The sequence below is a fragment of the Misgurnus anguillicaudatus genome, chromosome 12 (genome assembly GCF_027580225.2).
Source record: "Misgurnus anguillicaudatus chromosome 12, ASM2758022v2, whole genome shotgun sequence".
Lineage (NCBI taxonomy): Eukaryota > Metazoa > Chordata > Actinopteri > Cypriniformes > Cobitidae > Misgurnus > Misgurnus anguillicaudatus.
This window is the reverse complement of record NC_073348.2, coordinates 32,582,167-32,685,099: the sequence shown is the minus strand read 5'-3', so window position 1 is coordinate 32,685,099 and position 102,933 is coordinate 32,582,167. Positions and strand designations below refer to the sequence as shown.

The 102,933-nt window shown below is 36.7% G+C and overlaps 5 protein-coding genes across 13 annotated transcripts; 1 reads left to right on the top strand and 4 right to left on the bottom strand.

The window, feature by feature from the left end:
- Positions 1-3,106: 3,106 nt before the first annotated feature.
- On the bottom strand, positions 3,107-38,697 carry phldb2a (pleckstrin homology-like domain, family B, member 2a). 7 transcript variants are annotated; one of them, XM_073874427.1, is made up of 20 exons: positions 38,380-38,697; positions 34,735-34,858; positions 33,216-33,386; positions 26,114-26,230; positions 21,733-22,694; positions 18,474-18,797; positions 15,229-15,366; positions 14,983-15,120; positions 13,075-13,212; positions 12,621-12,776; positions 12,443-12,544; positions 12,243-12,341; positions 11,987-12,133; positions 11,782-11,881; positions 9,667-9,856; positions 7,930-8,020; positions 7,722-7,838; positions 5,849-6,068; positions 4,493-4,578; positions 3,107-4,395 (listed from the first exon to the last, which is right to left on the bottom strand). In XM_073874427.1, the coding sequence occupies exons 1-20, from the start codon at positions 38,425-38,427 to the stop codon at positions 4,255-4,257; spliced, it is 3,609 nt and encodes a 1,202-aa protein (XP_073730528.1). In that variant the 5' UTR covers positions 38,428-38,697; the 3' UTR covers positions 3,107-4,254. The 7 variants fall into 7 exon arrangements, with proteins under 7 accessions (XP_073730528.1, XP_073730526.1, XP_073730529.1 ...); XM_073874425.1 differs by having other exon boundaries at positions 9,667-9,859; positions 38,380-38,694; XM_073874428.1 differs by having other exon boundaries at positions 9,667-9,859; positions 13,084-13,212; positions 38,380-38,693.
- A 351-nt stretch (positions 38,698-39,048) lies between these two features.
- Positions 39,049-48,178, bottom strand: LOC141348941 (uncharacterized). Its single transcript, XM_073874432.1, has 6 exons — positions 47,875-48,178; positions 45,769-46,077; positions 44,053-44,328; positions 43,646-43,972; positions 43,443-43,550; positions 39,049-40,637 (listed from the first exon to the last, which is right to left on the bottom strand). The coding sequence occupies exons 1-6, from the start codon at positions 47,966-47,968 to the stop codon at positions 40,168-40,170; spliced, it is 1,584 nt and encodes a 527-aa protein (XP_073730533.1). The 5' UTR covers positions 47,969-48,178; the 3' UTR covers positions 39,049-40,167.
- A 153-nt stretch (positions 48,179-48,331) lies between these two features.
- On the bottom strand, positions 48,332-83,568 carry hhla2a.1 (HERV-H LTR-associating 2a, tandem duplicate 1). Of its 2 annotated transcripts, none has more exons than XM_055208039.2 (7): positions 83,427-83,568; positions 52,277-52,561; positions 51,609-51,884; positions 49,168-49,494; positions 48,986-49,075; positions 48,848-48,910; positions 48,332-48,649 (listed from the first exon to the last, which is right to left on the bottom strand). In XM_055208039.2, exons 2-7 carry the CDS (start codon positions 52,410-52,412, stop codon positions 48,597-48,599), a joined length of 945 nt encoding a protein of 314 aa, XP_055064014.1. In that variant the 5' UTR covers positions 52,413-52,561; positions 83,427-83,568; the 3' UTR covers positions 48,332-48,596. The 2 variants fall into 2 exon arrangements, with proteins under 2 accessions (XP_055064014.1, XP_055064013.2); XM_055208038.2 differs by lacking the exon at positions 83,427-83,568 and adding an exon at positions 58,658-59,099.
- On the top strand, positions 61,046-86,167 carry gabrr3a (gamma-aminobutyric acid type A receptor subunit rho3a). 2 transcript variants are annotated; one of them, XM_055208040.2, is made up of 9 exons: positions 61,046-62,736; positions 65,586-65,698; positions 70,659-70,726; positions 73,926-74,149; positions 78,483-78,565; positions 80,449-80,586; positions 81,116-81,268; positions 83,335-83,528; positions 85,468-86,167. In XM_055208040.2, the coding sequence occupies exons 1-9, from the start codon at positions 62,594-62,596 to the stop codon at positions 85,771-85,773; spliced, it is 1,422 nt and encodes a 473-aa protein (XP_055064015.2). In that variant the 5' UTR covers positions 61,046-62,593; the 3' UTR covers positions 85,774-86,167. The 2 variants fall into 2 exon arrangements, with proteins under 2 accessions (XP_055064015.2, XP_055064016.2); XM_055208041.2 differs by lacking the exon at positions 80,449-80,586 and having other exon boundaries at positions 61,047-62,736; positions 85,468-86,166.
- Positions 86,168-86,274: 107 nt separating this feature from the next.
- LOC129446760 (adhesion G-protein coupled receptor G2) lies at positions 86,275-100,643 on the bottom strand. Its single transcript, XM_073873711.1, has 24 exons — positions 100,132-100,643; positions 99,994-100,004; positions 99,848-99,912; positions 99,638-99,690; positions 98,915-99,033; positions 98,467-98,547; positions 97,635-97,682; positions 97,456-97,513; positions 96,846-96,976; positions 96,621-96,741; positions 96,419-96,468; positions 95,976-96,189; positions 95,152-95,308; positions 93,845-94,006; positions 93,583-93,729; positions 93,426-93,480; positions 93,241-93,344; positions 93,017-93,138; positions 92,656-92,927; positions 92,455-92,560; positions 92,078-92,361; positions 89,425-89,526; positions 89,197-89,325; positions 86,275-87,015 (listed from the first exon to the last, which is right to left on the bottom strand). Exons 1-24 carry the CDS (start codon positions 100,641-100,643, stop codon positions 86,912-86,914), a joined length of 3,207 nt encoding a protein of 1,068 aa, XP_073729812.1. The 3' UTR covers positions 86,275-86,911.
- Between the last annotated feature and the right edge of the window lie 2,290 nt (positions 100,644-102,933).

Below are 102,933 nucleotides of genomic sequence, written 5' to 3'. Positions count from 1 at the left end.
AAGAGCTCACTGTTAAAAGATTAGTCCATTTTCTTTAAAAAATCCAGATAATTTACTCACCACCATGTCATCCAAAACGTTGATGTCTTTCTTTGTTCAGTCGAGAAGAAATTATGTTTTTGAGGAAAACATTCCAGGATTTTTCTCATTTTAATGGACTTTAATGGACCCCAACACTTAAAATTTTAATGCAGTTTAATATTGCAGTTTCAAAGGACTCTAAACGATCCTAAACAATCCCAAATGAGGCATAAGGGTCTTATCTAGTGAAACGATAAAAGAAAATTAAAAAATATTCACTTTTAATCCACAACTTCTCTTCTTCCTCCGGCTGTGTGACGAGTCAGCGCGACCTCACGTAATTGCATAAATGACAAGGAAAGGTCACGTGTTACATATATGAAACGCACATTTGCAGACCATTTTAAACAGTAAACTGACACAAAGACATTAATTAGTATCATTCCACATACAACAACGTCGGAACGGTCCTCTTTCTCCACACTTGTAAACATTGGGGCGTAGTTTCGATACGTCATTCGTGACCTCTTGACGTGATGACGTATTACCTGAAGTTGCGCTGGCGCATCACAGGACCGGGGGAAGACGAGAAGTCGTGGTTTTAAAGTGCATATTTTTTATTTTTCTTGCCAAAAATGACAATCGTTTCACTAGATAAGACCCTTATGCCTCGTTTGAGATCATTTAGAGTCCTTTGAAACTGCAATTGTAAACTGCATTAAAACTGTTTTGGGGTCCATTAAAATGAGCAAAAATCCTGGAATGTTTTCCTCAAAAAACATAATTTCTTCTTGACTGAACAGAGAAAGGCATCAACATTTTGGAAGATATGGTGGTGAGTAAATTATCTGCATTTTTTTAAGAAAATGGACTAATCTTTTAATAGAAACCATTTCTTGCTTATGAATCTGCAATCCTCCCACCCCTCAGTTTTGAAAAAGATGAAAGCTTCATCATATATGCGTTACCTTCATAAGTATCTGCTTTACCGATGTCTCCAATCCAGACATACTGTAGATCAGCACCTGAGGTCTGATTCTGACTATGAATGATGAAAATGATGTGAAATATCAAACGGAGCCTGCAGCCTGAACTAGGGTGCTGAGAAAGTGGGGTTGCAAGGTAGAGAGGACATAAATCCCAAATGAGGGACATATTTTCAGCCTAAATAATGATAGTATGCTACGCAGTAAAAATGGGTTGTACCCAGTGAGATGCTGTTTCACTAAAGCAGATGGCATAGCGTTTTCACACTTATACGTCGTCCATGCACGCAGACAAATGCAATTCGGTTAATGCAATGGATGAAGTCATCAAGGATGAGCTGTAAGATTATGTGCATATGCTTAAAATTCATTAACATGAGATTAACACCCTCATCTCTCTATAATGAGATTTGTGTTGAACATGAAGAAAAAAAAGCGTATGAATGCAAATACGATCATGGGATCAAAACAGATCACGACTACACAATCCTTATGTTTTATTCCCCATTGTGTATATTCACACTCCAGTGAAGAGATGTTCTCTGTTAGGAGATGCTTTACTGAAAAAACGTCGCTATGGCAACCTCACTAGGTCAGCCAATGGGGGACTTGAGAAATGAGGGGTGTGGTGAGGCGTTCTAAAATGGACTCTCACATTACACACGTAATGCAATTTTCGAATGGGGTGTGTTTTGGTGGCACATACTGTAAAATTTTAGTATAAGAAAAGGGTGGGATATTCACTGTATGTGGCAGATGGGCTGTGTAATGAATTAATTGAATCACGTTACTGAGCGAAAGGGAGGTGAGAGGGTGTGAGATGTATCAGGACCCACATATTGAGATTTGCCGCAGATACTAAATCACAATTTTCAGCAGTACTGCAGTTATTCATCATAACAATGATGCTTGCATGTAAACAAACAAACATTAAGCTCTCAAAGGCAATGTTATCAGTCATACAGACATATAAAAAAAATCAAACCGTACTTATTTAACTCGTACATATTTTTAATTATAGTTCACATTTAAATGAGAATAAAATTCATGCTTATGATAAAAATATTGCTTTTATCCCATAAACACTGAGGGGTTTACAAAAATACTGAAAAGGGTGAATACAAAAATATCATGGTATATATTAAATAGCTAATTATTGTATGCTACCGTCTATATGACACTTCTGTTCTTTTACAGGAATGTGTTGTCTACCTGCTGAATCTGATAAAGGACACATATAATATCCGAAGATACGGGTTCAGTATTATTCAGCTTATTTCGTTCTTTTCTATTGCTTACATCTATTCATAAAATGCATAGTTGCAGTACCCAGGGTTCCCACACCGTATTTAACTTCAAATTCAAGGACCTTTCAAAGACTTTCCAGGTCCAATACCCTTAAATTCAAGGACTAATTGTGGGGACAAATTTCAAGTGAGAGCAAGTTACATCATGTTACTTTTTAAGATACATTGTTACAGTTCCCTTTCAAGGGAACTCACGCTGCGTCACTGCGGTGACACTTTGGGGACGCCTCCAGGGGTAAGTGCGTCTGAATATGTATATCAAATTCAACCAATGGTGAGGCTTAACGACAAAGACAGGGTGACGCGGGAGCCAGGAAGAATATTGCTATCTGAAAACTTACCAAAGACGGCGTTACAGGGACGCAGGAAGTATGGCAAGGGAGACGCAGCGTCTTGTTCCCTTCTCAGGGAACAATATTTACATACGTAACTGGAGACGTTTTCATGTGTCAAACACAACTATGCAAAAAAGCATTTTGGTATGAATCAACATTCGCATACAGAAGATATAAGCATTTAAAGCGAACAGTTTAAAAGTCTAGAATTTTTATGATATTATCCTACACTACACAGAGAATAATATGGATTTTTTTCCAGAAAACTTCTTGCATAAAATAGATTCAAGCACTTTAATGACCTGTATCTATGTATGTATATTTTCAAAAACTTCCCAGGGCTTTGATTTTTTTCCCCCAGATTCACAAACTTTCAAGGATTTCAAGGACCCGTGGGAACCCTGAGTACCCCAGTAAAATAATGAAGTACTGATTTTGCCAATGCATTTGGCAAACAGATGTCTGGTATATTTTTATATCCGGATGAATAACAGCTCACAACACAGCGTGATGCAAGGCATTGTTACCATATATAGCGCCTGTACCGACATCTCAATAAATCAACACCTATTTGCATCAATATTCACATCAATCTAAATTCGATAAATGATCCTAAATACTTCAAAATATATATCAGATACAAAATATTAGCTTAGTCATGCATATAGATTTGTTGTTAAACCATTAAAATTTTACATGTTCGACTTTTTCGGTTACAAAAAATCACAGAGTAACCCCTGCAACGTGACTATAAGAAAACTGATCTCTACTGGTCAGTTGTGGTACTGCGCCCTCATTATAATCAATGACAAGAGGTCAGTGCATCTAATAATAAATCATCAGATTCAGCTTTGTCCACATATCCCTGTCTAGATTTTAGTGCTATAAATACATTGTTAGACACTTATCTGAAATGATGGGTATATGGCATTACATTCAAGTATGCTGAAATACAAATTCAGCTCGTCTTTGGTGTATATATATATATAATAACACATCCGTGATATTCCTGAGCAACAGGGAGGCACAACTGGTAAATACGAAATAACACTAATAAGTGTTTTAAGTAGCAGATGCTACAGCTAAATTTATGTACAGAATATAAAAACAGCCCTGAACAGGACCATGCCTAAATACTGATTTGTTAAGGTCCACTGTGGTAACGTTACAGTCTGTATGGCACATCAGGAAGTCTTTGGCATCTAATTTTAATGAACGAAAAAGAGAAACACCAGTTGTTTCATTGAGGTATATTCAGGTCAAAGCCAGTTTGCACTTTGCAGAATGCTTTTCAAGACCACATGAGTGATTTCTTGTACTGAATGTAGTCCTATCCTGGAAATGATGGGCATGGGGTCGAATATGGTCGAACAATTCAAGAGCTGTTAAAAAGTACCTTTGAAGTCTAAAAGCTGCCTTTAAAACATCAAACAGGATCGTTCTTCCAAAACATCTCATTGTTGAGTGCAGGACATTCAGGCCAGGCCGTCTTCCAACCTGCTGATTTCGAGATCAGTCCAAATATTTGAGAAATAATGAAACCTCAGAATGAAAAATAAATTCAGAACCGTGAAGGTCACTTTGGGTTGTTTAACAAAGACCCGATCACACCAGGAAGTGGGTGTATCCTTCCGCTCCGGTGACGATAACATCCATCCAGATTCTCATGGCCTCTGGAGAAGGAGCAACCATGTAATAGACTCGGTCGTGCGTCTTCACGCTGAACGTCAGGGAGGGGTTCGGGCTCTGAAGCACGTGCAACAGAGAGAGAGAGGAACGTGAGATGCTAGATGCGCTAGGATCTGTATATGAAGCATCAGTTTAGCAGTATGTCGTGTCTCACCTTGTGTGCGTTCTTGAGATGGTCGTAGTACACTTCTTCTATGGCTTGGAAGTATATCACACCTTTCATTTTGGTTTCATGTTTATCTGGAGAAAAAATAAATTAGTTGTAATATGGATGTTCAATCTATATAAATCACATATATATATATATCAAATAATAAAAAAGTGTATAATAGGTGTAAATAAATCTATAATTCATTTAGTATACAATATTGGTGAAAATGGTACTGATGTGGGAACTGCTTTGTCTTCTGGAGTCTATAGTGAAGGGTATGGCTCAGTGCTGCCCCCTTGTGTTTCGTTCAAAACAAATAATGCATTTTGCAGCTAAAATATTTTTTAGTTGTAAAATATTATTAATTTGTTAAGTTACAAACTGAAAGACGAGCAGACGTTATTTTCTGGGATCATAAACACGAAGCCAGAGTATAAGTATACAGTTTATGTATACATATTATGTACATTACAGTCATGCATTTAGTAAAAGTTCCTACCCTACTGAAAAATCCAGCTAAGACCAGCATAAGCTGGTAGCTGGTTTGAGCTGGTTTAAGGAGGTTTACGCTGGTCCTCCCAGCCTGACAAAGCTGGTCATGCTGGTGGGCCAGCTGGTCTTCCAGCCTGACTAGCTAAGTCCAGCTAGACCAGCTTAAAAAGTGACCAAAACACAGCTAGACCAGCTTGCTACACCAGCAAAACCAGCTTTCTACACCAGCAAAACCAGCTAAAACCAAGCTGGAGACCAGCTAAAACTAGCTTATGATGGTCTTAGCTGGACTTTTCAGTAGGGTATTCACATTGATTTAGTAAGAATAGAACCCATGACCTTAGCATTGCAAGCTCCATTAATTTGAGCAAAACTAAATGCATTTATTTTATACAGTGGCGGCTCGTGACTGCTCTTCGAGGGATGCAGATTCAAAATAAGTGTTCATGGTGTCATGTGTGTTGCTCGTGTTTTCTAAATATGCGTTTGTTGTGTCATGTAAACCATTTGCATCACGTGTTTTGTCAAAATAAGTGCATGCTGCACACGCAAGAAAACCGTTTATGACAAAAGAGACGCTCACGTTCACAAAATACATGCAAGACACTCCCTTAACACTAAACTCTGATTAGGCATGAGATTATGCGAGTATTTGGCGAACGCGAGCGTCTCTTTTATCACAAAACCGTTAGACGCATCTACACCAGGCACCCATTTTAACAAGACACGTGATGCACATAGGATCGCTCGAAGCGCCGAAAACATATTTTGAAATTACGAACCACACACATGACAGGCTACATACATGTTGTGACGAAAAAAGAAGTCACCTGCCGCCACTGCTTATTTATGTGTTTTGGTCATTACCAGCATAATACGCCAGCGTCCTGCGGTTACGGTCAAAGACGAACCAGCGCTTCTTCCAGGTTTTGATCTTTCCACCCATTTTGACCAGGAAGCCTCTGCAGGTCTTCTCAGTGATGGCCAGGTGAAAACACGTCCCAGGATGATGACCCGCTGCCTCGATGTGACCTCTCAGGTCAAAATCATCTTTCCTTACCGGCAGGTAACGTGTCAACGGCCGAGACTGGAGACATGACGGCCAAAAAAATTAACATTGTTAACATCGAAGTAAATACGATTATGTATGTATATGTACATTAGTAGAGAGTGAGAGCGGGAAATGCACACAGGACGTGTATTGTATTGAGAAACAGCAAGAATGACCAAATCTAAATGTTGTTGTGTTTAACTTGACAATATGAGAAAAGACAATATGAGAAAAGACAATATGAGAAACAATATAAACTAAAACAACTTTTTTTGGATATCTATGCAATGCTTTTGTCTGCCAAATATTGAAATACATGTTTATTAAAGGGACAGTTCACCCAAAAATGAAAATTCTGTCATCATTTACTCATCCTCATGTTGTTCTAAACCTTTATGAACCTGATGAACACAAAAGAAGATATTTTGAGAAATGATGGTAAACACACAGCATATGGGTGATTCTCACGCAACCATTGAAACACCACGGCACTAATGATTTTAGCTTTAAAATGTGTAATATAGTAACATTAAAAAGCATCAGAATTAACACAATACTGTGTTCTACCTTGCACAATGTGTGATTTCAACATAAGAATTTATAATTGTAAATTTTATCTAATTTTCTGCTGAAATTCTCATTACCGCAATGTGTCCGGCTGTGTTTGAACATGCGTTATGTTGTAATTTAATCAAATTAACACAAAAACATTAAGAAAAAAATAAATGGATGTTTTGCTAGACTACTTTAGATGACAGAAAAAATATTTACTGAATATTCATGTATAATAATAATGAAGAAAAATTAGGAAAATAATGTGTCCATGCCTGATGTTCTCATCCTCCGCAACACTTTTTGAGAACAGTTTAAGCACACATACAGAATTTTAATAAAGTTACCAGGTAAGATTATTTTTTTACAGTTAATTTGAAATATTGTCTTGTCAGAATGCTTACACAACATTTTGATTATCATTACCGCAACAGATAATTATTAAATGTTAATTTAATTAATAGAAGCATAACACTTTGATTTTAAATGCACGTGCAGAATCTCCAAATTATGTTGTTTCAGGTTTGTCATGTCATTTTGAAAATATGTCAGTGTTGATGTTTTCTGACTGTTGCGGTAATGAGATTTTTTAGGACTAATTTTTTAAATTATGTTACAAAAAGTGTTAAATGATAAGTAAAAGTTTTTAAATTAATGTTCCCATTTACTCCAGACTTTGTTTTTCAATGTCTGGTGGGGAAAAAGTAAATTTAAGCAATTTTTACATTTTCATGCTTGACATTTTTAAAACCAAGTTTTCGTGAGAATCACCCATATAGTGTCCATTGATTTCAATATATTTTGGAAGTATTGTGATAAATGATGAAGAAAATATTTTGATAAATTATGTAAGCAACACAGTTGATAGTACCCATTAAATTCCATCATATTTTTTTATTCCTACTATGGCAGTCAATGGACACTATATGCTGTGTGTGTACCATCATTTCTCCAAATATCTTATTTTGTGTTCATCAGAAAAAAATAATTCATACAGGTTTAAAACAACATGAGGATGAGTAAATTATGACAGAATTTTCATTTTTGGGTGAACTATCCCTTTAAATTGGCAAATCGTGCCATTTATTCACTCTCATCCTTTCCCTCTCCCTTTCCCAAGAGTCTCCGTGGCTTCACCTCTCTCTCCACCATCTTTTGTCGTCTGTTCGTCTCCTCCTGAAGTCTCCTCTCCAACTCCTCTCTTCTCCTCCTCTCGTCTTCAAGAGCCTGTCTCCGCAACTCCATCTCTCGCTCCTATCAGGAACAAACACACGCATGAACATAAAGTCATAGTTCTACATTTCTGTAAGAAATCATCATCATCAGTGCATATAGGTCGATGTACCCTGTGCTCCAGTAATCTGTGCTTCTCGGCTTGAGCTTCTCTCAGCATGCGTTCCATCTCCTCTATCTTCATCATGTTAGCTGTGCTGGTGCTGCATAGACCACACAAACCATTTCTGTGATGATTTTTAATGCCAGGTCAGCATTTTTAAGTGTTTGGGGAGTTAATGCGATATATATGTGGTACATTTTATCAGCATTTTTGTGTTGTCCAATAAAATTAAGGTTTAAACACCTCCACCTTATTTGGAAATGTGAATTGGAGCATTTAAAGGTTAAAGCTACTTGGAGACCACTTGGAATGCAATAAAAATTCCACAGACAGGATATGTTTATATTTGGGCTACTTAAATGGAGATTCCTGTCTATCCAGCTTCCCTAAACACATATTAAGGTTTTTAAACTCAAATAAAGCACACAGAACAGAGACGCCACATACTTGCACGTGATGTTAACGGGATAGTTCACCCAAAAATAACAATTTTGTCATTATTTACTCACCCTCATGTTGTTATAAACCTTTATGCGTTTCTTTATTCTGCTGAACACAAAAGATGATATTTTAATAAATCATGGTAAGCACATTTGGCGGTATCCATTGACTTCCATAGTATTTGTTTATCCTATGGAATACAATGGATACCGCCAACTGTGAGATTACCATCACTTAAAGGAATATTCAATTTTCTTAAAAGAAAAATCCAGATAATTTACTCACCACCATGTCATCCTTTGTTCAGTCGAGAAGAAATTATGTTTTTTGAGGAAAACATTGCAGGATTTTTCTCATTTTGATGGACTTTAATAGACACCAACAATTAACACTTAACACTTAACAGTTTTTTTCAACGGAGTTTCAAAGGACTATAAACGATCCCAAACGAGGCATAAGGGTCTTATCTAGCAAAACGATTGTCATTTTTGACAAGAAAAATAACAAATATATACTTTTAAACCACATCTTTTCGTCTAGGTCCGGTCCAGCGCGACCTAACGTAAATGCGTGGTGACGTAGGGAGGTCACGTGTTACATATATAAAACGCACATTTGCGGACCATTGTAAACAATAAACTGACACAAAGACATTAATTATTATCAGTTGACATACAACAACGGTCCTCTTTCGCGGTCGTCTATCTCTGTGACCTCTTGATGTCATGACGTATTGCGTGGGGTCACGCTGGCGCATCACAACCGGATCTAGACGATCATTCGTGCTTTAAAAGTGTACATTTGTTATTTTTTTATTTGTTGTTTTGCTAGATAAGACCCTTATGCCTCGTTTGGGATCGTTTATAGTCCTTTGAAACTCCGTTGAAAAAAACTGTTAAGTGTTGAGTTAAGTGTTAATTGTTGGTGTATATTAAAGTCCATTAAAATGAGAAAAATAATGCAATGTTTTCCTCAAAAAACATAATTTCTTCTCGACTGAACAAAAAAAGACACCAACATTTTGGATGACATGGTGGTGAGTAAATTATCTGGATTTTTCTTTTAAGAAAATTGAATATTCCTTTAAATAGAAATATATTTTTTTGTGTTTAACTCATATAGGTTTAGAACAACATGAGGGTGAGTAAATAGCATCATTTTAATTTTTGGGTGAACTATCCCTTTAACATTATTGGCAGCACTGCCATTGTAGATGTATTTCCTAAAACTGCATTCTGTGAAATGAGAGTTAAATGCAAGTGAAATGCGTTAATGACAACTGCTAAGAAATGTGCAAAAATATACCTTGAAATGTTGTCAGGTGAACATGCAGAAATGCTGGTTTCTAGGCTCTCCGCGCTGTCCACACTCATCGTGTCAAAGTTGTGTCCATTATCCATGTAGTGAAACGTATCCAGGTAGACATTTGTCTCCGAAACCGCCCTATTGGACATCTCACTCATTCTCTGCCTCTCGTCATTTAGAAACATCTGACCTGCTGCAGAACCACAGAAAGGAACATATTTTTTCTTTTTAAATTGATTTATATAGTCTGAAAGCTGAATAAATAAGCTTTTTATTGATGTATGGTTTGTTAGGATGGGAAAATATCTGGCAGAGACACAACTGTTTGAAAATCTGGAATCTGAGGGTGCAAAAAAGAAAACAAAATATCGAGAAAATCGCCTTTAAAGTTGTCCAAATGAAGTCCTTAGCACCGCATTAACTCACAAAAATAAAAGTTTTGATATATTTACGGTAGGAAATGTACTAAATATCTTCATGAACCATGATCTTTAAAGGAAAACACCACTGTTTTTCAATATTTTACTATGTTCTTACCTCAACTTAGATGAAGAATACATACCTATCTTTTTTCAAAGCGTGCACTTTTAATCTTTGTACAGCGGGTCATGAATGTGTTAGCATTTAGCCTAGCCCCATTCATTCCTTAGGATCCAAACAGAGATGTAGTTTTAAGCCACTAAACACTTCTACGTTTTCCCTATTAAAAGGCTTTTACATGAGTAAGTATGGTGGCACAAAATTAAACATGGCGCAGTAACATCATCACCCCTGTGAATTCATCCCTGTTTGGATCCTAGGGAATGAATGGAGCTGGGCCAAATGCTAACACATTCACGACGCGCTGTGCAAAGATAAAGTGCATGCATTAAAAAGGATAGGTATGCACCAATCCGTCCAAGTTGAGGCAAGAACATAGTAAAATACTGAAAAACTGGTGGTGTTTTCCTTTAAATATTATCCTAATGATTTTTTGCATAAAAGAAAAATCGATAATTGTTGGCTATTGCTTACAAACATACCAATGCTAAAGTAATTATGTACTTATGGTTTTGTGGTCCAGGGTCACATATGTATATTTATAAAATGCACATAAATAAATGTAATAATACGTACAATACTGTGCAAAAGTCTTAAGCCACCATTCCACCATTAGATTTTTTGTTTCTGCAGTTGTGTAGAAAACAAACCATATACTTACTTATCAGTCTCTTTATTAGAATAGAACCAGAAAATACAGGAAATATGTATGCATTAATAAAAAAGTGTTTAGTGGAAGCTCTCCTTACACTTGAGCAATAGCAGGTACGTGCAGGCTTTCTTAAAGGTGCAGTGTGTAATTTTTAGAAGGATCTCTTGACAAAAAATGCAAAGTAATATACAAAACTATATTATCAGTGGTGTATAATGACCTTTCATAATGAACCGTTATGTGTTTATTACCTTAGAACGAGACCTTTTTATCTTCATACAACGATGGTCCACTTACATGGAAGTCGCAATTTTGTGCCGCAATTTTTCTACAGAAGCCCTTAACGGACAATTTTTTTACTAAGTTGTCTCATATGATGAGACGTTTGTTCTGTGGTGGCTACCGTAGCTTCTCTATGTGTTTTAAAAGCGAGGGGTGAGCAGTGGACCAAGCCGTACACACTGCACCTTTAAAACTAAATGAAATGAAAGCCTTAGGAGTTTAAGATGTGTTTAGGACCAAGAGGGGTCAAACTAAATACTGACTTTTATCAGAAGAAGCCCTTTTGTTCTGAAAATTGTGGGTTTTTTCTATTTTGTGTAGCTTACATATTTCCTGTATTTTCAGTTTGTATTAATAAAGATTATTATTACTTTTTTTAACCATTATAGGGTGGTTTCCTGGACAGGGTTTATTCTAATCCCAGACTAAAAGGCATGTTTGAGCTGCATTAATTTAAAAACACCTTGTACAAACATATATCAGTGCCATTGTTTTGTCTCAGGTTGCACACCAGTATTGTTTTTGTTTGTAAAAACTACTTAAAAGTCCTAATTCAACTAAGGAGTAGTCCTGTACTAATCTAAACCTTGTCTGGGATTGCAGCTTTAAGTGTGAGAGACAGTATGAGTCGATAACGTTACCCTTGAGCATTCGGCGGGTGTCCAGGTCACGGGAGGTGACGGATAAGGTACGAGGCATTACACTACCACAGCTTGAGCTCTGGGACAGTGGCATATGGGACTACAGGATTAAAAGAATAACACATGAAACATGAAAACCTGCAATTTGAACTTTATGCCAAGTTATTTTAGGATGGTACCAAATGTGGCATTTTTGTTTTTTTACCTTAGGAGACAGACTGCGATTAAGGGTGGCGTTTAAAGTGCCGGAACTCTGCCGATCTCTCTTACGGGAAGCTCTGCTGTCACTCATAAGGGTTCCGCCCTCTTTACTGCCATTGCTCCGCCTCTTTTCCTCTAGAGAGCGAAAGTGCTGGGACGAATAAACTTCAGTCAGAGCCTCAATTGTCTGAATTTGAATAATTAATGCACCTAATAGTTTATTTCTTCGAAAAAAGCAAGATGATCATGGTTTATTTTACCTGCTTCATAGACACAGGATTGAGGGGAAAGGCCTGACCACCTGTAAGTTCAGCGTACTTTCTTTCCAGAGCAGAGAGATTTTCACGCTCCCTTTGCAGAGAGATAACACTTAATACAATTTTGGAATACTTGATTTTGATTGGTCAGTTACATCTTCTTGAAACCCGCTCCTCTGAATGCATAAACTCACCCTTTGCAGCATATAAATAAGATTGCTCTTCTCCTTTAAGAAGTTTTCTTTTTCCCGCTGAGCCTGCTGGGTAATCTGAGTCGACTGCTTCTTTAGAGTAAGCAGCCTCTCCTTTAAAACAAATATTTTTTTATGGTTACAGCGAGAAATATTATTATGAAAAAGACAAACGCACAAGGCCACGCACCTTGCGATTTATGAGAGACCTCTGATATTCAGCCATCTCTTGGAGGAGATGTTGCGTCTGAGTCTCCTTCTCCTCATCTTGACGGCTTTCTTTTTCTAACTGCTGAAACTCCAAGTCTTCAAAACGCTTTGTCTGTATTTCCAAAGCTTCGTTGTCCTATTAACACGCACAGTATATCTCAACAACGCTTGGCGGGGGGCACCCGATCACATACTTAATATCATCTGCAACTCCAAACTGAACTAACTTAAAGAAACTGTAAACATAAGAGACATGCAAAATGTAGCAAAAACAAACTTTTGTAACAAAGGAAAGTTAAAACACACAGAAAAGAAGAAGACAAGGCCTACCAAGAAGTATTTCCAGAACTGTTGCGAAGAGGAAAGAAACAATAGGAAGTCAACAGGAAGCAGAATAGTTGGCCGCATAGGTGGGCGCAGGTAGACCGAGGTACCTGACTGACCCTGGATAGCTGATTGTGGAGCTGCTCCTTCAGTGCTTCAGGACAGTTGTCCAACTGGGTCCTCTGTTCTGAGATCAGCTCAGCTAGCTTCTCTATTTTAACTCTTTCTGCCTCCAACAGGGCTTTGTCCTACAGCACAGCGGCCAACGTAGGGATGTATGTGAATGTAAGACATATAGAGCACGCAAACACAAATATGATGGACAAAAGGATGGAGAAAGTGCAAGGCTGGGTTAGAGCAAGAAAAAGGTAAATGGTGAGAAGGTTTAAGTAGAAGTAAATTCAGTAAACTGTGATCGCTTATGTGCATCAATACTGAGGTGAGTACTCTTAATCTCGCCACTTTTTATAATGTATATACAGTATACAAAAATTAAACATGACTTTTTGTTTTAGCCATGTATTTTTGGCGTATTGATTACCTAAACCAATGTTTAACTGCAGTAAAACCATGGTTAATTTTCCTTCTTAATACTGTAAGTAGGTCTGTAATTTTTGTATATATGCAGTCTAATGGCGTACACACCAAACGCGAATTCAAGGATTTGCGTGAGTAGATTATATACAAAGTTAATGCAAAGGTGCGAACAGATGTGAACACGTGCGGGGTGATGTGAATGATGCGAATTAGGTGGCATGATTGCCGCGAAAACACGCACGATTGACCTGAAACGCATCCTCGCGAAAGTTGAAAATGTTTAACTTAAGCAAAAAATTAGCATGATACGAAGTAATCTAGAACGAAGAACGCAATGCCTTGCGCTTGGTGTGTATGCAACGAACAGACGCTAACTCACGTGAGGCGCTGCGAATGATGGGAATTGGGCAGCGCGATTGCCGTGAAAACACGCGCAATTAGCCTCAAACACGTCTTTGCGCAAGTTGAAAATATTCAACTCAAGCAAAAAATTTGCATGACACAAAGTTAAATCCTTCGAGTAATCTGGAGCGAGGAATGCAATGCTTCACTTTGGTGTGCACGCAGCATAATGGGGTGTACACACCAAATTAAAATTCATTGATTTGCGGTAGTTGTTTAAAGAAATTGTCGTTGCAAGAGGCTATCTTGGGCAGGGTCGCTAACTGGAGCGGGGATGTTAACTTGCGCAGGCGATGCAAATGATGCAAATTAGGCATCACGATTGCAGCGAAAACATGCACTATTCACCTCAAATGTGTCTTCGCAGAAGTTGAAAATATTTAACGAAAAATTTGCATGACATCAAGTAATCTAGAGGGGAAAAACGCGATACCTCACGCTTGGTGTGTATGCAGCAAAATGGGGCATACACACCAAACACAAATTCAACAATCTGCGTGAGTAGATTACATATAATGTCAATGCAAAGATGCGAATACATGCTAATTCACATGAGGCAAATGATGCGAATTGAGTGTTTCATGTGCTTCATGTTTGGTGTGTACGCAGCATAATGGGGCGTACAGACCAAAAATAAATTCAGTGATCTGCGTGAGTAGATTACATACAATGTCAATGCAAAGACGTGAATAGACGCTAACACGTGCTGGGGCGATGCAAATAACACAAATTGGGCGACGCAATTCCCGCAAAAACATGCGCTATTCGCCTCAAACTTGTCTTCGTGCAAATTAAAAATATTCAACTCCAGCAAAAAATTTGCATGACACGAAATTAAATTCCGCGAGTAATCTAGAGTGAGGAATGCGATGCTTCGCATTTGCCGTGTATGCATCATAAAAAAAAATCCTTTACATTTCTAAATAAAATTGTTTGCATACAGATTGTATACACTTCTGTGCAATCTGAAACCCAATCATGTTTGCCTTATTTGGAGACACTAATCTTTTTCCTGTAGCTTTATCTATTTAAACGTTTGACTTGTAAACATACATCTGCCACACAACTGCTGTGTTCACCTGAGTCTGATTGTTTTGAGCACTTTTCTCCATGCTGCCCATTTTTTCCTTGAGTTGTTCCAGCTCGTCTTTATCGCTTTGTAGCTGAGCCAACTCAGCCTCCTGCTCCCCATCCAGAAGAGCTCGCTCTACCTCCATCTAAAGAGAAAGAGAGAGAGAGAGAGACAGATGGAGAGAGAGTGAGAGCTGGTGACAATCTAACACACATTACATGTGAACTTCCATACACATAAAGTGCACACGTACCTCCCTGATCGACTCGTCCATCTGTGTGTCCAGATCTCTGATCTTCTGTTCCAGTTCCTCAATATTGTTGAGCACCTGAATTCTTTCCTCTTCTATACGTGTGACCTCCTGTCGCAGCTGCATGTCTTCAGACACCTGCTAGCAAAACACACAATGAAATGTGAGAAACCTGAGAACAGACATGCATTCTGTTAACAGATTTATAAGAGACTTTACTATCGTAAAGTCCCCCTGTGGTTGATAATTTTATCACTAACAAATTCCTGTGATAATACTTTCTTCTTGAATGTTACCCCTGTCTCATTTAGTAAGCAGAACAAGGAATATGCAAAATAGTCCCTGCCTCTACTTTGAAAAGATTATGGAGAAAATTGTATTGAAAGATGATTTTTCGCGTGATTTGTCTTAAAGCATATTAAAAACACCACATAGACATACAGTATAAACAACAATAAAAACTCGATTTTTTAGCACAGGGGGACTTTAATTATTGCAGCAAGAAAAACAAACACAACCTTTTGTTGTAACTGTTTAGGTTATTAAAGGGTTTAAAGCAATGTGATCTTAACCGGCCAAGTTCAGATTAAAAAATTTTTTTATTGACGGTCTAGTTCGGGTTAGTCATGGTGAACAGACATCTTCATCTTTACTGGTCTCCAGTCATAATATTTAACATACATTCACTGATGTTAAATATTAGATATTTCAACTTGAAATGATATCAAGCTTTACAACGAAAACCCAAGTTCCTTGTAAGATCGTTATGGATTGTTAACTTGGCAGCCCACGAGTTTTCCAATGACAGCACAGAGGAATGTATCTGAGCAACAGATGCAAGACTATACAGAGTCGCCTCTGTCTGTCGTTCCCGTTCTGATAAAAATGTCTGATCTCCATGCCACTGACATTTTCCAGAAATATCCACCAGCGGATGAGCATTCTGCATTTGTTTATGAGATTCTGCAACACTGATTGTGATCAAGAGCAGCAACTTTGTGAAAACACATGGGTGTATATTAAGAAATGTTACGTGGGGGAAGAAAATGTTCTTTAAAAGATCTTAATCATTAAAGAGACCCAAAATGAAAATTCTGACATCATCACTTTCATGTGGTTCCAAACCCATGACTTTTTTTCTTCGGTGGTAAACCGAAGAAAAACAGCACTATCATATAGACTTGAAATCTTTGGCTTCAATATTATGCAAACTTTCAATCTTCATTCAGTAAATGAGGCAGCCAATACAAATCTTCATGTTTTTGCATTCCACGCATAAATAAATGAATATTCTCATTTTAGGGTGAACTTAAGGTGTATTTTTGTTGAGTTTTTTTCTAGCAATTACAGTCACATGTGTTTCGAGCACACAGACACACCAAATCCATTGGGAGTAGAGATATTTCCTGTTCCTCTCCTCCTTCAGGAGAGGCAATAACTGACCCTGTCTCCTGAGAAAGTCTATTCAACTCATCAAACACATCTCTATATTATACTGTAGCTCATGAGCTAGAATTGGCATCTTGGCATCTGATTTAAGGCTCATTTCAAACCCTCAACACCTGATAAAATAAAAGGTCAAAGTTCACTCCGGTATGCCAATTAGAGTAAGAGATGTGTCGGGTATTAAGACTCCACAACATTCCCAAACTGTTCTGCATACTTCAAATCCCAGAAGACTACATAGTTTCCATTGCCTTATTAATTCAGCCTGAAAAACAGATCAAACTAAAAGCTTTTAAATTAAATAACTGAAACATAAATAGTTATATTCAGTAAGAACTAACATCATGATAAAAGTGCAGAAGTCCATAGATCTCATGAATAATTGTCCACATTCTTCTATGGCACCATGCAGCACCTTTATTTTTAGGTGTGTACTGAGTAAATATGAGTAAAATATCTTAATCGTAAAAATACTGCAGGGTTCATATTCTTCTTAATTTTTTATTTAGGGGTTTAATTGTTTGTCCAGCATCTATATTCATGGCGAGAACCATACACAAGTTAATCCAAGGGAAATTCTCCAATTGCTTAAATCTTCAATTTACCTAAAAAACCAGAGTACCCGGAGTAAACACAGGGACAACATGCAAAGTCCACAAATGTAAGATTGGAGCGATGTTGCCGAATCTCCAACCGTGGACCTTCTTGCTGCTGAGGACCTTGTTGCTACCCCACTGATTATTTGGGTGATTCTCACGAAACCATTGAAACACCACGGCACTAATGATTTAAGCTTTAAAATGTGTAATATAGTAACATTAAAAAGCATCAGAATTAACACAATACTGGGTTCTACCTTGCACAATGTGTGATTTCAACATAAGAATTTATAATGGGAAATTTTATCTCATTTTCTGCTGAAATTCTCATTACCGCAATGTGTCCGGCTGTGTTTGAACATGCGTTATGTTGTAATTTAATCAAATAAACACAAAAATATTATAAAAAAAATAAATGGATGTTTTGCTAGACTACTTTAGATGACAGAAAAAATATTTACTGAATATTCATGTATAATAATAATGAAGAAAAATTAGGAAAATGATGTGTCCATGCCTGATGTTCTCATCCTCCGCAACACTTTTTGAGAACAGTTTAAGCACACATACAGAATTTTAATAAAGTTTGATTTTGAGTGACCAAGCACATTTACCAGTTACTTCAAGATGGCTACCAGGTAAGATCATTTTTTTACAGTTAATTTGAAATATTGTCTTGTCAGAATGCTTACACGACATTTTGATTATCATTACCGCAACAGATGCTTATTAAATGTTAATTTAATTAATAGAAGCATAATACTTTGATTTTAAATGCATGTGCAGAATCTCCAAATTATGTTCTTTCAGGTTTGTCATGTCATTTTGAAAATATGTCAGTGTTGATGTTTTCTGACTGTTGCGGTAATGAGATTTTTTAGGACTAATTTTTTAAATTATGTTACAAAAAGTGTTAAATGATAAGTAAAAGTTTTTAAATTAATGTTCCCATTTACTCCAGACTTTGTTTTTCAATGTCTGGTGGGAAAAAAAGGAAATTTAAGCATTTTTTACATTTTCATGCTTGACATTTTTAAAACCAAGTTTTCATGAGAATCACCCATTTAGGGGTAAAACATGAGCTGTGCTTGTTGTTGCTTGGCTATTTGTTTTCAATATCAGCTATGGTAGAAGCAAAATTTCCATTTTGTACAGCAGATAAACACATTTACTCATCATTGGCAAGCAGTATGCGCATCTCACCTTGTTGCGGAGATGTAGCGAGGGTGATGGGACTGAGCTTCGCATGGAAGTGGTGGGTGACTGGGGTATGTGTCCACTGAGTCTGCGCTGCCTCTGGGTCACGATCTCTCCTCGAGTCTTACCCACAAACCCACTCTCCACAGACACTCCGGCAGAGTCCGAAAACACTGACTCGTCATCCGACACCTGCAGCTTCTCCAGCTCACGATTGATCTTCTGCAGGTCAGACACGGCCGAGACGCCAGAGTCGGTCTCCGTCCGACTGAAATCAGATCGACCAAGCTCAGAGCATAGGCACAGGATGGTTTCCAGACGCTGTCGTTCCTAAAGTGGATTTAAACACAGATCTCAGAACAGCCATTCTGGAACACCAGATTTCACTTCTTAAAAACACATATATTGGTTAAATATGGAATTAATTACTGTTGCTTGCTGTGCAAATATTGTATAAACAATACTGATGTGCGCCTTTATACAGTTATTATGGATACACTTTATAATATGCAAAAAAAAATGGTGTTTAGATTAGTTTAGTCAGATCAGATGGTGTTGTGTACTTGCAACAACATGCAACACTCATTTAAAATGAAAGCTAAATAAGTCCTCTTAAACACATTTCAGATTCTTGTAGAGGTAACAATGGATTAAAGTAGGTTTACCAGCTGATTCATGGATTTAGTACACACTTAACTGCGAGCGTAAATTCAATACAATAAATCCGCATTGCATGAAAGAGTTTGTATAATCCAGTAAACCTCACTTTGCTCGCGGCTAAGCACATGAGACACATCAAAGCCCTCGAGACACTTTTATGTCTCACCACTGTGTCTAAGAAAACAAATTGAAATCCAGAGTTATATTTCAGCCTGAGAATTCAATGTATTACTTTAAATAAAAAAATCTTTTAAAAAGAACACACAACGCTTTTTAAAAATACGCATTCAACGAATAAACACCTCTAAAGTTTGTATAGCAGGGTCCAAAATTAATGCTTTAAAATTAAAAATTAACTGGTGCTGTCCCATGAGCGGGACACCTAAGTTTACTTCAATATTTGTCATGTACATGTTAATCTATCAGGACAAAGGTCTAAGAATGTAGTGGTCATATTTTGATAATTGTATGTATTAAAAATAATACTATATTGCATTTTTATTTATTACAAATAAAAAATATATAAATAAAATATAAAATATTATTTATATGAATTTATATAAATTTTTTATATAAAAAAATTATTTTGACCTCCAGACACTTCCATAAAAAAGTGTCTTCGCCAAATGACTGCGCCAGTTAAAGGGTTAAGCATGTAAATATAATCTCTTACCATGGCACTGGTGTGTCTCAGATAGACAAAACAGCTGCATTAAAATCTATAGTAATTAAAAGCTACTTACTATTTTATGATTACTATTTCATACAGGTATATATGGGTGATTCTCACGAAACCATTGAAACACCACGGCACTAATGATTTTAGCTTTAAAATGTGTAATATAGTAACATTAGAAAGCATCAGAATTAACACAATACTGTGTTCTACCTTGCACAATGTGTGATTTCAACATAAGAATTTATAATTGTACATTTTATCTCATTTTCTGCTGAAATTCTCATTACCGCAATGTGTCTGGCTGTGTTTGAACATGCGTTATGTTGTAATTTAATCAAATTAACACAAAAATATTAATAAAAAAAATAAATGGATGTTTTGCTAGACTACTTTAGATGACAGGAAAAATATTTACTGAATAATCATGTATAATAGTAATGAAGAAAAATTGGGAAAATGATGTGTCCATGCCTGATGTTCTCATCCTCCGCAACACTTTTTGAGAACAGTTTAAGCTCACATACAGAATTTTAATAAAGTTTGATTTTGAGTGACCAAGCACATGGACCAGTTACTTCAAGATGGCTACCAGGTAAGATCATTTTTTTACAGTTAATTTGAAATATTGTCTTGTCAGAATGCTTACACGACATTTTGATTATCATTACCGCAACAGATGCTTATTAAATGTTAATTTAATTAATAGAAGCATAATACTTTGATTTTAAATGCATGTGCAGAATCTCCAAATTATGTTCTTTCAGGTTTGTCATGTCATTTTGAAAATATGTCAGTGTTGATGTTTTCTGACTGTTGCGGTAATGAGATTTTTTAGGACTAATTTTTTAAATTATGTTACAAAAAGTGTTAAATGATAAGTAAAAGTTTTTAAATTAATGTTCCCATTTACTCCAGACTTTGTTTTTCAATGTCTGGTGGGAAAAAAAGTAATTTAAGCAATTTTTACATTTTCATGCTTGACATTTTTAAAACCAAGTTTTCGTGAGAATCACCCATATAGCTGTAAAGTCCATATGCAGTAATAAGCACACTTTAAAAAAAATCTACATTTATGCATTTGGCAGACACTATTATGCTTGATGCCTGGGATCGAACTAATGATTTTGCATTACTAATACAATACTCTACCAATTGCTTTAGTAATGGGGCGTACACACCAAATGCGAATTCAAGATTTGCTTGAGTACATTACACGCAAACTTGCACGAAAACATGCGCTATTCTTCTCAAACGCATCTTTGCGCAAGTTGAAAATATTCAAGTCGAGAACATTTGCATGACACGAAGTTAAACCCTGTGAGTAATAATCTCGCGAGTAATCTAGAGCGATGCTTTGTGTTTGGTGTGTACGCAGCGTAACACTTAAAAGGATAGTTTACCCAAAAATGTCATCATTTACTTAAATATATAATATTTTAAGCCTGTATGAATTTCTTTGATATGCTGAATTCAAGAGAATATGTTTTTAACCAAGCAGATTAGGGGCACCATTGACTTCCACAGTTAAAAAAAATAATAATACTATTATGCAAGTGAATGGTGCCCCAGATCTGTTTGGTTCGGTTTTACAAAATATCACCTTTTGTGTTCATCAGAACAAGAAAATGTATACAGCTTTGTAAGAACACAGGGGTGAGTAAATAATGACAGAATTTTCATTTTGGGGTAAATTATCCCTTGTGTGCAGGTGACCCTAGTTTGAATCCGCCTCTTGTTTTTCCTCTTTAAACAGTATCATAACCTCTCCACTCTGTCAAAGAAAATCCAAAAGAACAATAATTACATCAATAATGCATAATTTACACCTACTGGATAGTAGGAATACTATTTAAAGCCAGTCCATTTTTATTTAATTTGAGGGTGTGCCAAAAGTTTTTATTTTTGACCCTGGGTGTGAGTGCTTACCAGTCTCTCCACCTCCTGTTCTCTGAGTCTCTCATCTCTTTGTCTCTGATGATAATCTCTCAATTCTTCTTTTCCACTCAGCGAACTGATACTACCCCTCCTCTGCCCCATCCCTGGCCCCACTCCTCCTTTACCAAAAGACTGGCGCCTTTCACCTACACCCAGGTCCAAACACGGGGCAGAGCCCACAGAACAGAGGCTAGCCCTACGGGGGCTGCTGGGCATGCTGGCTATCACCGTCACATCTGGGGGTTTCTCCATGGCTGGAAGGCTGCGACGTGGTTTGGTGGTGCGACGGGGTGGCAAAGAAAGCATAGGGGTGTCTCCACGATACAGCCGGGGCAGAGAGCGGCTATGTCCTCCCAGGCCATTCAGGGAGCCGGTGGAGTACTTCCTTTGCCGGAGCGTCGGCTCTGCGGCTAAATCCCCGTCTCTGGCGAACAACCTGCGCCCCAAGCGAGGGCTGGAGGGCATGCTGGCTGCCCCGCTCGGACCTCGGCGAGATGGAGGAAGACTTTCGTTCACGTAGGACGAATTGGAGCCGTTCCACATGGAGAGAAGCAAGGTGGTGGCGTTGGGTTGCCGCACGTCAGAAGATTGGCAAAGTAAGAGGTTGTCTTGTGATTGGTGTCGGGTTCGGGATTGGTTTGGGACTGGGCTTAATGGACGCTCTGATTGGTGGGGGGATGGTGGCATGCTTAAGTTGCTGGTCGGTGTGTAAGGAGAGGGGACTCTGATTGAAAGAGGCGGGCGCTCTTGTAGATAGTTAGAAGCTGATTGGGGACTCGGGGGTGAGGACAGTGTGATGTAACCTCGTTCTGCTGTAGCCTTTAAACTGGCTTCCAAAGCTGATTTCCGGCGCTGTAAGCTTTCCATCAACTCCTGAAGCTCTGCCTTCGAGCGAGTGCCACGGACACTTGATCCACCCAATGTGCCACCATTTGAATGAAGCTTGGTTGCATCTGAAAGAAATTAGAGGAATGGTTTGTGAACATGGTACTTCAAGATATGTAACTTTTTTTGGCTTTGCTGAAGAAGGCCAGAGTTCACATCAGCCCAGCCTAGAATGCTTTCTCAGAAACTGCAACCCACACAAATATGGATGCCTTGAGTTGTAAAGAGAAAAAAACTACTTCTAAAAATGGAAGAGCCAAAGCCAGAATGGGTTGTAGTTTCTGGCACTGAAGCAGAGAGAAAGATGTGGGCCAGAACTTTTCTGCAACCAGAGTTTGACATGTGGGTGTTGTGGTGGTCTCTGTCAGAGAACACACGCATATAGGCGTACATTTTTGCGGACCACCTGCACTCCAGAATGTTTATCTATGTTTTGGATTGTAAATCATCTTAGCTAAGAGGTTGACCTGGAGCCATATGGATGAGATTTCACGTTGTCATTTATTTACAACAGAACAAGGTCATTTGTACAGCTGTGGCAACATGGAGGTTATGTGACCGTTTGCATTAACTGAAGGTCTCTCAGCCAACACAAAGCCCACAGAGAGAGGAAGACGGAAGAAAAGCAGAGGTGGCATATGTTATGAATACGGTTCACATTGGTTTCCAATTATTTGTATTATTTTAAGAATCAGAGACACAAATCACATGGTTTTTGTTGTGAGGTCTATTAGATATGTTTATGAGTTATGAAAGTCAAAAATGGTCCCAAGCTGTCACTAAAGGTCCAAATACAGTATTTACCATTTAGGTACAGATATGTATACATTTGGTGCCAATATGTAGCTTTGAGGTACTAATGTGTACTTTGGCGGTACTAATATGTACTTTTGAGGTTCCAATATGTTCATTTGAGGTGCCAATTATGTACATTTGAGGTACCTTTGAGGTACTAATGTGTACTTTGGGGGTACTAATATGTACCTTTGAGGTGCCAACGTGTACCTTTGAGGTGCAAATAAGTATATTTTAGGTACCTTTAAGGTACTAATGTGTACTTTGGGGTACTAATATGTACCTCTGAGGTACCAACATGTACCTTTGAGGTGCCACTATGTACATTTGAGGTACCTTTGAGGTACTAATGTGTACTTTGTGGGTACAATAATGTACCTTTGAGGTGCCAACATGTTCCTTTGAGGTGCCAATTTGTACATTTGAGGTACCTTTGAGGTACTACTGTGTACTTTGGGGGTACTAATATGTACCTTTGAGGTACCAGCATGTACCTTTGAGGTACCAGCATGTACCTTTGAGGTGCCAACATGTACCTTTGAGGTGCCAACATGTACCTTTGAGGTGCTAATATGTACATTTGAGGTACCTTTTAGGTACTAATGTGTACTTTGGGGGTACAATTATGTACCTTTGAGGTGCCAACATGTACCTTTGAGATGCCAACATGTACCTTTAAGGTGCCAATATGTACATTTGAGGTACCTTTGAGGTACTAATGTGTACTTTGGGGGTACTAATGTGTACTTTGGGGGTACTAATATGTACCTTTGAGGTGCAAACATGTACCTTTGAGGTGCCAATATGTACATTTGAGGTACTAATGTGTACTTTGGGGGTACCAACATGTACCTTTGAGGTGCCAACATGTACCTTTGAGGTGCCAACATGTACCTTTGAGGTGCCAAAACCTTTGAGGTGCAAATAAGTATATTTTAGATACCTTTAAGGTACTAATGTGTACTTTGGGGTACTAATATGTACCTCTGAGGTACCAACATGTACCTTTGAGGTACCAACATGTACCTTTGAGGTGCCACTATGTACATTTGAGGTACTAATGTGTACTTTGGGGGTACTAAAATGTACCTTTGAGGTGCCAACGTGTACCTTTGAGGTGCCAACATGTACCTTTAAGGTGCCAATATGTACATTTGAGGTACTTTTGAGGTACTAATGTGTACTTTGTGGGTACAATAATGTACCTTTGAGGTGCTAACATGTACCTTTGAGGTGCCAATATGTACATTTGAGGTACTTTTGAGGTACTAATGTGTACTTTGGGGGTACTAATATGTACCTTTGAGGTACCAGCATGTACCTTTGAGGTGCCAACATGTGCCTTTGAGGTGCTAATATGTACATTTGAGGTACCTTTTAGGTACTAATGTGTACTTTGGGGGTACTAATATGTACCTTTGAGGTGCCAACATGTACCTTTGAGGTGCCAAAATGTACATTTGAGATACCTTTGAAGTACTAATGTGTACTTTGGGGGTACTAATATGTACCTTTGGGGTGCCAACGTGTACGTTTGAGGTAGCTTTGAGGTACTAATGTGTACTTTTGGGGTACTAATATGTACCTTTGAGGTACCAACATGTACCTTTGAGGTGCCAACATGTACCTTTAAGGTGCCAACGTGTACCTTTGAGGTGCCAACGTGTACCTTTGAGGTACCTTTGAGGTACTAATGTGTACTTTGGGGGTACTAATATGTACCTTTGAGGTGCCAATATTTACATTTCATGTGCCAACATGTACCTTTGAAGTGCCAATATGTACATTTCATGTGCCAATATGTACCTTTGAGGTCCCAATATGTACCTTTGAGGTACCAATATGTACCTATGATGTACCAATATGTATCTATGATGTACCAATATGTACTTTGAGGTACTAATATGTAACTCTGAGGACCAAATATGTTTATTTGAAGTACTAATATGTACCTTTGATTTACTAATTTGTACCTCTGAGGTACTAATATAAACTCTCTAGGTACACGTGTACTTTTTGAAAGTAAACTGCCCCAGTGACAGCTAGGGACCATTTTTCGACCATGTTTTCTCACCGTGTACCTGTTTAAAATAGTTTTCATATAGACTATATGACTTGTCAAGATCAAACATTCAACTCTGTAATAATTCATTATATTTGTCAAGCTCAACTGTTTACAGCTTCAAGTGTTTATAAAAAACTGTTATACATTTCTGTTTAAATGTAATGTTTGTTCATTGTTTATTGTTAAAATCACAGCTATAGCTATACACACATCAGGACTTTAAAACTTAAGACAAATTGCAAAGGTCCTGTTTTGTTGGACCTCCTGAGGTCGACAATGAACATTTGCTAAAGATCAGGTACCTCCTTTCACTGGCATTGACTTAATTTCTCTGGTTCTACTTTGTGAAAAGTGCCAAGTATGATTAAAAGAAACAAGAGAGAAGAAAACATCATCGATGAGATTAATGCGGATATTTACATGTATAATAAACAAGCAAATAAACACAAAATGGAATAAATGAACAGATGGCACAGAATTGCGCTCTTCCTGTGTATAAACCAGCGAGGAACGATAATGGATGGGTCCAATTAAGCTTCAGGCAAGTGACTCTTTGTTTACAAAGACAGCAAAGTGGATCCAAAAGCCAGAGTTGAAGGGGGGGAGGTGGAGGAAGACCTCACTTACCCGTGCTAAGGGACAGCGTGGGTCCGGCAGTCTTCTCCTGCAGCATGTTCTTCATGCGTTTCGCCTCTTCTGGGTGGTTGAAACGGAAGAAAGATTTACCCAGACAAAGAGTGCACCCTGAGAAAAACCAAATTACACACACATAGTCACTTTACCATGAAAATATTATGTTTAAGTCTAAGGCGCTCTAAGGAAATGAGACATTAATAAATCAAGAGTTCAGAAAGTACAGTACACATTCACTTTAGCTTTTATGATCACATAAAACTACAGTAATCTACAGAGGTATGGTAATGACATTATGAAGACAAAACTTTTTTTCCCTTTTCAAGTCTTCCACTCAATAATACAGGAAAAGAGAGAGACAGAAAGAGAGCCTTGAATAAGTGAAAAAACAGATCCAGAATTGGCTCAGATTTCAGAACCAGTCTGAAGATTCTTCTGATGCAAAGTTCACGGAGTCTTGCAGAGGACTTAAATCCACAAGATTAATTTTCCACTCAAGTCTGGGACAAATCTTCTCTTTCTTAGTCTCCGCTTATATATTACTACTGAGTCTGTTTATTTATACATTCATAGCGATGCCATAGAAGAACCATTTTTGGTTCCCCAAAGAACCATTACTATTATACATTTTATAGTGTAAAGTACCTTCTTCCACTACAAATAACCTTTCGTTAAACAGAAAGGTTTTTCGGATGTTAAAGGTTGCTTATGGAACCATTCAGCCAAAAATGGTTCCTCTATCTATGGCACCATGCAGCACCTTTATGGGGAGAAATTTATAGGAGTTGGTTTAATCTGACCAAACCTACAGTACCTTTAAATGTGACATAGAATGATTGAACGGAGTATTTATCCTTGTTCTGTGATGTGACATGTAGACAAAAAATTTTTTGTTTGGGTCTGTAATGCCTTAGAAGCTTCCTAAAAACCTCTCTATTAGGGTGGGGGATTTTAAACAAGTGGTTTTGCACCTATTCGGCTCCCCCTACTGGCTTAACTTGCAATCTCATTACTGATTGGCTGACTTTTCTGCCACTCAAAAAATGTACCCAATTATTTTAAAGTGGAGGGGCAGTTAGATGCCTGTGATGTCATAAGCATCAGTTTTTCAGATTGGGCTGTTTTCTGGCTGACATTTCTAAAAGAGGAATTTCTATGAGACTGAGATGTTTAGCATGTTTGTATGTTTGTGAATGTGGGTAGACTACCATTATTCAACAAAGACAAGGTAAAAATGTTTTTTCATTCTCTGTCCCCTTTAACAGCAGTGGTCTCCAACATGGTGCCCGCATGGAGTCTGTGCGTTGCCCACCAAAGCACATTTTATTTATGGCCTGAATTGTTATTATTTTTTTATATTAGCTTGGCTTCTTTTATGCATGTTAACATTTTTAACCATCAGAGATTTGGGGAAATCACTTCTTTAAGCAAATGTAATATGTCTACATCTCACATTTACATTTATGCATTTCACCAATGCTTTTATCCAAACCATTTACGACAGTGGGGAGCAAAATATCCCATATATAATCAAAGAATGCACAAAAAGCATGCTGTAAGCATACATGGTTTCTTGAAACATGCATAAACACAGACATGCGAATATCTTAGCAGCCCACTCCTGCAGTCTGTGGCTGCCTACGAGGACTCTTTTCAGGAAGTGGGAGATCATTTTACGCTGTTAGCGACACAATCCTTTACCATGAGTTCACCATCTCCAGCCACCTGAGAAAGCTTTGGCTTTCCTAGTATAGACCATCAAGGCAGCACATTGAGAGGCATAGATTCCAGTCAGGAATTTCTTCCATCCTCATCCATATGGTAATAATTGTAGGTGCAATCCGTAACTTGCACATCAATTGATTCATTGTAATTAACACAAAGTTGTCACTTAGAGACAGATGTAAATCAGCTTAAATGTTATGATATGTTATTATAATTCTGTCTCTCTCTTAGATGTGCCAAATACTCTATTGCTGATGTGTCTCTCGCACTCTCTACATCATTGGCAGACATTAACTTTCAGACACATGGACACCCACCCCTCCTCACTCACTATAGTTAACTCACATCAGTTGAACAGCAAAGTTTTGAAGTGGAGGAGTGTACAATTACACACTATATGTAATAGTATCTTGTAATGTAATCACTGCCTTCTAAAGTTTTACGGCTTTGGGAAAGTGCATTTTGCTAAACTTTGGGATTTTCAGCTTTACACAGACCGCAGTCTTTCTCTGTGTAATGATTTGCAGCTCTTGTCAACCTATCAGCACAAGACTCCGGTCAAAGTGATAAAGTGTGTTTTAAGACAACAAACAGATGCATGGTTTAAAATTAATATTAGTTTTCCATTATATCTGCAAAAAGTCTTTAAACTTCAGCACAAGCCCAACACTGTGGCCATGACCACAGTTTCACCCAAATAACACAGTTATACTTAATATACATAGTGTTGTTGTGGCTTAGCTGGAAGAGCATTGCATAAGCATTGCAAAGGTTGTGGGTTCAATCCCATGAAACACACATACTAATAAAAAATAGGTATACCTAAGTCACTTTAGATTTAAGTGTCTGGCAAACGCATTGATTTAATTTTTCTTAATAGCTCCACCAAAATTAATAAGTGCACAATAGTTCGTGTAACAATAACTGTAGTATCTTGGCACAAACTTAGTTACCATGGTAAATGTTTTCAGGATCAAACTCACCCGAGAGACTTTGGCACGCGTAAGTTACGCATCAAATTAACAACTCGCCAGAATGAAAATGTGCGCACAAAAGTGACAAATATCCACAAAGCAGCTGAACAGATCAGGGGAAAACACAGACACCAATGAAAGCAGTTTACTGTCTTACCGGTGGCAATCACGTCGATATATCGCGATTGTATGGGTTAAATATCTCGCGTGCCTCTCATCGACGCAAGCAAACAAGGCACGCGCACTGTATTTCTGTTTACACAACATGATTTACTTTGTGCTTGCCAGTCTAAAGTCCCGTCTATGTCCACAAACAACACTTTATAGTGGCTTTACAAAATTCAAAATTATTTCGCTGTAGCTTTTGGACCAGAACATTAATTTAATAAGAATGAAATCAAATTGTTAAACAATATTACACGACTGACATCGCATTAGTAACTTTACTTTAATATATTGAATGACTTAATTAGAAGTTCGACGAGAGTTTTCATTTACAAGAATAAAACTCACCTTTGTTTATCGTCTCATTGAAGAAGAGTGATGCCCGTTCTGTCTCTCTCTCTCTCCGGCCGGTTTTGCATGACAAAAGACGCGACAGACGCGACGCGATGCTGAGTGCGGTACGAGACCTTGGCCGTGTCTGCGCGGACACTCCTCCTCTCAGCGGGGACGTGCCTGAATAGAACTCAACTGGAGCTTTTGGCGGATCGGGAACGCGCGTTAACGGAACTCTGGCGTTTATACTCTGACTGACTTCATATAGGGATACGCGACTTTTCTGAATTAAAACTGACTCACACTTTTGATCAGCTTTCTACACGTGTGATTAAATTGTTTTAACTCGCAATTTATTGTGATTCAAAACAGAATGGGAATAACCGAAAATCCCTATTACTGTAACTATGACAAATATCTTTGGCTCTGGTAACAATTACAATACGACTTCTTTCACTGGGAATTACATTTATGTTAGCCAAAAGAAACAAAAGCACTTGATTTTTAACCAGCTTTTTAATCTTAAGGTACTCTGTAATTTTAAGTCCTGCAGATGGCTCAAACATAGTAGCCTATATTATAGGACTATATACAAATGTGGGAAAATCATGTTTTAGGAATAAATAAGAATCAGCTTTTATGCTCCAAAATCTAATTTGCAGCCAAAAAAAGCTTAAAAATACACAGACAGAGCATTGCGTCCATGCATTATCAGTGGAAAAGGTTGAGGGTTCGGTTTCCAGAGAATGCAAATACTGTTAAAAATGTATATGTATTATTCACTGCAAGTCGCTTGGGATAAAATCATCTGCCAAATGCATAAATGTACCGCAAAAGATCAATTGTCTACTCTTATCAACAGAGAAACCAAGCTTGTGGTTGACTGCATGCATGCATTATTTCGACCTTGCATTATTTGATTGGAGAGTGCGCTGGCATATTTTCCATTGTAAAGTTCCCTCAGTCTGTATTTGGAAGGAAGATTTGGGGAAAAGAAGACAGACCCTCCCCCCGCCCAGCGGGCACTCTGGGCTCCATCAGTCTCAGAACTCCAGTTGCATCATGGGGAGGGGGAGCTGGAGCGCAGCCCGGCGACTCTGATTGCTTCCAGACCTCAGCTACACATTTTAACACAGACTTTCCCCATATCACCATATTCATACGCACACACCTATAACTCACACACTTGTACACAAACAGATTCATTTTTAATTCCCTCCGAATTCAACTTGATAGATACCATATTTTTGACTTTTTCTCAGTTGTTGTTAGTTAAAAAAAAGAGGGATCTGAAATACAAAGCAGATATTAGGTCTGGAAGACGATGAGTGAATCGTAAGGAATGCTTATTTATGCATGGTGGAGATGCATGAGACATTGAGTAATGTTGGGTGATGTCTTTTCTGAAATTGTATTAATGTTAGTCTAGCTCTATTTATGCTGATTTTGAAAGTTGCAAAATGAAATGTGTATATCACTATTTGTTTAATGCTTTCTGTCCTCTGTTTAATAGAGTTCAACATGTAGCCAACCCTTCAAAAACATGCAAAAACCTTAAGCAATAAAGTGAAGGGTGAGAAATTGAGAGAGAAAATAAGGAGGGGTGTGTGACCAATCAACCATTAAACACAACATTCTCTGGAAATCTAGAGTCAGATAGAAAGTGTGTGACCTCATATCACACTGATCAGACACACAGAAAGAAAAAGAAAGAAAGGGGGAATGGAGAGAAAGAAAACAAACGAAAGTTTCCCAGAGGAACATTTTATTTCTCAGAGGTTGCTCTTTTATAACTCAGTAGATATAATTGAGTTTTGACTTAAATTAGTATCAACTTTGTTTTAGATGTTTTTTTTTCCTAAAATAGTTTGGGGAGTATGAGTATAGAGCTATGAGACTGATGTGATTAGCAATAGTAAGATCATTTGGTTTCGGGAGAATTTAATGAGAAATAATTGAGTTCATACTGAAAACTCTTGATCCAGGACTTGATTTAGGTATTTTGGCCAGCAGAGTTTGGGACATTATTGACATCTGATATTCAGAAGACTTAGGCAGAAGTCTCTATTTGCCCCCCATTTAGTCTAGAACAGTACTTCCCAATCTTGGTCTACCCCCTTCCAGAAAGTTTTAGATGTCTCCTATTTAAAACACCTGATTCAGCCTCCTTCCAGAATGGTTAATGGCTAAGTTAGCACTGTGGTCTTAAAGGGACATTCATTTTCCAGCTCCCCTAGAGTTAAACAATTTATTTTTACTGTTTTGAAATCCATTCAGTCAATCTCTGGGTCTGGCAGTACCACTTTTAGCATAGCTTAGCATAATCCATTGAATCTGATTAGACCATTAGGATTGCTCATTTTATTTATTTTTAAACTTGACTATTCTGTAGTTACATTGTGTACTAAGACCAACGTAAAATTAAAAGTTGCGATTTTCTAGGCAGATATGGTTAGGAACCATACACTCATTCTGGCGTAATAATCAAGGACTTTGCTGATGTAACATGACAGCAGCAGGCTTTGTGATATTATGCACTGCCCGAAAATAGTCCCCTTGGTTACTTTCAATAGCAGGGGACTATTTTCAGGCGCTGCGTAATATCATTGCGGGGATACTACAGAAGAGTCAAGTTTTAAATAGGAAAAATATCAAAACTCTTTTGTTATTTTTTAGCGCGATGCTAATGGTCTAATCAGATTCAATGAATTATGCTAAGCTATGCTAAAAATGGTACCGCCAAACCCGGAGATCAGCTGAATGGATTCCAAAACTTGTAAAAAGAAGATACCTCTATATCTCTTTCTTTTCTTTGAAATCATTTTTGATAGGAAACAAGTTGACATAAAATAAAAATGTTCAATGGCAATGACAAGATGCAATAGAGGTGTTTTTATTACATTTTTATATTGCCATTGGTTTAATGGGTTGAAAGGTTAAAGTATTAATAGAAAGTAACAATTTACAATACAAATTTTGTATCTTTTTTCAATTTAATTACTTTCTGGACTCGAATGGACTCGACTTGGAGAAATCGGCCTTTAAAAACTCGGACTTGAGTCCAACTCGGACCTTTTTGTCATCTTCCCACCTCCAGCGCAGAATTGTCTGTCGCATTTCAATGACGTAAAAATCAAAATGTGACATGGCCGTTCAGACTGAAGTGACATTGCAATACATCAGATATGCATCCGATTTAGGACCACATATGAATGTGAAGAAAATCAGATATGGGTCACATTTGAGCAAAAAAATCAGATTTGGGCCACTTTCGCCTGCAGTGTGAACGTAGCCCATGTCTCCTTAACATGGGGATAAATTAAATCAGGCATTTTAAATAAGGAGACATTTCTAAACATTCTAGGAGGGGGTACTCGAGGACCAGGATTGGGATACACTGGTACAAACATTTAAGATATTATAAAACTTAATACACAATTTGTGTCCATTGAGTTGTTTAACAGACTATTAAACATATGACAGAAAATGAGAGCGCAATGGCCGTGAGAAAAATAAAAAGAAAGAGAGAGTGGGCGAGAGATGTTATTCTTGTGGTGTGTCAGGCCAAAGTAATCGGTGTATAGGAAGTCATTCATTGCTATTGTTTGCTATGAGGTCTCTCTGAGGTTTCAGCAAACAAGGTTAGATCCACAGAACCTGCTGAGTGGCCGAAAAATACATGCCGGCATCAAATAGTTGAACTTCTCTCATAACTATGACCCCTCTGGACAGCTTCAAACATGAAATCTGGACTTAGCACTTTTAAAGGAATAGTTTACCTATACGTAGAATATTTGTACAACTACTTAGGTCATATGGACTACTTAACAGACACAGTCACAAGACATTGACGGCAGTTTAAAATCACAGAGTTAAATCTGTATGTGTGCATTAATTACCATGTGTGAGCTTTGTTGGCTTGCTGACAGGAATTCCATCCAGACTGCAGATATTTTCACAGGGGTGTAAAGTTATGACTCCATCTCTGTTGGTGATGACACAGTGGTGCGGCTGGAGCTCTGGATTATCTTGTGGTAACCCTGCATCCTCACAGGCAATGTGATTCAATTCTATAATCAGTAATAAAATGAATGTTAATGATTTCTATTCAGCATAAAGGCTGCAGTAGTGAAAATGTTAAAAGCAACGTTGGAAAGAAAGAAAAACAGGCATCACTTTGGAAACCCCCATATTAAAAACCTGATATTAAAGTCAGCAGGGGGTCAGGGCCTTTATTCAAACTTAAGTACTGTTTAGCCATCATGGGCTTGCTTTAATGGATTATTTTATTTTTATCCAGCGGCATATTTCCTTTACAGAACCTTGCATGTTTTTCATGAGGTTTAAATGTAAAAACAGGGTAAACATTTTCATGATTTAGCATTTTTAACCTATGAGCAGCAAGGAAAATTCTGTAGAAGTAAACATATGTGGGTGATTCTCACGAAACCATTGAAACACCACGGCACTAATGATTTTAGCTTTAAAATGTGTAATATAGTAACATTAAAAAGCATCAGAATTAACACAATACTGTGTTCTACCTTGTACAATGTGTGATTTCAACATAAGAATTTATAATTTATCTCATTTTCTGCTGAACTTCTCATTACCGCAATGTGTCCGGCTGTGTTTGAACATGCGTTATGTTGTAATTTAATCAAATTAACACAAAAATATTAAGAAAAAAAATAAATGGATGTTTTGCTAGACTACTTTAGATGACAGAAAAAATATTTACTGAATATTCATGTATAATAATAATGAAGAAAAATTAGGAAAATGATGTGTCCATGCCTGATGTTCTCATCCTCCGCAACACTTTTTGAGAACAGTTTAAGCACACATACAGAATTTTAATAAAGTTTGATTTTGAGTGACCAAGCACATGGACCAGTTACTTCAAGATGGCTACCAGGTAAGATCATTTTTTTACAGTTAATTTGAAATATTGTCTTGTCAGAATGCTTACACGACATTTTGATTATCATTACCGCAACAGATGCTTATTAAATGTTAATTTAATTAATAGAAGCATAATACTTTGATTTTAAATGCATGTGCAGAATCTCCAAATTATGTTCTTTCAGGTTTGTCATGTCATTTTGAAAATATGTCAGTGTTGATGTTTTCTGACTGTTGCGGTAATGAGATTTTTTAGGACAAATTTTTTAAATTATGTTACAAAAAGTTTTGAATGATAAGTAAAAGTTTTTAAATGAATGTTCCCATTTACTCCAGACTTTGTTTTTCAATGTCTGGTGGGAAAAAAGTAAATTTAAGCAATTTTTACATTTTCATGCACATTTTTAAAACCAAGTTTTCGTGAGAATCACCCATGTAAATTATTAGATTGTACCTGTTTTAAGGACTGTAAAAGTGGATGTACTGGGTTTATAATATTTTTAAAACACTTACCTTTTGTAAGTGCTATTAAAGTTATAGAAAAGTTTAGATGCCCACTGCCCAAACTGATCAGGTGGGGTGTGGCTGTCATCAGCTTTAGGCCACTCCCAGTGTTAATTACATCCAACAGGGTTTCCTGAAGATAAGAGCCGAGATTTTAATACAACTGACTAAGAAAAAGAATACGTTTTTTTATTGGATGTATTTGAGCTAGTTCCCTTACAAGAACAATACATTAAAGGAACACGCTGACTTTTTGGGACTTTAGGTTATTCACCGTATCCCCCAGAGTTAGATAAGTCTATACATACCCTTTTCATCTCCGTGCATCCCGTAACTCTGTCTGACGCACCCACCGCTAGCCTAGCTTAGCACAAAGACTGGAAGTAAATGGCTCCAGCTAGCATACTGCTCCCAATAAGTGACAAAATAAGGCCAACATTTTTCTATTTATATGTTGTGATTTGTATAATCACAACGTGTACAAATAACAAGGTCATATAAGACAAAGCCATCTTTTAACCTTATACATACTGAGTAATTATATGCTCAAAATGCGAAGCACTGCTACTTGGGCGGAGTGATTAGCGCATCACTTCTCAGGTGCTGCGAGCAAATCACTCCGCCTTCTGAGAATGTAGTTCCCAGTATGTATTTTTTCACTTATTGGGAGCAGTATGCTGGCTGGAGCCATTTACTTCCAGTCCTTGTGCTAAGCTAAGCTAGCAATGGGTGCGTCAGACAGCATGCACGGATATCTAACTATGGGGATAGGGTAAAAAGCTAAAGTCCCAAAAAGTCGCCGTGTTCCTTTAACTACAGACACTGTCCACTAACGCACCCACCCACATGCATGCACATGGACACATTTAGCCAAAAATTGCATATGGCATTTTGTAGCACCTTTATTATTAAGATTAATTTAACGATCTGTCTCAGGTATAGCTATAGTAAAATAACCACTCTGAGCCATGGTAAAGTAATTAGATTTTGCAAGCTGCCAAAGCAGTTTTATAGGTTTTTTAATGCAGCCTGAGAAAAGACCTCTTTAAACCTACACATTCCATATGTTGGAAAACGTGTGTATTAATTCATAGATGTACACATAATCACAGACACAGTAGATTTTAGAGAAGAATGTGATGTGAGGATTGTGGAGGAATGTTTTCCCAGGATATTCTAGGACAAAGTAAGAGAAAGGGGACATGTGGTGCGGGTAAAAGAGGCCTGGCCGAGAGGCCTTACTATAAATTGTCATGATGGAAAACAAATAATTGGAGAGAGTACCATGGTTATATGCTGAGGCACAGGATATGCAGCCAAAAAAAAGCAAACACAGAAACCCATGAAATCAAGTACAATTAACTTAGCCAACCATTACACCAGTTTGATTATGTAAAACAGATTGCAAAGAATTATGGGTAAGGCGAGACTTTTTCCATGAAATGCAAAGGTTGGCTGTAATGTGGGTATTTTTTACTTTTAAATGAAATAACAAAGGTACGTTATTTGTCCAAGTCACACTTTATATGCCACTTGGGTTTATGGGTTGTGCTGTAGGCATAAAATGTCTCTATAAAAGGAATTCTGTCTGGGATAGTTCACCCCAAAATGTAAGTTAGCCCACATTTTACTCACCCTCAAGCTATCCTAGGTGTATATGACCTTCTGAGTTTTATTAGATAATATCCTGGCTTTTCTCAGCTTAGTGCCCCATTTTAAAGCTCCCGCAATCCATCAAAAACGAATCCAAACGGTTATTAAATGTCTTGCAAAGGGTTTTGTAAAATGATGACGTTTATCTCTCTCATGTCGCGTTAATATCACGTTAAAACTGTGGACGCAGCAAATCTGCTTTGGATGATGAACAAATCTTGTTATCCTTCTCCAGTTGGATGGATTTCTGGGTGTTTCCTTTTGGTCCTTGGGGAGGAAGTGGGGATCAGAAACAGCTGAAAGCATTTGAGTCTTTCTGTTTCCAAGTTTCTCAAGGTGAGGTCACTGGGCTGGTCCAGTTCTCCCCAATAATAAAAAAAAATGCTAAAGGGGAAGAAACTTATTTTTAAGAGTTAATCACCTCAACATGGGATAAAATGGGGTCATAATCTTGAAGAAAGAGGATATGTTTTACGTCATCTGTGCATGACTGCAAATAAAGAGCCTTTAGAAATCACAGTCATTCTGTAAGAGCAGCAGAAAGAAACTATTTGCATGACATTTATCATACAAATAATGTTTTTGTTGCTCAGTTGGTAGAGGATTGCGTTAGCCATGCCAATGATCATGCGTTTGATTCCCAAAGAACACATGCGTCATGTGTGTGGTTCCTTTTTCAATGTTCTTCGCCTGGAGAGATCCTGTGTGCATCATGTGTTTTGTCAAAATAAGTGCCTGCTAAAGGGTTTATGGAAAAGAGACGCTCGTGTTTAAGTTCGCATAATCTCATGCGTAATCAAAGTTTACTGTTAAGGGAGTGTCTTGCGTGTATTTTGTGAACGTGAGCATCTCTTTTATCATAAACGGTTTTGACCCATGTGTTAAATTTGTCCAACCACGTCTGCTAATTTTTTAAAGGCCTGCTTTCCCACAAGATTAAATGAGTCAATTAACTGTATCATTTAATAATAGGTCAATTGGTGCCAAGGGATTCAATTAAGTACAATAAGGTCTGCACTTTATTACAGTAAGGGCAAATTCCAACTAAGATTGAAATCTCGTTTCTAGTGGGAATTTCCTGGTGATTGCTCTAAGTGGAAGCAGCCCTGAAGACTGAAGTTTATATGCCCATGTTGGGTTCACCTAAGTCCCTTTTGATGCACTTTTAATGGACCAGACCTATAGACCGTGTAGACAACTAAATCAACCGGGCACTGAAATCCGTAAAGAAATGTTTGTTGGTGAATTTTGTCATTCACAAACTGATAAATGGTTTAACTATCATGTTTTTTTTACAGTACTTTAACGAGAGAGAGAGAGAGAGAGAGAGAGAGAGAGAGAGAGAGAGAGAGAGAGAGAGAGAGAGAGAGAGAGAGAGAGAGAAACTTTGTATAGACGATTTTATCGGACGCACGTGATACACATCTGGATCCGAACTTTACTTCCGGTTTCGTTTTTTTAATGGTCTGACTAGTTGCTAAACTGATCTCTTGCACAAATGCCTCGTCGAAAATAACAAATGTTTTGGTTTCCTAGGTAATCTATGTGTTGTTGTTTTTTGCTTGTTATATAAATAAACTACGTTTAAAGTACTTTGTTCTTTATTATTAGCGGAGTTTACCGGAAGTTACGTGCGGACCACGACAGCCGCTTGTTTATGTATTTGCTATAGTAAACTGTAGTATGTTGTAGTACATTAACTTTGTTAATGTATACTAGTATTAATATTGACTGTTATGAAATGATAAACTGTACAGTAAGACATTTGACAGGTCAGGTGTGCGTTTATGAAAAATAATGCATAGCCTACATGTGGAACATTTCTCCACCAATCAGAATAAAGTATTCAACAACCGAGGTCAAATAAAATATATTCTGGTAAGGCTTACACTAAGTTACAATATCTATGAAATTTACAACTATTTAAAATGGTAAATACTAAAGTATTCTATAGTATTTTTTCATGTGGTATATTTCTTCTTATATTATCAAGAATCTTACCTGTGATGTGATGAAAGTGTCGCTCGTGTCAGTACCAGTAGAGCACATAATATAAGCTCTATATAATATATTTAGTGTGTTTCTTTTTAGTATTATTCAGTCTTCATGCTGTGAGGTCGACGGACGCTTTGATCTCTCGTTTAAATCACGCTGTAAACATCTCCGGTTTCTTGTTTAACGAACTGTTGTGTTTTTATAGTGAAGTACCACAGAAACACTGCCGAATTAATTTCCATCTCTTAACATTTAAATGTCCGTGAGAAGTTGATGTCGCAATGTAAACAGGAAGATGGGATCAAGCCCTTACCAAACTCTTCAAAGACAAAAAATCAGTGCGCAATCTGAAATATATTATTTATTTATTTATTTTTTGACAACTCAAGGAGTAGCTTTCATTCAGCATAGCCTGTAATTCGTGTCAATAATATTTAAAAATATTTTTGATAATTTAAAAATCCACTATGGGATCATACGAATTAACATCAAAGACGAGCAAAGGAGGCTACACAGTACACACTAAAGAAATATACAGTATCCGTTCTTAAGCGTAAGGCTGCATCCTCCGGAGGTCGCATTTGCAGGCTGCATACGTCATCAAGTCTGATTTATTTGCGTTAACGAAGCATTACATACAAGTAATACGTATATTACAACAATTTACGATTAACTAAGTATAATAGTCAACTTTATAATTGTTAATATAGTGAAATAGGACAGTATTTATGACGCATGCAGTCTACAAATGTGACCTACAGAGGGTGCAGTCTTCCGTTTGAGCAACGGCCAAAGAATCCAAAAGGAAATATCGCCACCTGCTGGTTACCGACTGTCACATACTCATACATCAGTGAATCGCAAACTTTTTGACCTCAAGCACCATTTGATGTCTCATAAATATTTCAGATTGGCATTACTAGAAAAAAATACGTTTATTTGTCTTATTTAAAATTATTTTAAGTCATCTTGAGGCCCCATTGGAGGTCTGATCCTGGTTGAAAAACACTACTTAGTTGCTTAGGTGTATCTGTCCACACGCCTTAACAAAAATAATGGTAAACGATCAATAAAATTATGTAAATTAGAATAGAGGAGGAGTGAGATGGAGAAAGATGATTGACAAGACAAAATCTCCACACCCCTCCCATTCCTCTGTTTTGAACTTTATTTATTCATGCATCTCACATAAGTCACATAACTGTAAGAATGAGTCTTAATCTTAAACATTTTAAAACAGAGATAAATAATTCACAAATGAACATAGTTAAAAAAAAAATGTAAATGTCATTTCAAATGTCTAATTTGTAGGTCTATGAGCATAAAGAAATGTAAATTATAACAACATAATACCTATAATAAAACCTTACTGGACTAAAAGTGACATTTGAGTTTGAAAAACCAAACGTTTTGACAACATGTTAGCATGTTTGACTATTCTTCAAAACCCCAGCATCATTATTTACTCAACTACTGCATATATTTCAGGAATGAAAATTGAAATCGAGTTAAAGGTGGGGTGCATGATTTTTGAGAAACGCCTTGGAAAAGAGAGTCGGGCCGAGTACCAAAACACACTTGTAGCCAATCAGCAGTAAAGGGCGTGTCTACTAACTGACATCGTTGCCTGGGTTGCGTATGTGTGGGGTGGGTCTATCAAAAAAAGGTCCAGATTCTATTGGGGTAGGGGCGTGTTTGTTTAGGTGATTTCAAATGCCAATGGCTTTCAGAGATCATGCACCCCGCCTTTAATATAATTATCCAGCACCAATAAAATAATTCAGTAAAGATCAATCACCTGAAGCCATTTATCTGTGAGTGTTCAGGCATTGCCGACACATCATTGTTTTGAGTTACTGTACAGTCCATTTCTATGCTAACTTCTGCATGATGTGAATCAGAAATATCAGGAGCAAGTTCATGTTTCTCGATTTCTTCATTATCACCTGCTTCTGTAATTATATCTGTGAACAGAGTTATGATGCCATACGTTGGTGTTTGTGATCTGGATTCATTGTTTTCCAATGATGTGTCAGATAAAGACAAATCACCCGTAACCAAGCAGGTATTTAGCTCTGTTGATGTAGGTGTTAGATCATTTTCAGCATGTGCTTCAAGTTGTTCAGTTGTTTTAGATGGTGCTTTGGGAATTTCTGTCTGTACAGAATCTAAACCGTTGTGCCTGTGTCTGATTTGACCAGTTGTGTTGCCATGTCTTTTGATTCTTTTATGGACTTCTGAATGGGTTTGTACAGGTCGTTCACCTGAAAGAGAAAACAATGTGTATAAAGTAAAAGATACAGGGACATTGCATAATCCTGTGTATGTTTTCCATTAATAGTGAATGCATAAAAGAACTTTAAGAAAAGAGAGCACAACAATTTCACAACAAGAGTTAAAGGAACAGTATGTAGGATAGTGGCAAAAACTGGTATTGCAATCACAAAACTTGTGGCTAAAAATGGTACTGCAATCACACAACTGGTGGCCAATACACAAAATGACAACATAAACATCAGTTGAGGGCTGCAACTCCACTTATTAAATGACAATATCCTGGCCAGACCACTGTTGTCAGTGATATAAGTATTTAAAATGAAAATGATTTCTTAAAGTCTAGTGACATATCAGGGCCATTTTATGATTTATTGATATACATTTCTTACATACTGCTCCTTTAATAATGGGGTAGCTAGTTCCAGGTGATAAAAGTGAATGGAGTATAAATAAATTTTATTTAGGTAAAAATGTGTTATTTTGTACCTAATATACAAAACAAAATTCTTCAGTACTTCATAAGATAAACTTAAAGGCGGGGTGCGTAATCTCTGAAAGCCAATGTTGACATTTGAAATCACCTAAACAAACACACCTCTACCCCAATAGAATCTGGACCTTCTTTTGATAGACCCGCCCGACACATAATGCAACCCAGGCAACGATGTCAGCTAGTAGACACGCCCCTTACTGCTGATTGGCTACAATTGTGTTTTGGTCCGACTCCCTTTTCCAAAGTGTTTTTTTTTAAATCATGCACCCCGCCTTTTAGAACATCTATAGATGTACTTAACTGTCCTTTTTGAGACACCATTTATTTTGTATTACTGGTATTTAGTAGTATACTATTTCAAGTGCACCAAAGTGCTTTTGAAGTAGACCTATACTTTAAATTTGTATATTTAGGGGCAGTTTCCTAGACAGGAATTAGATTAATCCAGGACTAGGCTTTAGTTATATTAAAACATTTAAGTAGTTTTTACAAACAAACATTACAAAAAAATACAGGTGTGAATTTGTCAGTGCAATGTGTTTTGAAATAAAAGCAGCTCAAACATGCATTTTAGTCTGGGACTAGGATAAGCTCTGTCCAGGAAACCACCCCTTATAACTTTCACTTTAATTTAGGACAAAAAAACAATGTACTACATGTACTTGCTGACATTTACTGTAAATATATTTTCGTAATGTATGTATGTTTTAAAGGGATAGTTCACTCAAAAATGAAATTTCTGTCATCATTTTCTGACTATTAAACCTGTATAAATGTCTATATTCTGATGAACACGAAGGAAAATATTTTGAGGAATGAGGCAGGGGCCGATCATGAGCCCAATTCACTTCCATAGTAGAAGAAGAAAAAACTATGGGAAGTGAATGGGACTCATTTCTCAAAATATCTTCCTTCGTGTTCATCACAACCAAGACAATTTATACAGGTTTGTAACAACACGAGAGAATTGATGACAGAATTTTCATTTTTGGGTGAACTATCCCTTTAAGTACACTTTTTGTAGTATGCATGTATACCAGTGGCATTTGTGGTGGGGCCGGGGGGATTTGAGGGCTTAAGTCCTTATGTTTTGTCAAAAGCCTCTTTTGAGGATTGAAAACGTTTTAGTTCACACATTTAATAGATTTTATCATCTGTAAAGCTTGTATGTGTCGAGTTGTTTAGCAGTACAGTTTCTGTTCTGGCCTGCAGGTGGCACTGTTGACAACACACCGTTAGACTTTGACCACAGTCTTTCATCAGGTAAACAGGAAACAAATACAATTAATTAACTAATTTCAATTATAAATAGCTTAATAATTTAACACAGCTTACAATTTCAATGTGTACGTATGTAAAAAGGATATAACTTTAATAAATAAAATGCAATTATGCACTTATTAAGGAGCCTAATGCTGTTGAAAATTTTATGACCTAAAAAAAATGACAGAAGAAATGACAGGCGGTACTACCGAGTCCTAAAAAATATGGACAACTAAAGCACTGTGAACGTTTTTTTTTTCATGCAAATATTTGCTGTGTTTGTGGGGTCATGTGGGGTCAAGACCCTCATCTGACCCTACGTCCCTGATGTATAGAATACTTATCAATTTAATACTATACTATTTCACTATATTATACTTGTTGGTGTACTATACACTATTTTGGACTGAATCAGACCACTTTTAGTTTAAGTACATTTATGTATTTTTTTATATTTTCATAACTTTGTATTATTTTTAGGGATGCACCGATATGGAAATTTTGGCCGATACCGATAACCGATAACTCTTTATATTTGGGGGCCGATAACCTATATATATATATATATATATATCTATCAGACGATAACCGTTAATATTAAAAATAAGCAGTTATCGGCCGATAACGATATGTCGGCCGATATATCGTGCATCCCTAATTATTTTATAGGAGTAAATATTTTTTTACCCATACTGAGAAAATATTGGACAGAACACATGTTGGGTTGTTGTTATTCAACCAGCAGTTGGGTTAAAACAACCCAGCATTGGGTCAATTTTAACCCAGTGGTGTGTTATGTCCAATATTCACCCAGCATGGGTTAAAAATAACCCAGCCATTTTTAGAGTGTAGTTTTTTTCCATACATGATGTATTATTACCATTTATACTTTATTACTGTACAAATTAATAACACAGTTGGCTGTGCCAACATAATAATGAAAAACTAAGATCTACAATTTGGGACAAAATATATGAAATGCTTTTGTGATCAGAAAATCAAAACTTTATATTAGTGTTTAAGGTATTTGATTTACCTCTCATCCTAAAGCATCGTGAGAGGGCTACAGATATAGTGATGAGAAATATGAAGACAGATGCAGCAGTCCCCCACCACGACCTCCTACAGTCATATTCACCATCATCTGAACCAAAATATTACAATCATTTCATGCATATTAGCTAAATGTATGAATTATTCAATGAATTCAAATGCACAGTATTTTTACTTAAATCTTACCTGATACTCGAACTGTAACGTTGACAGGTATTTGAACCTGGTGTCTCATTTGAAAGCCATAAAATGTGCACAAATAAACACCAGAGTGTCCCAAGCTCTCTGGGTTAAGCAGATAAAGAGAACCGTTGCCTAGATGAGCCTGATCTATGTCTAATTCAGCTTTACTTTCCCACAAGTTAGCGATCCGGCGAGTCCGGCTGTCGTAGTTGAAGATGACGGTGGATTCTGTGCTTCTGATGAAAGACCAAGTAAGGGTAAAATTATGACGAGGTTGAGGCACCACGCAGGGGACCATGAGTCCGGCACCTTCTTCACCAAACAACTCATCTAGAAGATTGAAATAATATTACAAGCAAATGGGTTTGTAACTCCGAAACAACACAGATATGAAAATGCATCTTTGTTACCTTGGTGTTTCAGTGATGCGGTCCAGACCTGCGCTCCATCTGCTGAGACAACAGAGCAGAAGTATGTGTGGTCAGAGATGTTGCCCGTCATGTTGATGGTGCTCTCCACGGTGAAGAGACCTTTGGTGTCTGATGTTTTACGAGTCACGTTCTGGAGGCTTCTGATAGCACTAGCAGGTTCAGTGGCCCAGGTGACCTCAGGAGCTGGATAGATGTTCTGGGACAAACAGGTGACCCTGTCCTCCACCATCTCAAGCTTCACAAATTGAATTAGGGCTGTAAATTAAAGAGGATGCTAATAAAACATGTATTGTTTGGTTCACGCATTTATCTTGCACTTATGCATTTATATAAAGCGATATTCAACATATGCATTTTATCATATATGTGTGTTCCCTGGGAATCAAATCCATGACCTTTTGCACTGCTAATGCAATGTTTTACCAACTGCATTGTATATTGACTATTTTTCACTATCAGAAAATAAGCGTTAAAAAATAGTCACTGCTGCACAAAAAAATCACTTTCTTACTTAGTATTTTTTTGTCTTGTTTTCAGTTAAAATATCTCAAAATTCTTAAATTAAGATGTATTTTCTTGATAAGCAAAATTACCTAGGAAAATAAGTCTAGTTTTTAGACAAAAATATTTAAACTTTAAGTAAATTAGTCCTTAAAACAAGCAAAAAATCTGCCAATGGAATAAGAACAATATTCTTGAAATAAGTTTACTTTTTTCATAAACACTTAAATCAAGATTCTTTTCTTATTCCATTGGCAGATTTTTTTTTTTTTTTTGCTTATTTAAACACAAATTCACTTAAATTATATATTTTTGTCTAAATTTAATTTTTTTATTTTCCTAATTTTGCTCATCAAGAAAATGCAACTTAATTTAAGAATTTTTAGATATTTCCACTGAAAACAAAACAAAAACACCAAGTAAGAAAGTCATTTTTTGCAGTGTGGGGCAGTACCCGTTGAAAAGTACAGATACACTGCAAAAAATTTGTATTTTTGTCTTGTTTTCAGTAAAAATATCTAAATATTCTTAAATTAAGATGCTTTATCTTGATGAGCAAAAGAACCCCCCAAAAAAGTCTAGTTTTTAGACCAAAAACATCAAATTTAAGTGATTTTGTGCATAAAAAAGCAAAAAAAATCTGTCAGTGGTGTAAGCAAAAAAATCTTGAACATTTTCTTAAACACTAAATTCAAGAAAAATTTGCTTACCCCATTGGCAGATATTTTTGCTTGTTTTATGCACATAATCACTTACAGTTTATATTTTTGGTCTAAAAACTAGACTTATTTTCTTGAGTCATTTTGCTCATCAAGAAAAAGCATCTTAATTTAAGAATTTTTATATTTTTACTGAAAACAAGACAAAAAAACTAAGAATTTTTTTCATGAAAATCATTTTTTGCAGTGTATGTATACGTTTGATACCAATATGTACATCTGAGGTACCAATATAAACTGTTTATAGGTGCATATGTGTACTTTTTGAAAGGTTTCTGCCCCAGTGACAGCTAGGGACCATTTTTGGACCTTTTTTTCTGACAGTGTTCAAACATACTACAGTTTTAAATGCATTTACATGGCCAATCAAAAATAAGCTTTTATTGCACTTTGTGTTTGAGAAGGTGAAAAGAAGCTTTTAAAATCAGTTAACCCATGCATACTTAAGTACAGTGAGTGTGACCTCTTTACTGACCTTTGACCCCTAGGTTAACAAAGGTTTCCTGGTTTCCCTTCTTGGTGCTGGTGTAGCACTTATATCTCCCCTGATCCTGGACCTTAACTTTCCTCAGCACCAGCGAGGCGTTTCCCTGCGCGATCTGAGAGTTAAACAGGTTTGTCCGTCCACTGAAGTGTTTGTTCTGAAGTCCGTATTGGTCTTTATTGTAGTAGTAGCTGTGGACGGGGATCTGTTGTTTGTACCAGTGGATAACCACAGCCCCCGTAGGCCTGAAACTGCAGGGTAACACACAGTCTTCGTAGAACAGACATGTAACGTGTGCATCTAGATTGAGACGAAGAAAGCTTAGTTTAGGAGCAAATGTGACCCAGTCTGTAAAAAACATTTGATTTATTGTGATCTCCATATAATCATTTTAGATAATGTAAAAAACATTCTGATATCACCTTGATATCTTAAATACTGACTGAGTACATGTCAAAGATTGATATCAATGTGAAATCAATGACTGAAATCAAACTTTGATGCTTTTATGAGACTTTAGCCTTCATTTCAGGATAATTATTATAATTCACTATAATAATTTTTTATAAGAATTTATGCAGTATTTTTTTGATCAGTTTTACATGGGATGCAAACACAAAAACCTAAATGTACTGCCTGATTCTCAACAGAGCATACATTTTTTGCTGTGTTGTACAAAAAAGCATTTTCTGTCCATTTTATTAATTTAACCCTATAAAACACAATGCGATGGAATGCAAGGTTCAAGACTTTTTTAAGTGTTTGTCAAATGAAACCAGATTGTTATATAATTGCAAATAAGGCTGTCCCCTCCTGAACCTGTTTTTTCAGACAGTCAGCTGATTATTTCCACACTGTAGGTGTTTGGATATTTTCCTGCAGGCGGCAGACAAGGATGAATGAATCCCAGAATCTTATTGTTCTCTTTAACCAGGGTCATTAAACTTAAACTAATGGAGTTTCCTACAAGTGCTGCTTTGATTCATGCACTGAGCCTACAGCTAAACAACAAGACAGTTTAGTTAAACACAAACATTTTGACAAATATTTTTTAACAGTTAAAAAAAGTATTTATTTGCATGTCTGTACAAAATACACGTATCTCCATCTCATTAAGTTAAATACTTAATTGCTAAATAATTTGTTTTATTTATTATAATATAAACACTTTAATTTATATAATACATAAAACATTTATTTATTTTTAAACTTTTTCTGGGAATATAACTATTTGTGCAATAAAAATGCACAAAAATGTTACTTTAACTTAACAGATTAAGTTAAACAATTTCAACTTGTTTTTTTTAAGTTATGCCAACTTATCACAAGTCAAGACTTAAAATAGAAGGTTGAATTCACTTGCAAAAGTTGTTTTAACTTCATGCTGCATTTCTCCAAAATGTGTGACCCACAATGTAAAAAATAATATGCTGGATTTACTTAAAAATATGGCGCATCATTTCTGCATCCACTTTCTTGAGTAAGTTCTACTTGAAAATTGAAGCAATTAAATTTCATGTAATACTTACTTTAAAAAAAGAATGCAAAAATGATGCACTATATTTCTAAGCAAATCCAGCCTTTATTTCTTTTTCAGTGCATTCGGTGAAAACCCAACTAACTTTTTTATAATTTACATTTATGCATCTTTTTGCAGATATTATTATCCAAAGCGAATTAGGAGTGCATTACAAGTTGTATATATATATATATATATATATATATATATATATATATATATATATATATATATATATATATATATATATATATATATATATATATATATATATATATATATATATATATATATATATATATATATATATATAATATATATATATTTCTTTTTTTTTCTTTTTTTTTTTAGCTGTATGTGTGTGTTCCCCTGGGTTTAAACCTATGATCTTTTGCCCTGCTAATGCTCTACCACGGAGCAAGTACCAGGACAAAAGTAACATTTTATCTTAGAAATCACTGAAAAGCATGTTACCCATGAAATCCAGGCCAAAGTCTTTTAATATAATTATGATTAAGTGCATCAAAGTTAGATTTGAATCATCAATTTAACACATATATATGTGTGTGTGTCCTTACCTTTAGTAATGAGTATACCAGACACCCAACTCCGAAGAAGCACAAATGCAGCATATAGATGTAGCACCTCCATTACTGACAGACTGCGCCACATTTACTAGGACACCAAAACCTCTCTCACCTCTCCTTGTATGTGCATGTGTTCTGAGTGTGTGTGAGAAAGGGGGAGAGAGAGAGAGACCCTTGTGGACATATCAATTAAACTGGTAAATAATTAACCGGTTGGTGCATGAGTGGACATATAGTGACCAGAACTGGTTTGGTCATGTTAACAGGTGCAATTAAACTTCAGGGAAAAGAACACGGTGAATTTAAAGCTCAATAAATACTGTTGTGTGATTGTCTGTCTGTGTGTCCATATGTTGTGTTGGAGTTATTTTAGGGCAAAATAAACTGTGTGAGGGCTAAATATATATTGCTAATGATATTAAAAAGAAAGATAAAAGCAGCGTGAGGATTATGGAAAATAACAAATTTTTAATAATAATAAATAACTTTTTTAATTATAGTCTTTCATTTCCATAAATTATTGAAGAAATTAAGGCATCATTAAAATACATAAAATGTTCAAATTCATCTTAACATTTTCCTGGTTATCCTAAGACAAATGCTGAAATACTGTGCTGTTTAGAAATGTATATATAACTGTGCTCCTCCAAACGTCTTGACAGTTTTTTTAATGTTCTTTCATCTCTCAATGATTAACTTATTAAGTTATTATCTCATGGTTGTGACATAAGTTTATTTTCTGCTTGCTGTTCCCCTGATGTCTTGGCTATGAAAAACAAAATACAACGTAGGTTGAAAGATTAGTTGTTTACAGTCCATCCATATTTCTAAGTATGCAATACGACATTTTAACTGAGATTACCAAGATAGACTTAAACTAGTTGCAATGTGATGCACTGAGGTGACAGCTCTTATGAGTGGATTATAAAACACAAGGCATTAACACATATAGATAGTACGATACCTGTGTTCATGTTTTGCATCTCCTCATCTGCCTGAGCTCCTTCTTGACGCCTTTTTGATTTAGCTGCAAACAGAAAAATCATTATGGACTGAAGTATTAAAGTGAAATGATAATACTGTATTGAATTCTGTGTATTACCTCTATATCTTTTTATTAGTAAAGTTAGCGCTAAGAGAGCCAGTAAACCCAAAACAATCCCCAACATCCACAGATTATATTTGGCAGAGTCTGCAGAGAGAAAGAAAGCAATGGTTTAAAGACAGATGCTGTTGTGAATTCATTAATCTTTGAATTAATAGATGAATGGACCAAATGCATACCTTTGTTCTTTTTGGACTGTGTCAAATCGACATTGGTCTCTATGCGATGTATTGTCGTTTCCCCATAAAATACACACGAGTAGATTCCAGAACGATCCGGGCCAACAGGATTGTCCAGGGTGAGAGATCCATTCCCTTTCGATACGAGGTCGTCCTTTACTTTAGCATAATCTGTGAAGCTGGTGCTTTTACGTGTCAGGCTGTCGTGCTTAAGGACATCTGTGGTTTTATTGTCTTTGGTTACGGTCCAGACGAGTGTGCTGAACTGAAGGTTTTTGGGAGCTGTACATGGAATTACCAGGTTTTGCTTTTCAAAGCCAATGATCTATGTGATGTAAAAAGGAAAAATATATTACCAAGAATTTTCCATTAGCAAAAACTAAAAATTTCTTTTCAGTTTTTGGAGATTTGTTAAAGGTGACATAGAATGATTGAACGGGGTATTTATCTTTGTTCTGTGATGTGACATGTAGACAAAAATTTTTTTGTTTGGGTCTGTAATGCCTTAGAAGCTTCCTAAAACCTCTCTCAGATAGCTCTATTAGGGTGGAGGATTTTAAACAAGTGGTTTTGCACCTATTTGGCTCCCCCTACTAGCTTAACTTGCAATCTCATCACTGATTGGCTGACTTTGCTGCCACTCAAAAAATGTAGCCAATTATTTTAAAGTGGAGGGGCAGTGAGATGCCTGTGATGTCATAAGCATCAGTTTTTCAGATTGGGCCGTTTTCTGGCTGACATTTCTAAAAGAGGAAGATTCTATCTTCTTGAGATTCTTGAGATTCTTCTGTGAGACTGAGATGTTTAGCATGTTTAGCATGTTTGTGAATGTGGGTAGACTACCATTATTCAGCAAAGACAAGGTAAAAATGTTTTTTCATTCTCTGTCCCCTTTAAAGCTGAAGTGTACGATTTTTATCAGCGATGGTTTCAAATATATATGAAGAGTTTGGTTCCAAAACGCAATAAATCCATTTTGACAAATTTCGGTAAACGTGTTTTCTATACCAAGAAAGTGACAAGATAAAAACCACTATTTTCTGTTACAAACTTTCACATAGCATCTTTAGGTTAAAACATAAAAAATTCAAATGTATAATTTGATTTTCAAAGATTTTTTTATTTATTTTTTTTTTATGCTATAAATCTATTGAATATATATAAATGTGTATTCATCTTTGCCATTTTATATTCATTTAGTTGAACAGTGGTATACAATGATTAAAAAAATAAACATTAATGGCATTATCCAAAACACTTACTTTGTCATAGTCATTGCTGTGGTTATACTTGGGACGTCGTCGCTTAACATTTTTCACAGCGATCAGTTGTAAAATGTTTTGCTTGATTTTCGTTGACTTTAAGTGAAATAATGTAAAGTTTTTCATAAGATCCCCTGGGGTCAATGCGTTAGCATGATTGAAGCTTGATGCTGTCGGGAGAACAAGCAACCGTCTACCGAGTGCCTCTCGCGTAAATTATCAGATGTTGATGGCTTACATTTCTTTCCCGTCACAGAAAACCATCACAGGTTTATCAATGCCATTATAGTATTATTTTGTTTCTTGATCACAAAGTACAAAGTAGATGAGGAAAACTAGGATTGCGTGTACTTAACGCGCCGCCATTGTTTGTTTACAATGCGTGGAATGGTGCACTTTATTTGTGGAGCGGATTTATTGCATTCTGCAGAAAAGGAGGAGTGGCGTTTATTGCGTTTTGGGAAAAAAGAGAGAAAAGATGACAGAATAACATGACGGATATTGTATTTTGCATAAAATTAAGAATTTACTTTTAAATACTGACCTGATATAATACTGATTTTAACTCATTTTTTTAAAATGCCGTTTATCGCGTTTTGGATATATTTTTATCTCAGCCTTGGTTGCAGAAAAAACCGAATTCATTTGTAAGTCATTTGAAGTTTGGGATGGCCAGTCAGATGTTGGGGGGTCCAGTGCCACCTCGGACACCTCTCTGGCTTTGCCACTGTTTTAAGTGTATTTAAAAAGTATATTTATGAATTGATATTAGTGAAAAACTTATACCAGCATCCAAGTAGAAGTCTGTTAAATGTAAAGTCATTGCAGAAGTCAGGTTGTGCAACCAGAAAGTCTAACCCCAGTTTCACACCGCAAGCTTGAGCATTGGGTGAACAACCCCCTTAACATGGGCGCTGAAAAAAACATGCACGCTGCTCACACTTGCTGTGTGAAACCGACGTAAATAATTAAATATCAGGAATATTTTGTATCGGTGCACTCCTACTTAAACCAGTCATATTTTCTGATTATCTTCAAATTCACCTGATGAAGCTCAACGCAGATATTATACACTTCAGCATTAAATTAGGGTCAAATTGTTTAAGCTGCCTATTTGACAGCTCACTTAACATTCAAGTTATCAATCATCACATTATCAAGTCCTAAATATCATCTTACCTTGTAGCTGTAAAGATGCTGTCCACGTCTGTGTGCCATATTTGGAGGTGATCTTACACACATACATCTGATCAAAGCTGTTGTTAGGCAGTTTCACGATGCTCTCGACAGAATATAGGCCCTTCTCCTTTGAAAACATACGGGTGGTTGGGTTCAGACGGGTTAAACTGGGTTCTGTGGTCCACTGTAATGCTGGTGCTGGGTAGACGTCTTTGGTAGAGCACTGAATCATATCAGAGCTGGGCTGTTTGTTAATGGAGATCATTCTGATTGGAGCTGAAACAATAAGGTTTATTTGTATGAACTTCTTGAATTTACAGAACACTAAAGACTACTGTGGTAGAAATGAAAATTTTTCTTTTGGAAGCATATATGAAAAAATACTGTAGAATTTAGTATTTACTCCAGTAAACTGTATTTTAATATTTAATATTGATTTAATATATTTAATATCTTTAAAATATTAAATATAAAAATGAAATCTAATATCGATTCACACTTTAACAAAGTGTAGTAATTACTGTAATATACAATTACTAAAGTATCCTAAAGATGTTGTGTCCCACACAAGAGGGTGGAGCTTATGGACATCACCCATGAACAATTCGCCACTTAAAACCTCAAACTTCAAAATAAAGTGTTTTCATATTCTGACAAAAGAAACAAACCTTCCACTGCCGCTATAACATGTCCCCGAGTTGCATTGTTGACCACACATTTGTATCGTCCTTTACTCTTGATGTCTACGGGGTTTAGAAACAGCGTCGCATTGCCATTGGAGATGTGGTCGTCGGGCACCCGCATGCTGCTGCTGCTAAGGAGCTTTCCTCCCTGTTGTAAACTGAATATGAGCGAGTCCTGATGGTACCACTGAATGCTCACAGCAGCACCAGTGGCGTTGAAAGAGCAGGGCAGGGCACAGCTCTCAGAAAAGATGCAGGTCACTCGATCATCTGCAAATAAACAAAAAGCCAATGAGATATTTCTAGATAAAATGTCAATTATTTGTTGTAATATCATTTTAAAACTAAACCACCTACTGACTTATGTTATTGAAAGTTACCAACGGGACTATTTTCGGGCAGTGCGTAATATCACTACACCTGCTGCAGCCATGTTACAGCAGCAAAGTCCTTGATTATTACGCCGGAATAAGAGTATAGTTCCTAGACATATTTGCCTGGAAAATCGCAACTTTACATTTTTTGTCAGTCTTAGTAGACGACGTAACTACAGAAGAGTCAAGTTTTAAATGGAAAAGATATTAAAACTCTTTGGTTATTTTTGAGCGCGATGCTAATGGTCTAATTATGCTAAGCTATGCTAAAAGTGGTAGGGCCACACCCGGAGATCAGCTGTATGGTTGGTAAAAATCAAATGTTTAACTCTAGGGGAGCTGGAAAATGAGCATATTTTGAAAAAAGTGGAGTATCTCTTCATATGAAACACAAAATGTGTTATATAATAACACATAGATGTTTCTTGTTTGGAACAACGCATTAAATGCATTTGTCACATATGCCATTCTGAGCCACCTCCAGGTTTCCAAAACACACAATGAGCTGGTATACATGTGTACACACAATACAGTACATGGCAAAAAAGTACTCTTCTAAGAAACATGCATTCTGCTGCCCCTATTTGCTACTTTACTGTGGGTTCTTCCATAACAGACCATCCAATTTCATGACCACTTGTTACTTCTATTGTTTAGCCTTCAACACACTGACCTTATCTGACTCACAAGATCGTTTCCGATGAAGGTTGTTTGGCTTAAATACAAAAGAGCTCCGGCAGAATGCATGATGGTGCACTCTAAGAAAGGTTGTGTTCATTATTTACACATTTTTGTGTTATGCTATTTAACACAACACAAGTGTTATCTAGTTATTTATGCGACTGACCTTATTGCATATGCATTTCTAGGAGTTTCCCTTTCAGATGCAAAATGTACTGATTTTTTGCGTGTGTGTCTGGTATTTGCACCATTAATTAACGCAGAATTTTTTTTTATTACTTTGTGCTTGAAGAGGCATGACAGAGAGCAAAGAATGCATGATATAATGCAGAGGATTATTTAATATGAAACAGTTTATTTGGAATGCCAGAGGAACATATTTTATTCAAATTATTCGCCAAGTCATGACACACAATACCAGATGTTTCAAAACTTCTTCTAAACCTTCATTTTTTGTCCTCCAGTTCTTTCCAGTGTCCTATGGCTTCGTTAGCTGGGATTTCACACCCCAAATTTTTACGCTGCTATGTCCGTGAGGCTGAACTCGTACTCAAGATCAGCTCTGCTTATTTGCGACCCTGAACTAATTTACGCGGCTCGTATAGTAGATTGTGTTGGTCATTATGGAAATCAGCTGTTGCGCCTATGTTATTTAATTTAATTAGATATTACCACTCCCATCTGTTGCGCTCTCACGCTAATTTGCCCCATTAAGTAAATCTGACAATATGTGCTGATTTTGTGTTAAAATAAATAAAAGTGATGACACATGTTGTGTTAAAAGTAACACAAACTAAATGTGCCGTTCCAAAAACGCAGAGATTATTGGGACAACACATTAAATGTACTAAGACTGATTGTATTGTTTTTAACACATCCGTTCTAAACTACAGTAGACAGATCTCTGCGTGACACAAAACTAACACTGATTGTGTTGTTTTTAACACATCCGTTTTTAGAGTGTGGTTGATCTTTCAGTTTTGAAATTAACACAGTTTTGCACGCATTGTGGGACTACGATTGAGGAAATGAACATTGTGGTTTTGTCACCATCTGAGAACATTGCTGATGTTCATGAGTGTGTTTGCAGTTATCTGCTGAATGGTGTCTGACACAGACATTCAACCTGCAAAAAGTCATTTCAGGGAGGTATCTCGAACCCCCACCCCACCAAAATAGCATAATATTTTATAGGCCTATATGCAATTATTCAGTTTTTTATCCTTAAAGTCTGAAGATCATCCTCTGGCTGGCTTTCACTGTAGGCCTATTTGTTTAACTAGCTAGTTATGTCTACCATAGGCTAACGTTATACGTTAGCACTTGTACTGCCATTTTCTAGTACCAAATCTCCTTCGGATAAAAACACAGGAGAAGAAGCTGAAACAAGTGATACAAGATTGCTCACTTACTCAAATATAAAATAACGTGATCATCATCAAACATTAAACAGTGTGAAAATCAAAAATCAGCTCATTATTACCAAAGGGGGACCACCTGTCCCGCATTTTGTGGGAAGTTTTCAAATTTGTGTGAAGCTTTGTTGTGCCGCGTCACGCAAGTGCAGAAATAAACAAGTATAAGTTTATGTTTACTATAATATTTACAATAAACTGCAGTGTGTACTTTCATAAACAAAAAATACTAATTGTATTAAAATAGTAAACTTCTACTACTACTACCAGAGAGAGAAGGGGGGGGGTCCCTCACCTTAGTTAACTTCAAATCCAAGATCTTTTCAAAGACTTTCCAGGTCCAATACCCTCAAATTTAATGATTTAATGTGCGGACACATATCAAGTGAGATCAAGGTTACATTGTGTTACCTTCTAAGATATATTGTTACAGTTTTCATGTGTCAAAAAAAGCATTTTGATTTGGATCAACATTCGCATACAGAAGATATAAGCATTCAAAACAGTTTAGCATGTGCGCTAAAAAAAGTCTAGAATTGTTATGATGCATCCTACGCTACACAGAGAATAATATGGATTTTTGTCCAGAAAACTTATTGCACAAAACAGATTCAAGCACTTTCAGTGATTTATGTAAACTTTCCAGAGCCTTGATTTTTTCCCCAAGATTCACAAACTTTTAAGGATTGCAAGGACCCGTGGGAACCCTGGTGTATGTGTGTGTGCATAATGTTAAAGATGTATTTTGACTGAAAGTAAATTGTTACTGTAATAAAAAAATCTCTTCGAGTGATCCATGTATTTACATAAAATGATCTGGGCTAAACCCCGGATATCCTTCAATGTTGGAAACGCCCCTGTTCTTGAATAATTATCTCATCGAAAATAACAAATGTTTTGGTTTCCTAGGAATCTAAATGTTGTTTATTTTGCTTGATATATAAATAAACTACTTTAACCTCCTAAGACCCGAGATTTGATTTGTCTTTTTTTAGATTTCTACCAGCTATTTTGGGGTTAGGAAGAACCAATAAATATAATAAACAAATATTTTTCTTAGAACATGTAATTGTCCATGTTTGTGTACAGCAGGTTCCAGTTACACAGAATTAACTATTATGGTGGAAAACAAAAAAAGTATGTCCACATATGTGGACATCCAGGTCTAGGAGGTTAAAAGGACTTTGTTGTTATTTATTCTTAACAAAGTTTAACGGAAGTTACGTGTTTTCCACGAAAGCTGCTTGTTTATGTTGTTACTGCTGAAACCATATAAAAGCTGCTTATAATATTTATGTACAGTAAACTGTTTTAATTTACATTCCATTGCAACTTTAAACAGATCTGGGTTTACACCAGACGCAAGTTCACCGATTTGCGCGAGTAGATTACATACAAAGTCAATGAACAGACGCAATCAGACGCGTCCTTGCAAATGACGCGATACGGGTGGCGCGTATACCAGGAAAACACGCGCTATTCGTCTCAAATGCGTCTTCGCCCAAGTAAAAAATATTCAACTCGAGCGGAAAATTCGCATGACACAAAGTTAAATCCCGCGAGTAATCTAGAGCAAGTAACGCGATGCCCTGTGTTTGGTGTGTACTAGCCGCGGTAGAGACATCAGGCGCGAGTGATTTCAATGTTAAGTCAATGTAAAGACGCGTTGCGCAGTGCGGTAGACGCGATTCTGCCTAATTCGCGTGTCTAGTTCGTGCAAATGACGCGAACTGAGCATTGCCACGAGAAATGCGCAAGTTGAAAAATCTGAACTTTGGCGGAAAAACGCACCGCGTTAATCAATCAGGAGCTTGCTCTACTAGCGATGTGATTACAGGAAACAAGCGGAGTCGCAGAAGCCCCTCCCATGACGGGAATTTCCGCATTAATGTCTCAACTAGAATGTTACGCGCGGCTTTCACGCACGAATGAAGCGAGTACACTCAAAATGTTCAAGCATCCAAATACGTGCGAATCTGAAACCTCAAACGCGTCTGGTGTGAACCCACAGTAAGGTGTTTGTTGTTTTCATGTAGCCTTGACACTTAGTCGGACTGAAAAATATGCACATGACATTAAACTTGTTAAACTCACCTCAACAACAAGACAGGGTTACACTTTCGTGTAGTCTGGCATAAAATGTGTCTTATGTTTCACTTATGGGGCACTCTCCCTCTGCCATGGTGCTCCTGTTTTTAGAATCTAGATACACTGATTAATTCATTTTGGGAAAAGAGATAAAAGCCCGCCAACGATGACAACTGATTGGTTGATTTACCGAAACCGCCCAATCAGGATACTATCTGTCTTACATGCGCTTAATGAGGTACCAAAAGCACACTAGCCCACACACGCTGGGTCTCCCCCTCCCTCTCTGCCGTGCGCGCGCTACACGGTTTGGAGCACAGTATCTTCTGTCTTGCATGAGCGCTCGTGCTCACTCGTTCTAGATTCCGGGAGTGATTGTAACTAATTTGCAGGCACCGGGGAGCCGCTATCAATATGCGGGAGACTCCCGGGCGACTTCGGATGTTTGGTGTCTGATAACAAATTTTAGGGGAAAAAATGGTCCCTAGCTTTTACTGGGCCAGTACCCTTTCAAAAAGTACACATTTTCATCTAAAGAGCTCGTATCAGCACTGGTAGGCTAATACTGATACCAAATGTATAAATTAAGGGGCGGTTTCCCGGACAGGGTTTAGACTAGTCCTAGACTAAAATAAATGTAAGAGCTGTCCAAACTGAAAACAACTTGCACTAACATATGCACACCAGTAATGTTTTTAGTAAGGCATGTTTGTTAAAACTAGTTATATTTCCTAATTAAACTAAGACCTTGTCCTGGCTTAAGCTAATCCCTGTCTGGAAAACCACCACTAAGTGCAAGTTTCCATTTAAGTCGTTTTTACAATAACAAACCTTACAAAAAACAATACTGGTGAGAAACTGCCTCATGTCCAGGAAACTTAATGTATATTGGTTTATATATATATTGGTTTATACTTAAAGGTAGCAAAACTAATGTGGTTGCTCTTAGATACCTTTAAAGGGAACTGATTTCATATATCCACTGTCAGAAATAAAGAAGTTGTCACTGGGGCAGTACCCTTTAAAAAAGTCCTAATATGTACCATGTAGGTACAAATATGTATCTTTGAAGTATCTTTGAACATATATTCACTCTTTGGGCACAAAGGTGTAACTTTTTGAAAGGATACTGTCCCAGTGACAACTTTTGTACCTTTATTTCTGAAGTATACAGGAACAGAATAATAAAAATTACCGTTAAAAAAATCTTAGTGTAACAGTAAGATTGACCGCTGTGTATGTTTGCTTAAAATAGGTCAGATCTGATCAAAGTCACACAAACCACTAACAGGTAATCTCTTCATTTCTAATAGCTTACACAATTATTGTAACTTTAAACATAATAAGGCCATGGGAGTTATAAGATGAAACACATTTGTGATAAGTAATGCTTATGTATTTAAATGTATTAACTCTAAAGACTTCTAACTATTTAACCATAATAGAAAACGTGTCTTTGCCTGTTCTTACCAGCGTTCATTCCTTATCCAATGATCTTTCCTGATTTATTGTCAGTTTATCTGTTGTGACATACTGTGCAAACTTGTCCCAATTAATATTGATGTATTAAAGTATTAACATGCCCTCAAAATAATGACAGAGAGTACAAAGATAGAAAATCTCACTTCTAACTTAATAGGTTATTTATGAAGAAAGTGAAGTGGTTAATTTAATTAAAGAAAGTGGTGATATAAGAGCATTGTTTATCTTATAAGTTTTGAAACTAACAATCTAACAAAAACTAGCATACAAGCTAGAAGTTACTTTTAGAAAAGTCAGAAAAAATTGTCAGAAAAGTTCCAGCTTACCTGGAATCTTAGATTCCACCGGGGAAAAAATCCATAAAAGAATATAAATGCCATAATTAGACACCTTTGACATTCTCTCTGAAAGCAATGTGATATAGCAAAGAGAGAGAGAGAGAGATAGAGAGAGAGAGGTATTGAGCTAAAGAAAAGGGTGTACAGAAGAAAATCTGCTAAGAACCATCAAAGAGCCTCTCTCTCTCTCTCTTTTTCACACACACACACACACACACACACACACACCCAACCACACACACGTCCGTACGCAAGCACACACACACACACACAAACACGTACACACACACAGTGTAATCAGACCCTGTTCTCTACTCTTAACTGCTTTAATAGAAAAGAGACAACCGAAAAAGTCGCTGCTGGATCCGATTAAAGGATTGGTGAATATAAAGAGCCACACAAATTTTGGGTTTGTTCCTAAGGTGTCTTTGGGCTATTGACTGGCTGTGAGTTTGTTGTGAGAAATGAATGACAGAGTGTGAGTGAGAGCGAGAGCGAGAGCGAGAGAGAGAGAGAGAGAGAGAGAGAGTTGGCAGACAGGTTTCCACGCCTATTTCATAGATCATGAACTGAGAGACTACACAGCAACCTTTTCCTGCCTACCCCTACACCTCTACATAACTTTAAGATAACCTTCCCATATCTTCTCAAGCTCTCTTTTTCGAAAGATCTGTTTTCTTGCCACCTTGCAATTTGTTGAGTGTTTATAGAGTACAGAACTGAGGTCATTTTCCTGGCAACCTCACTTGCAAGTGTGGCAAACTAGCTGTGTAGTAACTTTGAGCTCCTTGAGTAACTTCGGGAAATATATTGCAGAAACCCTAAAGGGTGGTAATGATTTTTAAGACGTCAGAACTTGTAAGATTGGTTTCCTTCCCAAAACAGACATGTACTGTAAGGTAAATGTCTTCTATATTTCACACTCTGTTCTATTTGGCATTAGATAAAGGGGTGTTTAAGCTTGTAGTATTTACAGAAAAATACACACCTAACATATATTTCAGAATTTATTAAAATAAGGTGTCGGAAATGGCTCAACTTGTCTAGGCTGATATAGCGCCCTGGGCTACAGCTGATGACATGGCTGAAGTGCCTACATTCTGCCACCAGGGGCAGCACAGAGCACACAGTTCAGTACACACAGGCCTCATTCTCATCATGGCCTAGGCAATTTAAGTTTATTCAGTTTGGCAACGCCCACATTCAGCTACTTTCCAGGTATGAATATGGTTTATAAGTTTTTGGGAATGTTATGGGGAAATACTTTAAATCTGTATGCTTATCCTGGACCAAACAGAGCGGACGATGCCTTGCAAACAAGGCAGTCAGCTTTGAGTTTGGTCAGAGGAGATATTCACCTAAAATATTTTTTTCTTTAACTTTAAGTGAATACTTTTTTTTATAAATGTATTTGTAGATCCAACATTCACTTTTTACAGTGTAGGTTTGTAAGATTATCTTTATTGTAGTAAGGACCACCACATGGATGTTAAAAATATAGATTATATAGAAATATAGATATATTGAGCTATTCTTTATTAAACAAATTTTCCTGAATCGGTTTGAACATTACTAATCACATATTCAACAAAAGTCTACCAAAGTTCTTGCGCTCTGCCACAACTGTCCACTAGGGGCATCATGTGGATATTACACTATGATTACACTGTAAAAAAATCAACTTGGTTATGCAAGTCAATTCAACCTACAATTTTAAAAGCAGTGTAGGGTATCTAATTTTGAAAGATGCTAACGGTAGCCTACTAGCAATGAAATCACGATCCCACCCACCCTCCATTCAAATCACCATCCAAAGTCACGCCTCTTTCAAAACACATGAACACGCACAGATCGGACGTCCACATCTCATGTTTCATTCACCAGTGAGAAAACTTTGCAGTACAAAGTGAATAACATTACCAAAATAACCAACATAAACAACTGGTTTACATTAAAATTGGGTTTTGTTCTTTGCTGATCCAGGCAGTTTTTGTTGTTGTTTTAAAAGATGTCTTTCGTTTTGTGGCTCCTGTGCAGGTTGTCAATTCAGCAGAAAAGTTTGCCATTGTCCCTCTGTTTACAGACGGGAGTTAAGCGCACGTGAATGCGGCTTTGACGTATGGTGTCTGCGTGAACAGGCTGCGCGGGGGCATTCAAATTACGTTTATGGATGAGGGACAAAAAGATCGGACCGCGACCTATGATTGGTTGAACATTTTTTGGTCCTACGCCTTTCACAGATGACATAAATTTCTACAAATACATTTAAACAACTTAACATAGTGATAGCTATCAGGATGTGAGGAGATTTTTAACCAGCATAACTAAAAATGTTTCTGGATCAAATCAGATACCCTGCCCTTAAGTTTTGACTTGTGATAAGTTGGCATAACTTATGAAAACAATTTGAAATTGTTTAACTTAATTTGTTAAGTTAAAGTAACAAAAATATATGTTGATTTGATATAATTTTTGCAGTAGTGATACATTATCTGACCACAAGAGCATGTCTATATAAATTGTATTGCTATAAATAGCCCTTTAACTGTGATTGTAGCTTTTTATATCTTTCTTATAACAGATACACTGAGGCACGTGCACTTCACCCTTAGATGGCACCACTCTTCAGTGCCCTCAATCAGACTGTAATCCTGGATTAAAGCAGCATGTTACTGGACTGGGATTACTGTTCTGGTGCTTGCAATGTTATTATTGATTGTGGTGGGCTACTGTGTTCTGCAGACTCACTCGTGTTTATTCTCATGTGAACTCTCAAGACTCTCAATGTCTCTATTCGGTTGGAAAACATCATCTCTTTATCATCTCATTTGGAAAGACAGACAGACATAAAATGCGATTCTATTAAATATTTGCGCAAAACTTAGTGTTATTTTCTAAATGTCGACAAGAAACTATTGCAAAATGACAGTGTTTTTCATTAACCAATGTAATTTTGTTTTCTTGCAATATGTAATTCCAGGGTCATTAAAGATTCCAATGATCATGTGACTTTTACGCAGACGAGATGATCGTAAATATGCAGCATTGCAGTTTTGCGATATATCGAATTGCCTGAAAAACCACATCACCAAGCGAAAAAACTTTTTTGCAATATATGTGAATTGATGCGAAATTGCAGCGTTTGCATTGGGCACATTTTCAATTTGCCATTTTTATTTCCCCATTTTGAACGGTAGACAGCCAGACAGACAGATAGATAGAAGAACACTACTTTTTAAACACTAGCAGAGATATCAAGTCTATGTTGATAAAGATGAAAACATCATTATTTCATCTGAGAGGCAGGAATGCCAAGCAGCTGTGCAGATTTCCTAATTTAAGGTACATGACACATACATCAAGTATCATTATGTAGCTGGCCCTTAAGGGATGTGTTTGATCTTAAAGGGAAAATTCCGTCGTCGTCACTGTTTTTAGAAACCATGAGTAGCTGCATTTTTAACAACCCGCTGGTAGTTGCAATGCCCCCCTTCCCATGAAGTTTATAGGTTACTGAAAGATTTCAGCAGCTGCACGTAAGGAGATTAGAGAGGAATTAACGTCATTCTTTTGTCATTATAGAAATAAATTGATATTTGGTTTTAATCAGAGGGAGGTGGGGGAGAGAAAACACTATGTTGGACAAACAGACAGGATTTTCGGAAGGGTTGGGTGACACAACTGACAAACACAGTATGAACGCAAGCACAGTGTTGTCTGAAGTCACGAATCATGTCGTTGGGGTTTTAAATATTTCAGCCCTGTGCGGATCTAAAGGTCATTCTGAAATTTTAAAGGGAATGGGAATCACTTTGAGGCGGAAGGGATGCTCGGTACCGGACTGATCCTGTCTCGGAGCCTTTGTGACCGGGGAGCATCTCTTTATTTCTCCCCATTTAAGATCTTGGAGCTCAGGCCTCGGTCATGAACTTGGTTCTCCCGGCACTGAGGCTTATGTGCCTTGCCTGGCTGTGGCCCGTCACCCTGCTTAAAGGAACTAACACTCCAAACCACCGCAGACACAAGGACGTCTACTTGGGGGGAAACGCACGGCACAAGCATGGAAGGTGAGGACAGCTTAACTCACAGTTATTTTGTTTTTGGCAGATGTGATTGTATCCCAAAATGCAGAAATTAACAAACTTGCATGATAGGTTACCAATGATAACACAAAAACGTATCCGTACTTAAAAATGCTGGTTATTTTCAACCCGGCGTTGCATGGATCAAAAAGAGACAAACCCAACCCACTGGGTTGTAATTGAACCTATGCTGGGTTGTTTTAACCTATGGTTGGATTTTTGGGTTTAATTTAACCCAATGGCTCGGTTTGTCCCTTTTTGACCCATTGCTGGGTTTGTGATGCTTAGTGCACAGTAGGTTATTTGGAAAAATACTGGGTTGTTGTTTTCAACAGATGATTGAGTTTAAATTAGCATGTGATTGGTTGTTTCAACACTTGGTTGGGTAAAATAAGGACATTTTCTAGGTTAATTTAGACCACATGTTGGGTTTGTCAATATTTTTCCCAACCATGTGTTGAAAACAACAGCATTTTTGACAGTTTTATCACCCATAAACTATTTTTTAAGGTTTGGGAATGACAGAAGGCAGACCAGTATACCCTGCAGTAGACCTTACAGTGTTCATGTACAGCTCCTAAACGCATGTCAAATGCTCTTGTTTGTTGTTTATTTTTCATTGTATATTATCACTCTATTTAATATCCATGTTTAAACAGCCATATTTTCTAGATGATGTTTCCTTTAGTTTGATGCACAGAGCAGAGAGATTTATTTGTGTAAACCAAGCTGTTGTTGTGATTTTTGTTAAAGGCTGTAATTACAGCTTGTGGTTGAGCAGGGAAGGTGAGGAAAACACAAAACAAAACACTGGGGTAGTAATTTATGTCTTTATGTGTTATCCAGAAGTGGATCATTTTAATTTTTGTACCACTTGTGCTAAAACATTTGTTCTTCTTTCTGTTTCAATGGAAAAGGGTACTGCTAAAATTTCAAGAACTTCAAGTTCTAATTTTAATTTAAAGAGGTTTTCTCGGTTTTCTCAAGCAATATTACACGAAAGAAAAACTTTTTGCTGTCGTACGTTTTAAGTTTAATTAAATTTGCTGTGCAAGACATTTTAACTTAAAGTTTTAAATTTCGGGTAGTGATTTTAATATTAAAAAGTTATTATTAAAAATAAGTTAAGAGAACTGTTTTCATAAAAGTAACGTACAAGCGTTAAAGTAACGTACAAGCATGTTGATATGACACAGTGATCACATAGTTTTTATAGTGTATAAACATTTAGTATGCTCAGCCTTGCACACATTTTACAAGTTGGCTAATTCATTAATTGTACAAAAATGTACAATTAAAATAAAACAACAATAATGAAACCCCAACCCCAATGTCACAGGTTGCACAAAAGTAGTAAATTAGCCACTTCGTAAATACATACAAAATACATACATGTGTTGGTGTTCTTGTGTTTGGTGTTAGGAATCACACTGTAAAAATGTGCTGCCTTAAATTTGGGTATTGTCAGTATAATCAAATTGAATGTATTTCAACTTAACATTTTAAATCTTTAAATCATAAATAGCGATGAATGGCAGTAACTTTTTAAAAGGATAAAATTGCTTAATTTTGATGAGTTAAAGTAATGTAAAAACATATTTCCATGACTTTCCATGAAATGATCAACTGTGCAAAACATGATGAAAGAACCAGGATCTATGTGCAGAGTATGAAGTGGTTTCATTTAAATTAAAAATAATCAATAATACGAAAAAAGTGGCAAGGCACTGAAACATGACAAGACATAACAAAGCACATTACTAAAAACTACAAAGACCATAACATAGAACTACAAAACCGACATGACAACTTAACCAAAGCTGCGTTCCGATTTGTCTACCTAACCATATGTACTCTATTTGTGTTGAAAAAGCACTTACTTTTGACAAAGCAACACAGTATGCACACACTGGGACAAATTAACGCAAAACGGAAGTGACGAATGTTGCCTGGACGACGCTGTAATCCTTAATAAATTTAAACATCGGAATACAACCCATCTTTGCATTTAAGCATTTCTTCATGATTTTTTTTCATGTAATGTTTACTCTGTAGTTTAATTTATTGATTGACTGACGCATCATTTATTTATACTTTGTTAATTCTGTGTAGCGCAACTAAACTTGGTACTCTCGCGGTGAGTAATATCATCCGTTTAAGTGTCCATGGACCTACACTTCGATTTTTCACCTAAAACAGTAGACCATCCAGGAACTTTACGTATACTTTTACTTTACGTATACTTTTAACATACTATAATTTGGGACGCACTTGTTCTAATTTCAAACACTATTTAGGGTGGATAGTTTGCAGATTGGGAAGCAGGGCAAGACTTTAAAATAAAAGACATAACAAAAACAACAACATACACAATACCCTTACAATTGATCACATTTATTTAAGTGTTTATTTATTCTGAAGCCTATTTACTACAGTACAGATGTAAATATAATGAAAACAAATGTAAGATAAATTTACCACTCTTTGAATCACATGGTCAGATGTTTTGTTATAACGTTACTTTTTAAAATGTCAAAAACTCTGTCCTTTAGTCAGTTGCAATGTTTTAGGCAGTGGCGGCCGGTGACTTTTTTTCCAAGGGGGGGCTGATGAAAAGTTTGTCAAAACATGTATGTAGCCTGTCATGTGTGTGGTTCGTAATAAAAAAAGCAACACACATCAAACTCCGAACACATATTTTGAATTTGCGCCCCTCGGATGAGCAGTCATGAGCCGCCACTGGTGCTGGTAGTAGTAAATGTTGGCAAATACATGTTAGTGTAAATGTAAAACCAGAGATCAGACTAATTTTCTTTATTTTATGTTTCAAACAGCCGAATAGATTTTAAAACGAAGAAGTCAGACAGTACCAAATCTCTACTGATTAAGTCTGAGCAGCTCCTTCGTATCGAGGATCATGACTTCGCCATGAGACCCGGTTTTGGAGGTGAGGATCTTGACCTCTTAAATTCATCATATAAATGTCTATGCTGTAAGAGGTCTTGCTTTAGCAAGAGGTGTTGCAAGCATGACAGGTCACTTCCTTAAAAAGACTTTGGGTAGATAGGGTTTTTAAGATAGGGTTCAAAATATATTTTGAATCCTTTTCAGGTGTCCTAGGAATGTGCTGCTAAATTTGAAAACCAGACAATGTCTTTTAGTCTTAGTTTTGACATTTTGTCATTTAAATCCCTCAAGCTTTATTCTATTAAAAGCTTTGCTTAAACATTTCAGTAAAGTATGCTTGTGCTATCCTTTAGGGCTTGATATTTTGTTACCTAACACAATGTTGTGTCCAAATACTGTGTGATCTCATTGCAGATGAATGTCAGATCGTATTGCATTTATACAGTAATGAACATTATGTGCTATTTAATTGCGTTTGTGGTTGAATGAACAGATAATAAAATATTTCACCGGGAATAGAGGAAAGCTGGCGCAATTGGTCATTTTTTGTCAGAAATGTTTACACAGACCATTTCAGATCATTTAATTTGATTATTTGATCTATAATACACAAAACAATGTTCAGATAGCATTAAACATTGATCATACATACTGATCATATTGATTAAATGGTCATTACTTATGATCACTGTTAGATGACAATCTTTTGTTTTCTCATGCATTTTAAGCAGCTTACATCGTATAAAAACATGTTTGCTGCTGTTATTTAACAGTATTTCTATTGAGATATATCAGTTTATGGCTAGGCACTATGTTCTGCCTCTGTCATATTGAATGAACTTAAGATCAGGAGATTTAAAAATCACAGTGAGGGAACTGAACAGATCAGGATTCTGGCATGAGATCTTTAAAAAATGTAGGTTAGAGTGTCATATGTAATGCGTCCAGATCAGTCCTCAAATAAATAAATAAATAAATACTCTGACCCAGATTGTAGTAGTGCCAAACAGACAATACACAGAGGACAGCTGTGTTTTTGTACATAGTAATCTGGATTATAACCTCAGTCGGTCTCTGAGAATGCCTTTTGAATGTGACTGAATCTTACAGGATAGCTGAAGGGTGCTGATTTTAGAAAATGTGACCCTGTCTGTGAGACATAAAGAATGAATGTTGTATTTTTTTATTCAGTAATGTTTCAGTTTTGTATATTTAAGGATAAATGTAATAGTACACTACACTTGCAAACACCTATACCTCTTTATTTACATCTGGCAGCTGTGTCAATCCAAATCGACTTGCAAATATATTCAAGGTAGTTTTTACCGTTAGTAAAATATTTTCGTCATCATACAGTGATTATTTTAGATATATCAATTTGTACTTTGATAGACAATGTTATTGAGTGGTATTACTGATAAATGAATGACATCATTCTCTGTACAGTATTTACATTACTCCGAGGTAGATTATTTTAAGAATGGCATTGTTCTACTATGGTCCAAACAACATAGTGGCATGGTACTCATGTTAGAGCCATTTTAGAGAGTGTGTGATTGTAAATGTGAGGCTAATCCCTGCACAAAAACACTGAGAGAGTTTCATTTTATTATAGTCCAGATTATAGTGCAATGCCACTGGCACTGGTGCTTCTCTGAAAACAGCACCAGGATTATCATGCGTCACAGTCATGTGCACAGTAATAAAGTTGTCTGCAGAAAACGTATTCACTTTATTCTGTTTGTACATCAGTCATGAGTCTACGTCGGCGTTTTAGTGCCAACTAGAAAAAAATTATAAATATAATTTAGAGAATAAAGTCACTATTATGAGAATAAAGTCAAAACTTTTGAGAATAAAGTAAAAATTATGAGAATAAAGTCGAAATATTTAGAGAACAAACTAGAGTTCACACACCCATACACAAACTTGGTTCAATGTTATCTCCTGGTTACTTGTGTATAAGCTACCCTACACAACGTGACTGTAAGTGCGCATGTATGCGGTTTTTAACGACAACGTCATAGTTTTCAGAGGCAGCACGATCACTATACATTTTTCCAAATGCGTAAACACTGCAAGGAGTTTCAGAAGTACAAAATCTACTTCTTAATAGATAACAAAAGTGTGTGGATGGTGATTCGTTTGCAAGGCTCCCGGTCCCCTAATTTTGACTTTATTCTGGAAATGTTAGACTTTTTTCATAATTTTGACTTTATTCACAAAATGTGTCGACTTTTTTCTTGTAATTTTGACTTTATTCTCAAAATGTTTTGACTTTATTCTCAAAACGTTTTGACTTTATTCTCAAAACGTTTTGACTTTATTCTCAAAACGTTTTGACTTTATTCTCAAAACGTTTTGACTTTATTCTCGTAATTTTGACTTTATTCTTGAAATGCTTTGACTTTATTCTCGTAATTTTGACTTTATTCTCATAATTTTGACTTTATTCTCAAAACGTTTTGATTTTATTTTCAAAACGTTTTGATTTTATTCTCGTAATTTTGACTTTATTCTTGAAATGTTTTGACTTTATTCTCGTAATTTTGACTTTATTCTCAAAACGTTTCGACTTTATTCTCGAAACGTTTCGACTTTATTCTCGAAACGTTTCGACTTTATTCTCGAAACGTTTCGACTTTATTCTCGTAATTTTGACTTTATTCTTGAAATGCTTTGACTTTATTCTCGTAATTTTGACTTTTTTCTTATAATTTTGACTTTATTCTCAAAACGTTTTGATTTTATTCTCAAAACGTTTTGATTTTATTCTCGTAATTTTGACTTTATTCTTGAAATGTTTTGACTTTATTCTCGTAATTTTGACTTTATTCTCAAAACGTTTCGACTTTATTCTCGAAACGTTTCGACTTTATTCTCGAAACGTTTCGACTTTATTCTCGAAACGTTTCGACTTTATTCTCGTAATTTTGACTTTATTCTTGAAATGCTTTGACTTTATTCTCGTAATTTTGACTTTATTCTCAAAACGTTTCGACTTTATTCTCGAAACGTTTCGACTTTATTCTCGAAACGTTTCGACTTTATTCTCGAAACGTTTCGACTTTATTCTCAAAACGTTTTGATTTTATTCTCGTAATTTTGACTTTATTCTTGAAATGTTTCGACTTTATTCCTATAATTGTGACTTTATTCTCATAATTTTGACTTTATTCTCAAAATGTTTTATTTTATTCTCAAAACGTTTAGTTTTTTTTCTCGTAATTTTGACTTTATTCTTGAAATCTTTGACTTTATTCTCGTAATTTTTACTTTATTCTCGTAATTTTCACTTTATTCTCACAATGTTTCGAGTCTTCAACTTTATTCTCGTAATTTTTACTTTATTCTCGTAATTTTCACTTTATTATCGTAATTTTCACTTTATTATCGTAATTTTCACTTTATTCTCAAAACGTTTTGACTTTATTCTCGTAATTTTGACTTTATTCTTGAAATGTTTCAACTTTATTCTTGTAATTTTGACTTTATTCTCATACATTTGACTTATTCAGTAAATTCAGTTATTAAGTGGCACTTAAACGCCATCTCACGAGTCAGCTATAGTAACACTTAAAATATACTGTATAAAGCATTGGCTTCATTTGAGCTGTTTTTGTTTACTTTATTACTTGAAAATTTAAGTCAAAATAATGCACTTGTATATAAATAATTACATTTATGCATTTGGCAGATGCTTTTATAAAACAAAATCTTATGTTTGTTCTCTGGGTTCAAAACCATGAACTTTTTCGCTAGTGCAAAGCTCTACCACTGAGCTATGCAGGATTAAATTAAAAAATATGACAAACATTCAAACTAACATCTAAAGCTGCATCCCAAATTGGTATACCGTCCATAATAAATAGTATTCAAAGTTAGATCCCCTGAGTATACCTAATGTACCCGGGTGGTCTACTATTTTTAGTGAAAAAACAAGTGCAGATCTGCATTATGCATACTCGGCTGATAATACCAACAACTTATCAAGGGAGGAAGATGTTCAGTGATGTGAACTGTGAAATACTGACTAAAAAAAGTACAAAATTTGTAACTAGAGCGGTACCTTTTAAAAAGGTATCATTTTGATGTACCTTTGAGAAACCAGTATAGACCAACATACCAGTTTATACCAATGTTTGAGGTACCAATATGCACCTTTCAGGTACAAAAGTGTACTTTTTAAAAAGGTTCACGGCCCAGTGACAACTCTTGTACCTTCTTGTACCCTTTTTTCTAAGAGTGTAGTTGTATTTTGCATACTTGCATACTCTTTTGATACACACTAAATGCATATACTTTCTCCATCACCATAGTTTTAGTGCACAAGTACAGTAGGTAAACTGGGACACAGCTCCTATCAGACCCTTTACCTTGAGCTGTATTGCTTTTTTTAACAAGATTCAACCGTGCTGGACCTCTAAGCAGAAATAAGGTTTAATAGTAGCATATCTCCATAAACAACATGATATTTAAACATCAGTCATTCTGTTATGACATGCAAGTTTCACACTCTCGTTCTCTCCAAAATATTTACTCCCTCATTAGATCATAACTTCTACTAATGGGTCTTAGGAGCTAAGACGTGGTTTGTTATCCCTGAGAAGCAAACGGACTTGACAGTCGATAAACACAGTTGATATTTCTGAGATGGGAAAGCAGGTAACGGCAGGTTCTTGTTTTGTTGCGGTTTGCCTTTGCCCCGATTTGTATATAGTAGGAATTTGATTGAAAGTTCAGGCAGTGAATGGGTTCAGACAAGCATCATTTAGCGCATTGTTAAGAAGTTATAGTTCACATTGATTGCTGTGCGTGCAATTTTTAGACAGGCGTTCAATGGTAGGAACAATTCACAAAAAAAACAGGGGACATGACATAATTTTGAATCTCGCCGTTGAATCTCAGTGCTATCTATAAAAACAGCTTTTGGTATTTTCCTATGAGTCTTTTTACATTTCTGTTTCTTTTTATAATTTGTGACGTTGTATTCGACTTAGGCTCGGCTATCCCAGTGGGCATTGATGTGCAGGTAGAGAGTATCGACAGCATTTCAGAGGTTAATATGGTAAGCATATGCTCTTTTATAAATTACTGTTAACCTTTACCTCATCGGTGAGCTCGGCACCACCTTAGCTCCCAATGATGTATATCAAGTCCAAATCCTCAACCATTTAAACAGATTGAATTTACAATCGAGCCAGAGATCAAAGGTCAAAGCTGTCAAACTACAAAGGCATATCGTCCCCTTGGAATTATAAGGTTCTATCTGCGTTCTGAGCAGTTTTGAGATATTGAGCTTCAAAGTTTTTGCATTACATATAGCAAAACTTACATGGGGAAGAAGTTTCTTTCAAACATGAAAATAACAGGGACCCTAAATGCATTCTAAATATACAATATCAAAATCCTATCAAATTTCTAAATGTGGATTTTTGGAAGGGGTCAAATGCAGATAGAACCTTCTAATTCTAAAACAACACTTTTCGCTTAGAATTATAAGGTTCTATCTGCCAAAACATTATTTAAACATTAAATATAAAATTAATGTTGTAACAATTTTTAAACATGTGTTAGAAAGTAACATTTTAATCCTTTCTATGGCATTTAATATTTTTATTTTTAGCACTTTTATCTCTAAAAGTCTGATTTTACATTGCTCTTTTACAACATTGCTTCTTCCCTCTTCTGCCGCAGTTTCTCTACCATCCTCCTGTATATGTCGGGTTCATTACAAAATAGACAATTTTGTTTTAGCATGTTATACCATTCCCTACTGAAAAATCCACCTAAGACCAGCATAAGCTGGTGAGCTGGTTTGAGCTGGTCTCAAAACTTGGTTTTAGCAGGTATTGCTGGTGTAGTAAGCTGGTCTAGCTGTGTTTTGGTCACTTTTTAAGCTGGTCTAGCTGGACTTAGCTACTGCCACCTTAAACCAGCTAAAACCAGCTACCAGCTTATGCTGGTCTTTGCTGGATTTTTCAGTAGGATTGAGCAGCTACAGGCTACAATCATTCTGAAATCATTTTAATACTGAGGTAACTGCTTTAACAATTTTTCACATGTTTACATTTTGACATAACAATCATAACTTACTGTAAACACACTTTTTTGGCTAGGATAGGTTAGTTCGTTTTTTCTGTATTTTTTATCTTAGTGCGTGCCTCTTAATATCAGGAACTAAGAAGCTAGCACTGCTGGCTAATGTGGTGTCTAACTATGAAAACAATCTCCTCAGCAAGACCTAAAAAAAGACTGCCCCTACTGAAAAATCCAGCAAAGACCAGCATAAGCTGGTAGCTGGTTCCAGCTGGCTTAAGGTGGCAGTAGCTGGTGCAAGCTGGTCCAACCAGCCTGGCAAAGCTGGTCAAGCTCGTGGGTCAGCTGATCTTCCAGCATGACCAGATAAGTCCAGCTAGACCAACTTAAAACGTGACCAAAACACAGCTAGACCAGCTTAAAAAGTGACCGAAACACAGCTAGACCAGCTTAAAAAATGACCAAAACACAGCTAGACCAGCTTAAAAAGTGCCCAAAACACAGCTAGACCAGCTTTAAAAGTGACCAAAACACAGCTAGACCAGCTTAAAAAGTGACCAAAACACAGCTAGACCAGCTTTAAAAGTGACCAAAACACAGCTAGACCAGCTTAAAAAGTAACCAAAACACAGCTAGACCAGCTTAAAAAGTGCCCAAAACACAGCTAGACCAGTTTTAAAAGTGACCAAAACACAGCTAGACCAGCTTAAAAAGTGACCAAAACACAGCTAGACCAGCTTTAAAAGTGACCAAAACACAGCTAGACCAGCTTTAAAAGTGACCAAAACACAGCTAGACCAGCTTAAAAAGTAACCAAAACACAGCTAGACCAGCTTTAAAAGTGACCAAAACACAGCTAGACCAGCTTAAAAAGTGACCAAAACACAGCTAGACCAGCTTTAAAAGTGACCAAAACACAGCTAGACCAGCTTAAAAAGTAACCAAAACACAGCTAGACCAGCTTAAAAAAATGACCAAAACACAGCTAGACCAGCTTAAAAAGTAACCAAAACACAGCTAGACCAGCTTAAAAAAATGACCAAAACACAGCTAGACCAGCTTAAAAAGTAACCAAAACACAGCTAGACCAGCTTAAAAAATGACCAAAACACAGCTAGACCAGCTTAAAAAATGACCAAAACACAGCTAGACCAGCTTAAAAAGTGACCAAAACACAGCTAGACCAGCTTGCTATACCAGCAAAAACCAAGCTGGGAGACCAGCTAAAACCATCTCACCAGCTTAAGCTGGATTTTACAGTAGGGTGAACTTGCCTAAAATTCGGCTGTCGATCTTAAGGTTTCTTAAAAACTTTGCGTTGCGTTGCATAATCCTCACAGATATTGTGTGTCTGTGATTCTTCCTGTCGTCAAGGACAAAGCCGGCAACACGACATATAGGGACAGTTTCACGGACAGGGATTAGACTAGTCCTAGAATAAAATAAATGTAAGAGCTGTCAAAACTGAAAACAACTTGCACTGACATATCTTAAAATACACCAGTGCCCTTTAGCCTCAAAATGCACACAAGTAATACTTTTAGTAAGGCATGTTTGTTAAATATTTTCTAATGAAACTAAGTTCTAGTTCTGGCTTAAACTAATCTCTGTCTGAGAAACCACCCCATAAAGTTGATCTTGATTGGTCCCCTTCTGTGCATTCGAAGTGCTGATTAGCTCACGCAGATAGAACCTTATAAAGCCAACTTAGAGTTCGATTTTGTAGATAGAACCTTTTTGTTTTTTTAATAAAACGTCCCAAAATGTACAAAACTTAAAATAAAACATCACATAATGTAAATAAGTTGTCACAGAGTAAGAATATGTGAATAACTCAATTTTGACAAAAATGTTAGATAGAACCTTATAATTCCAAGGGGACGATATGCTGATTAATGCCTTATACATGTGTTCATATTGTGTATAGCTTGTGCCCTACAGGTCAAAAGTTTGAACACATCTGTGAGGAGTTGATATAAATGATAAAAAATAAAGTTGAATTAGCTTAAGTTATTTCAACTTTATTTATATAATTTATAGCAACTCCTCATTAGTGAAGAAAGTTGAAATTAATTGCAATTTCAAATTAATTAAATTAATAAAAAAAATTAAGTGCAAGGAATTTCATTCAAGTTTTGATGCTCTAGTCTCATAATGAAAAATCCTAAAAACTATATTGCTCATTGTTAGTTCATGTTAGCTAATGCATTCACTAATGTTTTGTGTAGGACTTCACGATGACCTTGTATCTTAGACACTACTGGCAGGACGACAGACTAGCCTTCCCCTCCAGCAGCAACAAAAGCCGAACGTTTGATGCTCGACTTGTAAAAAAGATCTGGGTGCCTGACGTCTTTTTCGTTCACTCCAAGCGTTCTTTCATTCATGACACCACTATGGAAAACATCATGCTCAGAGTCTATCCAGACGGGAACATTCTTTACAGTGTCAGGTAACCACAAGAACCGCTTTCTTCAAACCAGATGTTTCATAAACTCTTGCTATTTCAGTGAAGCATTTGAAACGTGTGCTTTAAAAGGGAGGTAATTACTCTGAAATAAACATTTTTGGGATTTTTGACATTCTAAAAGGAATAAAATTAAAAATATTAAGTTGTTTCAAACCTGTACACCACATTTGGTTCCATAAAAAAACATTAAAATTTCTGTTTCATGAAAAGTGCTGGAAAAAGGTTCTGTAGACCATATAAAAGCAAAAAAGAAATGGTTAATTCAAGAACCTTTTACTGGAGGGTACTTTGGGGAGTTGTCACTGGGGCGGTACCTTTTGTACCAAAAATGTGCATACTGGTACCTCAAAGGTATACATTGGTACATATTGGTACATATTGGTACCTCAAAAGTACATATCTGTACCAAAATGGTACATACTACGACCTTTTTAAAAGGTACCGTCCCAATGACAACTTTTGTACCTTTTTCTGATCTTATTTACTCAGCCTCATGTTGTTCTAAACCTGTATGAGTTTCTTTATTCTGTTGAACACGAAAGAAGATATTTTGATAAATGATGGTAAGCACACAGTAGACTCTACTCATTAACTTCCACAATAGGAATAACAAATACAATGGAAGTCAATAGGTACACTTTAGTGCCGTGGTCACCAACCCTGTTCCTGAAAATCTACTTTCCTGCAGAGTTCACCTCCAACCCCAATCAAACAAACTGGAACCTGCTAATCAAGCTCGGCATGGCTACCTAAAAAATAGGGGTAGTTGCTGGAGCAGCGTTGGATCTAACGTTTGCAGGAAGGTAGATTTCCAGGAACAGGGTTGGTGAGCACTGGTCTACTGTTTGCTTATCATCATTTATCAAAATATTTTATTTTGTGTTCAACAGAATTAAGAAACTCATACAGGTTTAGAATAACATTATAGGAGGAGTAATAACAGAATTTTCATTTTTGGGTGGGCTATCCCTTTAATAACTACAAAGAAGGTTTGAAAGGAGGTTCTTTAGATCAGTGGTTCCCAAACTTTTTCAGCCTGCAGCCCCCCTTGTGTATGGTGCATTCCTTTGCGGCCCCCCAAAGAACATTTGTTACATTTTAATGAAAAATTGTGCTTTTGGTTAGTAGCCTTATTTTTTTAGATTTAATTACACAGAATTCACGATAAATTAATGTATTTCATAAAACTGGGGCCCCCCTGGTACTATCTCGCGGCCCCCCTGGGAACCCCGGCCCTCAGTTTGAAAACCACTGCTTTAGATGTTAAAGGTTCCTTATGAAACCATTTATCCAAAAATGATTCTACTACTGTATGGTATCATAAAGCACCTTTATAATGTAAAATCATATTAAAGCTTGCACAACGATTCTTGGAAAGATAAAAAGGAATGAAAAAAGTCATAAATGTTTGGAACTACACAAGGGACAATAAAAAACGCCATATACTTTACTGTTTTTCATTGTTGGATCATCCTTTTAAAATAATACTGACAAATCCCGTTTATGTTTACATGACATGACAGATGAGGCGTGGTTTTTATTAACACTTATACTGTTGGCCAGGAATTATTTCTAAGAAATATTGGCACATACTGCAAGTGTAGACTTGCTTACCTTTACAGGTGTGACCAGTGCCGGGTTAAGCCTTTGTAAGGCCCTGGGCTAACGCTGGTTTGAGGCCCCCCCAATATACACTGAAAAAAATAAAGGCTGGATTTACTAAGTGCCCCATTGCTTAAATTTTTTTAGTAAAACTTACTAAAAAAAGGGGATGCAAAAACGATGCACTGTCTATATTTTTTAGTAAATCCAGTGTTTTTTACAGCGCATGTGCAACATTAAATGGCTAAAATTATTTAAATAAATTAAACAATATTATAAAATAATTTTACAGTCAGAAATAGCCCAGAAAATAACATTTATTTAATAAAACTTACAACAAAAAGTGCTTCTTACTGTTCTTCTTTAAATATAATTTCTCAATTAAATTATTAAAATCAAGTGGACGCAAAAGTAGGCTGAAATTATTTAAATAAATTAAACAATATTATCAAGTAATAATTTTACAATCAGAAACAGCCCAGAAAATAACATTTATTAAATGCAACTCACAACTAAAAGTGCTTCTGTCTGTTCTTCTTTAAATATAATTCCTCAATTAAATTATTAAAATCAAGTGGACGCAAAAGTAGGCTGAAATTATTTAAATAGATTAAACAATATTATCAAGTAATAATTTTACAATCAGAAACAGCCCAGAAAATAACATTTATTAAATGCAACTCACAACTAAAAGTGCTTCTGTCTGTTCTTCTTTAAATATAATTCCTCAATTAAATTATTAAAATCAAGTTGACGCAAAAATAGTAGAGCCCAGAATTCTCAGCCCGAGTCCGAACTTTTTAATTCTCCCCATTAGGAATCTGTTTCCGCAGATATAGTTACTGTATCGCGTATGTTTGTGAGTAGAAGTCTGTGCTGTCTGCAGTGAGGTTTTTATGAGAGCAGCACAAACTTTTTAATAGTCTATTTAATATGTAAAACTTGAATTTGAAATAAAACTTACTGCGGAGAAGTTAATGAGATCTCTATCGTCTCTCTTGCTACGTGACGCGACAATTATTTATTATTTTAAATCCGTTTACAAGATAAATATATATACATTGTGTTGTTAAACTGATGAAATTATCTTGCTATATACGCTACATTTATTATGAGAAGCCTTTTCTTTTTACTGTTACACTGTAGACAGTAATATATGTATATTATATAAAACTCTATATGGTCGTGAAAGCACATTATCCATTATCTGTTGGTTCATGTTGGTCTAGTTTAATTCAGGGTAATCCTTTAATAAAATGTATAATATGTTATAAAATATTTTATTTTTTTGTAATATTCACAGCGCACATTCTCTCGGATCGTTTTAAAACATTTTAAAACATTCTGCAAAATTCCGCATAGATTTTGCAAAAGAAATCCGCAGAAATAGCAAAAAAATAACTGCTTACACAGCTTGTACAGCTGTACTCTTACAGCAATTAAAGCAGTTCAGTTTTGTTTAAATTGCAAAATAGTTATATTTCTTTTTTATTTACATTTTAGAGCAGTTTTTGTTTGTTAAAGTTTTTTATGATAACTAGTGGTTAGCGGCCGACAGCAAGTTGACGACATGTATGATTAATTGAGCCTCTCAAATCAACACTTCACTTGCCTATAATAACAACTATTTAAAATAAATATTTTCAGCATACCACAATGTTAGTTTAAACGTTTATTATCAATACATACTATTTTTAAAAAGCGAAGGCAGGTTGCTCTGCTGCTCGCAGTTGCAACGGGTGCAGAAATAAAAAAATAAAAAGGGCTAAAACGAAACGAAATAAACATGAAACAGAATAAACATGCATGTTGCCTTATCTTACAACTTCACTTTTGCATATACATTTTTTAATGTAAGGACTTACCACAGAAGATGGCTATTCATGTATCCATCCAACAGTTAAACTAAGAAAATTGAGATGCCAGAAGAATTGCGGCCGCGATGAGCCACAGAGAGTTCCGTTTACGATATGATTTTAATGATGATTGACACAGGACTGTTTAGGTTCCTAAACCTACGTTAAAAGTGTACCCGTTAAAATATTATTAGCTACTGCAGTTAAAGAGTTTATTTTGATCATGGTTTGATCTGGATAATTCTGAAATTACTTTTCAGTCATTTGCGATGTTACAAGGTTGAACGTCTTCTTCACGTATACATGATTTGCGAGGTACATTTGCAAACGATTCATAAATAATACCTCTGTATTTTAGAAGTAGGCCTACTGTATACTCAAACTCTAAAGACAGCAATGTGATTGCCGATGCGCTGAGAGAGAGAGAGAGAGAGAGAGAGAGAGAGAGAGAGAGAGAGAGAGAGACCACGGCGATGTGATCGATGTTATTTGAAGTCGGCTCTTAAAGGACAAAATATCCCATAAGCTATTACGTAGCTATTTTACAATTTTTTTCAGAACATTCTTGCGACCCAGTGGTTGGGGGGCCTCTGCTCTAGGTAGCACTTACGCATAATTACGTCAATCAAAATGTTTTTAAAAACTCAAAATAGAATTGTCTCGGAGGCCCCCTAGTGTTCGGGGCCCTGGGCTGCAGCCCATGTTGCCCATTAGGATAACGCGGCCTTGGTTGTGACTGAGCTACAGAAATTAAACTTTGTTATGTCCACATTCTTGCATGATTTTAAAGGCACATGTTTATTATTTTTATAAGTGATAATTTAATGTGTCACAGAAGTATGATTTGTGATTTACAGAATCACAGTGACGGCTCTTTGCTCGATGGACTTCAGCAGGTTTCCTCTAGACACACAAAACTGCTCTCTAGAGCTGGAGAGTTGTGAGTATAACAATCTAGGAGTCTGTTAGCACGCAAACACAATAAAAGAAAGAACTAGTCTACACTCAAACCCTTTTTGAACATTTCTATATTCGTCTGTACTTCTGTTTCAGAGATATTGCAAAGTATGTAAGCTGGTTTACAACCAATACTGCACATTTTCCAGCTCCCCTAGAGTTAAATATTTGATTTTTACTGTTTTGGAATCCGGATCTTGCTGTACCACTTTTAGGCCACTTAGTAACCTTCAATAACAGGGGACTATTTTCCTGCAGCCATCTTATGGCAGCGAAGTCCTTGATTATTACGCCAGAATGAGAGTATAGTTCCTAGACATATCTGCCTAGAAAACCGCAACTTTTAATTTCCGATCGTTCTTAGTACACAATGTTACTACAGAAGGGTCAAGTTTTGAATAGGAAAAATATCCAAACTCTTTGGTTATTTTTGAGCGCAAAGCTAATGGTCTAATCAGATTCAATGGATTATGCTAAGCTATGCTAAAGGTGGAAGCGCTAGACTCGTAGATCAGCTGAATAGATTCCAAAACGGTAAAAATCAAATGTTTAAGTGGAGCAGGGCTCAACATAAAGGACTGCCCGGTGGCCCGGGGCAAGCGTGAAAGACGCTCAGGGCAGTAAAAAGTATGTTCACTTGCCCTGTCGTGCCAGTGTTTCACCCTCATAAAATATATTTTCATCAACGTATATTATTTAACATCTTGGAAGCAGACTTTACTTGGGTAAAACACGACTACATACACCGCGGGTCCCCTTACATGGTAGTCGCCATTTGGCGCCGCCATGTTTCTACAGTAGCCCTAAACGGACAAATTGCTCTACAGAGCATGTTTTCGTCACTACATTGTCTCAGATGACAACTTTTTGTCCTTTGGCAGCAATCGTAGCTTTTATATGCATTTTCAAAATTGAGGGGTGGACTGAGCCGTTGGTTGCAATGCGCACTACAATACACACTGCACATTTAAGCTCTGAGCATACTGATTCTTACTTCATTATTTACGCCATAGAGACAGAGCGCAGTTATGCTAACTTGAAAACCACGCCCACCGGAGGGAAACAATCCAACCGTCTCCATTGACCCTGCACTGCAAGAGGCCGCCTCCCCGTCATTTCCGGCCCACAACAAAAAACTGAATAATGCCCAAAAGCAGCGGCGTGACAACGTGTACAGCTAACAAGCCAAAAAACCCAGAAATAAGTTTTTATAAGCTGTTGAGCCATAAAACCCAGCTTTTAGGGAGAAAAAAGTGGATCACTGACTACGTTTCCCTCTAGTGGGCGCAGTTCTACTAATAGGAGTACTATGCAAAGTTGCCTGTTTCCACTTTTGTGTCTTTAAACGCTCGTTTTTTGGGGAGTAGACAGCTTATAAAAACATATTTGTTTTTTGGGGGCTTGTTGGCTGTGCATCTTGTCACGCGGCAGCTTTTGGTCATTGTTCTGTTTTTTGTTACAAGCCAGAAATGACAAGGAGGCGGCCTCTCGCAACACAAAGTCAATGGAGACGGATGCAAACAATGCCATAGAAGAACCATTTTTGGTCCCCCAAAGAACCACTCAGTCAAAAGTTCTTAAAATAACAATTTCTTTCATACCTTTTTTATAATTTAAGAAACCTTTTTCCAGAACAACCTTTTGGTTCTTCAGATGTTAAAGGTTCTTTATGGAACCATACAGCCAAAAATGGCTCTTCTATGGCACCTTGTAGCTGTAGCCCCTGCATGGACTTCAGCTTCAGGGAGGAGATGATGGAGCTGCTTTTGGAAGCTCTGTGTTCTTCTCTCTGAGGTGTGCTACCCATGTATCTTCAAAGAGAGTTTGCTGTCTTTACCTCCCGTCCCTTATTTTGCTCTCTTGAAGATGCGTACAATGAGAATGACCTCATGCTCTATTGGAAGAATGGGAACGATTCATTAAGGACTGATGAGATTGCTCTCTCACAGTTTTTTGTTGAAGAATTCCACCCTTCCTACGGGCTCGCCTTCTACAGCAGCACCGGTATGTGTGCACTACTTCCTTCTGTATACAGTTACAGTGCCATGGGCTGAGAAATCCCTTCATTCTACACAATTAAAAATAAAGGTGCTACAAAAGCTTCTTCATAGTTTTACCATAGAAGAACCATTTTTGGCTCCCCAAGAACCTTTTCAAAGTCTAAAGAATCTTTTTTTAATATAAAGAACCACAGAAATGTTCTTTGGACGTTAAATGTTCTTTAAAAAAAATGGTTCTTCTAAGGCATCATGTAGCAATTTTAATTTTAAGAGTGTACATCGATCAGTCTCTGATGGGTTATTTTCAATTCTCTGTGTTTAGCAGGTTTGCATGTGCATTTTGACCCAGCATGTTGTGTGTTATTGTTCATCTGAGGTTGCATTAACCTACTGTAATTTAACACCTGCTATAGACCGGATTCTTTTTTTTATTATGTTGTGATACGTGAAACCAACGATATAACAGACGGTGTACTTTCTTTTTTCACATGCCGGTAATTTAAGATCTGACAAATCTCTGTTTTCTCTCTCAGGCTGGTATAACAGGCTGTACATAAACTTCATTCTCAGGAGACACATTTTCTTCTTCATGCTCCAGACGTATTTTCCCACAATGCTTATGGTCATGCTTTCTTGGGTTTCTTTCTGGATTGACAGGAGAGCTGTACCTGCTCGCGTCTCTCTGGGTAACACTTTTGAGTGTATAAGGAACGAGACAGTAATGTGGTGGGATTTTTAGAAAGATAGTATCCCGAAATGGACAAACTGCTCTAAAGATCGTGTTTTGTCAATACATTGTCTCAGACAATGATGTGTTTATCCTGTGGTAGCTACCGTAGCTTCACTATGCGTTTCGAAAGGGAGGGTGACCTTTGGAGCTGTCGGTTGCAATTCACAGTCTCACCACTAGATGCCGCTAAAAGTCCCACATTGCACTTTTAAAGAGAAATTCCACTTTTTTTGAAAATATGCTAATTTTACAGCTCCCCTAGAGTTAAACATTTGATTCTTACCGTTTTGGAATTAAGCTTAGCTTAGCACAATCCATTGAATCTGATTAGACCATTAGCATCACGCTAAAAAATAACCAAAGAGTTTTGATATTTTTCCTATTTAAAACTTAACTCTTCTGTAGTTACATTGTGCACTAAGACCGACGGAAAATTAAAAGTTGCTAGGAACTATACTCTCAAACTGGCGTAATAATCAAGGACTTTGCTGATGTAACATGGCTGCAGCAGGCGTAGTGATATTACGCACTGCCCGAAAATAGTCCCCTGCTATTGAAAATAACCAAAGGGACTATTTTCTGGAATGTGCGTAATATCACACCGTAGTATGCACACCAAAGCTTTTAAACGCGGCTGAAAACGCCTGGAGGATGCCGAATGCCAGCTGTTTTTTCAGCTGAGCGCCAGCTTTCTTAAGCTGAGTGCTGTGGTTGCTGTTCTGTTTTGTTTATCAGTTGTACGATGTGGTATTTGTCCCGCCCCTACTCCACTGTGATTGGATGGCTGTGTGAGAACTGACATTGACGAACAAAGCTTTTCACCCAAAGTTAAATATTTTTCAACTCTTCGGCTTTCAGCATGAAAAAAACACTAGGTGCTGGCTTTTTTTAAAAACGCTGAGCTTCCATTGGAAAAAAATGAAAACATACGTTGGCCGCGGGCGTAAAAGCTTTGGTGTGCACGCCCCCTTAAGGTTTATATGGCAACTTTTAGCTCTTTTTTTTTTTTTAAAGTGTTAATTTTAGCAAAATGGTATGAATTTCTAAACAGAACTTATAATATAAAAATATTTCAATAGCTTAGGTGTGTTTGTAACTTGTTTGTAGGTTTAATTGTAACCTCTCTACTTTTAACGGTCTCTAGGAACAGTGACTATTTATAAAGAATGTAATTATATGACCGGAAAAAATAAACTCAAGGCCACCCTTTGTTGCTTCAGACATTGACGACAGAACACAAGTACTTGCTGTAATAAGACTATAGAGGTGAATCACAATACTGTTATTTTTTAACAGACCCCCCCCCCCAACACACACACACATCCCACGCCCCCAAGGTGTGTGGCATTCAGTGTGCTTTCTTGAGAAAAACTAAACTTTTTTGTTGCAATGTACACTGTAAAGACATTTTGGTTGTTTTAAAGAAACAAAAAAATGTGCTGCATGTACTAACATGACTTTGAAAATGTTTTGTTTCAACCCATGCATGGGTAACATGTACAAACCTAACTGTTGGTTAAATTAACCTAGAAAATGTTCCTATTTAACCTAACCATGTTTTTTTTAGTTTGAATGCTTTTATTTGAAAATTATTACAATGAAAATTAATATTAATATGACCGAAACAACATGATTACAATGAGTGAGGTAATTTTTAACGGTTGGATCAAATATAGAATATGTTTAGTCTAAAATGTATTATTATCAGTATTACTGTTTGTTTGATCTGGCATTTATCTTCATACACCTCAAAACAGTGCAAGACATCAGAGACAAACTTTGAACTATATAAACACTATTACAAATACATAGGAAAAGTGTCAGAGAAGGGGCATATAATAACTGCAGTGCAATGTACTTCTCAAAGCTAGAACCTACGTTACCCGTTTTTCTGCTCGTTAGAGAAAGCTAAGATTAAACTTTCTGGAAACTTTTCAACTTCCTTAACATCCCACATCTGTTGAAACACTTTCTTATGAACTCTTGTTTCCTTCTTGTGCCTGTTTTGTTCTCATACTACAGGAATCACGACTGTGTTGACTATGTCTACAATAATAACCGGCGTATCAGCATCTATGCCTCAGGTGTCTTATGTCAAAGCGGTGGACATTTACCTCTGGGCCAGCTTCCTCTTTGTTTTCCTGTCAGTCATCGAGTACGCTGCAGTAAACTACTTCACCACGGTGGAAGAGATGAAAAAGATGAAGAAAGGAAAGGTCAGGGTCATGCTGTGGGTTTAAGGTCATTTCTTGAGGAGAACTGCTGACTTACTAACCATACATGACAAATGTTTCCTCCGTTAACCAAGACTGAACATTCAGGCTAAGGCTATGTCGCGCCCTAACGGCTTTAGGGAGTCATTGCGCTTAACTACTTTTGTCATCATTACAATAAAACTGTACATTTAGTATTAAAATTAGGACTGGGCATATATTAATCTAGATTAATCTCATACAAAATAAAAGTAATTTTTTGCATAATATATAAGTTTTGATGTGTGTAAATATTATGTATATTTAAACACACAGACATACATACATATACATTTTTTAAATATCGTTTTATTTATTTATATATAATTTAGAATATGTAAAAATATACATAAATATATATACACATGTAAATGTTTCTTAAATACATCCATGAATGTGTGTGTATTTATATATACATACATAATAATAACACACCGCACAAACCCATATGTTATGCAAAAAAATTATTTTATTTTGTATGAGATTAATCTAGATTAATCTATGACCAGCTCTAATTAAAATACAACTACCCCACTGAAGAATCCAGCTAAAACCAGCATAAACTTTTTTGCTGGTGTAGCAAGCTGGTCTAGCAATGTTTTGGTCACTTTTAAGCTGGTTTAGCTGGACTTAGCTATTCAGGAAGACCAGTTGACCCACCAGCTTTACCAGGATGGAAGGACCACCTTAAACCAGCTAATGCCACTTTAAACTATTTAAACCAGCTTATGGTTTCCGTAGGGTTGTATTTTGGCAGATATGGTTACCATGGTAAATTGTGGTAAGAGTGAGACATATGTCCCTTTAATGACTTAAATGAAGTCAACATCAAATGTATTATTACTTTTTGCAAAATCCAGATACTTCATCTGTGTATCATCTGTAGCTATATGACAACCCTACTGAAAAATCCAACTAAGACCAGCATAAGCTGGTAGCTGGTTTTAGCTGATTTAAGGTGGCAGAAGCTGGTTTAAGGTGGTCCTCAAAGCTGGTGTAAAAAGTGACCAAAACACAGCTAGACCAGCTTGCTACACCAGCAAAACCAGCTAAAACCAAGCTGGGAGACGCAGCATGAGCTGGTTTTAGCTGGATTTTCCGTAGGGAATGCACTAGTTTTATTTACTTATTTTTTGCTAAGGAGAAATCTATCAAAATAAAAAAGTAAAAAATATCAAATATTGTTAAAAGGGCTGGAAAATATAGAAATCCCTACTGAAAAGACCAGCTAAAACCAGCCTTAGCTGGTTGGCTGTTTTTAGCTGGTAAAGCTGGTTTAGCAGGCTGGTTTTAGAAGGGTTTAGGCCACTATTTAGCTGGTCCGTCTGGGAGACCAGCTTGGGAATTATGCTGGTCTATGCTGGTTTAGCTGGTGGTCACCAGCATACCAGCACAAAAACACAACATATGCTGGTATGACCAGCATGGGATGCTGGTGCTAATGCTGGTTTAGCTGGTGCTAAAGCTGGTTTGGTGCTGGTTTAGCTGGTGCTAATGCTGGTGCTGATGCTGGTTTGATGCTGGTTTAGCTGGTGTTCACTAGCAAACCAGCACCAAAACACAACATATGCTGGTCTTGCTGGTATGCTGGTTTTTTCAGCAGGGCAGCTTTGCCACGCTGGGAGGAAAAGGTAAAACCAGCTACTTCCATCTTAAACCAGAAAAGACCAGCTTAGCCAAGCTTTCAGCCTGGTCGAGCCGGTGGGTCAGCAGTTTTTTCCCCTTTTATCCCTTCTTAACCAGCTCAAACCAGGCTGGAAGACCAGCTAACACCAGCTTACGCTGACTTTTTTTCTTCTTTGAAATACAATTATGCAAAACAAAACTGGGTTATAAACTTTATATTATGTATTGCTTTGTACTCATTTAAGAAAAATGACTGATTTACTTTCTTTTACACAAGCTCCCAGTTTCCTATGACGCAACCCAGGCTATGGCATACGACGGCTGTTTTCATGATGATATCGATGTTTCACCATTCCCTGAATTTCCGACCACACCCAGTACGACACGTACGATCCCACCCACAGCTTCCTCTACCGAGCCGCCGCCCACTGAGGGTACCAGACTCTGGAGGAGAAAACGTTCAGTCGGCAAAAACATCAAATTTATCATGAGCAACAGCTACATGATCGACTCATACTCAAGAATACTCTTTCCAGTTGCATATCTTCTCTTCAACATCATATACTGGTGTATCTACTCCTGATTGGTTTTCCTGATCATTAATTGTAGACTAATAGGATAAGTCTACTAACTACTACTAAACTTTGGGACTGTGGCAATTAAACACTTAAGCTCGGGTAATAAGCACAAGTGACATCATGAAGTGGACAATGCTGATTTTCTGTCAGAGCGATTCATGAAAAATGTCCAAATGGAAAGTGGATGTCATCATTCTTCTAAAGAGGTCTCTGAATTCTTGGATTTAAAGGAATGTTGTTCAAGGAAAGCATGAAGTACTTTTAGGATCAGACTTTGCTTGACACTCTTCATGTGATGGTTATTATGTAATCCATATATACCCTACATCTTTATAGGTCATAGAGCCGAGACAAAACTTACATCATAAAAACTGGCAATTTATACAGGATAACCAACCAATCACTTTTTCCCATAAGTTTATGCATGTGTTTGTAGTTAATATAAAATACAAAATACAAGATTTCAGTCAAAAAATAAATCTATTCACATTGATCAGACCCTCCACAACTTTTCCTTTTTTTTTATTTGTCACACTCATGATAAAAACTTTTAAAATATACAAAAATAAAATAAGACAACACGTTTGATTTAAGTGCTTTGAGTATTCCAGACTCAATCATTTCATTTTATACACAGTAAGATAATGGTTACAGCCCTAAACCATCGCATGTGTTTTGGTGTCTTGTTGTTTCCTATATTAATAATATGTCTGTCAAAGTTTTTTGTTGCAGTGACAAGTGCCATATTTAAATCCGCAGATTAAAGTGCTTCATTCGAAGGTGGTTTCCCAGACAGGGTTTAGCGTAAGCCAGGACTAGACATTAGTTTCATTAGTTTTAACAAACATGCCTTGCTAAAAAAAAGATTACTTTAAGGCAAAATAAAGGGCACTGATGTATTTTAAGATATGTCAGTTTTCAGTTTGGACAGCTCTTACATTTATTTTAGTCTAGGATTCGTTTAATCCCTGTATAGGAAACCACCCCTTGAAGTATAAATATAAATGCTTTTTGTTGAATATACTACAACACACAATACTTTATGTAAAGGTAAAATGCAATATGCAACAGTATCAGACCATACTTCATACACACTTTGCACACCTGTGCAGGTAAGAGTGATTGTGGCTACTATCAGTGTGTTCAATATGATCTTTTCCTCAGGTGCTTGTTACTGATCTCGTTCAATACCACATCTGAGGGGTTCTCTTCAGACGCTGTTATTATCGTATCATCATATGGGTTACCTAGAGTTGTAGATAGACAAACAGGTTAATGCAAATTTAATACTTACAATAACTTAAACATTTATTCACTTCTTGTTTGAAATAAGACACCCGTTGTTTTTAAATCTTAAACCGTTTTACTTTCTGAATGAACATCAAGGTGTTGTTGTGAATGTTTTTTTGTGGATCAGGCTATCTGAACCAATTTGTGTTTTTGTTACCCCGTAAATCTTCTTAAAGGGGTCATTTCACAGTTTTTTTGTGATTGTTGATGGCAAAAATCGTTGATCTTGCAGCACGTTTCCTTAAAAAAATGCTTTGGAATTGTATGCAATTTTATGCAATTTTATGCGTTGAAATTGCGGGAACTTGCAAAAACTGTTTGCAGCTTTTTAATGTTGTTCACGTCATATATATCACATAATAACGTTCCCATGGCAACAGAGGACATGGCTGCGCTTGGGTGAGGTAAATGCAACATTTTTCAACTTTCTGCTAAGATATATGTATATATGAGTTTTGCAACGAAAATGCGGGGATTATTATGAAATCATGCAAGCCCCGCATATTTTGCAAACGGAAATCTGCAATTTATGCTGCGAAAGTGCAGCGTATTTGGAAAAAATGCATCCCCCGCATAAACGACTTTGGCTGATGATGCATTGAATCATGCAATCGCATAATCACGTTTTTCTGGAGGGACTGTCAAAATACCATAGACAATTTATTATAGCAAATTAAAATTGCCAATTTTATAGATGTGAGCCAAAAATGTGACGTTTATGGGTCCTTTTAAATGCAAATGAGTTGATCTCTGCACTAAATGGCAGTGCAGTGGTTGGATAGTGCAGATTAAGGGGCGATATTTTCCCCTTCTGACATCACAAGGGGAGCCAGATTTCAATGACCTATTTTTCTACATGCTTGCAGAGATGTTTTACCAAAACTAAGTTACTTGGTCGTTCTTTTACACATTTTCTTGGTTGATAAAAGCACTGGGGATCCAATTCTAGCATTTAAACATGGAAAAAGTCCCTTTTAAGCAATGAATCAGGAAGTGGGCATGGATTGTACCAGGCCACACAATGAGCGTTTCTCAATGTCAAGGAAGGATCCTGGGAAGCCAGAAATTCGAGGATGCTACATCATCGACATCCGTCAAAGGACTGTTCCAATGTCAAGGATCCTCGGAATTTCCACCAAGGACTGAGTCCTTCATTCGAAAAATTTCCCATATACAGGCAATCCTATGCGCGCAGCGCCAAAAGCACACCTTTTACTGACGTAATGACGCAATGACATGCACTTGCTAGCCTGTTCCATTTACGTGTTATCCGATGCTAACGAGGAGCCTCGCCTAGCCTCTGAAGGAAGTGACTTAGAAAGACTAGTCCTGCCAAGGAAGTATTCTTGACATTGAGAAAGGCCCAGTGTCCTGACAGATGAAGCCCAAACATTTTGATCGCCCCCTAGTGGCTGGCTGCAGTATAGGTCATAAACCCTGCGCTCTCCATGTAGAATAGACGAATAAAACATGAATCAAACTTAAAAATCAAATTACAAATAAATTTTCCAAATGCCGATTTCTGTTATTTTAGTTATATTTTCTTACGTTGATATAAAGTGTTCTTTATTTTAAAAAGTTTGGTTATTCAATGCTTTTAAAAAGGGAAGTGACACCTTGATTTGTGTGTCAGTGATTGAGTCAAACAGGAAAATGGGCGGGGCCTTTCTCATTTGGAAGGCTGCAGCCTCCGGAGGTTGCATTTGTAGGCTGCTTACACCATCTTATTTCAGAATATTAACAATTATAAAGTTGACTATTATTCTTAGTTAATCATAAATTGTTGTAATATGCTTATGTCTTGCCAATGTAATGGTCAGTTAACTTAAATAAACCAGGTTTGATGACGTATGCAACCTGCATATGCGACCTCTGGAGGCCGCAGCCTTCCGATTGAGAAAGGCCTAAACAGTACTAAACAGTAGTCAAAATTAGATTTAGTATGTCCCATCTCTGCTAAAGTAATCAAATGTCCATACTTTCTCATAATGAAATCAGTACTTTTAGGGCATAGGAGAAGGCTGTACTATCAATAAAGTTTTATTTAGCATCACCTGCCGTATGGGAATTTCCGTTAATAAACACATAGTATGCAGTCAAAACACAGAAGTAAAGCCAGTTTAGCAGGTAATACTCACCAATGCCCATATGCGCATCAGCAACGCTGTCATTGTTTAGGAAAGACGAGCTGGAGTTGTTGGACTGGGCTGAGGAAGGTCTTTTCTTGGTAGTTTTTTTAATCTTCTGAGTTTGTGTGTGACTCCAATCTGTCGTGCAAAATAAAGCAGTGTGGTGGTAAGTTTGGTAAACATATCACAAAAGCCAAGTCAGTCACACATCCGCACGAGCATACGAAGCCATCATACCTGAATGTTCTGGTAGCCTTAGTTTTCCGCAACACAGGTATGCTCTCCATTGTCGTCTGACATTTTCTTTCATTGCACAGTGAAAGATAAAGATGAAAAGTCCTGCATGGGACAAAAACGTACTGTCAACATTCCATGTAGTGTCAACATTCCATCAACACAGGTTGCTAAAAATAAACCTGGACAAGCGATTATATCACTGATTCGACGAAGAAGCTCTGACGTTGTGAACTACGTAATGTGAAACCAAGTTCAGTCACGAGTGAGAAAGCAACAATACAGATACTGTAGCCTCTGTCAAAATTGATTTCGATCACAATTGCGACAGAATAATGGAACATTGTAAACATATCAGAAATGCTTGCAGCTTAAGGCGTAGCAAATTAAAAACATAATACATGAATTGTGGTTCTTTATCGTTTGCCTATTTTGAAAAGAAAAAACATTGTTTAGTAAAAAAAAAAAAATGTTGACACTTAATAATGGAACCAAATTGGCATCCCCTGTTGATAATGTAGTGCAATTTCAATGTAATGCGCTACCATTTAAATAACAGGAATACTTTGTCTTTTTTTTGCAATTTTGCCTTTTTATTTTAACAGTGAGTGAGGAGAGGACATGAAAGTACAGGGAGAAGAGAGGGGTATGGGATCTGCAAATGACCACGAGCCGGGCGGGAATTGAACTCGGGGTGCCGAAAGTGCAAAAGCACCAAATGTTGGAGCGCTGCCCACTACACCATCGGCTTCAACAACTTTGTCTTTAAAGGGATAGTTCACCCAAAAAAATGAAAATGATTTACTCATTATTTACTGTTGTTCTAAACCTCTATTCTAAATCAGTATTTGTTTTTCCTACTATGGATGTCAATGGGTACCGTCAACTGTGTGCTTCCCATCATTTATCAAAATGTCTTTTTTGTGTTCAACAACAAAAAAATTAACTCATACTGATTTGGAAAAAACATGAATAATCACATTTTTAATTTTAGGGTGAACCAGCACTTTAAGAATGGTATAGGGCATATGTGACCCCAGGTGCGTCACTGGCAATTTTGGGCCCTTAGAAATAATATGATATTGGGCCCTCTACCACACCCATGTTACTACTAATAAAAATGATATTTGGGGGCCCCAATAGTGCATGGGCGCTTAGAATTGCCCTACCTCAGTCCCCCTTAGTGTCGCCCCTGTGTGACCCTCTCTGTGAAAAACCCATCTAAACTTTTTTTGTGATTTACAATTATATACATAATGTCAGAAGAAAATTCTGTGAAAATACAACCTTGATTTCTTTAATATTGACTGAAAAAGTTCATTTAAATCAACTATTAAAGGAAAACACCACCGTTTTTAAACATTTCACTCTGTTCCCACCTCAACCCAGACAAATCAATACATACCCATCCCTTTTCAATGCATGCACTTTATCTTTGCACAGCGCATTGTGAATGTGTTAGCATTTAGCCTAGCTCCATTTATTCCTTAGGATCCAAACTAGAGCCCGACTGATTTTATCCGTTTAAAAAATCGCCACGTTTTATTTTGTGCCACCATACTTACTTGTGTAACAACTCATTAGAGCCCTGCACGGGCCAAAAATTCCAGCCCTAATTAAATATTAATATGACGTTGATTTTTGTTTTTATTCATTTATATGCACAAAACTTATCAACAAAACATCGATTAAAATTAATAGACAAATTATATGAAACGAAATTCATTTTAAATAATCAAGAAAACTTAAATTAAACTCGAAAATAATGTTTTACCCATTACAATTCTCCCTTAAAATTACGGTCTATCTTTCGTAATAAGCTAAATAAATTTAAACAAAACAACAACAACATTACAACAATATTCAAACCTAACAATACTCAAACATAAATATAAAACAGACATTACCTATAAGGATACATAAAACAATCTGATATAGCGTTTATAATAGCTGGTTGGTATAGATGTTTACTATTTTTGGCAAAACCTCCGTTGCAAACCTCCATTTACCTGAATAAAAATAATTTTTACTTTGAAAATGATGCGCTGTCACATTAACATGAGCTGTTCGTTTACATAAGACTCCATCTACGTTCATTTACACTGCAGCGCAACGTCTTGAGTTCTCAAACTAAAACAGGGTCTGCAGCTTTTGCGAACGAATCCGCTTATGAGGGTCAAAAATGGTGGTGTGTAAATGAAAGGCGTAAACGTAGCAAAAGTAACGTTTAAAGGATAAACCCATTAATGTAAGCCTCAGATGCGCGCTGTCTCTGCTACACACGCAAACACACACACAATGAGGAGAGATGTTAAAATAAGCCCGAGCCCGACCCAAACGGGCCCCGACGGGCTTGCAGGGCTCTACAACTCATGTAACAGTCTTTAAACAGGGAAAACATGGAAGTGTTTGGTGGCTTCTAAATTCATCCTTGTTTGGATCCTAAGGAATGAATGGGGCTAGACTAAATGCTAACACATTCACGACGCACTGTGCAAAGATGAAGTGCACGAATTTTAAAAAAATAGGTATGTATTAATTTGTCTAAGCTGAGGTAAGAACATAATAAAATATTGAAAAACGGCGGTGCTTTCCCCTAAAATAACCCGTAATGCTCCTAAACTCACAATTAGATTATGAGATCTTTGGAACCTACCTTGAAAAGTGTTGAAAATGGCAAACAGGTACATAAAGGCAAGGTTAACTGGGCCCCAAGCGAAGAAAGCGAAGCCCCAGGTGATGCCCAGAAGCACAGTGAGTCCGGCTACACTGCGCAATTCCTGCCAGGAACTACGGTTCTGCACGTTTTGAGGATTCTGTCTTTTAATGCGACACAACTGGACCAATACCACGATAAACATGGCGAAGTTTATCAAGAAGACAATGCAGAAGTATACGACCACAGCAACATAGAAAACAATGTCGTTGGTGATCCAACAACTGTAGGGGTGAAAAAACACAAAAATACAGCATTTAAAAATCTGTTAATGTTACAAAGATGGAACTTTTTTATAAATATAAATTATTACTTACAAATAATCTGTGGTGCCATCTATAAATTTTGCATATGACACCAAGCCATAGTTATTGCCGATCTTGTTAGTAGCAATAACGATTATGACTACAATAAGCGGAATACCTTTAAAAGAAATCATATAAAACAATATAAATTTCCCAAACTCTAATCAACAAGTGCTGGTGAAATTCAAAATATACAGCAATTCATCCACTTACCCCATCCAGCAAATCCTATCTTGAGCATAAAGCGAGAGACATAGGTGTTGAACACTTTAACAATGGCCAGATACATGTGGACCGCCTCCATGGCCATCCAGGTGAAGGATGCTAGAAGGAAGTAGTGCAGAAAGAAAGCGGTGGAGATGCAAAGGCCATTAACATCCTGGTACTGAGCCAGCCACGGGTCTATTAGAAACACCAGGTTCAGCAGCAGCAGGGCCAAACACAGGTGAATAAGGATTTTAGATGGGATATCTTTGCGCAGTTTTCTGTACAGAGATAAAACAAGAAAGAAATATTGTGAGTGTGAAAAAATGTAGCCGGTAAAGTACTCATAATTGGTTAGAAGGATCCATACTCGAACGCTAGATATGTGAGCAGAGTGATTGACAGGAAAATAGCCGAGATGCCACAGCCGATATACGTTATGTATGTCAGGATTGTGTTTTGAAGCGGATCTATGGGAGTCTTGGAAATGTCCTGTTGTGCAAGATTAAAACAGACATTTCAATTATAACATCCCAAAGAATACCGTCACATAAACATGAAAACGTCAGGTGTGGTAAACGCTCAGCAACTCACAAGCAGAATACCGAAGCTGGTGAGATGGTTACAGCTGCACTGTGTTTCAAGAGCAGATGAGTTAACCGTATGGCACCCATCAGACTTCCAGCCACCCGCACCACCTGCGATCAGAACGACAAGGGTTAAACCAGTAAACCAAACTTAAAGTATGTTGATATAAAAAACTTTACAATACAATTTACCGTTTAAGCCCAAGTCCCAGAATACACATTTCACAGATATTGTGACATTTTGTTTCTGTAAAAAAAAATTAGACGAAATAACAAAATTGTAATTATTTAGATGCACAATATTGCATACTGTGTTTCATTCGTTCTTAGTGATGAAGTAGTGAATTACTTTTGTTTTAGGTATTATGTCCGGGTTCTGTGTATTTTTAAATGTTATCGTCACATTCTTCTGTAAATTGGAGATGCTCAGATTACTAACGCTGGTACTGAGAATCCCACTGATTAGTTTGCGGTTAAGTCCATCAAGTCTCTTATCCTACAAAAAGTAAAAAAACAGCTATTAATATTATTAACATTACATGAAGTATTCAAAATACAGCTTCTCAACAGAAATCAAACAAAAACAATAATTTATCTATCAAGGCTCAGACCTGGAAGAAGGTGTCCTTTTGGTAGAAGTTAAACTGCACTCTGGATGCGAGCTGCTGGTCCTGTGGGCTGAGGTTCTGTGTCAGGGATGCTGGAAGAGTGATTGAGCCCAGAGAGGTGGACTGAGTAGGATCCACAACATCTCTATTGGAGTCACTACGGACCTAAAGTATCAAACATGACATCACTAATTCTGGTACACAGCAGTCATAAACCTCAAAACGTGTACAGTAGTGGCCCAACAAAACCTGCTGTAGTGAAATCATTATTAAAGCTTGTAATATGGCAGTAATTTGAAGAGATATAATTTTCTCAACCTCATGTTGTTCTAAAACTGTATGAATTTCTTTTTTCTGATGAACACAAAAGAAGATATTTTAGCATAGCTTAGCACAATCTATTGAATCTGATTAGACCATTAGCATCATGCTAAAAAAAATAACCAAAGTGTTTCTATAATTTTCCTTTTTAAAACTTGATTCTTCTGTAGTTACATTGTGTATAGGGATGCACCGATATGGAAATTTTGGCCGATACCGATAACCGATAACTCTTTATATTTGGGGGCCGATAACCGATAATATTAAAAATAAGCATTTATCGGCCGATAACGATATGTCGGCCGATATATTGTGCATCCCTTATTGTGTACTAAGACCGACGGAAAATTAAAAGTAGCAATTTTCTAGGCCAATATGTCTAGGAACTATACTCTCATTCTGGCGTCATAATCAAGGACTTTGGTGCCGTAACATGGCTGCAGGAGGCGCAATGATATTACACACTGCCCGAAAATAGTACCCTGCAATTAAAAGTTGCCATGGGGACTATTTCAGCATTTAGCGTGATGCTAATGGTCTAATCAGATTCAATGGATTGTGCTTAGCTATGCTAAAAGTGATACTGCCAGACCCGGAGATCAGCTGAATGGATTCCAAAACGGTAAAAATCAAATGTTTAACTCTAGGGGAGCTGAAAAATAAGCATACCTTCCAAAAAAGTGGAATGTCCATTTAAATTTACCGCACAGAATATGGAATGAAGATTCGTTCTGAAACCTAGGCATAACATTATAAGAAAGCTAAGGTTTGTGTATCTATGGTTGTTTAATATTTTTGTGTTCACACATTTGTGCATACATGCATTAAATGGCTAAATCGTTTGGGGAAATATATGGCAACTTCCAAACTTCTGTATTTCGCAAGCAACACACATTACACTCCAAACACTTATTTTAAATAAGCGCCCCTAGGATGAGCAGTCACGAGCCGCCACTGCATTATAGTCTGTATGATGAATGAGATGTTACCTGCAGGTTGGAGGAGTCACTTATGGAGAAGGACGTCATCTCAAAATTGGTCCCATTGACTTTTTTCACAGCCAGAGCCAGCGATGATGTAATTAATTTCTCACTCTCTCCTGATACAACCAGTTTAAGACCCACTGTGTCCACAAGCCCATTGGCCATTGTAATCAGATGTAAACACTTAATATGTATTACTGTATGCTGATAGTTAGGTTAAAGGCGGAGTGCACAATGTTTGAAAACCGCTTTGGAAACGGAGACGGGCCGACTACCAAAACACACTTGTAGCCAATCAGCAGTAAGGGGCGTGTCTACTAACATCCTTGCCGGGGTTGCGTATGTGTGGGGCGGGTCTTTTAAAAGAAGTTCCAGATTCTATTGGGGTAGGGGCGTGTTTGTTTAGGTGATTTCAAATATCAACATTGGCTTTCAAACATTGTGCACTCCGCCTTTAACAATGCTAAAAGGGATAGTTCACCCAAAAATGAAAATTCTGTCACATTTACTCACTCTAATGTTGTTACAAACCTGTATATATTTCTTTGTTCTAATGAACACAACGGAAAATATTTTGAGGAATGTTTGTAACCAAACTGATCAAAAGCCCCATTGACTTCCATAGTAGGAAAAAAACAATACTATGGAGGTTAATGAAGCTTCTGATCGAAACCTTACTCAAATTCACCTCAAATTCTGAATCTAACATAAAAAAAATATTTTTGCATGTGAATTCTTAGCCTCACATTCTAATATGCAGGAACAAGATCACAAAATAACTACAAAACTGGTCACAGATCTGCCTTTCCGAAGGGATAATTTCTGCTCACCTCTTGGAGAAATTAAACATTACATCTGCAGGAACATCGAGCAGGTTGTTCACAATACCGACTGAAGTGTTTGCCAGACCCATACTGACATTGGGTCCAGAGAGGAGCTTCTCCAGCTGAGATATGATTAAGTCTACTTGGCTGGAGTTTAAAGATGAAGCATTTGCAGTCATCTTCAACAGTCCTTCTGCATCTACTGATGTGTTTGTAGACAATAAATCAAGAGAAGACAGGAAGAGACAACATTATATGTGGGGCCATTGCTAAAATGATTTTAAAATAAATGGTTTTGTGTTTTTTGTAAGCTGCAATAATCATAAAGTGTTTTAAATGTAAGAAGATCTCATTAAACCTCTCACAAACATGCCTTTCGCCACAAAATAAAAAAGCATATAGAAAACACCGTTTATTTTTAGGATTATTGTATATCGAGTGCGACATACCTGTGGTTTGGATGGTACAGCTGTCCTTCAGAAGTAAAGCTCCATTTAAGCTGCGAAAACAATAAATATAAAGTATTAGGAGAAATAAAAAAATGTGCATACTGTATTGGTAAATGTAAATTTTAAAGACTTTGCTATTTTACATCACGTATGGTACATTATGTGTGCAAATGCATTGAGATACAAGGGCAGATATACTAACCAGTTAACAAGAGACATTGAATTGTTGTTGTTGTTGCTGCAGAACTCATCAAAGCTTGTTGAACTTTGTATCAAAGTAATAATTTGTCCCATAGTATCATTACTGCTCCAAGAGCACATAGCTGAACATCAATATAACCATGCCATTAGATAAAGAACAACATAACATAAGCATAAACATAACGTAACGTAACATAACATATGTATAATATTTTATGACACCCACCTACTCTGGTCACATCAGTGATGTGTATGTAGGCATTCTGCTGTTTAATGAGGGCTTCTATACTGAGCCTAAAACTACATGCATCAGTCAAGTCTGTTTGTAGTTTCACTATGACAGTACAATTCTGTAACCTGGAGAGAAAGTGGAGGACATGAATTAACCAGCAACTTTTACACAGTTAACCATTGATGCTACATGAGACTCACTTACGTTTCACCTGAACACTTAGCCACTCTGAAATCCTGCAGGCATCAAAATAACAAAAAGTAAGGAGATTTGGACCAACACAATCACTTGAAAAATATCTAAATATAAGGGAACATTCAGGTGTCTTACCGAATACATATTTACGAAATGTAGTAAAGCTTTACAATCAGATCTAAAATGCCGAAGAGAAAATGTCAACATTTGCAGAAACACAGTTATGTAATGATGTGTGAATATAATGATGAAAAACATACTTTTCGTCGCATGATGCTTCAAACAATTGATGAAGCTGCAAAAAAACAAATGCAATAAAAGGTTTACCAGTACTACAACTTACATGTAATTCAGATCATGATGTTATATTCAGATTCACACTGTACTTCTAGACACATTACTTACATACGGCTTCAAGTCCATTTCGTTCATGCTCACGTTTTCCAGAGTTACACTGTAATAGGCCTCTAAAATAGAGGAAGTTAGAAAAACAGAGTATTTTAAATCCTAAATTGTCATTTAAGTGCCTTATAGTCGGACCATTTATATTGTACTTCTGCTGCTCTTTACATAGTAGGTTTGTCTTACCTGAACTTTTGCAGTTTGATGAACAACTACAAGGTGTTTCGGTTGTTGCTTTAGGAGAAACAAAATAAAATAAATCTTATTGTATGAGTTATTAACACTATAAAGATATTATACACTTCACTTTATGACTGAGCATCTTAAAGGGACACTCCACTTTTTTGAAAATATTCAAATTTTTCAGCTCCCCTGGAGTTAATTTTTTTTATTTTTACAGTTTTGAAAACCATTCAGCTGATCTCTGGGTCTGGCGGTACCACTTTTTGCATAGCTTAGATAAATCCATTGAATTTGATTAGACCATTAGCATTACGCTAAAAAGAGTTTCAATATTTTTCCTATTTAAAACTTGACTCTTCTGTAGTTACATCGTGTACTAAGACCGACGGAAAATTAAAAGTTGTGATTTTCTTGGCCTATATGGCTAGGAACTAAACTTTCATTCTGGCGTAATAATCAAGGACTTTGCCGCCGTAACATGGCTGCAGCAGGTGTAGTGATATTACGCACTGCTTGAAAATAGTCCCCTTGGTTACTTTCAATAGCAGGGGACTATTTTCAGGTGCTGCGTAATATCATTGGTCATTTTTGAGTGTGATGCTAATGGTCTAATCAGATTCAATGGATTGTGCTAAGCTATGCTAAAAGTGGTACCGCTAGACCTGAAGATCAGCTGAATGGACTCCAAAACGGCAAAAATCAAATGCCCAACTCCAGGGGAGCTGGAAAACATCATATTTTCAAAAAAAGTGGAGTGTCCATTTAAATCTGAGAGGTCTAATTAAATTAAACTGTGCATTAAATTTTTCTAAATAAAGAATGAATGAAGACTTACGTGGATTCGAAGTACAGTTCTTCTGAATTTCCGACTGATTGCATTTCTGATGTACAGAAGTGTTTGAATTGAAACACATACCTTTTAAAAAAAGGATAACACATAAACCCCCACTGAAATCTTTATCACAAGTTGACTCTTTAAAAAGGTCATAATATACATTAAGGTACAGAATATGTATACATTTTGTACCTATATGTACCTTTGAGGTACTATTATGCACTCTTTGATAGCAATATGTATTTCTGAGGTATTATTATGAACTACTCAGGTACAAATGTGTACTTTTTGAAAATGTACAGCAACAGTTAACAGCTACAACAAAATCCACAAGATAGAAAAGACATGCAAGCTTGACATAAGGTGGGCTTGTTGTATTTTTGGCTGAAATATCTATACACAGATTTCAAGAAAAGAATAAGAGGAGAAATAAAAGAAGTCCACTTACCCACTTGCTCTATATCTCCCACCACATTGACATTGAATGAGTTGCTGGCTGTCAAAACTGTTTGTCTAATGCAGCAAACATTGGCAGGTCCACGCAGCTCTAGAAGAATCTCACATGTCCTATGAGAGCACACCACAAGAATAATGTTAGTGTGCCCTAAAGGAGAGGGCAGTTATATTATTCAACAAACAGGTTTTTAAATAAAAGTAAGGAAAATTTGACACTGACTTTGACAATAAAACTGTCTCATCACATGAGACACTTGTGTTCTGAAAATAAAAAATACAAACAAATGTTTCATTTATTAGATAAAACTGTGATAAAATAAATTTGTGTTGCTTTAAAAGACAACTGTACTTACTTCAACCAGGCTGGATTGGTTTTCTATTGTACTGCAGAACAGACAGTAGAAGATGGGTTTCATATATTATAGTTAAAACAGTCTTGTCTTTACAAATTACATATTCAAATACAATTCATATGTATTTCACGAGTTGGCTTATTTGCATGAATTCATACGAAGCGAATCATAAAAAAATGTACGAAAAAAAAAACAATAATGAAACCCCATGAATTAATATGAATTAGCCTCTTTGTATAATACATACGAATTTCCAGGAGATTATTTCTGGGTATAGATGAAAAATCCCACATGATCGACATGGTCTTGGATATTTGGGACTGTCTGCATACATTTGTGACAAACAATAGTCTCAGTCATACCTTGCGATTTTGTTGGAAGTATCATGTCCGATACAGTTGTCTAGGTTGTGTAGCTGAAAGTCAAATTGCAAATAATTTATCAATACATGCATACATATCCCTTGGTAGCATTAGTAATAAGTATTACAGACAGACATTAGCAAAGAAAAATCTAGGAAAAATTTCCCCTAATTTCCTTAGCTGTTGTAATATAATTCCATAATAACTTACCCATTCCTTAACATTTTCCGCATTTAGGGTTTGATCTGTTGTGTTTATTAGCATCCAGTAAAACTCTATCGTACAAAAACCACAAGTCAGTTTTATATTACTTGAATTTTACAGATAATGAGCCACGTTTAATTTTTAATACTTACTTTGATTGCAGCTTACAGAAAAGTTACAGGGTACAGGTGCTAAAATAAAAAAATAAATGAATTATATCAAATGGCAAAACATTTTATGGTATTTTTGGTACACACTGAAATGGAGAAAACTGTCTTTATATATCTTACTAGTTGCTGTTGTATTTGGTGCAGTTGCATTTGGTGCAGTTGCATTTGGTGCAGTTGCATTTGGTGTAGTTGCTGTTGTATTTGGTGCAGTTGCATTTGGTGCAGTTGCTGTTGTATTTGGTGCAGTTGCATTTGGTGCAGTTGCATTTGGGGCAGTTGCATTTGGTGCTGTTGCATTTGATGCTGTTGCATTTGGTGCAGTTGCATTTGGTGCTGTTGCATTTGGTGCTGTTGCATTTGGTGCTGTTGTATTTGGTGCAGTTGCATTTGGTGCAGTTGCATTTGGTGCAGTTGCATTTGGTGCAGTTGCATTTGGTGCTGTTGCATTTGGTGCTGTTGCAGTTGGTGCAGTTGCATTTGGTCCAGCTGTTGTTATTTTTGGTGCAGTTGCTGTTGTATTTGTTGCAGTTGCATTTGGTGCAGTTGCATTTGGTGCTGTTGTATTTGGTGCAGTTGCATTTGGTGCAGTTGCATTTGGTGCAGTTGCGTTGTTGTATTTGGTGCAGTTGCATTTGGTGCAGTTGTTGTAATTTTTGGTGCAGTTGTTGTCATATTTGGTGCAGTTGCATTTGGTGCAGTTGCATTTGTTGCTGCAGTTGTTGTTGTTGTTGTTGCTGCAGTTGTTGTTGTTGTTGCTGCAGTTGTTGTTGTTGCTGCTGCAGTTGTTGTTGTTGTCTGCAGTTGTTGTTGTTGTTGTTGTTGTTGTTGCTGCAGTTGTTGTTGTTGTTGTTGTTGTTGCTGCTGCTGCAGTTGTTGTTGTTGCTGCTGCAGTTGCTGTTTTTGCTGCTGCAGTTGTTGTTGTTGCTGCTGTTGTTGATGGTGGTGGTGCTGCTGTAGATGATGTTGTAGCTGCAGCAGTTGTTGGCATTGACAAATTGTTAAATGATGTATTGTTGAAAAATGAAGTAGGATAGAGTGCCAAAAGACACAACTTACCCAGCACCAGAGGCAAGTTGTGCCATGAGACTTTTCCCAAAAGCTATATTTCTGAAACAAATTATTTCAGACCCAATGTTATTGTTCTCAGGGATGCACCACATCCTTAAATATACGTGCATCCTTAAGTTGATGGCATTACTGATATGGCCTCACTTCCTCACTTTAAAGTCACTTTGAGTAAAAACTGGCACAACTCACCCCACTTTTCTCTATTTATTGACCATTTGTGTCACCCAAACATTGTCATGGATTATCATGGTTTGTGCAAAACCTGATGCTCTATAAAATGATCTGAGATGATCAAAAGTCCCCAAGAGTAACTTATGTTATTAATGGATCTAGTGACATCTAAAGGGAGAGACCATGGTCAATGTAAAAAAATATCTTATATATTGTACATCACCACAATATTTCTCTGTTTCAAATTCTTATAATCTTAAAATTTTCAGTTTATTTCCAGGTGTAAATTAGATTTGAACATAACTTTGGGATCCCACTGCTATAAACATACTTCCATACTCCATCTGTTTTTTTCGGCCATATTTGTGAGATAAGATTATGTATGTGTGTGGGAATGAAGTAAATATCTGAAGTAATTTATTGTACAGTGTTCCTTTAGTAGTAGTGAATGTGAGTCATTAAACAGATGGTCCGCAAATAACTTGTCATACAGTAACCTAAACCAACAATAGAAATATGCTCCAGAAAACTTGCTTGACATTTAGTCTGGCACAAAACAAAAAGCCATTTTGTAAGATATTGATGAATCAGTAAACTAGGCAGACAGCAATAAAGAGACCAAGACAGACACAGAGTACAAAAAAGGTTGCATTTGGGAATAACTAAAAGAAAGTAGTTTTTCTTATCGTTTAAAAAAATTGACAAATACGACATAATAAACATTTACATTTTAAAAAGTTGTTGTAGGAGATAGTGAGTGCCAGTTTTTACTTAAAGTGACTTTAAAGTGAGGCCATGATGCCTTCAACTTAAGGATGTACATATATTTCAGGATGTGGTGCATCCCTGAGAACAATAACTTTGGGTCTGAAATAAATTGTTTCCGAAATATAGCTCCTGGTGAAAAAGTGGTCTCATGCCACTACCCGCCCCTGATGTGGGGTAAGTGCCTTTCGGGGAAATAAGTTGGGGTAAATTGTGCCAGTAATTTCTGAAGTAAAACAGTATTTTAATGATATGATCTGTAGTGCTATATTAAAGGGACATTTCACTTTTTTTAAATTGTCTCATTTTCCAGCTTCCCTAGAGTAAAACATTTGATTTTTACTGTTTTGGAATCCATTCAGCTGATCTACGGGTCTGGCGCTACCACTTCTAGCATGACCCAGCACAATCCATTGAATCAGATCAGACCATTAGCATTGCGCTAGAAAATCACAACTTTTAATTTTTTGTTGATCTTAGTACATGATGTAACTACAGAAGAGTCAAGTTTTAAATAGGAGAAATATCGAAACTCTTTGCTTATTTTTTAGCGCAATGCTAATGCTAAAAGTGGTACCGCCAGACCACATGCCATGTGTCTTGCTGCGTCCGAAATCGCCTACTACCATACTATATAGTATGCAAAAAGCACTACTTTGCCTACTATATAGTATGGAAGTTGACGGTTTCGGACGCAGCATCTCTCTTTTTTGAGGATGAGTAAAATTGATGGCTTTTCAAAATTATGTGGTCAAATGACCAATTTCTTTTATGGTTTTCCAGAATCAAGGGGTGGAACTACTTCCCCCCTGGCACAAATCACCCCACTCTCCCCTAAGAAATTTAGCACGTTTTCTAATTTTGTATTATATAAAAGTATTTTCACTACAGTTTCAGACTTTTGAATCCCGCTGTATT

Bases quoted from the DNA above. Each gene is read 5' to 3' on its own strand.
- LOC129446760 (XM_073873711.1), bottom strand. From the start codon at position 100,643: ATGCAACTGCACCAAATACAACAACGCAACTGCACCAAATGCAACTGC. The intron at 93,730-93,844 runs GTCTGAGCCTTG...TACTTTTTGTAG, and splicing joins AAAAGGACACCTTCTTCCAG to GATAAGAGACTTGATGGACT. The intron at 89,527-92,077 runs GTAGGTTCCAAA...TGTCCCATGCAG, and splicing joins CATTTTCAACACTTTTCAAG to GACTTTTCATCTTTATCTTT.
- gabrr3a (XM_055208040.2), top strand. From the start codon at position 62,594: ATGAACTTGGTTCTCCCGGCACTGAGGCTTATGTGCCTTGCCTGGCTG. The intron at 70,727-73,925 runs GTAAGCATATGC...TGTTTTGTGTAG, and splicing joins GCATTTCAGAGGTTAATATG to GACTTCACGATGACCTTGTA. The intron at 83,529-85,467 runs GTCAGGGTCATG...CTTTTACACAAG, and splicing joins AAAAGATGAAGAAAGGAAAG to CTCCCAGTTTCCTATGACGC.
- LOC141348941 (XM_073874432.1), bottom strand. From the start codon at position 47,968: ATGTGGCGCAGTCTGTCAGTAATGGAGGTGCTACATCTATATGCTGCA. The intron at 43,551-43,645 runs GTAAGATTTAAG...ATTTTGGTTCAG, and splicing joins CGTTACAGTTCGAGTATCAG to ATGATGGTGAATATGACTGT. The intron at 40,638-43,442 runs GTAAATCAAATA...TTTCTCTTTCAG, and splicing joins ACGATGCTTTAGGATGAGAG to GTGAACGACCTGTACAAACC.
- hhla2a.1 (XM_055208038.2), bottom strand. From the start codon at position 58,730: ATGTCAAAGGTGTCTAATTATGGCATTTATATTCTTTTATGGATTTTT. The intron at 52,562-58,657 runs GTAAGCTGGAAC...GTTTATTTGCAG, and splicing joins GGTGGAATCTAAGATTCCAG to ATGATCGAGTGACCTGCATC. The intron at 49,076-49,167 runs GTATGCATTTGG...TTCTCTCTGCAG, and splicing joins ACAGTCCAAAAAGAACAAAG to ACTCTGCCAAATATAATCTG.
- phldb2a (XM_073874425.1), bottom strand. From the start codon at position 38,427: ATGTGCTCTACTGGTACTGACACGAGCGACACTTTCATCACATCACAG. The intron at 22,695-26,113 runs GTAAGTGAGGTC...AATTTCTTTCAG, and splicing joins CACGCTGTCCCTTAGCACGG to ATGCAACCAAGCTTCATTCA. The intron at 18,798-21,732 runs GTAAGCACTCAC...AATCCACTTTAG, and splicing joins AACAGGAGGTGGAGAGACTG to GAACGACAGCGTCTGGAAAC.